This window comes from Aquarana catesbeiana, linkage group LG06 (assembly GCF_042186555.1).
Source record: "Aquarana catesbeiana isolate 2022-GZ linkage group LG06, ASM4218655v1, whole genome shotgun sequence".
Taxonomy (NCBI): domain Eukaryota; kingdom Metazoa; phylum Chordata; class Amphibia; order Anura; family Ranidae; genus Aquarana; species Aquarana catesbeiana.
In genome coordinates this window covers 117,612,262-117,756,440 of record NC_133329.1, presented here as the reverse complement: position 1 = coordinate 117,756,440, position 144,179 = coordinate 117,612,262, and the positions used below count along the sequence as shown (strand labels likewise).

Here is a 144,179-nt window from a genome sequence, read left to right as displayed (position 1 = left end):
CTAACTTTTGTCCGAAGGCGTGTGCCTGGGTTTTGTAGTGCATACAAACGTCAAGGAATTGTCAGCCAACAAACACGAACATAGTGACGTACTACATGGTTTTTCAGCTCTTTATCGCCACCCTTTGGGCTCCTTCTGCTAACTTCGTGTTAGTAGAAGTTTGGTGAGTGTTGATTTGCGCTTTTCATTCGCGATTTTCATGTAGCGCTTTTGAGTTCCCGCTTTTCATTTTGTGCTTTTCAGTTTGTTTCTGAACGGTCATTCGTCAACCAGACATGTTGCGGAATCGGAGGAGATAATGTGTTATTTATTATTGGCCTTGGAGTTATTGCTTGACCCAAGTCCTGTCCAGGAACAGGAGGAAGAGGAGTTCTTGGACCAAAAATTGGTTGCTTTATTAATCGTGACCAATTATGTCATATGCCTTTGCTGCAGGAGCTCCAGGAGAATAATCCGGATGATTTTTGGAATTATCTCCGGATGACGGACCCCTGCTTTCACCAACTCTTGGCATTGTCGACCCCCTATATTAAGAAGCAGGGCACATGCATGAGGCTTTTATTTTATTTTTTTGTTGAATAATAATGATTTGATTTGTTATATTTTCTTTATTTTTGGATGCATAGAATGCACTTTTTGGTTAAGTTCTATTGGCAGATAGCATATCTAATTGTATTTGTTTTCTTTTTTTAATGCTCAATAAAAAATTGTGGAGAATAATACTTGGCTATGTGTTTTACTTCAAATGACAGTTTGGGAGTAGGCAGTTACATTTAAATAAATACAATGTAAAATTGACAAGGGACACCAACATTGTTGTATCTTTGATCTTAAAAACTACGGGATAATGGTGTTGTGATAACTTGCCCCCCCCCCCCCCCCCCCCAAAAAAAAGCATAATAATATTATTCTTGATATTCAGAGAAAAAAAAGCCTTTGAAAATTTGTTTGCAATAACTCCATCAGTATTACCAGCAAAGCAACTTCATTATTATCCCATTAAAGAAGAAGAGAATGTGCGCTGCATTTCGAGATTTCATAATTTGCCACGTCACGAATGTTAATTCTCCATTACGAACGCTAGTTTTACAAGACCGACCGCTTCTGGCTCGTCCTTGCTTCCGAGCATACGTGTTTGTACTTTGGACTTTTGTCCGACGGACTTGTGTATACACGCTCGGAAAATCTGACAATAGACATTTGTCCTGGGAAAATTTTAAAACCTGCCATCCAACATTTGTCCGCGGAAAATTCGTCAACAATTGTCCGATGGAGCGTACAAATGGTCGGATTTTCCGCCAACAGCCTGATTTCGAACATTTCCCGTCGGAAAATCCGATCGTGTGTACGAGGCTTAAGTTCACCTTTACAGAAAATGTGTAAGGTGAGCTTACACTGGACCCCCTCCCCCCCCTTTGGGACATTTGATGGATATGTTTCTCCAGCTTCTAGTGCTGAGATTACCTTCCTATGTAAGGGACACAAAGCATGTCATGCAAAAACAATAAAAGATAGACATGTGATGTTAACCTTAAATAGCTGACATGTGACATCTCAGTTTTATAATCATATATCCTGTGCAAACTAGATCTTAGAGCTTTAGAATATCATTTAGAGTATTATACTAAATATTTAACAAATTTGGAACATTTCTTCACGAATAGAGTGTATTTTTTGTCGACACAATTACTTTTTGTTTGATGAGGTTGGAATCTCCAGAGATCTGACACTCCAATGAGGGCCACGTTTTCCCCCACCTATGCTAACCTATATAGGTGTTGGTGGAAGAAGTGGCACATTTTTGGAGATGCCAAACCCTTTAGCTCTAGAAAAAATGTCCTTAGATACACAGATGATCTTATCTTCATTGTGACCCGAGATATATATACAGCCATTGTTCTTTCTTTCTTTACATTATTTGAAAACCAATTAAAGTTTGAGTTTTTACTTTTGAGGAACAGGACACACACATTAATTATTTGACGTTAGGTGGTTTCTGTAAAGGTCAAAGGAGCTTTGTACAAATTCCCTTCTCCATGCAAAGGTTTTTCATCCATCTCATATGATCAGAACCATTCAATGGGACAGTTTATTAGAGCTTGATGTAACTGGTCCACATTAGAGGGGTTTGAAAAAGAAATAATGGAAATAAAAGACAGGTTTTATAATAGAGGTTATAAGAGGTCCACAGTGGAAAAGGCGTATCATTTTGAGAAGAATAAATGTAGCGAGGATTTATTGAAGGATAAATCTAAAGATAATGATAGGCACAGCTCCACAGAGTTGCAGCAAGAAAGAGGACATACTGTACTTACAAATTACGGATTTATTTAATTGTGGAACAACAAAGTGTTCTATTTGCTTGGTTTTCAGGGATACTCAAACCATTAGTTCATACAGTACCGTTGTTCATATGCCATTAAAGAACTTGTGAATTGTCATGAGGCATTGTCATGAGGCATTTAAAGTGGTTGTAAAGCACACATTTTTTTACCGTCATGCATTCTATGCATTAAGGTGAAAAACCTTCTGTGTTCAGAAGCCCCCCTAATACTTTCTTGAGCCCCCTCTTGATCCAGCAATGTCCAAGAGAGCCTTGCCTCTCCAGGGACTTGCACTCCTGATTGGCTTTTGGCAGCAGCGGTAGCCATTGGCTCCCACTGCTGTCAATCACAGCCAGTAAACCAATCAGGAGACAGAGGGAGCGGGGCCACACCGAATGGACACACAGAGCACCCCCTCTGGGAGCATCCAGCAGGAGGGAGGAGTCAGGAGTGCCAGCAAGGGACTGGAGAATAGAAGGATCCGGGCTGCTCTGTGCAAAACCACTGCACAGAGCAGGTAAGTATAACATGTTTGTTATTTAAAAAAACAAACAAAAAACAAGGCTTTAATATCACTTTAATGTGATCTCAACATGAGAACAAATAAAATACTAATGTGGCAAGATATTTTATTGATAAATATGATTGAACTACAGACTTTATGAAATTACGGATTATAGAAGGAATTGATAATCCAGTTAGAGGAGGAGATAATTTCTCTCTGATCAGTAGACAAGAGGCATATTGGATCTTTATGCTTCGAACTAGAATTCCTCAGGGCATGACTCATGAGTGGAATGCCACTCATTATTATCAATAGCTTTCTTGTCATCCCAGTCATGAGGCATTTTTTCATGTTCACTTTTATTCCTTTATCAGCCCTTCCTCCTCCCTCTTTCTATTTTCTAGACTTTAATAAGAATGTTTACTTATTCATGGCAGGTATTTAAATAGTGCCAACAATTTTTTCAGAAAGTTACATGCTAAACATTCACATCATTTCCTGTCCTCATGGAACTTACAATCTAAATCCCCCATCTCACATGCATACTTACACAAATTAGGCCAAAGTAAACAGGAGCCAATTAACCTCGTTAACCAGCTCTGCTTTGGAGTTGGGAAGAAAGCAGAGTACCTGGAGGAGACCCACGCAAGCATAAGGGGAACATGCAAATTCCAATGTCCTTGTTGACATTGGAACCAGGGGCCCTAGTGCTGCAAGGCAGGAGTGCTAACTGCTAAGTCATTTTCTTTGATATATTGGCATTGCATATTATTTATATAGATTTTGGGTCTTTATTCATATTTTTATTATGGCTAACTAAGAACAGATGTGACCAGCCACGCCTAGCACTTACACGCCTCCATCCCTGTTATATAGATATGTGGAAAAGAAAGGAGATGGTGGGACTTTACATGATGCGTGTCTGTGCGTTTGGTAATAGAGAATAAATGATATATATATAATATTATGGAAATTGATATGGACATGATGTAATGCATTGATTTCACAGAACACTACAAAGCCACCGCATGCATCAAGTAAATGTCATTTGATTGTGATCCAATCAAAAGGTACTAGCAGTAATGATAACAATAATACACCCCTCGCCCCTCAATCTTGGAGTTGGGCATAGTCCACGAGCAGAACTGTAAGTTTTTGATTAAATGTGTGGTTCCTATTACATAGTTGTGTCCCTTTGAGGACATCATATGTTAATAGACCTCTCTTTTTATTCATTTAATTTTAGTTTTACCATTGCATCCCACTCCTGATGAGTAGCTACAGGCTACGAAACGCATAGAGTCTACAACTAGGGTGCTAAGACAAGCTCGTTACAATCATGGATTTTAATATAATATTTTATTCTTATACTATATATTGAAGTGTATTTTGGATGTATGATGCTATTTTGGATCTGCTATGTTGATCATGTCTATGTGATTGTATATGCTTTTCCTTGATTACCAATTTTTCATTTCTGTACCAATAATGCTTTTCATTATTTGACTGTAAATTGATGTGTTTTTAATTAAAGCATATCAATACTAGAGTTAATGTTATTACTATCATTATTACTATTATTATTATTACTACGAGTATTAATATTAGTAGTAACATATTATTGTTATCATTACTGCTAGTACCCTTTGATTGTATCACAATCAAATGACATATGGGCATGATGTAATGCATTGATTTAGCAGAACACTACAAAGCCACCGCATGCATCAAGTAAATGTCATTTGATTGTGATACAATCAAAAGGTACTAGCAGTAATGATAGCAATAATATGTTACTACTAATAATGTTAATACTCCTAGTAATAATAATAATAATGATAGTAATAACATTAACTCTAGTATTGATATGCTTTAATTAAAAAAAAAAACAATTTACAGTCAGATAATAGCCTGTAGCTACTCATCAGGAGTGGGATGCAGTGGTAAAACTAAAATTAAATGAATAAAAAGAGAGGTCTATTAACATATGATGTCCTCAAAGGGACACAACTATGTAATAGGTACCACACATTTGATCAAAAACTTACAGTTCCGCTCGTGGACTATGCCCAACTCCATGATGGAGGGGCGAGGGGCGTATTATTGTTATAATTACTGCTAGTACCTTTTGATTGTATCACAATCAAATGATATTTACTTGATGCATGCGGTGGCTTTGTAGTGTTCTGCAAAATCAATGCATTACATCATGTCCATATCAATTTCCATCATATTATATATATCATTTATTCTCTATTACCAAACGCACAGACACGCCTCATGTAAAGTCCCATCATCTCCTTTCTTTTCTATTTTTATTGGTTGTTGGTTTTGTAATAAATTTTTTTAGCAGTTTGTCTATTCCACCTCGCTTTGGTATGAATTAGATTTTTTTCCATTGAGAGGTGGTAATAGGAATTGTAAAGGGAATTGTCTTTGTGGTGCTATTTTGCTAATGATATTATGTGAGATGCGTTACTGTTGTATACATGTATTCCTTTACGTATTTTAATATGTTTCTCATAAAAACCGTAGAGCGCACTGGCATAGTGTAACATGCTCAAAAAATCTTTAATTGGTTAAAATAAATATATTGTACCCACAAAAGTGGTATAAAGACCCACTTATCACATAATTTTCATTAGGAACATCTCACCCGTCCATTAGTGCTTCATTTCAAGGCTGACCTTTAATATCCTGGCTAACGCATTTCAAGTAAGCACCTATTCATCAGAATTAACTTTGATGTAGAGGTGCTGCCTTGAAATGCGTAACCCAGAATATTAGAGGTCAGTCTTTGAATAAAGCACTAATGGACAAATGAGATGGACCTTATGGAAATTATGGGGGAAGCATGTCTTTATACCACTTTTGTGAGGACAAAATATTTATTTTAACCAATCAAAGATTTTTTTGAGGATCTTACACTATGCCAAAGCGCTTTCTGTTTCACATACAGCTTTTCTGAGAATTCTCTGGTCTGAAGAGAGCAACAAGGAAGTGGATGTTTTGAGACCCTGTGTCAATAATTAGAACCTTGCAGACATAGGAGTTGATGCAAAATCTGCTGCAGCTGTGCATGGTCTATTAAGCTTTGACAAAAAACCTAGAAGCTGGTTTCTATGCAGATCTGCACCAGATTTTGCACTCTCCAGTTTTAGTAAATCAACCCGTAGACTTGTAGATTCCATAGCTGTAGAGAGCTGAAATTAGTTTATTATTTTTTGGTTATTTCCATGAATATAGAAATGCCTCTCCCCTTCTTCCCCTTCTTGTTTCTAGGATCAAGCCTAGATGTGGTTGAAACACGTCAGTAGAGGTCTTGTGCAAGGCTTCCTGTTGCCTGTCTGAAATAATAAAGCTTCAGTTGTAATGTTTTTATGGTGTGCTGCTGGCTTCCTTCTTTTGTATTCACACATGTTTTTATGTAGTTAAAATTACCAATCTGAAGAGGCAATACCCTTTCCATTATAAAGCAGCATCCAGAACTGAGTTCACCAGTGCAGGAGTTAGTGAAGGTCAATTAAATTAATTCATATTCTGCAACATCAGCTTTAGGCAGGTGTAGGTGTGCATCTAAAAAGTGAATTTTACATATTTACTGTATATTTTACATTGTTATATCCATGGAGAATGGAAGAAGTAAAAGCTGTCAGGCCAGACCTTGCAGCACCTGATCTAACAGGTAAAAGGACAGGTAAGTAAAAGACTTGGGAGTATATGCCAGGCTCAGGGGAAGCATTAGTTTAAGGATAACTGTACAAGAAGTCCACCTGTCTTTTAACCACTTGCCTACTGGGCACTTTCATCCCCTTCCTGCCCAGGCCAATATTCAGCTTTCAGCACTGTCGCACTTTGAATGACAATTGCGCGGTCATGCAACGCTGTGCCCAAATTACATTTTTTTATCATTTTTTTCACACACATAGGGCTTTCTTTTGGTGGTACAATGGGGACAGAAAGTATTAAAACCCCCTTAATTTTTTCACTCTTTGTTATATTGCAGCTATTTGCTAAAATCATTTAAGTTCATTTTTTTTCCTCATTAATGTACACACAGCACCCCATATTGACAGGCAAACACAGAATTGTTGACATTTTTGCAGATTTATTAAAAAAGAAAAACTGAAATATCACATGGTCCTAAGTATTCAGACCCTTTGCTGTGACACTCATATATTTTCACGGTTAAAATCTCAGTTTATTGATAAAAAGAACAAGCATGGTATAAGACAGAAAAACACAGTACATAAAATATTAGAAATATTATATTGCAGTTGGATTTCAGACCTTAAGTAACAATCGTCAGTTTCATTGAATCAGAATGGTATTTCAGCAAAGCAGTCCATACACAATACGGGGGATAAACAGGAGGGGGGGGGCACTGGTGGGCACTGTTGGGACTGGACAGATAATCAGGACGCTGATAATCAGTGCCCTGATTATCAGTGTCGATGTCCCTTTAATACAAGCCGTTTATCGGTCAGCATGAGGAAAGAAAAGCCGTGATCAGCTGTCATTCGACACAGCTGATCACGTGGTAAAGGGTCGCTGTGATTGGCCCTTTACCCTGTTCTGTGATCAGCTGAGTCCGAAGGACTCGGCGATCACAGAGCTTGCCGCCCGCATGCTGCAGGGGGCACGCGGGAAGCGCGATCATGGGAGGACGTCAATAGATGCCCTCCCGGCAAAGTAAGCCTAAGCTGTAGCTGTCATTTTGCTATAGCGCGGGCGGGAAGGGGTTAAAGGAATATAAAACCTTCCAACTATTTTTAAGAGATCAGTTGGAAAATAATAATAATATTAATAATGTATGTTAATATTTTAAAAACCTTGTTTCTGCGTACAGTTAGAAATGATATGTACACAGGGAAGCCATATTTACTTATATTAACAAGTTTTGCTTTTTGCATTGTATCACTACACAATGGCTATGCTTTTCTGCTCTTTCTCACAATGTAAAGCCCCGTACACACGGACTCGGGAAACATTTGCCTGTTCAAAAAAAAAAAAACAGCCGACATTCTGACCGTGTATGCCGGTCTGTCCGACAGAAGTGGGCCATTCGGCCGGCTTCTGTCGGATGTGCATGCTGGAAAACCAGCAGCTGACCGACTCCCAATCAGCGCTTTCAGCCAATGGCAGAGAGCACCAACCAGAGGTTCCTGTACAAAAGAAAAGAACTGACTTGAGTTTTTCTAGCTTTAATTCTCTAAACCCCCATACACACTATACAACTTTGTTGTCAGATTTCCTTCAGATTTACCAAAACCATGTAGTGCAAGGGCCTGCCTGATTGCATACAAATTGAAACTCCCAAGGTTTGACCTCATATTATATGGTTTTCGTAAATCTGAAGCCAAAAGTCTACAGAAAATTGGATAGTGTGTATCCAGCTTAAGCCACAACTAGCTGAAGACACCACAGGAAAAGAACATCACACTCCTTAAGAAAATCCCAAGTTATTTTAATAAAGGACAATATTCATCCTAGCAAGGGAATTATTACCCACAATCATCCAGTAATTCATACATCCCCCAGTGTTCTTCAGAGCATGCTGAGAAAGACTCAACCCTGCAAAAGGAACTTAACCAAAATATTTTGGATACATTGAAAATAACACAAATGAAACCCAGATGGGTTTTAGGAGAAAATGCAAATACAATCTAAACAGTTATTTATCCAGTTTATTTTTTTATTTTTGCTGATTTATTGTTTAACATGCTGACGTCACGCCGCCACTTCCGGTCCCGGAGTCGGCGGCCATTCACACTGTGATTTGTTTTTACTTCTTTGGCAACTGGATGCATGTTTTTATGTCTAAGTCTTGTCCATGTAATTTTAAAATACTTCACTACACATGGCCCCTTTGATGTCTGGCTACTTGCAGTGAGTGCTCTTTCCTACTTAGTGGCGGTGCATGTGGTTCAGTATTCTTAAGGGACGTGTGTTGTTACCATCAAGATACCCTATGAATGTGGATGGAGCTGGAGGACCATACAGGAGAGGTCTCGTTGGATAAAAATGTGCTGTAAACTGCATTAGCAGCTGGGAATCTGGTGAGTGCAGTATTGTCCTCATTCACAAGTGGTGGTAGGGACATTTAAGAAGGAGACACTACTCGCGGATTGGTTCGTTGGAATTTCTGCATGGAGTGTTTTTACTTATATGTTATATAATGTATTGCTCACTGTCTTTTTTCCACTATTGCAATTACTAGTAATTTATTTATGTTACATCACTTTGGGATCCTATTTATTTTTAGACGCTGCATTTTATGTTGTTATTTATTGCTTAATGCCTGACTCCAGGAGAAAATGTAACAGTTACCGCCTTCACACCTGGCTAATCCTAGCTAAACACTTAAAAACCCAGCCAAACTCTTCAAAATCCATAAAAACGTGAACAAATTCACATGATCGCCATGACACCTCTTCCAGTAGCAGTGACCAGTGCTCTAAAGCTGACATCTATTGTCTTCACTGGTCCAGCTAACTGTGGTCTTCTGTCAACCTCTTGCCCAAAGTCATTACCAAAGGCTTCAGGACCCTGCGATGACAGCTTATTGAAGCTAAACACTTAAAAACCCATAAAAACGTACCCAAATCAACATCTCTGTGGCATCTCTTCTAGCAGTAGTGTTCTGAAGCTGCCTTCCATTGCCTTCACTGGTCCAGCAACGTATTCTTTTCACCTCTTGCCTGAGGTCAGAACTGAAGTCTTCAGGACCCTATGATGACAGCCTATATAGAAAAGTGACATGGGCAATAGGCTTGGCCATCTCACACTACAGAGCAGAAGAAAGAAAATTTGGACCAGGCTTGCTATGTGATTGTAGAGTTAGGTAAATAATTGGAGCTTTTAGATATTGTACTGTATATTTTTCCAAAATAAAAAAAAATTAGTCAAAGGGAATTAGAGCAGAAAGGTTTCTTTTCTCTAAGATGAATGTTAAACTTTGCTCAATAATGGAATTACACTTTAGGCATATGCTTCAAAAGAAAGAAAAATACCATTAAGACATTTAAATATAAAAAAGATACACAATATTACAAATCATTGCACATTAGATCAAAAACTCTAGTTTTTTGTTCTCAGTAGGCAGTGATAACTCAGGGGTTTATAGTTAATGCAGTAATTTCTATAACCAGTAACTCAATCCACAAACCCCGCTGCCAAACCATAATCGAATGCATGCTGGGAATAGAGACAATATAATTACCCACTTGAGTCGTTTCTGAGGCCCATTTCTTTATAATTATTGTTTGTTGAAATTCTTGGAAACACGACACTTTCATGTTTCCTTATCATTTCAAATCTAGAACAGTGATATGGTAACATAGCATTACAGATAAGTAAATGTATTCTGCTCCGTGACAATTCACCCAATGCATTCTGCATTCTAGTTTGCAGTATCAATATCCATAGCAATTGATAGTTTTTTTTTTCTGCTATAGGCCTTTATATAGTTAAATGCCTTTTTTCCTTGGAAAAATTGAGAAAATGTATCTCTATTGATTTCTTACACAGTATACACTTTTTGACCAGAATATCCCAATTTAAATATTGCAAGGGTATGGTTTTGGGGACGTTGGACATGATGTTGGAAAGAATGTTTCTATTTTTTTTATGTTGGAGCAGCATTGGGGTAGTGATATCAGGAAAGCTGATGATGAAGAAGAAAATGTAATTTTTTGAGACTTTGCAGGATAGAGTACCATAAACAACAAGTGAAAAGCTTGCAGAAGGTCATGTTTGCCAAATTGTCTAAGTCTGGAGCAAGAGTGAATCACTCTGCTTGGCTGCTGGAACTTTCTGTGGTTGTAAACCTATAAAATGAAAAATGAACAAAGCATTTTCTTTTATAGTGTGCTTGCCTCAATCAAAAGCACTTAGTGTGATTTCTGTCTGCTGCCTATTCCCTCTGCTATCTGCATGAGTCACTTCTGACAGGTAGTGTCGACACCAGAGAATCCCAATGGACGGAGGACACCAAGCCTGTGATTGACAGCATCAGCTGTGCATGTTTCCCTATATGTTACCCTGTTTCCCCGAAAATAAGACCTAGCGTGATTGTCAGTGATGGCTGCAATATAAGCCCTACCCCCCAAATAAGCCCTACCCTGTTTCCCTAAAAATAAGCCCTACCCCTTTAACTAGGGCTTATTTGGGGGGGTAGGGCTTATATTGCAGCCATCACCGACAATCACGCTAGGTCTTATTTTCAGGGAAACAGGGTATGTAGATGTTTCCACTCAGATTACATTCAGCTCTCCTCTCAGTGCTTTGTAGTGTGTGACATCAGATCCCTGTCCCCTGCCTTCTCACCATCAAAAATTCTGTGTAAACTGTACACTTTGAATGGGTGTAAATGAGAGATGGCTGCAGATAAACAGGTACAACGTATATAGGGCAATTTGTTTAATTTCTGTGTATCACCTTAGGCTACTTCACTAGGTATATGTAAGGTAAAGTAAACTCAAGGCTAAGCTAAATTTTGTCTAAATACAAGGGCTATGTGTATTCTTAGGAGGAAACACATACGCAATATTGGTATAATGTTCAGCGCTAAATCATCTGATGAAAAAGATTAAAGTTTAAAATTTAAATGAGAAGCCATGCATCTGCATGCTGATACATAAAGGTGCAACCATGTGAATGGTGAGTGGATTGAAAGTTCTGGGGATGAACCCCTAAAAACGAGTCTCTAAAAAAGTCTCTAAATGGAGGCTGTAAAGGGAGCGAGGCTGCTTCAGGCGCGGCCTGGGGAACCTGATCACTGTGAACAAAAGGAAAGCAAAAGGAGGAGAGAGAAGTGCCAAGCCAATCCTTTAAACAGCTTAGGAATTTATTCAGTATATAAGTATAAAACAACACTAAAAACTTGGGTGAAAAATGTTGGAGCACTTGTAGAGTGCTAGAGCGGATGGGAGCTTCCATGCTGCTGAAGAAGGCGAGGCCACGTTCTGATTGGCCAGACTGCGTGTGGGCGGCTCCCTAGTTTGACAGCCCTGGACCACTCCCACTCAGGGACACACAGCCGACGTCTCCACGAGGCTTACCGAGGCTCCAGCTGCGGTTAACACATGGCGCTTGTGGATTCCTCAATAAAGACTTCCCGGCGTTCCTCCTGTGTTCCTGTGACACTGCATATGGAAGCTCCCACCCGTTCTAGCACTCTGCAAGTGCTCCAACATTTTTGAAGCAAATTTTTAGTGTTGTTTTATACTTATATACTGAATACATTCCTAAGCTATTTAAAGGATTGGCTTGGCGCTTCTATCTCCTCCTTTTGCTTTCCTATGTGTATTCTTACTTGAATCTTGTAGTCCTTTGAGCATTTATCCCAGATCTGTGTGGTAATCCAGGATGAATCAACCCATATACTTTGCCTTTGTGCAGGAGCTTCCTGTAGTAAAGACCAGTCACTTCTGATCTCTCCTTTTGCAAGATGATGGGTCTTGTACCCCTCTCTGTAGTTTTCTGCAGACAGGTTGTAGTGGGTGTACCCGCTGGGCCCCTTCCACAGCTCTGCTTCCTGCACTGGTTAATAATGTCACCACTACTTGTAAATGTAAAATCTGGGTTTGCTAAGGCAGTAGGTGTGCACAAATCAGATTTATGTCTTTTGTGTCTAATACATTTATATAAAATGTTTTGTCCTTGGAGTAAAGCGTTAACATTTTTCCCATTATATTGGTCACAGCTGGCATGTCTGATAGACACCATTAGTGACATTATCACCTCTTGCTCTTCAACATCAATAAAATGACTTTCATACTGTGCAGTGTTTGCTCACCAATACAATAAAATAGAATATATTCTTGCCTGCCCACTCATTTTGTATAGAAAATAGTTAAAACGCCTGTCTATTTTTTTACTTTTTATTACCTTATGTGGTCCCTTTGTATGCCATATTTTTCATATATGTGTCTTTATTGGTAAGTGATAGAAGAGCTCATAAAGTGAGGAAATCCATTCCCTTATATTATCTGACTTTTCTGTGCCAAAGTTAACGAAAAACTATCATCACAATTTTTTTACATTGTTCTCCCCCCATGAGACAAAGTACACGTTTGTCCCCTGTTGCTAAGTGCTTTCTAAAGCTGGATACTCACCGGAAGGAACCGGCCCACATTCGGCCACGGTGTACAGCTCCTCATCCAACAGAAGCAGGTCTCATGACAGACTTCTGTCGAATGAGCATGATACAAAACCAGCATCCGATCAGCACTCAAAGCCAATGGCGGGGGTGGGGGGCAGTTTATTGGGGGAGATCGCCGCACTAACATTGGATGTGTTAGTATGGTGATCTGTAAGTTTTTTTTGTTTCGCCTTGGGTTAAATGGAAAAAAAAAAATTACCTTGTGAGCCCAGCATAAATCTATTTAAAGTGGTTGTAAAGTCAAAGAAAGATCACTGCCAGACCCTTTGTTTTACCAAGCCATATTACAGTATACAGTGTAAATGTTTGTATAAAATTATGTCTCTAAATACCTTATTTCAGATCGTTTCTGTTCAGTCATGTGACCTCCGGCCGCTCTCCTCCCTCGATTTATTGGCTACAGTGGGAGGGGCTGAGATCAGCCCCCCTGACATTAGCCGGAGCTGCCTATTGAGCCCCTCCTGCTGTTGTCCTTAGATCAGGGGAGGAGAGTGGCCGGAGGGTGAGAGAGTGACCAAACAGAAACAATCTGAAATTAAAGGGGTTGTAAAAGTAAGTGTTTTTTCACCTTAATGCATCCTAAGGTGAAAAAACACCTTTCAGTGGCCGGCCCCCAACCCCCCCCCCCCGTTTTACTTACCTGAACCCTCAAACTTGTCCCACGGTGACGAGCCTTCTCTCTGCTAGGGGGTTCTCGGCTGCTGATTGGATAGATTGATAGCGTCGCAGCCATTGGCTCCCGCTGCTGTCAATCAAATTCAATGACGCGGCCGCCGGGGGACGGGGCCGGGCCCTGCATTCGCCGAATGCTGGACATGGGAGCACTCCAGCAGGGTAATCCCCCGGGAGAGCGATTCTCCCAGAGTGTTATCTGATGCAGGAGCCGAGACAGCCGCCGAGGGACCCCAGAAGACCAGGATCAAGGCCACTGTGTGAAAAACGAGCTGCACAGTGGAGGTAAGTATGACATGTTTGTTATTTTAAAAAAATACCTATTGGCCCCTTTCACACTTGTGTGACTTCAAAGTCGCGCGTTTTTACAGCGATTTTGCTGCGATTTGGGAGCAGTAGTACTTTGTACGACTTTGCCACAACTTTTGCATTAACCATTCTCAGCTTGTGCTTACAAAGTCGTACTGAAATTGTGTCTATATTATTCAGGTACAATTTGCATGCTACTTGAGGGTTTAACATTGAGGTCCATGGACATCAACTCGCATGGAAGTTGGACCAAAATAGTGCAGGGACTACTTTGAAGTCAGCACGACTTAAAGTCGTGCCAATATGAATGGTAGTCATTGAAAATCATGGAGAATGACTTGTCATACGATTTTGCAGTACAAAATCGTGGGACAAGTCGTATAAGAGTGAAAGGGGCCTTAGTGTCACTTTAAGTATTTAGAGGCATAATTTTATACAAACATTTACACTATGTAGTATAAAGTATAACGTGGTAGAACAGAGGGGCTGGCAGTAATATTTCTTTGACTTTACTGCCAGCTACTAATAGTGGCAGGAGGGGAAGGGCGGGGAAGAGATTGCTCACACACAGGAGCTGACAGGCAGGGAGAGAGGGGCAAGAGAAGGAGAGAGGAGAGGCTGTTTAGCCTGCTATAAGGGAACGGGATCTCTCTTTTTTTTTCTAGGGCTACAAACTCTTTAAGAAGTCTGAACTGCCTCCACTCCCCATGCTGTAAATCTGACTACAGCTTGGAAGGAGACGGATCCATCAAAACTGCAACTTGTCTTGGATCACAGCACTTAGGCTATAGGAATGCAGAGAGACTGGAGGCTTAACACCCCCGCCCCTCGCAGTTCTCTTGTCTCAGGAAAGTGTTCTGAGCCAGGACACCCTGCGGTTATGATGCATGCATCCATCTCCTTCCAAGTTGTTGTAGGATTTGCCAATTGCCATGCGGGGAAGGGGGTAGGTCAAACTTCAGACCAATATTTATTGTTATTGTACTTTGTCCCATGGGTGCAGAACAATGTATTAAAATTGTAATGATAGGTGCTCTTTATTTAATACAGCTTGGTCTCATCTTAGCCCCCAACTTGTGACTGGACATGGAAGAAGCATCAATGAAATCGAATCCCTCTACTCTCTACTCCTGTTCTATTCCTTGTCAGCATATGTGTACTATGACACTCCCAACTGGCTTCAGCCTGAGCTCTACTGTATAAAGGATTACATGTGCCTGATACTAAGAGAAATTTAGGAACTTACACTAGTTGCATTTAAAACAATTGTATTATTTTTAAATTAATTAAAATGTTATCTTTTAGATAAGGTTCACACATATGTGGTGTAGGAATTGCAGTGATCCATGTGTGTTTCCTACACCGCATTGCCATCGCCCTGTGTTTGCGATCCGATGAGGGTGTCAATACAAAGTTAATGACACCCCAAACACATTGCAAATGCAGTGCGGTCTGCCTGCACTGAATAACATGGTACAAAGCGACCATGCGATCGGGTTATGGTTGGGGCTCCGAAAAAGGTGCCTACTTCTTTGGTGCGATAGAGTGCAATTTTAACCTATTCAAAATGAATAGGCTGAAATCTTGCCGTACTGAGTTCCATGTGAATTGCACAGGAATGCGCTGCGGTTCCTGTGTGATTCACATGCGGGTTATAGTGTTCACTGAGGCTATGTGTTTTTTCCTATACCCCTGAAATTCAGCATTTAGGCTGGCTTCATATATGCAAATTGAATGCAGGTTTTTGTGCATTCAATTCGTATGACAGGCGAGTATGACCAGCCAGACGGTAATATCCACAGAAAAGGTACATTCTTTTTTTTTTTTAAATATTCAAAAGCTCAGAGATAATAACACTGCTGAATTTGCATAAACCAAGTCAAAATCTGGTTTGGAAATAAAGCTTGGCTCATCTCTACATTTCATATAGAATTTATAAAGTCAAGGATGTTGTACAACACGGAGATTAATTCATGTCATTGATCTTACTTCAACAGGCTTTTTCCATGGAAGCTTTTATATCACAGTTGCTCCCAGGTGTAAATCAATAATTTTCCTAATGAATACCAGGCCATTGTAGAATTGCTGAGACAGTGAATAGTGCCAGGGGAGCTCTCTCCAATTCTAGATACAAAGCTAGCTCAGCCTTGTTTTCCCACTTAATTAGTAAGGTCAGCTAATATATGTTAATTGTACAAAACAATTGGTGGCAGTCTTCTTGGAACCAGGTTAAATAGCTTTCATATTTGTTTTCATTGTAATTAATTGTTTATTAATTGCATGCATTCTGTAAGTTAAGCCTCATGCACATGGGCTCCTGGGGTTATACAATGTAAACTTCTGATGTATTTATGCACCAAAAGCCACAGGTTTTGCATACAGCTGCTCATACAAATCAATGGCTGTTTGTATGTATTCAACGGAACTTGCATAAACATACCGACATACAGTGGGGATGGAAAGTATTCAGACCCCCTTAAATTTTTCACTCTTTGCTATATTGCAGCCATTTGCTAAAATCATTTAAGTTCATTTTTTTCCTCATTAATGTACACACAGCACCCCATATTGACAGAAAAACACAGAATTGTTGACATTTTTGCATATTTATTAAAAAAGAAAAACTGAAATATCACATGGTCCTAAATATTCAGACCCTTTGCTCAGTATTTAGTAGAAGCACCCTTTTGATCTAATACAGCCATGAGTCTTTTTTGGAATGATGCAACAAGTTTTTCACACCTGGATTTGGGGATCCTCTGCCATTCCTCCTCGCAGATCCTCTCCAGTTCTGTCAGGTTGGATGGTAAACGTTGGTGGACAGCCATTTTTAGGTCTCTCCAAAGAGGCTCAATTGGGTTTAAGTCAGGGCTCTGGCTGGGCCATTCAAGAACAGCCACAGAGTTGTTGTGAAGCCACTCTTTAATTTTTTTTAGCTGTGTGCTTAGGGTCATTGTCTTGTTGAAAGGTAAACCTTCAGCCCAGTCTTAGGTCCTGAGCACTCTGGAGAAGGTTTTCGTCCAGGATATCCTTGCACTTGGCTGCATTCATCTTTCCCTCGATTGCAACCAGTCGTCCTGTCCCTGCAGCTGAAAAACACCCCCACAGCATGATGCTGCCACCACCATGCTTCACTGTTGGGACTGTATTGGACAGGTGATGAGCAGTGCCTGGTTTTCTCCACGCTTAGAATTAAGGCCAAAAAGTTCTATCTTGGTCTCATCAGACCAGAGAATCTTATTTCTCACAATCTTGGAGTCCTTCAGGTGTTTTTTAGCAAACACCATGCGGACTTTCATGTGTCTTGCACTGAGGAGAGGCTTCCGTCGGACCACTCTGCCATAAAGCCCCGACTGGTGGAGGGCTGCAGTGATGGTTGGCTTTCTACAACTTTCTCCCATCTCCCAACTGCATCTCTGGAGCTCAGCCACAGTGATCTTTGGGTTCTTCTTTACCTCTCTCACCAAGGCTCTTCTCCCACGATAGCTCAGTTTGGCCAGACGGCCAGCTCTTGGAAGGGTTCTGGTCATCCCAAATGTCTTCCATTTAAGGATTATGGGGGCCACTGTGCTCTTAGGAACCTTAAGTGCAGCAGAAATTTTTTTGTAACCTTGGCCAGATCTGTGCCTTGCCATAATTCTGTCTCTGAGCTCATCAGGCAGTTCCTTTGACCTCATGATTCTCATTTGCTCTGACATGCACTGTGAGCTGTAAGGTCTTATATAGACAGGTGTGTGGCTTTCCTAATCGAGTCCAATCAGTATAATCAAACACAGCTGGACTCAAATGAAGGTGTAGGACCATCTCAAGGATGATCAGAAGAAATGGACAGCAAAGGGTCTGAATACTTAGGACCATGTGATATTTCAGTTTTTCTTTTTTAATAAATCTGCAAAAATGTCAAGAATTCTGTGTTTTTCTGTCAATATGGGATGCTGTGTGTACATTAATGAGGAAAAAAATGAACTTAAATGATTTTACCAAAGGCCTGCAATATAACAAAGAGTGAAAAATTTAAGGGGGTCTGAATAGTTTTCGTCCCCACTGTACGACTGACAGTCCAAGCAGACTGAGAACTGAGAAATATATGGTCATGTGATCGCTCAATTTTGGGCTTACAGCCAACGTGGGGCAGCTGCAGCAAGACATCAATGTTGCAACATAGAGGTGAGTATAGCTTTAGTTCTTTTACAAACCCATACTTCTACTTTAACTTCCTTGACTGCCTCACCTGTGTAAGAGTCCTATATTCTGTGAAAGTTCCTGTCAAGCTGAATCCGGAGCCACCCCACTGCTTCTTGGATGGGATAGTCACCTACCTGTTCTTTTGGAGTAACTCTGCCATCTTGTGTCACTTACTTCCTGGCCTCAGGCCCATCTTGTCCGAAATCCCCAGCCTGAGGCCTGTTACCTGGAATAAAGAATGTTCAGTCCAAAAGTATTTTTAATGCTTTGCTGCAACAGTTGAGTCACATACAGCAATCCTTCTCTTCCAATTATAGAATCACCGTATAGAACACTGGTTTACAATGCAGTTCTCTCTTCAACAGCCATCTTCCCAGTTGTGACCAGTTTGTAGACGGGGTAGGGCTGAAGTTGAACCTTTCCTCAATGTTTTCTGATTAACTCATTGGGCACCAAGTCTGGGTCACATGAGAGGACTGGGTTGGGTTCTTCTGGGCTACGCTAGGCACTTGGGATGGGATCACTCTATTACACATGAGGTACCTTTGTTCTGTGCCATTTTCATCAACGCTCCTGGAACAAGCTAAAGCAGCCATGGGGGAATTTAACAACCTTAAGGCGGCCCTCTACTTTTAGAGATGGACGTACACTTTGTACAATTGCATCATAACTTTTCTCCAGTTAACTCTTGAGTCCCCATGACAATGTACACCTTCTCTGTAACTTGCATTATGGAGGGACATGCTAAGCCTTGTCCACATTCACCCGCCCAGCATATCACTGCTACCTTACTACCAATAACGGTATTGGGTACCGCAGCGTGGACTCCATGTGTGCACTAAACTTCACTTGACTCTTCTGTACCTGTGTACAGGCTGGGGACTTCTGCTGCATGAGTCTGCTCCCGTTGCTATGGGAGTCAGACCACTCACGAAGAGAGTGCCGACAACAACTCCTTCCTGAAAAAGGCAATCCCACCAGCGCCAGGCACACGCTTAACGACAGGCTCATGGTAGACATCAGTTACCATGGGTAACCACTTGTAACTGCACACTGCACTAATTTTGGTACTATCATCTTAATATCCCAATGTGTCTAGTGACCCGAACTACAGACCATGTGTGTTAGTTACTTGCATTACACTCTTTGATTAACTTCAGACTAGGCGGGAAAAAAGTTTCAAAGTTTCAAAAAGTTTCAAAGCTTTTCTTAGAAAAGTGAAAAATGAACATCTCAAAGTCCAACATGCAAGAACAAGATTTTTCCTATATCCCTACTCCTAAGAGTCAATTCATGAAGAATAGGATCCATTAGTGGCATTTCCCAGTGCTGGAATCTTCGATGACGCACCCCAGGTCTTGATGACCTTCTACATCACGCCAGTAGCAAGCAACGTTCCTTAGCTCTTACTGGGTGCAGATCGACAATCTTCTCCCTAACAGGGTTCTCTTATGGGCACTGGGCCTCTCTACTAGGTGGCTCTCCTTCCCCACCCGCCACCCCTGGCTCCGGACCACTGTCCCTCTTTTATGTCACAGGATCGATGGGTTGGACCCACAGGTAACCTACCAAAACCAAAGAACCAGGAAAGGCACTAACTCTTACCCTCTATCACGTACCTGGTAGGTTTGAGCCTGAAGTGCAGAGAAAGACCTCCCTTACAGCTCCCACTCCCGTTCCCCTGGAATGGAGACAGAGGGCCCGGGAGTGAGGAGTGGTATGGGTGCCTGGCAGGATCAACAGTCACCAGAAGTTCAGGAGTGGTGGCACCCTCTGGAACCTGAAGCTGAAGGGGAGACTGGAGACTGGAATGCAGAGAGGACCAGGAACCACAGCAGGTAAGTAAGCAGGACTGAAGAGCTGGACTGGAACCAGGAATAAGCAGCAGGTAGTAGACTGGAATGCTGGACTGGAACCAGGGACAAGCAGCAGGTAGTAGACTGGAACGCTGGACTGGAACCAGGAACAAGGAGCAGGTAGTAGACTGGAACGCTGGACTGGAACCAGGAACAAGCAGCAGGTAGCAGCCTGGAACGCTGAACTGGAACCAGGAACAAGCAGCAGGTAGTAGACTGGAACGCTGGACTGGAACCAGGAACAAGCAGCAGGTAGTAGCCTGGAACGCTGGACTGGAACCAGGAACAAAGCAGCAGGTAGTAGCGTGGAATGCTGAACTGGAACCAGGAACAAGCAGCAGATAGTAGTCTGGAACGCTGGGCTGGAGCCAGGAACAAGGCAGCAGGTAAACAGACTGGATACTGGTATCAGACAGAGGGATGGTCAAACAAGCCGGAGGTTGGTATCGGTCGATCAGCAGAGGTACCAGGGATTACACAGAGGGATGGTCAGGCAAGCCAAGAGGGTCTGGTGCAGGCGGATAGCAGGATGATCTAACAGGAAGCCGGGTCAGATAGCAGAGTACACAGGGCAGATCAGGTTAAGGCACACGGAACGCTGTAGAGCAGACAGCGGGGATTGAGTGTGACAGGCCGGTTTAAATAGCCCGCCTGGCACTAGCGGGAGTGTGCGCGCGTGCCCGTGCGTGAGAGCACCCATGAACGCGCGCGCGTGTGCAGTGAAACCTGTGGCCGTGTTCCCGTGCGTCTGAATCTCCGATTACTGGCAGGATCTTCATGACACCCTCCCATCCAGGGCAGCGTCTAACTAGGGTAACTTCAACCTGCTTACAAGTTACTTGTCTTGGTGGCTCCACTTATTCCTCAACTTAGGCCCTGAAGCTGTCCTGAACCAAGCCCCAGGACCTGCTAGCAAAAGGTCAGTGGTGGCATGTTTCCTCCATCTTCATCCTAAAGTGTCCATAGCTATCCCTCCTGGTAGTTCAGCCCAGCCTGGGTAAAGACTTACATATTGTTATTTCTTTAATTTGCATAGTTCTATTTTAACAATGGAAATATCAGATTCTTAAGGCTTGTTCTAATGCCGGCATAGTCTTCATAAAAAAAAAAGTGGAGCCTCAGGTAAAATTGCCACTGCTATTATTTATTCCTGTATGTGGCCGCCTATATTGATATTCCTAAATCATGATTTCTAACATGAAAATGATGTCCAGTTTATACAAAGCATTACCACTTATGCCCCGTACACACGGTCGGACATTGATCGGACATTCTGACAACAAAATCCATGGATTTTTTCGGATGGATGTTGGCTCAAACTTGTCTTGCATACACACGGTCACACAAAGTTGTTGGAAAATCCGATCATTCTGAACACGGTGACGTAAAACGCGTACGTTGGGACTATATACGGGGCAATAGCCAATAGCTTTAGTCTCTTAATTTATTCTGAGCATGCGTGGCACTTTGTCCGTCGGATTTGTCTACACACGATCGGAATTTAAAGGATCAAATTTTGTTGTCGGAAAATGCTATAGCATGCTCTCAAACTTTGTGTGTCAGAAATTCCGATGGAAAAAGTCCGATGGAGCCCACACACAGTCGGAATTTCCGTCAACAAGCTCCGATCGCACATATTCCGTTGGAATGTCCGACCGTGTGTACAGGGCATAAGAATGTATTGATTGAGGTTTACAATACATTGTCACTAAAAGCAGTGTTGGAAGAAATAATTTAAAAGTGCATGGCTTGTAGCTGTGTATTGTGTCGGTAAATTGCTCCCCGCTCCCAATCCACATTCCTCCTGGTTTACTGCTTCATTCACCACGAAAATGTGGCACGTTTCATTCATATATGAGATTTTCTACAGCCTGGCATCAGTACAAATATAATATAACTCCTATCAACAAAAGAGAAAGAATTGCCCTCTAGGATCAGATGTACAGATTGATTCCAGGCTACACACTTGTTTATTTCCATTATTTTCACTGCTGTGAAATGTGACACAGTGCTTTACAAAGGGCACAGGATTCATTCATACTTGTGCCAGTTCTCTAAAAGAGCTCACAATCTAATGTGCATATCACACTCTTATAGTGGCCATACATGCTTTGATAAATTATCAATTTATTTTCCAATCGATCTCTTTTTGATATGCCACAAACAGGGAAGTGGATTTTGATCTGTTTCCACCAAGAAATCTCATAATTTGATTGTTTTGGCATACAATTGTATTCATGAACAAAATATCTCAGTGCTTCCGATCGACAATATTCCACCGTAGCTGATTGACTCCGTTTGATTGAATCTAATCAAAATTGATTTTAAATCGATTGGAAGGGAAGTTATGGCTATTTAATTGGTTTGATTGAATCGCACATCCATCAGAAAAAAAAAATCAAAGCATGTGAGGCCACCGTTAGACTAGGGCTACACGAGTGATTAAATATCATTGGTGCTGAGAGATTTAACTGCTTGTTGGCAGTAACAAGCCTTTAAAGTGTTGCTAAACCCACAACAGTAAAAGTCTCTATATATAGTAAAGTATGCTTGTTTGTGGAACCTAAGGGGTTAATTCTCTGCATTGTGTAAAAAGGCTGTTTGATCCTGTCTTCTCTGATCCTCTCCTCCTTCCACTAATCAACTCCTTACAGAACAGAGCCTTGGAACAAGCTGCACATGCTCAGTTTGGTGCGTATGGCTAATGAGTTTTTTTTTTCTTGGGAGAGTGCATGTGATCAGCACAGGGCCAATCAGCACTGTCCAGACAGAGGGTCAGGGGTCCTGCATCCTCATAGGACAATCAGGGGAGAATGAAAACTCCTCCTAGAAACTTTAAGCAGACACTGATAGAAGTCACAAGACTGCTATATACTGCTGTTGAAAAAAGGTATTTAGCAGTTTATATTCACAAAAATAATTGCATTTCCATGTTCTGTGTACCGTGGGAGACCAGATATAATGAATGCAGGGTCCTGGGTATAGTAACACTCTAACACCTCCTGGATCTCGCACCCGTTCAAAAATCAGAGATAGATCTGTAAATCCTATTTCTATACTACCAAATTATACTTTGCTATAAATGGAATGTAACCCTTGCTGCTATCTTAAAGTGGTTCTAAAGCCAGGACATGTTTTACTTTAATGGATTCCATGCATTAAGCTAGAAAAAATGTCCCATTATTTGTAAAGCCCCCTAACCTGCCTAAATACTTACCTTAGTCCTCTCTTGATCCAACACTGTTCTGGTCTGCAGCAGCTCTGGTCACTGTTCCTCTCCTTGCAGGACACAGAGGCAGCAGCGTGAGCCATTGCCTCCTGCTGCTGTCAATCAAATCGTGTAAGGAGGGAGCGTGGCCCAACCATACTGTGTTTGTCTATGGACGCACACAGCCCAGTTTGGGAATGTGTGTGCATGTGTGCCCCCATAGCATATGGCTTGCTATGGGAATACACACAGATAAGGAGGAACAGAGAACATCGGCAGGAGATCCCAGAAGAGAAGGTAAGTGGCCGCTCTGTCCAATACCATTGCACAGGGCAGGTAACATTTTTGTTACTTTTAAAAAGATGACTTTACAATCTCTTTAAATCGCATTCCTTTGTGCTGTATATGTGATAATCTTGTGAATGAAGTTTAGCCATCCTTTTGCTGGATTTACACTACATAGTTGCATTTAGACATGTGCGGTTCGTTTTGTTCCAAATTTAAATTCGGACAAAGTTTTCATTATTCCGATGTATCCGAATTTCTGACTTACAATAGTAGCAAATTCAAACAAATCTGAAATAACGAATCAAAATTTCAGGCGAAACTCAAATGCGAATAGTTTTCGAATCGAATTTGAATATTTTTCTAAACTGTGGGAGCGATGTGCGTCGGGGAGCAGAGAGATGATATCATCTCTCACTGCCCGCCCCGCATCTCCACTCTCCTGCCCTCACTAAATGGGCCAGTGCTGCCAGCCTGCCACCAATGCAGCGACAATGCACATTTGGTGGCACTGGCTGGCGTGGCAAGTGACAATCTGCAAATGGTGGCAAGTGACAATCTGCTAATGGTGGCAAGTGACAATCTGCTAATGGTGGCAAGTGACGTGGCAAGTGACAATCTGCAAATGGTGGCAAGTGATGTGGCAAGTGACATGGTAAGTGACAATCTGCAAGTGGTGGCAAGTGATGTGGCAAGTGACAATCTGCAAATGGTGGCAGGTGACGTGGCAAGTGACGTGGCAAGTGACGATCTGCAAATGGTGGCAAGTGATGTGGCAAGTGACAATCTGCAAATATGGCAGGTGACGTGGCAAGTGACATGGCAAGTGACGATCTGCAAATGGTGGCAAGTGATGTGGCAACTGACAATCTGCAAATGGTGGCAGGTGACGTGGCAAGTGACAATCTGCAAATGGTGGCAGGTGACGTGGCAAGTGACAATCTGAAAATGGTGGCAAGTGATGTGGCCAGTGACAATCTGCAAATGGTGGCAAGTGACAATCTGCAAATGGTGGCAGGTGACGTGGCAAGTGACAATCTGCAAATGGTGGCAAGTGATGTTGCAAGTGACAATCTGCAAATGTGGCAAGTGACAATCTGCAAATGGTGGCAAGTGATGTGGCAAGTGACAATCTGCAAATGGTGGCAGGTGACGTGGCAAGTGACACGCCCAGGGCTTCCACTGATTCTGCATTATGGTGAGTTGAACCACTTCATTATATATTACAATGTAACAATAGAAACAATGCGCTTCAGTCACCCTGACACCATATCAACCATGGTGCCATGAAGATTGAAACGCCAACACCAGCCTTCCTTTGCCCGCAAAAATTGCTTACCCCCGGCGTGCCCCCCCCCAGGTTGGTGACCGCTGCTATGGGCTCTAGCACCAGATCTTTTGCAGACCTAGCAACACCCCTGCTTTATGCGTCGCCCACCAGACAGCACAGCAGCTGAGCAGCCCACCAGGCAGATTCTGACGGAGTGACATGCGCTGTGATGTGATGTCACTCCTCTTCTTTAGCATTAAAAACACCCAGTCAGAATATCTGCTTTTGTCCTCCTGCCTTCTTATTGAGGTTTTAAAATTTGAAGTAGCCTGGGTTTAAAAAAAAACTCATCAGTGAGGATCTGCACAGGGCACTCTGAAATCCCCATTTAAAGTCTAATCCCAGACAAAATTTTTTTCTTATTGTATCATCGTTGTATCCCCTGTGTCCCCTTTTGGTGAAATTACGTCTCACTTCCTGTCAGGACAGGAAACAATGGGCAATCTCTCAACAGCGAGACAAACAAGGACAAAAAGACATTTATTGTAGATTGGGGAAGGGCTAGAACTTCTGACTAATGTTTTTATTGTAGTCTGTGACATCCTGTCCTAGTCACAAACACACTTCTTACAGTGTTACAGTGAAGGAAGTAAAGAAAAATCCTCTTAGCGGGGGTACATACAAAAAAAAAAACACATTTTGTAAAACTTTCCCTGTTCTATCCAGTTTCACTTTTAAACAGGCCATATATGAATCAAACTTTGGCTGGTTCAGCATGGTTTGAATACATTTTGACCCATGTATGGGCAGGCTGGGTGTACAGAAGTTGATCTACCGATTGACTTTTGTACAGCCAGCCTGTCTGATTTTTTTCATGTGATCACTGTTGGCGGATATACCCGCAAGCAGTGATCATTGTATTCCAACAGTGGGGAAACCTCCCATTGTCACAATAGCTCAGCTGGAGGAATTCCCCCACCAACACTGAATGTGTTGATGGGAAAATTAAGTGATTTTCTTTCCTTCAGCCTGTGGCTTGTTGGGAAATTTCTGCACAGTCAACGTCACCAGCTTTATCCAGCAGTGCTGATCAGTGTATTCCGATGGTGGGGGAAGCCTCCCTGCCATCAGAACACAGTAGCTCAGCGGGAGTGATTCCCCCATCCACCTCAAATGTGTGAATGGAGGGATCGGCTCATTTTTTTTTTTTTTCCCACAGGGGAAATTCACACTTTCTATTTGTCTTGATGACTATTGTGACCAAAAATTTGAACTGTCCCTAGAACAACAGAGGGGAAATCTTGCAATGAGTATACTTGTTCCTATGATAACTGTCTCAGAGAGGATTTCACTTACTTGTGAGAAATCTTCCTGATGTGCTTTAAAACAAATTATTGTATAAATACCTATAATAAATAAATGAATAAAGAAAATCTCCCCACTTGGACACGTACAGCAAAAATGAAAAAAAAAAAATGTAAGGCCACTTGCACATGGAAGCGTCTAGCTCCTCTGTGTTCCTCCCCAAGTTTTAGTGCACACAGGAGGCATAGGTGCAGCACCCAGCCCCACTGCCTGCATCCTGTCAAAGTCTATGGCAGGCTGTGGCTGGACAGAGCTGAATGTTGCACTGAGTGGCACTCATATTTAGGGCCCTATGCATTCAGGGATGAATGCCTGGAATGCAGGTCTTCTGTGATCCAGTCATTCATCCCTGAATTGTGCAGGCAGTGGGACTGGACGCTGCACCTTTCCCTCCCTGATACACTAAAACCCCAAGAGTAACACATAGCATGATAGCTATATGCCCCCATGTACAAAGGGGTCTAAGGGGTTTTACCTATTTTCTGCTCAATCCAAAGCTGAAAAAAAGTTTGGGCTTAGCAAGAGTATTACCTGTAGTAACTTGGAGTACTGGGAGTATTACCTGTAGTAACTTGGAGTATTGGGATTAATACCTGTAGTGACTTGGGAGTACCTATAGTAGTGTTACTTTAACTTGGAGTACAGGGAGTAACCAGGAGTACTGAAGGTGGCCTAAAATACTGAGAGAATTTAGGGGCACTGGAGTAACTAAAGGTAACTTTAGTATTGGGAGCAACTGGGAGTAATTTGAAATAACTTGCAGTACGGGATAGCAACTCATACTGGGAGCAACTGTAAGGTACTTGGAATAACATTGCAGTACTTTTAACAGAATGCTGTGAGAGGCATTGGGGTAACCTGAGTATTGACTTGGAGTACTGGGTACTGACTTGAGTGCTAAGTACTGACTTGGAGTACAGACTGATAAGTTGGGGTAGTGACTTGGAATTATGGGATTGTTTTTAAGGTAACTGTCAGTAATTTTAAACAACGTGGAGTACTGGAATTGACCTTGAGTAATTTAGAATAGCAGTTACACAAGGAGAAATTTGAAGTAGTGTAGCGTACCGAATGTAGTGTAGAGTACTGAGAGTAGCCGTTTAATATCCCCATTACAGTAGCGGGTAAAATGTCCAATAGGATCAGTGATGCAACCCAGTGCACATCTTGCTCCATGTATGCTTTCCTTGAAAAACCATTTGAGGGCGAATAATGCTGTGTGAGATGTAAGCAAGTTGTTTCAAAAAACAAGGTGGCAACACTGCGCAGAATCAACAACCTGGAAAGGAGCTTGGACATTACCCAACAGGTGCTGGCGGGTGCCAGTGTAGAGGAGGGTGGAGATATGGAGGTACAGGAGCCAGAGGTAGGTAGCTGGGTGAGGACTCAATTATTCGAAGGACAGAGAGAGCAATCTGTCACAAAGACTGTGATCGCCGAACAGTATGTTTTTTACCGAGCTCTTGGGTTCAGCACATTGCGGATCGGGTGGACATATTATTGGGTGGGGCTGGGGAGGACCCAGCTGTCATGGTACACATTGGTACCAATGACAAAGTGAGAGGAAGGTGGAGAGTCCTAAAAAATGATTTCAGGCACTTAGGGAATAGATTGAAGAGAAGGACCTCAAGGGTGGTTTTCTCAGAAATACTGCCTGTACCTCGAGCCACACCAGAGAGGCAGAAGGAGCTTAGAGGACTGAACAAGTGGCTGAGGAGCTGGTGTAGGAAGGAGGGATTTGGGTTCCTGGAGAACTGGGCTGACTTTTTAGCCGGTTACCGTCTCTTTAGCAGGGACGAGCTGCACCTAAATCGGGGGGGGGGGGGGGGTGCAGCGCTGTTGGCAAAAAAGGTGGCAGAGAAGTAGGAGGGGCTTATAAAACTAGGTGTTAGGGGGAGGGTTTAGAAGAACAGAGAGCCAGAATTGAGCATAGGACAGAGGGTAATAGTGGAGGCACTAGTGATATTATACCCATAACATCTATTCCCATGGTGAATGAGTGGGCAGATCAAAATTGCAGCCTCAGAAAACCTAAGGAGAAAATAATATGCACCCGTACAAAACTGAGGGGCATATTCACAAATGCCAGGCGCCACACAATGGAGGAACTAGAGCTGCTGTTACATGAGGAGGATGTGGATTTTGTGGGAATAACAGAAACTTGGTTTGACATTTAGCATGACTGGCTGGCAAATATCCAGGGGTATTCTTTGTATCGAAGGAACAGGAAAGGTATAATAGGGGTGTACCTATATATCAAGAACATTATACGGGTGGAGGAGAGGAATGATGTCAGAGATGGGGCAAGAGGGGAGGTGAAATCCGTGTGGGTGGAACTTCAAAGGCAAGAAGTAAGTGGGAAATGAATAGTGGGGGTATGTAACAGGCCCCCCAGCCTGAAGGAAGAGGTGGAGTTGGATCTCCTTTCACAGTTAGAAATGGCGTTGAGGCAATGAAATGTCATTGTAATGGGGGACTTCAACTCTCCTGATATTGACTGGGCGGAAGGGACAGCTCACTCAATAAAGGCCCATAATTTCTTAAATGTCCTACAGGACAACTTCATTTCCCAATTGGTGGATTCCCCTACTAGAAATTAAGCATTACTAGATCTATTAATTACAAATGACTCAGATCTGATCACAGATATGAAAATATGGGACAACTTGGGGTCTATCGATCACAGGATGATCACTTTCAGAATAAATCATAGGAAAATGAGGCACGAGGGTAGTACATGAACACTAAATTTCAGGGGAGCCAATTTTTCAAGACTGCGCTCAATAATGCAAGACATTAAATGGGCCCAAATCTTAGATACATTAAACACAGAAGAAAAATGGGAGTGCTTTAGGAACATATTAATTAAAGGTATCACTGAGTGAAATCCAATGGGCAATAAATAAAAACAAAGGTCAAACCTGGGTGGCTAAACCGCAACATAAAAAGTCATATTAAGGACAAAAAAATGGCCTTTAAAAAATATAAAGCTGGATGGGTCATTGCCTGTATTCCAACACTAAAAGGAATGCAACAAGAAATGTAATGCCACGTACACATGACTGGACTTTCCGGCAGAAAAGATCCGATGGAACGAATCCGTCGGACATTCTGACAATCTGACGGACCTTAGAAATAGAACATGTTTCAAATCTTTCCAACGGACTTGATTCCTATCGAAAAAAACATTTGTCTGTATGCTAGTCCGATGGACCGAAAACAATGCAAGGGCAGCTATTGGCTACTGGCTATTGAACTTCTTTTAACTAGTCCAGTTGTACGTCATCACGTTCAAAACGATCGGACTTTGGTGGGATCATGTGTAGGCAAGTCCGTTTCGTCGGAACTCCGTCGAAAAGTCCTTCGGAGTTCAGTCCGACGAGAACTCCGCTCGTGTGTACGCGGCATAAGAACGCAATCAGAGTGGCTAAGATAGATAAAAAAGTGAGGTCAGAGCACATTGGCCCCATAAATGGGAATGAGGGGAACTTGGTTACAGATGACAAAGAGAATGCAACTGTTCTAAATGCTCTCTTCTCCTCACTCAGGAAAAGGAAGGGTATAACAACCACGACTGTATTGTTAGTAACACATCACAGGATGTAACCTTGTGGCTTACAGAAGTCAGTGTCCAGAAAAGACTAGAAAAACTTAACCCAAACAAATTACCAGGACCTGACGGCTTGCACCCGAGAGTCCTCAAGGAACTCAATCAGGTTAGAGCCAGGCTGCTATTCCTAATCTTAATGGACAGCATACTGACAGTAATGGTACCAGCTGATTGGCAAAAAGCCCATGTGGTACCAGGATTCAAAAAAGGGCAGGGGTATATTCCTTGTAACTACATGCCTGTCACCCTAACATCAATAGTATATAAACTATTTGAGGGTATGATAAGGGACTATATCCAAGAATTTGCTGATGAAAACAGTATCATTAGGAGTAATCAGCATGGGTTTATGAAAGGGCGTTCTTGCCAAACCAAACTTTTAACATTCTGTGAGGAAGTGAGCTGCCACCTGGACAAAGGTAGACCTGTGGATGTGGTGTATCTGGATTTTGCAAAAGCATTCGATACAGTGCTCTACAAATGCTTAATCTAGAAACTGAGGTCTGTAGGCATAGACCATAAGGTTTGCTCTTGAATAGAAAAATGGCTACAGGGGCGCATCCAAAGGATGGTGTTAAATAATGTGTGCTCAGAATAGTCTAGAGTGGTAAGTAGGGTACCAATTCTGTTTAATTTATTTATAAATTATATAGAAGATGGGATAAATAGCTGAATCTCAGTGTTTGTCGACAACACAAAATTAGTAGGGCAATAACATCACAGCAGGATGTAGAAACCTTACAAGAAGACCTCAATAAATGAATGGAGTGGGTAACTAGGTGGCAAATGAGGTTTAACATTGAAAAATGTAAAGTAATGCAATTGGGGGTTAAAAATATAAATGCAGGTTACTTACTAGGGGGAGAAGCTCTGGGGGATTCCAGGATGGAGAAGGATCTGGGGGTCCTAGTAGATGACAGACTTAGTAATAGCATGCATTGTCAAGCTGCTGCAAACAAAGCCAGTAGAATATTAGCATGCATTACAGTAAAAGGAATTTACTCCAGTGATAAAACGATAATTATTCCTCTTTAAAAAACTCTGGTTCGAGCACATCTGGAGTATCCTGACCAGTTCTGGTCACCAATCCTGAGAAAGGATGTGCTGGAGCTGGAGAGATTTCAGAGAAGGGCAACAAAATGAATAAGGGGGCTGGAGGACTTCTAATACAAGGAACGACTACAAGTGCTAAAATTATTCTCCCTGGAGAAGAGATGCTTGAGAGGCGATATGATAGTGATATACAAATATCTCAATGGTAATCCCTGTGTAGGTAGGAAACTATTCAGTCTTAGGGGGTGTAATGCCCTGTACACATGGTCGGACATTGATCGGACATTCCGACAACAAAATCCATGGATTTTTTCCGACGGATGTTGGCTCAGACTTCGCCTTGGTCACATCTCTAGAGACACTCACCTGTGTTCCTGTTAAAGACTTGCTTGGCTGACATTTCTTCTGTCTCCAGAACCTGTTTGCTGTTCTACTACGCTAATCTCTGGCTCCCTGATGTTTTGGCTTGTCTGGCTATCCGTTCCGATTCCTGAACGCTGGCTATGTTTTGACTAAGTTTACTCTGTTTCATGGTTTCTGACAGTAGGCAAAGTCCTTGAATTCAGAAGATGCAGTCAATCCACTTGTTGGTAATATTTTTTCCAGATTGGATGAGTAGGATCACCGCATGGATCAGTTTGTCATGGTGTTACAAACACTCCTAAGTTGCGCGGCACACCTGGATACTCCCACTGTGGCTGCTCCAGTACAACCTGTGTTGCAGGCCATCCCTGCTGCTGCTCCAGTCTCTGTCCAGGCACCTGCCTCAAGTATTACCTCTATAAGAGGTATGTCTGGTTCTGATCCACTTCCCCAGCAATTTGGGGGTGATCCAGTCCAATGCAGAGGGTTTCTCAACCAGGTTGAGATATACTTTGAGATGCAGCCCCAGGCGTTTCCCAAGGAGAGAAGCAAAGTAGGTTTTGTGATAGCTTTGCTTTCTAATAGAGCCTTGGCCTGGGCAAATCCTGTATAGGAGATGCAAAAACCTGTTGTCTTGAGTGACCCTGAGTTTGTGGCTTCTTTTAAATGGTATTTGACGTCCCCGCACACTGCGCTTCTGCTGCCAAATGCCTCATGTCCATCAAATAGATTATGAGAACTGTACGCCATTGAATTTCGTACTCTGGCAGCAGAGGTTGCTTGGAACAATGAGGCCCTCATGGCTGTTTTTTCTCATTGTCTCTCGGATACCATCAAGGATGAGATAGCAGCCCGAGATATACCCACTGGAGAAGTTTGCCATCCTCATTGACTCCAGACTCAGAGAAAGACTCTCTTTTAAGGAGCGCTTGCGGAAGCCTCCTGTATATTTGTCTCCGATCTTTGCAGTCCCACCCTTGCCTCCCTTACCTCCCATGCCTTGTGGAACCAAGTTGGTCAGTGAAGATGAACCCATGCACTTGGGATTCACACGTATCTCTGTGGATGAGAGAACCCTTAGGAGGAGGGAGAGATTGTGCCTTTATTGTGGCCAGGTAGGTCACTTTTTGAAGTCTTGTCCTACCCGTCCAGGGAACGCCTGAACCTTGAGGTCCTGTCACGGACAGACCTTAGGTGGCGTTGTTTCGCCCCCAGTTATCCAGAAGGATAAGCCCCTGGTTTCGGTTACCCTTTCTTGGGCTGAGTCGTCCATCGAGATACAGGCTCTAATCAACTCTGCGGCTGCATGCCTGTTCATTGATGCTGCCTTTGTATCTAAGCACTCGATTCTGCTGCAGCTGCGTAACACTCCACTTGCCATTGAGGCTCCTGACGGGAGACCTCTACAGCCTGCCCATGTGACTCACGAGACTGTTCCATGTCCATGGCCGTAGGGGCTTTTCACCATGAGATAATCCAATTCCAAGTTATTTCCTCACCTAAAGCCCCATACACACTATCAGATTTTCTGCTGAGTTTTTCCTTCAGATTTATCAAAACCATATAATATGAGGTCAAACTTTAGGAGTTTCAAATTGTATGCAATCAGGCAGGCCCTTGCACTACATGGTTTCGCCAAATCTGAAGGAAAAACTCAGCAGAAAATTTGATAGTGTGTATGGGGCTTAAGTTTTTACTGGTTATTGGTTATCCTCGGTTACAGAGGCACAACCCTTCTTTTGATTGGCTCCGTTCTGAGGTTCCTGGTTGCCACAATGCAGTAAGACATGATTCCAGAAGGTAGCCAGGGTCCTGTGCGCTTCTTTGACAAAGGTCAAGCCGGTAGTTTGCCTCCACACCGGTCGTATGATTGCGCAATTGACCTTCAACCTGGTGCCACACCCCCTCATGGCCGGGTTTACCCTTTGTCGGCCTTGGAGGATAAGGCCATGGAGGAGTATGTTGCAGATGCACTTTCTCGAGGTTTCATCCGCAAATCCTTGTATCCTGCTAGTGCTGGTTTCTTCTTTGTGAAGAAGAAGAGTGGTGAACTAAGACCTTGTATTGATTATAGGGGTCTCAATCGTTTCACGATTAAGAATGCCTATCCGATTCCGTTGATTACGGAGTTATTTGACCACCTCAAGGGAGCAATGGTTTTCACAAAGCTTGATTTGAGATAGGCATACAATCTTGTGAGGATTAAGGAGGGCGACGAGTGGAAAACTGTGTTTAATACCAGAACAGGCCATTATGAGTACTTCAAAATGCCTTTTGGCCTTTGTAACGCCCCGGCAGTTTTCCAGGAATTTATTAATGATGTCCTCTGAAATTTGTTGCAGTTATGTGTGGTGGTTTATCTCGACAATATCCTCATATTTTGCAAGTCCCTGGAGAGCCACCACACAGATGTCTGTTGTGTGCTTCAGAAACTAAGAGAGAACAATCTCTATTGTAAATTGGAGAAGTGCGAATTCCATCGTGAACAGGTTAAATTCCTGTGTTATGTCATTTCCACTGCTGGTTTTTCGATAGACCCAGAGAAACTTTCAGCAGTCCTACAGTGTCCCCGACCCGTGGGTTTACATCCTCTGCAGCGTTTTCTTGGCTTTGCCAACTATTCTCAAGGCTGCCTTTGTTTCTGCTCCTGTGTTGGCACATCCTGATCCTATGTTTCTTTTTATCCTTGAGGTTGATGCTTCTGAGACTGGAGTTGGTGCCCTTCTGTCTCAACGTCCTACCTCTGAGAGCACTATGCATCCTTGTGGCTACTTTTCCAAGAAATTGTCACCTGCGGAGTGCAATTACGAGATTGGTGACAGAGAGCTGTTAGCGATCATTTTAGCCCTGAAATAATGGAGACATCTCCTCGAAGGTACCACTGTATCGGTTCTCATTCTTACTGACCATAAGAATCTCACATTCTTGTCTGAGGCTAAACGCCTCTCTCCCAGAAGGGAGCGATGGGCTCTTTTTTTGTCTAGTTTCAATTACATTGTCTCATTCTTACCCGGTACTAAGAATGTAAGGGCTGACGCTTTGTCACGACAATTATCCTCCACTTGCAAGATGGAGTCGATTCCAGTTCCTGTGATTCCTCCTGATCGTATTCTGGCTACAGGTTCGTACCAGTCTCACTTCTCCTTCGGGTGACAAAATTCTTGCTGCTCAGTTTCATGCTCCTCCTGAGAAACCTTGTGACTGCTGCTTTGTCCCAGAGAGTCTCCGTACTGCCATGCTCTAGACTTACCATTTTCCCAAGGCTGCTGGCTACCCTGGGAAAAATCAACTCTTTTGTGCCATTTCCCAACAATTCTGGTGGTCTGGTCTACGTGCTGATATAACTGCCTTCGTAGCTGCCTGTTCCATGTGTGCTCAGAGTAAGACTCCATGACACCTTCCAGTGGGCCTCTTACAACCCATACCCAATGGAGAGAGGCCCTGGACCCACCTGTCTATGCATTTCATTGTGGAGTTACCCCACTCCCAGGGCAACACAGTTATCCTTATAGTGGTTGATCGGTTCTCGAAAATGTCTCATTGTATTCCCCAGTTGCCCACTTCTAAGGAACTGGCTTCTACTTTTGTTTGGGAGATCTTTCGCTTACATGGGCTACCCAAGGTGATTTTCTCAGACAGGGGTAGTCAGTCTGTGTCCCGGTTCTGGTGAGCCTTTTGTGCACAGTTGGGAATTCAGCTTGCTTTCTCCTCTGCGTATCACCCACAGTCTAATGGGGCCGCAGAATGAGCCAATCAGTCCTTGAAGCAATTCCTACGTTGCTATTTTTCTGACCATCATAAAAGCTGGTCAGACCTCTTACTGTGGGCAGAGTTTGCTCACAATAGTGCCTTGAATTCTGCTTCCCAATTGTCCCTGTTTATGACGAACTATGGTTTCCAACCCTTCATGTTGCCTGACTCATTTGTTCTGAAGAGTATTCCTGCATTAAAGGAACATCTCCATGGTCTTCGTTCCACTTGGGCACAAGTCCAGGAGGCTTTGTGACATGCTAATGATAGGTACAGACTCCATTCTGACCGCAGACACCTGCCTGCGCCTTCCTACAAGGTTGGGGACAGGGTCTGACTGTCATCTCGCAACCTCTGACTTTGTGTTCCCTCTCTGAAGTTCGCACCTTGGTTTTTTTGGGCCTTTCCATATTCTTCGCAGGATTAACCCAATGGCTTACGCACTAGACCTTCCTTCTAATATGTGTATCTTAAATGTATTTCATGTCTGCTTTGGTCTGCAACCGCTTTACCGCCTTGGTGCCTCGTCCTCACCCTGTACAGATTGAGAACCATGAGGAGTATGAAGTACAGTCCATTGTTGACTCCCATAGGTTTCGCGGGTGCATACAGTACCTGGTGCATTGGAAAGGGTACGGTCCGGAGGAACGTTCTTGGGTCCATCTTCAGAAGTACATGCCCCTGTCCTCCTCTGTAATTTCCATAAACGTTTTCCCCTTAAGCCTGGTGGTCCTCCGAGGGGGAGGGGTCATTGAGGAGGGGGTACTGTCAGGGCTGGGCTCAGCTCTTCCTTCTCTGAGCTTGCTGCTCAGCTGTCGGCTAATTGCCAGCTCCTATCTCTCCACAGTGACTCACCTGTTGATTATATCCTGCTCATCAGTCCTGCCTACTTAAGCCGTCCAGCCCAGATGATCTCTGCCTTCGCCTTGGTCACATCTCTAGAAACGCTCTCCTGTGTTCCTGTTAAAAACTTGTTTGGCTGACATTCCTTCTGGCTCCAGATCCTGCTTGCTGTTCTACTACGCTCATCTCTGGCTCCCAGATGTTTTGGCTTATCTGACTATCCATTCCGGTTCCTGAACTCTGGCTATGTTTTGACTATGTTTACTATGTTTACCTTTTTTATTATTATTAAACAAGTGAGATGTAACTGTACTTCTGTCTGATTCATCGTTTCTGACGGTATCATAGACAGTGTAAAGATGAAAAATCTTCAGATCAAAAGTTGAAATCTGAATGACATGAAATTCTCATGGAAGTGCATGTGAAGGAGGTCAATGCTTACTTCTTAAAGTGATACTAAAGTCTTTTTCTTTTTTTTTCTAGTTAAAAATAACAAATATGTTATACTTACCTGCCCTGTGACAGTGGATTTGCACAGAGCAGCCTGGACCCTCCTCTTCTTGGTTCCCTCCTCGGTGTTCCCAGCCCCTCCCTCCCACCCCTTTCTCTCCTCATTGGCTGACTGACTTTGATTGACAGCAGTGGGAGCCAATGGTGCCATGCTGCTGTCTCAGCCAATGAGGAGGGGAGTCCGGGGCAGCCAAGACATTCCTACAACATCGTTAGATCTAGATGGGGCTCAGGTAAGTATTAGGGGGACTGCTGCACACAGAAGGCTTTTTATCTTAATGCATAGGATGCATTAAGATAAAAAAACCTTCTGCCTTTACAATTACTTTAAGCCTCTTTTTCACATTCATAAAGTTGAGTGGACGGGCATATAATTTAGAATACATCTGTTGCTGTGGCATCCAGGAGCCACCGCTGCAGCATATTTTACTTCATAAGACTGCATTACAGAAAATGCTGTTTGCATGTAACTGTCGGCACTGGAGCATAGCTGCGTATGCATATGGATACATTTTTAAAAATGTTCGTTACGAAAAATACACTGATATGCGTGTGTGAACGCATGCTGCTCCAGACAGTTATGCAAGCACAGTGCTTTCCCAGGTGCCACAATAACACATAGATTTTGCTCTGTATGCCCATATGCTCAACGTTACAGCTGTCTACAAGAGGCCTTAAAGTGTTACTAAACCCACAACAGTAAAATTAGTTTGCATATGCAATAAAGCATGCTTGTTATTCTCACTGTGGAGCCTAAGTGGTTAGTCCTCTGCATTATGTAAAAAGGCTGTTTGATCCTGTCTTCTCTGATCCTCCCCTTCTTCCACTGTCCCTTTTCCAACTCCTGACAGAACAGAGCCTTGGGGGCACTCTCCCCATGCTCAATTTGGTGTGTATTGCTAGAGAGTTTTTTTTTTCTTGGGAGGGTGCATGTGATCCACAGAGGGCCAATCAGCACTCTCCAGACAGAGGGTCAGGGGTCATGCAGCCCCATAGGACAGTCAGAGGAAAAAGAAAATTCATCCTACAAGCTCTAATCATACACTAACAGAAGTCACAAGACTGCTATATACTGCTGATGGGAAAAAAGATATTTAGCAGTTTATATTTACTAAAATAATTGCATTTCTATGTTTTGTGTACTATAGAAGACCAGATATAGTGAATGCAGGGTCCTGGGTTTAGTAACACTTTAAAGTGTAAAAATGTTTATGCAAAGCAAACCACAAGTAACACCATGCTTATGTTTTATGTATAAAATTGTTTATTTAATGCTTATGAAAAATACAGACAAATCCAAGTATTTAGTATGAATAGACATATCAGATCATTCAGAACTATTGTGCTAGTGCCCTTCAAATACTTTTTTTTAACTGTTCTCACTTTTGGTACACCAAGACATTATGAAACATATTTACAAAGCAGTGAATGTCACAGTCACCAAAAATTCACTGCAGGTGAATCAATGACTGTAAAAACATGCAGCAGGAAGATTCATCTGCAGTGAATGTTACAAACACTGCTTAATGTTTAATTGTAATACAGTACAAAATAGTTTTCTACATTTAAGACAAGGTCATTGTTTTCTCGGTCTCTCCTTGCAAAACACGAATTCAGGATCATTACATGCGTTGCTTAGTAACATCTATCTTGGTAAAGCTGTAAAAATGCATCATTTAAAAAATATTAAGATCCAGTTTACACTAGAATGCACATTCCTGTGCTGTCTGTCATTTATCTGAATGGGTTGCAAAATGCACTGGAAAGCTGAAAAAGTAGTGTAAGCATTACGTTTTCTGAATGCACTGCACCAAACCGCATAGTACTGTGGTACCGAGTGATGTAGTGCCTGCAAACGTGCTGCATTTGCAAGATGCGTCTGAGAAGCCATTAAAAATCAATTGTCACCCTTGACAATTGAACAGGCCTTTAAAGTTTTTTTTTTATACCTTATAAGTTTAACTAATAATTAGGGACCAGGTTCATGCATTATGTATCATAATGCAAACTCCATACTCGCCCCAGAATCACCAACTCGGGTTGTATAATTTGTTTGCAATTTACCTGCTTGCCGACTAGCCGCCATCATTATACTGCGGCAGGTTGGCACGGCTGCACGAATCGCCGTAGGAATATGTTGGCTCCTTTATAGAGCTCCAGGGGGCGACAACGGGGCGATGTCCACCAGCGACCCGCGATCACTTCTCAGAGAGCCAGAATGGGGATCTGTCAATGTAAACAGACAGATCCCCGTTCTGTCGGGGAAGTAGAGAGAGATCTACTGTTCCTAGTGATCAGGAACAGCGATCTCTCTCTACTCCCAGTCAGTCCCATCCCCCCACAGTTAGAAACACCTCCCTAGGGAACACTTAACCCCTTGATCGCCCCCTAGTGTTAACCAGTTTTAACATTTATACAGTAATCAGTGGCTATTTTTAGCTCTGATCACTGTATAAATGTCAATGGTCCCAAAAAAGTGTCAAAGGTGTCCGATCTGTCCGCCGCAATATCGCTGTCACGATAAAAAATCGCAGATCACCGCCATTACTAGTAAAAAAAAAAAAAAATTTATAAAAATGCCATAATTCATAATTCGAAATGTCGCAGTCCTGCTAAAAATTGCTGATCACCGCCATTGCGCATTTTGCGCAAACCAATCAATATACGCTTATTGTGATTTTTTTTTACCAAAAATGTGTAGAGGAATATATATTGGCCTAAACTGATAAAGGAATTTTTTTTTTTTTTTTTGGATATTTATTATAGCAAAAAGTAAAAAATATTGTGTTTTTTCAAAATTGTCACTCTTTTTTTGTTTATAGTGCAAAAAATAAAATCCGCAGAGGTGATCAAATACCACCAAAAGAAAGCTCTATTTGTGGGAAAAAAAGCACATCAATTTCGTTTGGGTACAGCATCACACGACCGCGTAATTGTCAATTAAAGCAACGCATTGCCGTATTGCAAAAAATGGCCTGGTCAGGAAGTGGGTAAATCCTTCCAGGGCTGAAGTGGTTAATGACAATTTAAAGCATAACTCCACTTTTGTTGAGAATAAAATATTCCCCTCTGGGTAATCTATGTACATTGAAGGATTTTAACAAAATTTTTTGCAGATTCCTACATTTTGTTACTCTGAAGAACTGTTTGTTCCTCTGTGTCCCTGTGCTAAGTGAGTCTAATGGCAATGGTTTCATAATTATCAACCAGCTGCTGCAGAATCAGGACTCTAATGAGGAAAGTGACAGGGTCTTCATCCCTTTAGATGTGATTTCCTATTGGGAGTATCTTACCAAAAGTGACATTTTTGTTGCAGGGGATGCCAAAAATCTGACTTGTATCTTAATGTAGACTTCTGGGAAAATCAGTGGGCCAATCACACAAGCAGGAAATTATGTTTCTGGGGGATGTTCTGTACACATTCTGTGTACAGAACACCTCCAGGTAGCCATATTGCATTGCACATTACAGAAAATTACAGCGTTGCAGAGTGAAAAGGAAAGGTAGTTTTTAATAACATTCAATTACAATATGACTTGTGTTGCAATTGTATATGCTATATTATTTTTGCTTTATTTGCTATTTTTTTCCCCCATGAAAGTGGAGTTACCCTTTGAAGCTGAACAGCAGAGATAGAAGACACATTAATTTGGCTATCAAGACACGTGTATACACCTACCCATGTACAGGATATAGATCTTTCAGTATATAATCATTTCATCCACAAATGCTAGAGACCAGTGCCTCTTTAAATACTGTTTGTAGGAAAACAATTAAAAATTTGTTTAGCTTTGTATTTAATATTATACACTTTAATGTATGTTGTTTTAAATTCACACAGCATAAGTACCTGAATTTTCCCTGGTATCAGCTGTTTGCGATCCCCTGTACAGCAGAGCTCGGACTAGGAGAAGCAAGGCAAGGAGCTTTTCAATTATGCTGCAGTGCTTATGTATGTGCTAATGAGTGAAATGCTGATAGGAGCAGAGAGCAAAGTGATAGAGGGATCAGCTGATTAGTCTGTTAATTATCTGCTTACTGTCAAATAACAGATTGGAGGAGGAACAAGTCCCTTCCAGGCAGGATTGTGCTGGGTGGATGTTTGTAAAACGGTTCCTGTATAGATACATTTCATCTGTGTATTTATCTGCTTTCAGTTCAGCTTTTGCAGTTTTTACTTATTTTAGTGTTGCAATAAAATTGCAGCTCTGCAGTTAGGGCTTTCCTTATGCAAGTAGCGAACAAGACATTTTGAATAAGAACAGCATTTAAGTTAAAAGAAAAAAGATCACATACAGAAGAGTTCATAAAATAAAAAAGAAATATGTTACTAAATGTATAATTGCTATGAGATTGCTAAATATCACCGTTCATGAAATCAGATTTTAAATATTAGATTTATTGCTAAATTTGCCATTGCCTTAGATAAAGAGGACAAACCCAAGACAGTAACCAAAAAATTAAATACAAAAATAATATCTGTTTAACAGTAGTTTTATCTTTCTTTTTATAATGAAGTCTCTGACAAAATTTGAGTGGAGCAATAGCACTCACACTAAGTGAAATAAAATATTTAAAGCAGTCAAAATCTACTGACAATCACTTCTGTCTGGTTGGGTCATAGATCTATAATGCAAATGAAAGTCATTAGTGGAATCTTTTGTACAATCTATCTTTACAAAGTGAATGATTAGTGTGGTGTTCCATTATATTAGCTTCTAGGACAATGGGTGGTTAGTCAGAGCAGGTGTTTCACACACACTGATCACCGGGTAGCAACTTTCACAGTTCTCCCCCATTGACAAGGGGCAGTTCAGTTTGGACCTTTTGGTGGAATGTAAGGAGTTTTTGTAAGACAGAAGCTTAGGTATTGATGTTGGAGAGTTATCAGAAAAGGAGAAACTAAACAGTGAAACCATCCTGTTGTGGTATATGCTTTTCATCTGTTTGGCTGACCGATAAAGGTCTCCCACAAAACAATAACAAATTGGATTGAGGCTGGAGTTGGTGAGTCCAAGCCACTGAGCAAATGGTCTCAGCTGAAGGATCCATGGTGATGGAGTATCATCTTGAGTTGGTTTTGGGATGCTAAAATCAATCCATATGTCCATCATATAGACAGGAAGCCATGAAATGGCAAAAAGTGACACCAAAGAAACCACCATTTTGGCAATCTTCTTTCTGATCTTAAGTCGGGAAACTGGCAAAGATTGGTTCTTGGAGTCACAGTCCTTAAAATTGCCAGAAGAGCTCCACAGTTTACGAATTGTGAAGAAACAAATAAACAAGTTGAAAAGGACAGGTAAGCAGTACAAGCAGCAGAACAAAAGGAAGTTGTAGGCCTGTTTGAACATAACATGTGGCCAGATCTCTCTACAGATTGGGAACACTAAAGAAGGCAAAGCTGGATCTATCTCAATATCTTCCTTTTTATTCATGAATATGAGAGGCAAGCAAATACTGGAGGATAGTACCCACACCACACCAATGGTGCCATATATTTTCCTTTGGGTAAAAAATGATCTGGCATTCAGTGGATTGTGTACATTATAATACCTGTTTACGCTTATAACTGTGAGACTAAGCACACTGGCTGAAACAGATACTGCCTGAATGAAGGGTACTGCTCTACAGAGGAAGTCACCATATACCCAGGCTTTGTAGATCAAGTTCCCAACTGTAATCGGCATGCAGATGCAAACCACCATGAGGTCACAAATCGCCAGATTAATCAGAAGGCTTCTGGTGGCACTCAGACTGGATGTCCTACCAGTTCTTTTCCTAGTCAGCACTTTAATAGACATAATATTTCCGATAATGCCCACCACAAAGGATAGGACATACATGGCAGTAAGGCTGATGGTTACAGGTTCTTTAACAAAGAGGAACAGCATTTTCTCCAACTCATCCATATCAAGCTCTTTGCTGTCATTTCCAAACATTGGCATGGACAGATTAGCCTTTATAAAGAAGTCTAGTGTGGAATAGTTATACATTGGAGAGCCAGTAGAGGAATTCATCGTTTCCTCTAGGCGGAAAAACAGCACGCTGATAATTTTAGCTGTAGGTTTAATTGGGACAGTTTGGCATCCCCTCTTGCAATTCTGGTCTCTTTTGCTGGTATATATTGGCTTTGCATGATGCGAGTGAAAATTTCCAACACTGAAAAAGAAAATGCAATAAATATAGATTAGAAGAGATTTCTTCCCTAAATAAATGAGCAAGAAAATATGTATAAGATACATCAAAATAAACAAATTAAGTTACTTGATCAGGGTGTGCTGTTGTTCAATTACAATGAGTTTAGGCAAGTCACATAATGGTCTCTTGTTGGCAAGGGCAACAAAATACTATGCTGGGAACTACAGCTTTTAAAAAAACTGTTTACTTAGCCCAAATCTGGCTAAACCAGCAACCATGATAGTTTTATTTTGTTGGCATCCTATTTCAAGATTCTTGAAATCAGGACTATATGTTTCCCATAAGAGCTAGGATATAGGGAAGAAAAAGATATGTAAATCAGAGCACCTACTATTTTTTAACCCTTCCTATGTGCCTGTTGGCTGCATGAAAACACCAGTAACAGTGTTTTATCACACACATAGTTGTCAACCTGAAACTCCATTGGGGTAAAGTTATGTGGACACCGTACTGTAGATCCAAAATGTGTTCAGTTCCTTATTTAATAAGGTCAAGGTCAGTACAATACACTTTAGTAACCCACAGTAACCAATCAGTAAGTCCGGCCATACATAGGTTGAATTCCAAAAGAATTTTCTTATAAAAATCTTATCTAAGAATGTTCGTTTGAATTTCTCACCATTAGTGGGGCCCAGCAATGGCTGATTTGTGTGCGGCCATCGAATTTAAGTGATCAGGCATGTTGGAAATTTTTTGAAGAACAAACGATTTTCTAATCAATGATGGGAGAATCGTGTGAGAAATATAATTCAAAAAGAAATGCACATGACCGCAAGAAAAGAAAATTCCCAGAAAGAAAAGAAGATTCCCAGCCACAAAAAATATTTTCTGTAGCAACATGAGGTGAAATTGAAGACTTGGTTGGTCAAATTTGAAATCAATAGTGGCACCATCGGATCATAAAACTCACACAATTTCTGATTTTTGAAAGAAAATTAGTTCCTAATTCGACCCATGTATGGCCTGCATAACTATTTTTCTTTCTCTGTATGCTCAAATGATCACAGGTGAAATGTGATGAGTTTGTTCAGAGCTGGTTAACTTTGTACATTATCATTACTCCCTACCTTATCAAAGCCCAACTGAAGCCATTTTTAACATTTGTATTATGCAGTTAGGCTGCAGAACAAGTAAAGAATAAGTGTTTCTTTGTACGTGCTAAAAGTGATTTCAAGGTTTATTAAACTGCCCTGACCTGGCAGCATGCTGGAGGTTCTCTGGCACAGTTCTCCAATCTCCAAACAACAACAATCTTGTTCCCTGAAATGTGTGGTTGATTGGAGCACCCTGCAGGGGGCATGTTAAACTGCTGGAGGCCTAAACTGTTATGCATTGTGTAAGAGTAGCAGTCTGGAAATTCAATGTGCTGTTACCGAAGGGCAGTGTAATATAACTTGAAAGCACTTTGAACACAAAAAAACACATATTCTTTACTTGTTAAGCAGCCTGACTGAATAACAAAAAAAAATAGCTTTAATTGGGCGTTATGTTCACTCAAGTGCATCTGAAGCCATCACTGTAAGCAACTTTTGTACAATTATCATTGGGCTTGAAGGATATGAAGGCGCTTGTACATGGATATGTGAATAGGATATTTGAATAGAATATGAGAATAGGATATGAGAATAGGATATGAGAATAGGATATGAGAATAGGATATGTACTAAACGCTGTTTGCAGTGTTGATTATTCTCTGTTCCCACCACACAATATAAAATTTGTCATAAAGATGACTAAAGGTGAATTGAAAAACAAAATATTGAAACTCACCAGCATTCTCCTAGATACACAGAATAATTATTATTGCGGTATGATCCTCATGGATACAACACCCTTCATTACCAACAGCAAACTATACCTCCCTGTAGGTGGCGCACCTTGGAGGGGCACATGTAAATAGGCCCTTGTGTCCTTGCCCCCTTTTCCTATGCCCCCAAGCTCCCTGTCTTTTGTCTCCCAATCTTCCCACTTATCTCCTCTCCCTACCCCCTTTGGTAACCCTTCTACTGCATTCTCCTCTTTATTTTCTTGTTGATGGGGGATTTTTTCATATTCTCCTCTTTCTGAAATGGAACTCACTCATTTGCCCTTAACTCACATCGCCACTGGCATTTTGCCAGAAGCCAAACACCCCCTCAAGACACAAAATGTGTGATCTTTTCTTACTAATGCGAAATTACATTTCACCTTTAACTTAGATGTGACATACTTTGTTAACACTTTTCAACCCAGACCCAAATGCTGTATCCAGGGTATATTACTTACTTTATGTAACCTTATTTTTTTTTACTTTTTAAGCATTTGAATGTGGTCCTGTATTGTTCACTATCTGCGTTGTGTTAATGGACCATTACTTGTATAACCACCCATTCTATTACAAAGTTGATGTTCTTAAAACCCTTTAAAAACCTATTGGAAGTGAAAAACAAAACCTTGTGTATATTCTGTTAGCCATCTGTGGCCTACAAATGTATCATTAATAGTTCGATTAATTCACTGTGTAGCTCTTGTTATTAAGGCCAAAATGCACCAAGATGACATCCTGAAGCGATGGAACCCTTTTAGTATGCATACAGTAGCAGTAATGGACCTCCTTGACTGGCTGTGGCAGCTTATGGGTGTCTGTTAAATGCTACCCAGGACTTTGCAGGATTCAGAACCCCATATGGTACTCTGATACCTGTAACTCTGTAAGTCCCCATTGGTAAAAAATAAATGCTAATACATTTTTAAATGTGAAATAAAATATTTAATGAATATAAATACATAATCAGTGATTTGGAACATTGTAATTACTTTTGCAATTAACCACAATACACATTCATACAGAACTCTATTTACTAATATGTGACTGGAATATGTTCCACATGAATGAAGGAAAAACTGAAAAAAGAAATAATGAAAACTTTCTGAATTTTCATTGAAAAAAAACTACATTGAAAAGAGGCATAAGGAACCTCAGCCATGAGGAAAGATTAGCCGGACTCAATTTATTCTCCCCTGAAAAGAGGTGATTAAGGGTGGATATGATCTCTATAAATAAATACATAAATGGTCCATGTAGTGAACTTGGTGCTATGTTATTTACTTTAAAGTCAAGGAGCACTCTTTGAGACTAGAGGAAAAGAGGTTTAACCACATATGGAAAGGTTTCCTTCAGGAACTAGTTCTTGCTTATTTGGTGGAATAGAAGTGTTCTTTTATACACATGCTTATGTAGGTATCACATTAATATTACAATTGTACTTTTACAATAAGAGGCATTAGAAGGCAGGCTAATTTCTTACTAGGACTCAAAAGAATGCAAATATGTAATCAAAACATGGTTAGTGCCATGTGCACAATGAGTGCAGTGTCCAGTGTGCAGTACATAAGCAAAGCATAACAGAATACAGTTATATGCAAAATTTACAATTTCTTTCATATGTTTATATCAGTTTTTTTATTTTATTATTATTAAAGCGGTAGTAAATCTAAGCCTTTAAAAAAAAAAAGAAAGAAAGAAATCCACTGCAAGGCAATGCATAATGTGCTGGTATGCATCGCATACTAGCACATTGTGAAATGCTTACCTTAGAACAAAGCCCTCCAGCGGCATGCTGTCACCACTGACAGGGCTTCCATCTTCACAGAGTCTTTCTTCCAGGTTCGCATGCTCCCATTGTCTGATTGGCTGAGTCGCGATGACATTACTCCTGCGCCAACGACGTCACCTGCTGCATGCAGTGCGAATATCTCCTAAACAGTACAAGTTTAGAAGATATTCACTGTACTTGCAGGTAAGCCTTATTATTGGGTTATGACTAAGGCCTTATAGGCTGAAACGCATCAGCTGACTTAATCTGCATTTGTTCACTGTGGCTAGTCAATAAAATGAAGAAATTTTAAGAGCAACAACTGGAGTGCGGATCATTTTTTCTACATTACTCTACTCAGCGAGCGGCTGTGGATCGAGCACCTGGGAGCTCTGCTATCTATGTGGTATATGGGTAGTAGCACCAGGGCTCTTTTTTTAGCCGGAACTCACTGGAACTGAGTTCCGGAACCTCTGGCAGCCCTCTCCTGTCCTCTCCTGGGAGTGACGTGTCTGCTGTCTGCAAGATCATCAGATGCATGTCTCCCGTCTCTCTGCAGCAGCCTGTCTCACTCACACACAGCAGAACAAAGCTGTCTCCTCCCCATTCTCCTTCTCATTCAGCTCTGTATACACAAGAGGAGGGGGAGCAGGAACACGCGCTGACTTCAGGTCTGTACAAACTTTTCTATGCTTTGCAGATAGACAGGGAGGAGGGGGAGAGAGTTGCTGGGATTGGAAAGGAGGAAACGAAAACGATGTACACTTGGTGGAGTGATTGGGGGGTTAGGAGGATATGTGCTTTGGTATGAGAAAGGACGTATGCCAGAAATCAGTGTGGGATTAATTTGAAGCCTGACAGCCCCTTCCAGCACTAGCTACCCTCTCCCCCCCAGCACATTTACAACCCCTCCCTTCCAGCACTAGCCCCCCTCTCCCCCCAGCACATTTCCACCCCCCCCTTCCAGCACTAGCTCCCCTCTCCCCCCAGCACATTTCCACACCCCCTTCCAGCACTAGCTCCCCTCTCCCCCCAGCACATTTCCAACTCCTCCTTCCAGCACTAGCCCCCCTCTCCCCCCAGCACATTTCCAACCCCCCCTTCCAGCACTAGCCCCCCTCTCCCTCAACACATTTCCAACCCCCCCTCCCTCCAGCACTAGCCCCCCTCTCCCCCCAGCACATTTCCAACCCCCCCTTCCAGCAGTAGCCCCCTCTCTTCCAAGCACATTTGAGCGTGCTGTGATATGGATTTGTGGGGTGGAAGGAGATTTGTGCTGGGAAGGGGGGATTTTTTTTAGGGAGAGCTTTGCAGAGACTGAGTTGAGGGGGAATATGTGCAGAGAGGTAAAGTTTGTGTGCGTTTAGCAGAGGGGAGAGCATTGTACACAGAGGAGAGTTTGGGGGAACTTGTGATCAAAGGGGAGCTGAGAAGGTATGTGTGTGGAGGTGGAGGGAGAGGTCAGCAGAGAGGAGAGCTGAGGGGCTTTGTGATGAGAGGAAAGCTAGGAGGGGATTTGTGATGAGAGGAGAGCTGGGGGCGATTTGTGATGAGAGGAGAGCTGGGAGGGGATTTGTGATGAGAGGAGAACTAGGAGGGGATTTGTGATGAGAGGAGAGCTTGGAGGGGATTTGTGATGAGAGGAGAGCTGAGAGGGGATTTGTGATGACAGGAGAGCTGGGGGCGATTTGTGATGAGAGGAGAGCTGGGAGGGGATTTGTGATGAGAGGAGAGCTGAGAGGGGATTTGTGATGAGAGGAGAGCTAGGAGGGGATTTGTGATGAGAGGAGAACTAGAAGGGGATTTGTGATAATAGGAGAGCTGGGAGGGGATTTGTGATGAGAGGAGAGCTGGGAGGGGATTTGTGATGAGAGGAGAGCTGGGGGGCTTTGTGATGAGAGGAAAGCTAGGAGGGGATTTGTGATGAGGAGAACTGGGGGGGGGATTTTGGGGAATTGCCTTATGTGATACATTTGGGAACGCTGTAAATCTCTCCTATAAGAAAGGTGTGGCTGGGGGCAGGGTTTGGGCGTGGTTGGGGCGGACAGTTGGACAGAGAGGGTGAGTTCCTGCACCTTTTCTCTGAGAAAAAAAGCCCTGAGTAGCACTGACTTTTCTGTTTATGCTTAAGCCTTATTATTGGTTTATCTGTAGGTACAAGTTTAAAAAAAGACTTTACTACCACTTTAATATAAAATATTTATTTAACAAATAAACATTTATTACTCATTTCCCTTTCCTCTAATTGAAAATTGTGAAGTGCTGAGAGTCACTGTTCTGGCTCCTTCACTTCTGTTTGTAAATGCCAGCATTAGCTACTGAGCTCTGTGAATAGCAGGCTTCTCTTAGCAGATGAGCTAATGCTGGACAGGTAAATTTAAAAAGTAGACTATTTTTGTTGGTTGGATATAAACATAGGCAACATTCATATGTAATATTTAGGATTTACCTGGCAGAAATATAAAAAAAGATAAAAAGTAAAAACAGAAATAATTGTTACTAAATACAGCATATATTTATATTTAAATATTAATATAAATATTTTTACCACTGAGAATCATACAAAAGCATGAGCATATATGCAAAACCACTATGCCAAAAACTCTTTGTTGTATTAGCCAGTTATTGTAGCTTTATTGTATTAAACTAAACAAATAAACACACACAAACATTAAAAATAAACCAGACAACTAATAGCATCATATAATACAAAAGCAACACACTTTAAGTTCTAAGAGGCAAAGTACACTGTTTCTGAACCCCCTGCTCTGAGCGTTTGAAAGCTACTAAACCCCAGGCAAAGGCTGACAAACTGGAAACATTTTGATGATATTTACTTTGGGACCAAACAATGCAAAGGCACAGTCTGTGAAGTGTACAAATCATTCATAAAGTGTCTACATCTGGGGTATCTCTGACATTACACAAAGCTGCTGTACCGACACTGAAGTATTATACCTGATACGGAGCAACAAGTGCTATTCAAATGCTATTCAATTACGGTAGTTCAAGCACAACTAGGAAAATAAATAAATTAACCAAGCAAAGTATAAAAAATAATAAGATTTGTAAATCACCATCTGGTTCTTGATAGAAAAATAAGAGATATGAGAATAAAGAGAATGTAAAAGGGTGGCACAATTATTTTGGGCACACTTTCATGGGGTTGCCTCTGCCTTTCCCCGGGTGTTTAAACTGGTTAGAATGGATTCTAATATGCAATGTAATTTAAGGGACGATGGCCCTTTAAATATTCCTGCTCACCTGAGGGCAGGTAGGAATGGGCCAATGAGATTTGGTGGAATTCTCTTGAAGCAGTGGGGCTCATTATATAAAGGGCCCATTGTCCCAGAATTCTTGCTGCCAGTCAAAGGTTCGGATTAAGAAGAGATATAATACCGCATACCTCGGCACATGGAAATGCTCGTCAGGCAACTTTTGGAGAGGGCAGCAGCCAGCGACGGAGAGGAATGGCTGAGGCATTGTTTAAGCAACGGAAGCCTCCCAGCAGGTTGTTGTGGCAGAAGAGGTCAGCGTATCTGTGACTGCCCCCCAGCCAGCCAGGCAACAGCGGTGGAGAGCGGTGGCAGCAACAAGGGGACAACGCCAGTCTCATAGGTTGCAGCGCAGCCGGCCCATATTCATTTAAGCCAGGTGGGAAAGACTAAAAAAATCTATTTCTGTTCGAGTTGTAATAACGTTTTTTTCCAGTCACCTCCCCGAATGAGTATGTGTAACTGATCAGGGGCCGTGACTTTAACTTTGGGAACTCTGTATTTGTGTTCATCCACTACATGTCTCCCTACAGGAAGATAAAAGTTGCCGATTTGCATGCTGTACATGTGTTTTTGAATTCTTTGCCATAGTTCCTGTTTAGTTTTGCCCACATAAAATGAACCGCATTTGCACAATAGCAAATAAACGATCCTTGTTGTTTGGCAATTAGCAAAATAATTTGTCCCCATTTGGTAAAATAAATCTTTTATCTTTGTTGATCAAGGGGCAACAGGAACAATGGCCACATGTAAATGTGCTCTTAATTGAGCAGTGCGTGCGTTTAGAGGTGTCCGCATACTCACTCTGGACAACTTTATCCTTAAGAGAGCTAGCTCTCTTAAAGGTGATTGAAGGAGTAGGGCTGACAAACTGTGTAATGGTAGGGTCATCTGTGAGTATCGACCAGTGCTTACATAAAAAAAAAATAATAATTTGGGTGTGTTGATTAGAGTATCTTAAAAAAATTCTAGAGGGTTCATGGTTCTCTTTTTGAGTCATAGCACCTGATTCATGTTTAAATAAGAGGTCAGGGCGTGATTTTTGTTGTGCTTTAATAAATGCTTTATGTAGGCATGTTTTACTGTATCCTCTATTTAGTAGTCGCAACTGTAATTTTCTAGCTTCTTCTTGAAATAAGATATCATTAGAACAATTACATCTCAGCCTGAGATACTGACTGTAGGGTATAGAATTTTTCAAAGATGCAGGGTGGAAGCTGGAGGCAGGCAATAGTGTGTTGCCTGCCTCCTTGTCTCCTTGTGGTAGAGGGTACTTTACAATTTGCTCTGTGGGTTTTTCTCAATCATAACATCCAAAAACACGATCCGTTTAGGATCGCACATCATTGTAAATTTGAGATTAAAGATATTATCATTGATCCTATCCATGAAATCCAGAAGGCTTTATTTAGGCCCCTCCCAGTTCAGAAACGCGTCATCAATGTATCTATGCCATGTAAGAACATGACCAGAACATTGTGCGAACCCCTCATCTGAGAGGAGAGCCTGCTCCCACTCCCCCAGGTACCGATTGGCATAGGATGGGACACGACAAGTCTCCATCGCTACGCCCTGCACCTGGAGGTAGTGGGAGCAGTTGAATTGAAAAAAAATTTGTTGTAAGATAAACTCCAGTCCGTATAGAATAAACTCATTAAGAGGCCTATCATCTAAGTGTCTTTGAGAGAGTATTCGCTGCATGGCCGCCAATCCTTGTAAGTGGGGGTGGAGCTGTATAGAGCTTCTACATCCTTTGTAACCAATAGACAGTCATCTGAAATTGTGAGTTCATTAATTATCTGTAAAAAATGGATTGTGTCCTTTATGTACGACGAAAGAGATGTAACATGGGGTTGTAAATAGGTGTCAATGACCCTACTAAGATTCCCCGTCAGTCCTCCTCTTCCCGAAACTTTGGGTCGGCCTGTGGGACAGGTGGGATTTTTGTGTATATTGGGAAGGCTATAAATTGTAGGTATCTTGGGATGTTTAGTGCGTATATAGCCATGTAGATCTTTGGAGATTATCCCCTTTATGTGAAAACTGTCCACAAAGTCATAGCATACTTTGTTGAAATGTTCAATTACATTACCTGAAATGGGTTTATACCAATCCCTATTGTTTAGAATTTTTTCACACATTTTAATGTAGTTTAAGTTGTCCATCAGGACAACATTGCCCCCCTTGTCTGATGGTTTGATCGTGATTGTTGCATTATTTTGCAAGGATTGTATAGCATGTTTTTCTTCACGTGATAGATTGCCGTTGTCTATCTTGTCAAATGACAATTTTTTGATGTCTCTAAGTGTCTTTTGTAAAAATATGGCGACACAAGGGGGGAAATTTGGCAGATGGAGGTTTGAAAGAAGATAACGGATTTTTGGAGGGGGTCTCTATTGATGAGAGGATACCCTCTAGATCGATTTGATCTATCAAATCAATTGTGTTGTTCTCTTTCCAGAGAGCTGTAAGGTCCCTCAGGGCTTTAAATTTTCTCATAGAGTACCTTGGCCATTCATTTGTATCCTGATCCTTATTAGATTTTGCATATGAACATTTAAGTAACAAATTGCGTGCAAATAATTGCAAGTCTTTGGTAACTGCAAAAATATCTGTGTCCTGTTGTGGACAAAGACTGAGACCTCTAGCTAGGACATCTTTTTCCGAGTTCATTAAATTATGTAAAGAAAGGTTGATAACGTTTAAGTGCTCAGTGACTTCAGAATTACGTGATTCTGTGCTCAATTGTGTTATCAATATGGCCTTATTCCCCTGCCTCCTTGGCCTTTTGGGGGGGAGGGTAACCTCCTCGGGTTGGGGCTGCCCAGTTGTTGCGTGATTGTGCTTTTAAACTGCCAAAAATTGTGAAGTGTGACTATTGTTGCTAGATGTGTCAGATAGTGAAGATTCTTGGTCGCCAATAGAGGCACCTTGTGTATGTGCACTTGTATTGGGTAGCATTCGATCTTGTGCATTTTCTACTTCTGTGTCCACAGTGCGCTTTTTCTGACCTGTTCTAGGGAGCTTCTGTGTTTTCTACTGCTTTTAGATCTACCATGGCCTCGGTGGCAGCGTGTATTGTCCCACACCGAAGATGCAGAGGAATCAGAAGGATAGTAGGGTACTTGCGGTTCAGCTTGTAGTTGGTAATTCCTTTGAGGATATGGGTTTCTTTTTGTTCCACTGTTTTTCCATTTGTAGGCCTTGCCCTCATGGAATGCATTTTTATCTCGCCAATATGTTTTTCTCATTTGTAAGGAGGGTACTCTTATTGAAATTTGCTAAATCTTCCTTTAGTTTTTTTCTCAAGGTCCTGATATAGGGCATGCTCCTTAAGGGGGACTATAGCTTGATCTATTTTGTCTATTTCATTGTCTAACTGAGAAATCTGTTTGTCATACTTTTTAGTTAGAGTGATCATCATAGCTTGTGAACAAAGCTGCAAGTTGTCCTCCCACTCTTTTTTAAATTCTGCAGAAATGTGTTCCAAATTTGGAAAAAATTGGATTCTCAACCCATGGGGATTGATTTTCTCTTTTATGTATGTATCAAATGTTTTATTATGCCAAAACAAAGCAGATTTTTTCTCAAGGGTTTTGTATAACTTGTAAATAAGGGAGATCTCGGTTTCAGTTTGTTCATTTTGTTCAAAGTCTGTTTCATACATTGACATGAGATAAGTCCACTGTTGGCCCTGAAAATTACTCATGGTGTCTGTTTCACTGCTATATCCAAACAAATTTCAATATAAACATTAATACAATGCCAATAATTTTTAGTGCTAATCAAAAAAAAAACATAACATGCATCTATACCAGTGCTCATGTTGTCAACCACAGGATTGGAGGAGGGATTTGATATGGGAGATACGGGTGTTTGGCCACCCAATTATGTCAAACAAAAAATGGGACCCACCTCCCCTGGTTGTTGGACAAAGTGCTGCTAGCCCAGTAGTATATGAAAAGAAACAAAAATACTCCCAGGGGTCTATGCGCCGCTTACAATTAATAAATGTACTTTTTTTTCTTAAAATAGTTTAATTTTAAATTGATCTAAAAAATCATCATCAAAATAAAACAGCAATATCAAACAAAGGGAAAAGGGGGAAAGGGAATACATGAAAAAAGAGGGACAACAACAAAAGTTCTGGTTTACACAAAATTTTGCATGATAGATGTCCAATATGACTTTGAACAATACACAAACAATATATCTGTGAATGCTGCTGTTAAGGATTATCCCAATGCGTTTCAATCTTAATATTGTATTTGATCTTCTTCAGGGGGATATAGACATCTATAACATATCAATACATACAATAAAAGAAGTGTTTAAACGGCCAGAGCGGAAATACAAAACATCACACCAGGATATTCTCACGATGGTCAGCCATCCAGGGAGTGAACAGGGAATCCGGTTCTATCTACAAGAGGTCACACATCATTAAGCATGTGGGGGTGGTGGAGGGAGGCACAGGTGCACATATAATGTATATTATATCTAAAAATGAACAAATTGACCTACAGCTATTTGACTGTTTTTTAAACCTGTCCATTATATTAGTATTCAATACATCACCTGGAGGGTATAAATTCCCAACAAGTGTGTACATGTGTCTATATTCCTACTCATAGGGGTTAATAGCATATATGTATATAGAGAAAGCTGTATTCCATAAATGTGGTTACCTTGTTTGACCATATGTAGGTCTCAGATAAGATGTATTGGTCTATCCTGTATATCAAAACAAATGTCAGGCACAAGATTGGTGGTATCCACAGTGCCTCACTATTGTAATACCCACATGCTGCATTGGAGAAAACATATGTGTATTTATGTAAATAAATGATTTGATCAAGAGGGCTGGGACATCTGTCACAGGCCCAAGGATCAACAAACCATATTGCAATATGTGTAAAAACGGGATATTTAAAAAATATATATATCTACTTACTGGAGGCTATCTTTTACCACATGATCCTGTCCTGCAACTGTCCAATGTGTTGTCCGCATGGCAATGAAGTGTGCACTGAATGTGTCGTTTAAATAGGAATCTACTGATTATCCTGACCTGTCTCACCTGTGTGTATAATCTGAGTATAGACAGTGTACCAGTGTTTCTCCTCCCCATCCTCCAAACCACGCCTCCCCAGCCATGACATCATCAAAGGCCGGCTGTGTGGCCTTCTGGACGCTCCAGGAGGGTCCCAGCAATAGCTGCAGATTCCACGGAAGCCCGTCCAACGCCGTGACGTTGCCCGCACATGCACCATCACCTTGCAGTGGCCACGTGTATGCGCAGGACAGACAACGGCGTCTGGAGTCAGCCACGGAATGCTGCTGACACGGAAGGGAATCCCCAGCAAATGCCAGAGATGGGATGGGAGGGACAGACCCTAGAGTCCTCCCTCCCCCTTCCGCACCAGGAGACGGAAAGAGAAAACCCCACCTACATCACCAAAACAGGAAACCACCCGAGCAGCCTGTGTGAGGACAAAAAAGTGAAAAGAGAATTATTGCATGCCCGAAGCGTTTCCGGTATGAAGTATTCAGATACCTTCGTCAGGGGCTGAGGGTTCGACAAGGTTTTTTACATGTATATTGGTTCCAGTTTGGTGGTTCCATCTAATAAGTAGGCACTGAGGATCAAAAATCCGTAATAATGTTGCGTGGCTGTCAGACTGTAAAAAAGTGGGCAAATTCTTAGATGCGTAATGTCTGCAATATCAACCCTATGGGATATGCCCATGTAGTATCCACAGAAATGTGAGGGACAGCTAGTCACTGGAGCCTAGAATGTTAGCTGAGTGACCAAGGGATAAATATCCAGATGTCCCTGGAGCGGTATATCATATGTCACTATCTGCCGTGTAGCGTGCTGCAGCCCAGTCCGTGCTCCATTGACTAGCTGTCCCTCACATTTCTGTGGATAATACATGGGCATATCCCATAGGGTTGCTTCGGGCATCAGGGCATTTACATTGTATGACGTTCATGTACACAGTTGTTAGTTTTTGTTTTTGTTTGTTTTTCATGCGATACTTGTTATGCACCCTTGTTATGTGTAGATTTCATATGTATTTTATTCTATACTATTAAAGACATTTTTTACATAATATTGAGTGGATGGTCCGTCAAAGTCCCACTTGAGGGGGTGTTTTTCCTTTGTTCCTACACAAAAGAATAGGTATATATTCATCAAAATGCAGCGCTTATTCAATGAGAAAGAGTTCATTCATTGAAGACATGGAAAAAATTGAGAACCCTTCACCGCTTCCAGTGTGTAGGAAAAAGAGCAGTAAACACCCAGGTGTGTCAAATCTGCTTACCAGATGATGATTTAGAATAGGCATCAAATCCCTAAACTCAGGCGATATGGGTGTCACTTTCCAACAAGTGAAACAAAGCCACTAAAGGATCAGTCATCAAACGGGAAATGGTCACCATTCATATAATTTCCCCAATATGGGCAGGGATCATAAGATGTCAAGACCTCCTCTGCTGCCACTTCCAGCAATGTCTCCTCTCTACTTCCTCCTGACTCCAGAGACACATGTACATGTACAGCATGCAAATCGGCAACTTTTATCTTCCTGTAGGGAGACATGTAGTGGATGAACATGAACACAGAGTTCCAAAAGTTAAAGTCACTGCCACTGATCAGGTACACATACCCAATCGGGGAGGTGACTGGAATAAAACGTTATTACAACTGGAACAGAAATGGATTTTTTGCCTGCAGGTGACTTTCCCACCTGGCTTAAATGAATCTATCTCCTATTGTCCTTTCCTGAAAGGTTTTTCCTCAGGGAAAACAAATTAAAGTGGAGGTCCACCCACCGCTGCAAAAATTAAAAGCCAGCAGCTGCACATATTGCAGCTGCTAACTTTTAATAATCGGACACTTACCTGTCCTGGAGTCCAACGATGTCGGCACCGCAGCTGATGTTTCCATCAGCTGTCGGGTGCATGCCGCCTCCATTGTGAGTAAGGGAACCCGGCAGTGAAGCCTTGCGGCTTCACGACGGGAACCCTACTGCGCATGCTCAATGCTCCGCTCCTCCCTCCTACTGGCCGGGTGGCTGGGGAAGGAGGAGGAGGAGGAAGTAGGAGGGAGCCCGGGCAGTGATGTCAAAACCCGCGGCTGAGGCTCCTGGAAGTGGGAACAGGATACCTGCATTAGACAGGTATCCTGTCCCCCCTCCCCCCCCTGAAAGGTGCAAAATGTGGCACCGGAGAGGGGGAGGAGTACAACGAGCGGAAGTTCCACTTTTGGGTGGAACTCCGCTTTAGAACTCTAAATTCGATATAACAATTACCAATAGAACATTGATGGCTATATACCTATTCTTTTGTGTAAAACACACACACAGTTACTTGTATAGAAATAATTTATTTGGAAACAGTAAATCAGAGCCAACTAGGAAACTAGATATGCATCTATTGGAAGCCATATTCGATATGTATACTTTTTCAAAACTGAATGCTAAACATAATATATTTAATAAAACATACTGATAAGTTATATGTCTTTGCTGTTATAGTTTTATTTTATTCAGGCATGCAATAATTACGCTTTCTCTTTTCACATTTTTGTCCTCACACAGGTTTCTTTCCTGTTTTGGTGATGTCGGTGGGGTTTTCTCTTTCTGTCTCCTGGCACGGAAGGGGGAGGGAGGACTCTAGGGTCTGTCCCTCCCATCTCATCTCTGGCATTTGCTGGGGATTCCTTTCCACGTCAGTGGCATTCCGTGGCTGACTCCAGATGTGGATGTCTGTCATGCGCATGCGTGGCCACCGCAAGGTGGCGGTGCACGTGAGCGCAACGTCACGGCATCGGAAGGGTTTCTATGGAGTTGGCAGCTATTGCTGGGACCCTCCTGGAGAGCAGAGGAGGGCACACAGCCGGCCTTTGATTATGTCATGGCTGGGGAGGCGTGTTATGGAGGATGGGGAGGAGAGACACTGGCGCACTAGTCTATAATCAGATTATACACAGGTGAAATAGGTCAGGATAATCGGTAGATTCCTATTCCTATTCCTTTTTACACATTTTGCAATATGGTTTGTTGATCCTTGGGCCTGGAACAGATGTCCCAGCCCTCTTGATCAAATCATTTATTTACATAAATACACCTATGTTTTCTCCAATGCAGCATGTGGGTATTATAACGATGAGGCACTGTGAATACCACCAATCTTGTGATGAACACACAACCTGATAATTTGTCTTGATATACTGGATAGACAGATACACCTTATCTGAGACTACATATGGTCAAACAAGGCAACTACATTTATGGAATACAGATTTCTCTATATAGATATATGCTATTAACCCCTATGAGTAGGAATATAGACAGAAATGTACATACTTGTTGGAAATTTATACCCTTCAGGTGATGTATTAAATACTAATATAATGGACAGGTTTAAAAACCAGTCATAGCTGTAGGTCAATTTGTTCATTTTTTGATATAATAAACACTATATACGCACCTGTGCCTCCCTCCACCACCCCCACATGCTTAATGATGTGTAACCTCTTGTAGATAGAACCGGATTCCCTACCCACTCCCTCGATGGCTGACCATCATGAGAATATCCTGGTGTGATGTTTTGTATTTCCGCTCTGGCCTTTTAAACACTTATTTTATTAAAGGTAGGACCTTGTGATCTTCCGGATTCCTGTATATACAGGCTTGTCTTTTCGAAACGATTATGATGATGATATTATTAATATTATGTATTGATATGTTATAGATGTCTATATCTCCCTGAAGAAGATTGAATACAATATTAAGATTGAAACACGTTGGGGTTATCCTTAACAGCAGCATTCACAGATATATTGTTTGTGAATTGTTCAAAGTCATATTGGACATCTATCATGCAAAATTTTGTGTACACCAGAGCTCTTGTTGTTGTCCCTCTTTTTTGCATGTATTCCCTTTCCACTTTTTTGATATTGATGTTTTTTTATAATGATTTTTTTATATCAATTTAAAATAAAAATATTTTAATACAAAACAAGTACATTTATTACTTGTAAGCTGTGCATAGGCCCCTGGGGGTATTTTTGTTTCTTTTCATATATACTATTAGGCTAGCAGCACTTTGTCCACAACCAGGGGAGGTGGGTCCCATTTTTTGATCAATAAATAAACAATTTTCCTTTTAAAATATAGATAAGGATGGGCATTGGATTGATCACAAGTTTAAAAAAGCGAGTGGAACTCCGCTTTAACCAATTTTCTTTCCTTCAACAAAAGCAGGGAGAGAGAACAATGAGATTTTTTAGTAGAAAGCAGCACATAATACACACATCACACTTGTTAGGCACACACTTAAAGCGGAGTTCCGCTTAAAAAAAAAAATTAAAGGTCAGCAGCTACAAATACTGCAGCTGCTGACTTTTAATAATCAGACACTTACCTGTCCCAGGGTCCAGCGATGCGGGGGATCGAAGCCCCGCTAGTCTCTCCCTCCGCTCGGTGGCGCTGGCATTGTAACTGTGGGTGCCCGGCTGTGGCTTCACAGCCGGGCACCCACTGTGCATGCGCGAGCCGCGCGCCGCGACTGGCCGCACAATCATCTGGAACCTGTGACATGTCCCAGATGATTGCCTAGAGGGAGGGAGCAGAGCTGATCTCCCTTCCGGCACCAAGGGAGGTGATGCAAGGAGCCGAGGTGAGTAAGGAGGCAGATTATGAGGGACCCCCTAGCAATAGGCATTAAGAGGTGAGTAAATAAAAAAAAATTCTACAAATGTATTTTTTTTTATTTATTTCATGCACATTAATGATTTTTTTTTTTTTTTTTTTGGGTGCAACTCCACTTTAACCCCTTGATTACTCCAAGATGGTAATCCCTTCCCAGTCATTAGTATGATGACAGTGTATAGTATTTTCACCGATTTTTTTGCGACACTGTTGATGTTAGTGTCAGTTAGTCAATTCCTACCCAGTGTCAGATTGTCCGCCGCACTAAAAGTCACTAATCACCTCCATCACTAGTATAAAAAAAAAAATCCAGTTTATATACCATAGTTTGTAGACGCTATAACTTTCACGCAAACAAATCAATATACACTTATTGGGATTCTTTTTTTACCAAAGGCAGCAGCAGAATACATTTTGGCCTAAATTTATGAAGACTTTTTTTGTGTTTGATACTTTTTTGTGTTTTACAGCAGAAAGTAAAAAAATATTGTTTTTTTTTCCCAAAATTTCAGTCTTTTTATAATAAAAAATAAACAACTCAGTGGTGATCAAATACCACCAAAAGAAAACTCTATTTGTGAAAATTCTTTTGCAGCGCTAAATAGCAAAAAACGGTCTGGTCACGAAGGGGGTAAAACCTTCCAGAGCTGACGTGGTTAAAGAATTTCCATAAACATAGTAAGATGATGTCCCTGGGTCCTTTTTATCTTCTTACCGTAACAGTGGTGGTTAGTTCTAAATGCTGCACAGAACAGCTGTGCTTAGGGAAGGAAGGGAAATTAGTAATAAATGTTTATTTGGTAAAGAAATATTTGATATAAAAGTGGTAGTAAAGTATTTTTTTAACCACTTCCCTACCCCTGTATAGTCATATGACGTCCGCAGGAACCCTCCGGGCAGGTGTCATATGATGTCCTGGGATTCCCTGCATTGTGGAAAGCACGAGCGCTCGCCGCTTCACTTGGGGCCCGATGTGCATGCCCGGAAGCCGCGATGTCCGCCGGCCACCCACGATTGCTCGTCACAGAGCAGGGACGTGGGTCTGTGTGTGTAAACACACAGATCCACGTCCTGTCAGGTGAGAGGAGACCGATCCGTGTGTTCCCATTACAGAGGAACACCGATCGGTCTCCTCCCCTTGTGAGTCCCCTCCCCCTACAGTTAGAATCACTACCTAGGACACACAGTTAACCCCTCGATCACCCCCTGGTGTTAACCCCTTCCCTGCCAGTCACATTTATACAGTAATCAATGCATTTTATAGCACTGATCGCTGTATAAATGTCACTGGTCCCAAAATAGTGTCAAAAGTGTCCGATATGTCTGCTGCAATATCGCAGTCACGATAAAAAATCGCAGATCACCGCCATTACTGGTAAAAAAAAAAAAAAATGTATAAAAATGCCATAATTCTATCCCCTATTTTGTAGACGCTATAACTTTTGTGCAATCCAATCAATATACGCTTATTGCGATTTTTTTTAATCAAAAATATGTAGAAGAATACATATCGGCCTAAACTGCGGAAAAAAATTGTTTTTTTTTTTTAAATTGGGATATTTATTATAGCAAAAAGTAATAAATATTGTGTTTATTTTCAAAATTGTCGCTCTTTTTTTGTTTATAGCGCAAAAAATAAAAACCGCAGAGATGATCAAATACCACCAAAAGAAAGTTCTATTTGTGGGGAAAAAAATTATCAAAATTAGTTTGGGTACAACGTCGCATGACCGCGCAATTCTCATTCAAAGTGTGACAGCGCTGAAAAATGAAAATTGGCCTGGGCAGGAAGGGGGTGAAAATGCCCGGTATGGAAGTGGTTAAAGTGTACCTACATATAAGCCTATAATAAGGCTTACCTATAGGTACAGTGAATATTTCCCAAACGTGCACCGTTTAGGAGATATTCACTGCATGTAGCAAATATAAATATATGCTGTAATTATTAACAAATATTCGTCTTTTTAACCAAGGAAATGGTAAATATTACATATGAATGTTGCCTATGTTTATATCCAACCAACAAAAATAGTCTGCTTCCCAATTTTTAATTAGAGGAAAGGGAAATCAGTTATAAATGTTTATTTGTTCAAGCGTAACTCCACTTTTTTTTAGGAAAAAACATTCCCCTCTGGGCAGGGCCGATCCTAGGGTCACAGATGCCTGGGTGCAGAAATATCTCTGGCGCCCCCACATGGTCATCTTACTAACCCCTCCCCTTTGGCGGGGGGGTCAAAGTGGCACTATTTGATGGGCACAGTGACAGCATTTGATGTGGCACTATTTGATGGGCACAGTGACAGCATTTGATGTGGCATTATTTGATGGGCACATTGGCAACATTTGATGGGGTATATTAGCAGCGTTTGATGGGCACAGTGGCAGCATTTGATGGGGCACAGTGGCAGCATTTGATGGGGCACAGTGGTTGCATTTGATGGCACAGTGGCTGCGTTTGATGGGCACAGTGGCTGCGTTTAATGGCGCAGTGGCTGCGTTTGATGGGCACAGTAGCTGCGTTTGATGGCACAGTGGCTGCGTTTGATGGGCACAGTGGCTGCGTTTGATGGCACAGTGGTTGTGTTTGATGGGCACAGTGGCTGCGTTTGATGGCACAGTGGCTGCGTTTGATGGGCACAGTGGCTGCGTTTGATGGGCACAGTGGCTGCGTTTGATGGTTGGGCACAGTGGCTGCGTTTGATGGCACAACTTACTTACTGCTGGGATGACCATGGCCCACTCTCAATGCTGGGACAGCCACGGCGCACTCTCAATGCTGGGACAGCCACGGCGCACTCTCAATGCTGGGACAGCCACGGCGCACTCTCAATGCCGGGGCGGCCGTGGCCTCTGAAGTCATTGGTTGCTAGACGCTGGGTGGCAGGCGATTCTAGCAACCAGTGCAGCGCACAGCAGAGGCGGCCGGCAAGTCAAGTGAGTTCCACAGCTTTGGCACCCCTCCTCTGCAGCATCCTGCAGCGCCGGGGCACGATGCACCCCGTGCACCCGCCCAGGATTGGCCCTGCCTATGGGTGATCTATGTACATTGCAAAGATTATATTTATTTATATTTATATTTGTTAGAGCCCTTTCACACTGCCAGTGCTCGAGCATCGGCAGTAAAGTTTTAGCGGCGCTTTACTGTAGTTTTTGCGGCACTTTTCGGGCGCTAGCAGGGTGCTTTTAACCCCGCTAGCGACCAAATAAAGGGTTGAAAGTGCCTGCAAAGTGCTGCTGCCGTGGCGCTTTGCAGGCGCTTCGGGGCCACTGCCCATTAATTTCAATGGGCAGGGGCGCTTGAGGAGCGGTGTATACACCACTCCTAAGACCCCTTTTACACTGAGGCACTTTACAGGCACTGTAGCGCTAAAAATAGCGCCTGCAAAGCGCCTCTCCTCTCACTCCAATGTGAAAGCCTAAGGGCTTTCACACTGGAGAGGTGCACTGGCAGGACGTCAAAAAAAGTCCTGCAAGCAGCATCTTTAAGGTGCTTTAGGAGCGGTGTGTATTTATTTGCTATTTTTTTCCCCCACGAAAGTGAAGTTACCCTTTCAAGAAATATTTTATATTAAAATGGTAGTAAAGTCTTTTTTTAAACTTATACCTACAGATAATCCTATAATAAGGCTTACCTGTAGGTAGAGTGAATATCTCCTAAACTTGCACTGTTTAGGAGATATTCACACTGCATATAGCCGGTGATGTCACCAGCGCATGCGCTCTGAAGGGACGACATGTCCGTGTCATCCCCTCCGAACTCTGTGCAGCGGTCGCGACTTCCGCATGCACGGAGTGATGTCATCGCAGCTTGGCCAATCAGACGGCCGGAGCATGCGAACCCGGAAGGAAGACCAGGTGAAGATGGAAGCCCTGTCAGTGGTGACAGCGCGCCACTGGAGGGCTTTGTTCTAAGGTAAGCATTTTATAATGTGCTAGTATGCAATGCATACTAGCACATTGTGCACTTGCCTTGCAGGGGATTTTTTTTTTTTTTGGCGGAGGTTTACTACCGCTTTAGTAATAAAAAATACTGATATAAACATTGGTTTTATGAAGGAAATTGTAAATTTTGTACATAACTGTATTCTTTTATGCTTCGCATATGTATTTCACAAAGTGAACTGCAGAATTCTTTTTATAGCCCATGGTGGCGCTGACATCCCGGGATCACATAAAGTGGGCATCATTCAGACCATAACAGAACTGCCACTGGACCATGGAGGAGAACATGTGGAGCAGCAATGTAGGGTACTGCTTACCAAATGTTTTTATACAGGAGGAAAGAATAAAAAAATTGTACATGGGCTTTAGGGATTTAAGGGTTTAACCCTCTGCCCCTTATTTTTTATTTCAGCACCTACTTCCAATGTCAGACTTCAGATTTAATTTATAATGCAATGATGATGAAAGATTTAAATACAAATCCCTAATACAAAGTGTGGTTTATAAACGTAGTGGTTAAATGAATACACAGTACATCTGGAATAAATAGGAATTGTTTCTTAATTTTTCATTTGTCTTGATGTCTTTAAATATTAAAGAGCTTCTGTCACCTCTACATGCCAAGGTCATACATTATTGTTAGTTGAATCAACATCCCAACTATCAGTTCATTAGCTGTCCTAAACAACATGAGATACTTTTGCCACAAGTGCCGTCACAAGCAATTTAATTGCATTTTCTAAACTTCTGGTTTGGCCTACTGATTGCTGAGTCTGTTGCATTTGGGTAGAAGGATGACAGTTTTGGATTTCTGAAATAAATATGAAATAACAGTTTTAATTTGGATAAATATGAACTACTTTACTAGTCTATTTTCTAGAACATAGACTTAATTTTGTGCACTCTATGTAATAGTTTATAGATGTTATATTCAAATTGAATAAAAACAGAATTAACGAAAAATAATATAGCGCCATATTCACTTTTTTGATCCTCTCATCCCCTCTACAAAGAGTTCTATATTTCTGCGTCTGCTACGTCTCATTATTTTGCATGCTTATTAATTCTATCTCTATCCTTCCTAATAAATCTGAGATAAGAAATCTTGTTTAAACACATGTCATGGTGGAGGTAATGAGATTACTTTTCAGTGGAACGGAATTTTTCCTATGTTCTTCAAAAACGAAAAAAAAAAAAAAAAAACATGGCTAAATTACTGTTTGCTTGTAAAGCAGAAAATATTCTAAAAACAAAAAAAAAACCATACTGTACATACATACATACTTTTATTGCACAAAGGGTTAGAAAGGAGACTCTTGGTCAACTAGTTCCACTAGAAACTAAAGCCAGCAATACATGGATTGAAATTTGGCTGGTTCACTAGGGACCATCCGAATTTTCAATACATGTCTGGGGACAGTGGTTGTACAACCAGTCAGATAAGTGACACTGAATCAGTGCCGCAGGCTATAGTTGGCAGCACTCATGAGTGTATTCTGAGAGCAGGAAGTCTCCCTGACGTCAGAACACAATGGCTCAGTGGCAGTAATCCCCCATTTACCTTGAATGTATGGATGGGGGAATCGTGCCCTTTTTATTTAGTTTGACCTGCTGGTTGAATGAAAAAAAAATGACTAATGTATGGCTGCTTCAATGCAAAAATAATCCTATAGGTGGCCAGTGGGTACTGAACCTATACATACAATACAGACAACATTGCTAATGTGTTCATTGGATAGACAACATGCGGTAAACGCATTGGGGTTGATTTAATAAAACTGGAGAGTGCAAAATCTGGTGCAGCTCTGCATAGAAACCAATCAACTTTCAGTTTTGTTTTTTTGTCAAAGCTTAATTGAACAAGCTGAAGTTAGAAGCTGATTGGCTACCATGCACAGCTGCACCAAATTTTGCACTCTCCAGTTTCAGTAAATCAACCCCTTTGTTTGCTAAAGCATTGTGTATTATAAACACTTACCAAGGCTTTTTTTCATAAAATAGCATTTTTACCTTTTTTTATGCATCTTTGTATCGTTGTGATGCAGATCTTCTCTTAGGGCCAGTTCACACCACATGCAGTCCAGTGCGTTTTTTTTCTGCATAACAAAATGCATGGACAGTAGGTTATATGGTTTTCAATGGAATAGGTCACACCAGTGCTTGCAGTTCCAGGGCATTCCAGTTCCAGAAAAAAAGTAGAACATGCTGCATTTCTCCTGCACTGGACTGTACTGGACTGCTGTAAAACGCATAAAAAACGCACTGGAACGCATCAAAAACGCGCACGCAGAAAAGCATCTGGAACGCATCTGGACTTCGTTTCTATGGTGTGAACTGGCCCTGAGTCACTTTCTGTCTACATGTGTGATGTTTGGAGTCAGCCGTGGCCACATTGATGTATATATACCATCCTGTTGAGGGCAACACACCCTCCATTGGTTTCTCTTTCTCCCCTCCCTATGCTGGGCTACTCTGCATTTTGGACAATGGCCATACTATGTAATATGAGGTAATTCACTTGGTTAATTTTACTTATTGCTTTTTTCCTGTTATCCATTATAGAAGTGACAAATATTATTCTCTTGAGGACTTACTTTACTATGGTTCTACATCCTTTATATTGTCATATTCCCTCTCTCAGCTCTAGGAACACGATCACTCATACACTCCACATCCCACTTTTGGTTTCCAAGGTCTATCCATTCTATTTTGCAATATTTTTTCTTTTCATTTCTTTACATTTGCATTGTGACCCATTAACTTCTGCTCCTGAGGAAGTGGAGCGAAGTCCAGGAAACGCGTCGAGCCTGTTGATGCAAATTTACCATACAACTATGCATTTATATAATTTATTGTATATATATATATATTTTTGTCTATCATATATTCTTGTTTGTTGACATCTATAACACATATAAATTCAATATGTTATGATCCAGTCATAGCCTAGGGAAACAATTTATCTGGGATAAACTTTTCAACTATGTAATTATTTTATTTGTTTATGAGTTTTTTAATAAATTTGCTCTCAACGTTACCATCTCTAAATATGTCCACTTGTATATATATATATATATATATATATATATATATATATATATATATATATATATATATGAATTATTTTAGGTAACCAGATGTACTTATCCAATACCCACTGAAAGTCACGCATCTCATTTAAAGTCCCAATTCCCCTTCTTTTCTGTCTACATGCAGTCACTACTGCACATTATTGCTCGGGACCTGCTTTTCAACAATGGTGGACCATGTCTTCACAATGTGTGTCAGTGACACCACCTGTAGTCCCCGATAGGGTGACATCCATTACAGGAAGGAGCAGAACAACCACTGTCATGGCAGGATCACCAGGTTTTTTTAAAGAAAAGCTGTAGATTTAAAGTAGAATTCCAGGCACCACCTGCCTGAAATAAATTAAAAATGCTACCTCCCCATCCTAACACCTATTCTGACTAACCTGTAACAAAGATCTGTATACTTACCTATGTCCAGGCCACTCTGGTCCAGTCATGTGTTCTGGCTCTCCTGTGTCAGCCAGCGCAGCTGCAGGGAAGAGGAGGGAGTGCCAGCAACAGATGGGCCATTGAGGGCTAGGGAAGACATCACCACTGCAGGCCTTACTACCTTTTGTTGGAATGCTCTCTCCCTTCCCCTGAGAGCTGGAGCTGGCTGGCTCTCAGGGCTGGGCTCAGCCCTTCCTTCTCAAAGCTGGCTGCTCAGCTGTCGGTTAATTGCCAGCTCCTACCTCTCCACAGTGACTCACCTGTTGATGATATCCTGCTCGTCAGTCCTGCCTACTTCAGTCGTCCAGTCCAGATGATCTCTGCCTTCGCCTTGGTCACATCTCTAGAGATGCTCTCCTGTGTTCCTGTTAAAGACTTGCTTGGCTGACATTTCTTCTGGCTCCAGATCCTGCTTGCTGTTCTACTACGCTCATCTCTGGCTCCCTGACATTTTGGCTTGTCTGACTATCCGTTCTGGTTCCTGAACTCTGGCTATGTTTTGACTACATTTACTCTGTTTACTTTTTTATTATTAATAAACAAGTGTGATTTAACTGTACTTCTGTCTCAGTCTGATTCATGGTTTCTGACACTGGCACAGGGGAGATCATATGACTGTACCAGAGTGGCTTGAAAACAAGTATACAGATCTTTCTTACACCGGTTAGTCAAAATCTGTGATAGTAGGGGGGGAGGTAACATTTTTAGGATTAGTTAGGTGATGCCTGGAATTCCACTTTAAAATGACTGAAATCTATTGGAATAACGTTAATATGTTAAAGCTTATATAAGATTTTGGGGATTGGACATACATCTACTTTAAGCCTGAACTTCACCCAAAAGGCTTTTTAAAAAAAGGTTTTGGAAATAATGTCCATATACCACCCTGTCTATATACCACCCTGGCCTGTCCATACACCACCCTGTCTATATACCACCCTGTCCATAGACCACCCTGTCTATATACCACCATGGCTATATACCACCCTATCTATCTACCAGCCTGTCCATATCCCATCCTGTCTATATACCACCCTGTCTATATACCACCCTGGCTATATAGCACCCTGGCTATATACCACCCTGGCCTGTCCATATGCCCCCCTGTCCATATACCAACCTGGTTATATACCACCATGTCTATATACCATTCTGTCTATATACCACCCTGTCCATATACCACACTGGTTATATACCACCCTGTCCATATACCACCCTGGTTATATACCACCCTGTCTATATACCATCCTGTCTATATACCATCCTGTCTATATACCACCCTGTCTATATACCACCATGTCTATATACCATTCTGTCTATATACCACCCTGTCCATATACCACACTGGTTATATACCACCCTGTCCATATACCACCCTGTCCATATACCACCCTGGTTATATACCACCCTGTCTATATACCATCCTGTCTATATACCATCCTAGCTATATACCACCCTGTACATATACCACCCTGTCTAAATACTAGTGTATAGCCTGTACCCATGTACCCATGTAACCAATAAAGGACTTTTATTCAAGAACATCCGAGTTGCCAGCCCTTTTTGATTAAAAACATGGCTATATACCACCCTGTCTATATACCACCCTGGCTATATACCACCCTGGCCTTTCCATATACCACCCTGGCCTGTCCATATACCACCCTGGCTATATACCACCCTGGCCTGTCTATATACCACCCTGTCTATATACCACCCTGGCCTGTCCATATAACACCCTGGCTATATACCACCATGGCCTGTTTATATACCACCCTGGCTAAATACCACCCTGGCCTGTCCATATACCACCCTGGCTATATACCACCCTGGCTATATATCACCCTGACCTGTTTATATACCACCCTGGCCTGTCCATATACCACCCTGACTATATACCACCCTGGCCTGTCCATATACCACCCTGGCTATATACCACCCTGGCTATATACCACCCTTGCCTGTCCATATACCACCCTGTCCATATACTACCCAAGCCTGTCCATATACTATCCTAGCCTATCTCTATACTACCCTAGCCTGTCTATACATGTGTGGACCAAGGCTGGTGTGAGGAAGCGAGCTGGTGTCACCACTATTTGTCTTCAGGCCGGGTCCAGAGGTGCAGGTGCGGGCCTGCGGACCACGGCTGAAGAAATAGTGGCGAGGCACCATAAAAATCTCCACCCGCTACCTCCACCGTATACATGGGCAGGAAAAAGTGGGTGAAGTCAGGGGCGCAGCCAAGGGGAGGGGTGGCAAAAATTAGGTTTCGCCTAGGGTGTCAAAAATCCTTGCACCAGCCCTGGACAGGTAAGCTTTAACCTTCCTTCTGCTGACTTTAACAGCCACATTTAGCAAGGAAGTTAAAAAATCATTAAATACTGTATATACAAATTGCAGGAACACACTTGAGTCAATCAGGTTTAATTTTGCTGTATTCAGTTTAGGAGAATACAAGACCTAATTTTGTGCCTCCTGCACTTTGCATGTAGTTCCTCTTTGCATTGCTTTACAAAGCCAGTGAAAAAGATCAAAGGAGCGTGATTAGATGATTTAAAATCAGTTTTCTGCTGGTAGGGCAGCAATGCCCCCCAAAAAGGCTGACTGTCATAAAATGATTTGTAATGAAGGATCACTATCTCTGCTTCTGAATCCTAAAAAAATATGGATCAGGATCCATCGGCATTTTGAACAGAGGCCATGGCATCTTTATAGTTATTCATCTCATGCAATGAAATACATTTATACTAAAATTTAAATCTTTTAATATTATAGTTATTGAAACCAACCCATCACGATTGATAAAAAACAAAAACAAAACAAAAAACAAACGGCTGTCACGTATCAAAAAAAACAAAACAAAAAACAAACGGCTGTCACATATAAAATGCAACTATCAGAGTTCAAGCCCCTCCATTACAAACAAATATGTGGCCTTTCTGATTTGCCAAGCTCAGGCACATAAAGTGATTGTAAACGATCACCTTCTAAAAAAACAACCCATTCTGTTTAAAATTGAAATGAGAGGCAAACATTTATGTATAGATATAAAAAAAACATTATAAATACCTGTTTTCCCTTTTTTATAAGTGATCACATTCCCTCTGTTCTTATCTGCATAACAACTGGGGGGAGGAGAAGCAACAGCACACTGAGCTTCCCAGTGAATGGCTGTGCAGGGGGGGCATGTCAGGACAAGTCTGATCATTGGAGGAGAGCAGCCTGAGTTCCCAGCATAGCTAGAGAACTGACCACGGTGAACCCTCCTGCCTACCCTAGTGTTGTAATTTTTTAACAGGAAAGCAGAGGGATGGCAGGAACACCAGGGATTTCACACAAAGGAAGCAAAAAAAAAAAGAACAGGAGACTTTCTCATACAATTACATGGCACAGCAGGCACATTATCAGGAATTTGAAATTCTGAGGTAACACACACTTTGATGGTAGTGTGAAAGCTTAACTATCGCTTTCTAACTCATCTACAAGGGTTCTTCAAAAAGTTTACTCACTTTTTTAAACTCTACTAAATATAAAAAAGTGCAGAAACTTTTTGAAGACCCCTCATACAATCTAATTGGCCAGTGAGGCAACCCAACAAAGTGGAAATGTATGCCCATTCAGACAAAAAAGCATTTCTGGGGTCAGGCACCGACATTGCATGGGAAGACCTGGCTTGCTATTGATGTTTCAAGTCAACCCAAAAGATGTTCTATATGGATGAGTTCAGGCCACTAGTTCCTCCTCACCATACTCATCAAACCATGTCTTTACAATCCCTCTCCGGGTCTACATGATAATGGGGCAATCGCAGACCCATATCTGATTGAAATGGGCTCCTGTGTCCCAAAAGTCCAGGATGAAAAAATGGTTTGTCCATCCCTGACTCTCAACCAGAGGCCTCTGGCACAGAATGAAGTGCGTATGCAGCAGATTGGGGGTTAAGAGCTGGAGGGGTATTAAGGACTTAATTTAAGTTTAGGAAGCTGAACTTCAGGCACAAAACTTGTATTTAAATATATTTCTTAGTAGCCACAATGGATATATTATGCTCTAGCAATCTAAATTTCAGCAGCCTAGTAGTAAACCCCTAGCATTGGTGTCAGCAGAAGTAGTAAACATCTTCTAGCATTGGTGTCAGTGGGAATATTTAAACCACCCAGCATTGGTTTCATTTAGAGTAATCAAAGATCCAATGGGAGGAGGTTTATAGCAATCAGCAGCATGTCAGTGACCCTCTAAGGTACGTCATCATGAGTTAACACGGGTCAACAGGCCATCAGGTTATGAATCATCATCTTGTCCCAGACAAGCAAACTCACAATGATATATATAATAGTACAGTACTTATGCCAGCATCTCTCTAAACATTATTTGATAGTTGCTTACTTAAGCCACCTTGTATACTGAAATGGCCGAGCATGTTTTGGGCATATTACTACAGATTAGAGAATACCTTTTCCTTTTTTCTCTTTGGAGGGATGGAAAATGTGTACTTTGTTCTCAGTACTAGGAGCCCCGCGCTGAATACTAGGAGCCCTGCACTGAATACTAGGAGCCCCGCACTGAATACTAGGAGCCCCACACTGAATACTAGGAACCCTGCACTGAATACTAGGAACCCCGCACTGAATACTAGGAGCCCCGCACTGAATACTAGGAGCCCCACACTGAATACTAGGAACCCCACACTGAATACTAGGAACCCCGCACTGAATACTAGGAGCCCCGCACTGAATACTAGGAGCCCCACACTGAATACTAGGAGCCCTGCACTGAATACTAGGAACCCCGCACTGAATACTAGGAACCCCGCACTGAATACTAGGAGCCCCGCACTGAATACTGGGAGCCCTGCACTGAATACTAGGAACCCCATACTGAATACTAGGAGCCCCGCACTGAATACTAGGAGCCCCGCACTGAATACTAGGAACCCCATACTGAATACTAGGAGCCCCGCACTGAATACTGGAAGCCCTGCACTGAATACTAGGAGCCCTGCACTGAATACTAGGAACCCCATACTGAATACTAGGAGCCCTGCACTGAATACTAGGAGCCCCGCACTGAATACTAGGAGCCCTGCACTGAATACTAGGAGCCCTGCACTGAATACTAGGAGCCCCGCACTGAATACTAGGAGCCCTGCACTGAATACTAGGAGCCCCGCACTGAATACTAGGAGCCCTGCACTGAATACTAGGAGCCCTGCACTGAATACTAGGAGCCCCGCACTGAATACTAGGAGCCCTGCACTGAATACTAGGAGCCCCGCACTGAATACTAGGAGCCCTGCACTGAATACTAGGAACCCCATACTGAATACTAGGAGCCCCGCACTGAATACTAGGAGCCCCGCACTGAATACTAGGAACCCCATACTGAATACTAGGAGCCCTGCACTGAATACTGGGAGCCCTGCACTGAATACTAGGAGCCCTGCACTGAATACTAGGAACCCCATACTGAATACTAGGAGCCCTGCACTGAATACTAGGAGCCCCGCACTGAATACTAGGAACCCCATACCGAATACTAGGAGCCCTGCACTGAATACTAGGAGCCCTGCACTGAATACTAGGAACCCCATACTGAATACTAGAAACCCCGTACTGAATACTAGGAGCCCTGCACTGAATACTAGGAGCCCTGCACTGAATACTAGGAACCCCATACTGAATACTAGGAGCCCCGCACTGAATACTAGGAGCCCTGCACTGAATACTAGGAACCCCGCACTAAATACTAGGAGCCCCGCACTGAATACTAGGAGCCCTGCACTGAATACTAGGAACCTCGCACTGAATACTAGGAGCCCCGCACTGAATACTAGGAGCCCCGCACTGAATACTAGGAGCCCTGCACTGAATACTAGGAACCCTGCACTGAATACTAGGAACCCCGCACTGAATACTAGGAGCCCTGCACTGAATACTAGGAGCCCTGCACTGAATACTAGGAGCCCTGCACTGAATACTAGGAACCCCGCACTGAATACTAGGAGCCACGCACAGAATACTAGGAGCCCCGCACTGAATACTAGGAGCCCTGCACTGAATACTAGGAGCCCCGCACTGAATACTAGGAGCCCCGCACTGAATACTAGGAGCCCTGCACTGAATACTAGGAACCCCCTACTGAATACTAGGAGCCCCGCACTGAATACTAGGAGCCCTGCACTGAATACTAGGAGCCCTGCACTGAATACTAGGAACCCCATACTGAATACTAGGAGCCCCGCACTGAATACTAGGAGCCCTGCACTGAATACTAGGAGCCCCGCACTGAATACTAGGAGCCCTGCACTGAATACTAGGAACCCCGCACTGAATACTAGGAGCCCCGCACTGAATACTAGGAGCCCCGCACTGAATACTAGGAGCCCTGCACTGAATACTAGGAACCCCATACTGAATACTAGGAGCCCCGCACTGAATACTAGGAGCCCCGCACTGAATACTAGGAACCCCATACTGAATACTAGGAGCCCCGCACTGAATACTAGGAGCCCCGCACTGAATACTAGGAGCCCCGCACTGAATACTAGGAGCCCCGCACTGAATACTAGGAACCCCATACTGAATACTAGGAGCCCCGCACTGAATACTAGGAGCCCTGCACTGAATACTAGGAACCCCACACTAATACTAACAGTGCCAACACCCAGCACTGAAACAAGTGTATCAAATATGAATTCCTTGTCTAATTTCACTATGCGTTTAAAGGCGGTAAAAGTAACTGAAAGAGAGAGAGAAATGTTCAGTATTTGTTTTTTTCTTGTAGCCGTGTTGTCTACAGCAGTTTATCGTAGTCTACAGCTAATAATGAAACACAGTGTAGAAAAGCAATGTTGCCTCTTCATTTCTCATCTACGGCAATATGCAAATTGTGATTGTAAACTTCTAGACTCCTTATGTACTTGTTGCTCTTTCTCCTCTGCTATGTGCATCTCTAATTTCCACATGCTGACGTGTGTGCTTAATCTGGACTGACACAGAGTATGGTCCTGCTTTTCTGCTATTATTTATTTCATGCTCAGTGTACCAAATTTAGTCTGCTGAGTAGCAGCATGTATCAGCCAAAGCTTTGCATATGCAATAAGGTATTTTTTGACACAAAGAAGACAGCACATTACTCAAGAATACAACAGCAGTGAAGGTCATTATACTTCTAATGCCCCGATCGGACTTTCCGACAACAAAACCATGGAATTTTGTTTGAAGGTTGTTGGCTCCTACTTGTCTTGCATACACACGGTCACACAAATGTTGGCCAACAATTACAAACGTAGTGACGTACAAGACATACGGCGAACCGATAAAAAGAAAGGTCAATAGTCATGTGATATCTCCATTACGAACACTAGTTTTACAAGACCGGGCGCTTCAGGCTCATCCTTGATTTCGAGCATGCGTGTTTATACTTTGGAGCTGGCAATTAGCCGACAGCTGAGTGGCCAGCTCAGAGAAGGAAGGGCTGAGCCCAGCCCTGACAAGTGGAAGGAAAGTGATAAATGGTTTTCCAAATTTTCTTTACAAATAAATATCTAAAACATGTGGTGTGCATTTGTATTCAGCCCCCTTTACTCTGATACCCCTAATTAAAATCTAGTGGAACCAATTTTTTTCAGAAGTCATCTATTTAGTGAATTGAGTCCACCTGTGTGTAATTTAATCTCAGTATAAATACAGCTGTTCTGTGAAGCCCTCAGAGGTTTGTTAGAGAACCTTAGTGAACAAACAGTATCACGAAGGCCAAGGAACACACCAGACAGGTTAGGGATAAAGTTGTGGAGAAGTTTAAAGCAGGGTTAGGTTATCAAAAAAACCTCAAGCTTTGAACATCTCACGGAGCACTGTTCAATCCATCATCCGAAAATGGAAAGAGTTTGGCACAACTGCAAACCTATGTAAATAAGTTTGAAAAACCTGCGCTATGGCGACAATTGTAACTAAAAATAAATAACAATGTGGATATGTGGTTTGGGCTCCTGCAGTAGTGCAAGGTAAAAGACGCAAAGTTATGAAAAATATGAATGTTATACTTAGCGCTGCTCCAGTGAACAATAAACACTAATACAATATATAATAAGGTGCCTACATCAGTATAATCAATAACATGATATTACTTAACAATATAAAGTGCTCAGTGCAATTATAGTGCAAAACAAATAAAGGACAATCATATAAAGTCCATCGATATAGTCATATGGTATGTTGAACTTGCACAAAATACGCAGTTGGTATAGATCTTGGTGACATTCCGTGCTTCCTGTGCATTATGGAGGAGTGGCAAGAAGAAACCATTGTTGAAAGAGAGCCATAAGAAGTCCCGTTTGCAAGAAGCCATGTGGGGGACACAGCAAACATGTGGTCAAGAAAGTGCTCTAGTCAGATGAGACCAAAATTGAACTTTTGGGCCTAAAAGCAAAGCGCTATGTTTGTGGTGGAAAACTAACACTGCACGTCACCCTGAACACACCATCCCCACCGTGAAACATGGTGGTGGCAGCATCATGTTGTGGGGATGCTTTTCTTCAGCAGAGCCAGGGAAGCTGGTCAGAGTTGATGGGAAGATGATTGGAGCCAAATACAGGGTAATCTTAGAAGAAAACCTGTTAGTGTCTGCAAAAGACTTGAGACTGGGGCAGAGGTTCACTTTCCAGCAGGACAAGGACCCTAAACATACAGCTACAATGGAATGGTTTAGATCAAAGCATATTCATGTGTTAGAATCACCCAGTCAAAGTTCAGATCTAAATCCAATTGAGAATCTGTGGCAAAACTTGAATATTGCTGTTCACAGACGCTCTCCATCCAATCTGACAGAGCTTGAGCTATTTTGCAAAGAAGAATGGGCAAAAACACTCTCTAGATGTGCAAAGCTGGTAGAGACACCCAAAAAGACTTGCAGCTGTAATTGCAGCAAAACTTGAAAAAACTTGAAAAAATGAAGGTGTAGAACCATCTCAAGGATGATCAGAAGAAATGGACAGCACCTTAGTTAAATATATGAGTGTCACAGCAAAGGGTCTGAATACTTAGGACCATGTGATATTTCAGTTTTTCTTTTTTAATAAATCTGCAAAAATGTCAACAATTCTGTGTTTTTCTGTCAATATGGGGTGCTGTGTGTACATTAATGAGGAAAAAAATGAACTTAAATGATTTTAGCAAATGGCTGCAATATAACAAAGAGTCAAAAATTTAAGGGGGTCTGAATACTTTCCGCCCCCACTATAATTCATTACTAGGTTATATCCAGCTTGACCATATTTTACCAAACCTTTGGGGTGTATCTCTATGCTTATATGTTACTTTTTCTCTTTTAATTATATAGTTAAGTTTCTAAACCAATTGTTTATGGGTTGGAAGATCAGCAGATGACCACTTTTGTAAAATAACTTTACATGCTAAGTATAGGGATCTTATCCACATAGTATGCATCTCTACTGGTATTGCTCCATCAGGTATTATTCCCAATAGTACAAGTTTGGGCATCCCTGTTATCTCAGTGGAGCATAGTAAATTTAAGGTTATAAATATTTTTTCCCAGTAACGATGAAGCTTTGGACATCTCCAGAGCATGTGGAGGAGAGAGCCATTAAATAGAGAACATCGCGGGCATAACGGTGTTGTATATTTTCCCCAAGCATAGAGTTTTTGTGGGGTATAATGAGCCCTATGTATGATAAAAAGCTGAGATAGCCTTTGAGAGGGCGAGAGAGATGTCCTGGGATGTGTTTCCAGGGCTCGTGTTCAGTCCACCTCATCTAGATCTTCTATGTCTTCTTGCCACCGGGCAAAAATATTTTTATGTATTTCAGTGTTCTCTATTATTTGTAAGTTGAAATAAAGATCTCCTATTAATCCTCGTTTCATACAGGCAACCGAAGTTGCCTTTGTTAGAATTTTAGAGTGTTCATACTGTAATTGGATTTTTGAGCTTTGAATTTGTAATGCATGACGTATTTGAAGATATTGGTAGAAGTTATTGTTCATTAACTGATAGCAGTCTTTTAATATATTAAAAGAAAGTAGAACATCCCCTTCATATAACTGGTACAAAAATATTACGCCCGCCTTTTTCCAATCTGAAAATTCCGATAGTCTATTCAATTCATCAAGGTAAAAGTTATCCCATATGGGCATATGTTTCGTATACCCCTTATGCTGAGTAATATTTCACACTGCTTCCCATACCCAATGAATCAAGTAGAAAGTAGGGAACCTTTTTTATTATAAAAATGGTGAGCTACTATTAGTTGAACTAAAGGGTATTTTTTAAATTGAGATGTTATTATCTTCTGTGTAGGGTCCTCCATGTCCACTACCTCCCAACCGTGCCAATGTTGTAATTGTGATGTGATAAAGTATAATCTTGCATTTGGTATCACAATCCCCCCCTTATCTATGGGCTGTTGTAATATTTCTAATCTAATTCTAGGTTTTGCACCCTTCCACACAAAACTCCTAAAAACCGAATCAATAGTCCTAAATAATCATAACGTCAACCATATAGGGGAATTATACAATACATATAACATCTGGGGCATCCACACCATCTTCACAAAATTCGCCCTCCCTATCATAGACAATGGAAATTTACTCCATGTTTTACTCAATTGTCTGAATTTGGCAATAAGAGGAAGTATATACCTATCTGTATATTCTGTAACATTCAGTGTAATTACCACACCCAAATATTAAAATATTTATTAAAATTATATTTACATTTAATATATAATTACATTTACATATAATATATTAAATGTAAATATCTAAACTAATGATAACTAAAAAAAGAAAATTTACTATAAAATAGCACATACAGTATGTTAACTGGGTATATAATACACTCATAGTGGGTTGTAGCTAAATAAAGAGCCGACTTTATAAATGCAGCAGATTAATGCCCAGGAAAAAATGAGAAAGGGTCAAACAGAGTAGACCCTTACTAGAGTAGAGACCTCTTATATGGTAGATGCTAGCTTTACCAGTAACACATACACAAGTGGTCTCCAAGCTGCGGCCTGGGGGCCAGATGCAGCCCTTTGCTTGCCTTTATTCCGGCCCTTGGGGCACTTTTCCTCACACTGACACCAACAATGGAGGGAAATTCCTGTTACTGACATCAACAACAAGACACTGTTCCTTCCACTGACACCAACAATAGGGTACTATTCCTCCAACTGATACCAATTATGTGGCACTAATCTTCCACTGACACCAATGATGGTGCACTATTCCTCCCACTGACACCAACAATGGGGCACTATTCCTCTCACTGGCAACAATGATGGGGCACTATTCCTCCCACTGACACAACAATATCCTGTCCCTAATGCCAAAGATGCACTGTTTACTCTGCACTGTTGCCAAGACAATTTTTACTCCCAATGGCCACAGTCCAGCCCCACTCAGGTCTGAAGAACAGTAAACTGGCTCTTTTTTTAGAAAGTTTGGAGACCCCTGACATACACTATCCAGTGGTGAAAATAATTATTTGATCCCCTGCAGATTTTGTACATTTGCCCACTTACAAAGAAATAAAGGGTCTATAATTATTATCATAGGTGTATTTTAAATGGAGATAGAATATCAACCAAAAATTCAGAAAAAACACATGATACAAATGTTATAAATTGAGTTGCAGTTCGGTGAGTAAAATAAGTATTTGATCCCCTACAAACCAACAATACTTCTGGCTCCCACAGACTGGCTACAGTAGGTGCTCGTAGAGTTACCACCTCATCCCTTTAAAACCGAACACTTATTAATTACACAGGTTCTGTGGCTGATTAAGGTGGTAATTAACCTCACTTGGTGTCTTATCTGCATTAAATTAGCCTCAGAACCTGTGTAATTCAAAGGTGTTCGGGTTTAAAGGGATGAGGTGGCAACTCTATGCTCATGTGGTACACAGATTAGTCCTGCCAATTTAAGAAGGTGCTCCTAATGACAACTCATTATGTGTTTTAACCGCTTGCTGACTGTCTCACGCCGATATAAGTTGGTAGAAGGGCACGTACAGGCATACTACCGTACCTGTACTTTGCCCTTTAAGACAGGGCCTTTGATACGCGCGCATGCGCCGCGAGCTCCGTGAGTGTGATCATGGGTCCAGCGGACTCGATGTCCGAGGGGATACCCGCGATCGTCTCACGGAGAGGTAGAACGGGGAAATGCTGATGTAAACAAGCATTTCCCCATTCTGCCTAATGACACTGACGTTGATCACAGCTCCCTGTAATCAGGAGCGGTGATCAGTGTCCTGTCACACATAGCCCATCCCCCCCACAGTTAGAATCACTCCCTAGGACACACTTAACCCCTACAGCGCCCCATCCTGGTTAACCCCTTCACTGCTAGTCACATTTACACAATAATCAATGCATTTTTAATCGTACTGATCGCTGTACAAATGTGAATGGTCCCAAAATAGCGCCAAAAGTGTCCGATCTGTCTGCCATAATGTCGCAGTCATGATAAAAATCGCTGATCGCCGCCATTACTAGTAAAAAAAAATTATTAATAAAAATGCCATAAAACTATCCCCTATTTTGTAGACGCTATAACTTTTGCACAAGCCAATCAATAAACGCTTATTGTGATTTTTTTTTAACAAAAATATGTAGAAGGATATGTATCGGCCTAAACTGAGGAAAAAAAAAAAATTCTCTATTTTTTGGGGATATTTATTATAGCAAAAAGTAAAAAATAATGCGTTTTTTTCAAAATTGTGGCTCTTTTTTTTGTTTATAGCGCAAAAAATAAAAACCGCAGAGGTGATCAAATACCACCAAAAGAAAGCTCTATTTGTCGGAAAAAAAGGAAGTCAATTTTGTTTGGGAGCCACGTTGCACGACCACGCAATTGTCAGTTAAAGCGACGCAGTGCCGAATCGCAAAAAGTGCTCTGGTCTTTTGCCAGGCAAATGGTTCGGGGCTGAAGTGGTTAAAGACACCTGTCCACAGAATTCCTTTCTTCCATTCAAACCTCACCATCATGGGCAAGACCAACAAGCTGTCAAAGGACATCAGGGACAAGATTGTAGACCTGCACAAGATGGAATGGGCTACCAAACCATCAGCAAGAAGCTTGGTGAGAAGAAGACAACTGTTGGATCAATTATTCGCAAATGGAAGAAATACAAAATAACCATCAATTGCTCTTGGTCTGGAGCTCCATGCATGATTTTGGCTCATGGGGTAAGGATGATCATTAGAAAAGTGAGGGATCTGCCCAGAACTACATGGAAGGAGCTTGTGAATGATCTCAAGGTAGTTGGGTCCACAGTCACCAAACAAACCACTGGTAACACAATACTCCGCCATGGATTGAAATCCTGCAGTGCTTGCAAGGCCCCCCTCCTCATGAAGGCACATGTACAGGTTCATCTGAAGTTTGCCAATGAACATTCAAATGATCCAGAGAAGGATTGGGAGAAAGTGCTGCAGTCAGATGAGACCAAAATTGAGCTCTTTGGCATTAACTCGACTCCCTGTGTTTGTAGGAAGAAAAATGCTGACTATGACCCTAAGAACAGAGGTGGGAACATTATGCTTTTGGGCTGTTTCTCTGCTAAAGGTACAGGTTGTCTTTGCCACATTAAGGAGCCAATGGACGGGGCCATGTATTGTAAAATCTTGGATGAGAGCTTTCTTCCCTCAGCCAGAACACTGAAGATGGGTCGTGGATGGGTCTTCCATCATGACAATGGCCCTAAACACACTGCCAAGGCAACAAAGGAGTGGCTCAAGAAGAAGCATATTAAGGTCATGGAGTGGCCTACTCATTCTCCAGACCTTAATCCTATAGAAAATTTATGGCGGGAGCTGAAACTTCGGGTTGCCACACAACAGCCGAAAAACCTTAAGGATTTAGAGTAGATCTGTAAAGAAGAGTGGACCAAAATCCCTCCTGAGATGTGTGCAAACCTGGTAACCAACTACAAGAAACATCTTACCTCCGTGTTTGCTAACAAGGGTTTCTGCACCAAGTACTAAGTCATGTTTTGCTTGGGGATGAAATACTTATTTTATTCACTGAACTGCAAGTCAGTTTATAACATTTGTATCATGTGTTTTTTTTCTGGCTTTTTGGTTGATATTCTGTCTCTATCATTTAAAATGCACCTATGATAAAAAATTATAGACCCTTCATTTCTTTGTAAGTTGGCAACAGTGCAAAATCCGCAGGGGATCAAATAATTATTTTCATCACTGTATATGCTGAGGAAGTCATGGAGGTGAACCATCTCAACAGTGCTCACAGTCCCTAAACTGCTGCATTGTGTGTGACAGCAGTCATCCAACTCTGCAGTGCTTTCTCTGCACTGGGTACTGGGTGCTGCAGCAAGTAAAAAAAAAAGCATAAAATATTTGAATAATTACCACTGTATATGAGCTCTGCTAGTTGCCGCAGATATTTTCCTAACATTCCATGTATAAAAAATATATTTAAAAAAAATCATATGAAGAATTTAAATAATGGCTATACACATGGTGATTGTCATGCAAGTTCAACTACTGTACTTTCTATTCTTGAAAGATTATGTTTAATAACATTTTTTGCAAAGTTACTATATAGAATAATAGGAATACAGATAACAGAACAGGCGTCACCGTCACCCAAAATTCAGGGCCATGGGATATATGACATGACATATAGATTAAGCAATCATGGACCCTAACGGAAAGGACAATTGTGTCAGCAAAGTACAAGTGTTAAATCGCATACAATAGTTATGTTGTAACAGTGGCCCAGTTCTGAAGGTGACAGCTACTGTCCTGTGGGATGGGGAGAAACAAAGAAATTGAGACAGGTGGAAAGCAGAGAGTAAGAAAAATGAAGGGAAGAGGAATGCAGAATGGATAGGAAAGGGAAGAGGCGACACTAGGCCAGACAAGGTACACACGACTATAATGAGGAAAGTATCATAGATTAAATTACACCACTAGCATCTCTCAGAATGGGTCTGTGGTACAGTAATAAATCCAGGGACTCCAGATGTCATAGATTTGATTATGTTGGTCATATACAGTAGGTTCACTGTATATTTCTTCATGTACTTCAGGTATTGCATCTCATTCACCCATTCCAGGGAAGGCATGGTAGCAGACTTCCAAATAACTGCCATCAACCGGCTTTCGACTGCAAAAATAAGAAATGGGTCAATGCAAATTATTTTCAAACAGCTTCAACTTGTGGCCATGGGCTGCTTCAACGTTGGTCATTTTTTTACAGCTAGTTGAAAGTGTCTGAAATCGCTTGAAAGTAGCTGTGTACATCTAGCATTAGAAAGGGTTCAATCAATATGACTCTGAGTCTAGAAGCTACTCTTCTTCAATGAGTCAGCCTTGGATACTTGGATATGGTTGTATATTTTGCATTAGACAGAGTTTAATCAACATGACTCCAAATCTAGGAGCTATTTTTCTTCAGTGATTCAGCATTGAATAGGGTTGTATTTCCAGTGTTAAATGGGGTTCAATCGACATGACTCAGGGTCTAGGAACTACATATTATCAACGAGTCAACAAATTACCAAGTACATGTACTATGCTAATAGGAAAAGCAAGGATGTATTGCTGTAGTAAACTTAATGGGGTTTATTTACGAAAGGCAAATCCGCTTTGCGCTTGAAAGTGCACTGAAATTGCACTTTCAAGTGCAGTCGCTGTAGATCTGATAGGGACATGCAAGGAAAATAAAAAAACAGCATTTTAGCTTGCACATGATAGGATGACAAAATCAACAGAGATTCCCCTTATTCCAGATCTTCCCCTCAGATCTACAGCGACTGCACTTCCGAGTGCACTTGCAGTGCACTTGTAGTGCAAAGTGGATTTCCCTTTCGTAAATAACCCCCAATATCCCATCCTGGACAGATGGATAATAAAATAACCCAGGGAAGAGATATTTGACAAAATATTAGAGTTTCTGAGCTGAAACAGCAACAATTCCATCCAATCAAATTAAGGTGTTCCCAGCTAAACTTACATAGGATCTGGGCATAAGATGGTATAAATAAACATGGTTTGCAACACATAGTTGCCTTTAATTCAATGGAAAGTACTGCATCACACCTGAATTGTGCAGGAAAAGTATTTTTTACATCGAGAAGGAGAATATTTTGCCGCTACATCTTTTTGATCAGATTCATCGTGAGAAAATCCAGCTTTAACATTCAGTAATATTTCTGCATGACAGCATTTTACAGAAACAGGTTTGTAATATGCTCTGTGAGGGATGAGATCAGAACTAAAAGCAATGAATTTAAAAAAAGTAAGTATGAAAAAAATCATGTGCTCCTGTTGTGGGTGGTGGAAACCCCACATTTGTAAATCTAGGTTCAATGAACACTGGTAAACACACAGCTGAAATATGCATGTGAGCTTTCTTACTTGCCTATATATTTGTAATTCTGTTCAGCCAAATCTATTTCACTTTATGTTTGGCATCATGGTTTATGTTATATAATTTTCACAAGCACATCATTTTTTTCACACGTTTTCAAACCCTAATCCAACTCCAATGGAACAGATGGGCACTCCACCAACAGTGTTAAGACACATGTTAAGTCACTTATATTACTGTAAGACACTTGTTTCTCCATTGGCCCTGTGGCAGTCAACGTCTGGTTCTCCTACAGAGCTCAACTCTGTTAGATCTCCCCTGGTATCATCATCATCACCTTCTGCTTTACCAGGTCTGGAGACTCCTGGTGGCATTCCATTGGCTGATGAAGGGGATCACTAGGACTTGCCTTGTCCACCCTTGCTGCGTGATCAATGCCATGCTTCTATTATTCCCATAGTGCTACCCTCCCAGGGAGTACCTTGTAGAGGAAGGCCAGGCAAGCCCTGCACTGAGCTTAAGGTGACATCTTATGGATGAGTTCCCCACAGTCGCCACACACCACCAGAATTTATGCTACTCCTATCTTGCAGACTGCAAAGCCTCTCCTGGTGGTTACCTATATCTCCATATTAAGAAGAACCTCATTGTAGTGGGAAGCTGTATAGCAGGGTCTCGCTACCCTTGCTGCAGAATAATGTTCAGAGTACACGTTTACACAGAAACAGCACATTATGACTAAAGAATGCACCCAGCACAGTCCAGAGGCACGCCCTGCTTTCACACCAACTCTTGCTTCTCGTCCACTCAGAGAGGGTGACACAACTTTGCAGGGGGAGGGGCTATATCCTGTCACATATGCCAAAAATGTAGGGGAGTCATGATTGGGCAGATATTGGTGCCAAGTTATAGCAGCCCACCATGTTTCTTCTTGGATAGAGTACTGATGCCCCTGCCCTTGTACCAACCATAATGTAAACATGTCTCCTGGTCCCCACACACATTCCTGGCCTGAGGTCTAACTCTTCAAACAAAGGTATGAACACACAGACACATTTTCAGCACTTTACTGCAACTTCACATGTTCACATTTGACATACTGACAGAGGTTTCAGCGCAGAGTGCCACTAGTATGAATATGCATCCTGCAGCAGTCATTTCAGTGTCGTGCCTTACTCTCCTCTTTGGGAGCACCATAAGTTTGGGACCATTTAGCAATCTATACTAAGTTAACTGCCTTAGGCTATCCATCTCAGAGTGACAGGACCCAATGCTGAAGGTCAGGGGGGTAAAATGCCTCCATTAGTATACCAGTCTCTTTCAAAAGTCCTCACATGATCTGTACCACCTCGCCTGGTAATGCAGCCCTGCACAGGGCCCTTTGGATGAGTTCAATACAGGATTACATTATTGCAGCTCTGGGATATCCTGTTCCTATACCCGAAAACTCACTGGGCCTCAGCCACAGCTAGAATCTATATGGGCGTTATCTCCTTCCCTACATTACTACAGGAGGGGTTTCTCTAAATGGTGAACTAACACCTGCTTACAACCTTCCCCTTACAATGTCATAATGGCAACAGAGCCATCTAGTAGCAGGTAAGCTAGCTGCACCTGCTAGCAGGCTGACCTTATGCTATGCAATCTGATTCTACAATCTCCTTTAGGCATCATGCACACTGGGCATTTAGGTGCAGGTGGAAGGCACAGGCGCATCATCCAGCCCTACTTCCAGCAGCCTGTAATACTGTATGAGAAGCTGAAAGCTGCTATGGTCGGACGGGTCTAGATGGTGCACTGAGTTTTACTAATATTTAAGCCAGAATGCACCCAGAGACAAATGCTCAGAAAGCCAGCAGTCTGTGTTCTGAGCATTCATCCTTGGGTACATACTGCCCTTAAATGTTAGTAGCACTTGGTACACCATCCTGCCCCATCCAACCACAGCAGCTCATGGAGTCACCAGGACTCAACGCTTAGTGTGCATGAGGCTTAGATCTACCATTAACTATATAGTGTACCTAAGAATATGGGTTGGATAGGAACCACATCCTTATTTGCATAATGATAGTTCAAAACAGAGGTTGGACTTTGCAGGAATCACACAAAACAATCTATTTCAATTAAAGCAATTCTTTTTATGATAATACAACATAAAAATGGTTCAAATCCACAGTTACATTGATTTTCGATTTTTCAATTTAGATCACCGTTCCTAATATTATGCCTTGTACCATTATACCGTCACCTTATAAGTTTTCAGATTGACCCGTGTATATCAACTTGATTCCAGATCATAACAACTTATATAACAGAATATACATTAATGCAAAACGTGCTCCTGGTTAATGGTAAACCAGCACCCATTTTCTGAGTAGATGCTGGTTTACTATTAACCAGGAGCATGTTTGGCATTAATATACACTCTGTAATATGAGTCGTAATGGCTAGGAATCAAGTCAATATACACAGATCAATCTGTATCTATAAGGGCAAGGGTACCTGCCAAGTCTGACCTCTCTTTTGAACTGTTATCACTATCATATTGTATAGTGGCCTGCCTTATTTGATATTAATAGAATTTTTAGGTTTGTCCTCATATTACAAAGTTACAAAGCTAAAGGAGATTGTAAAGATTTTGAATGAGCAGCCTGAGGCATGATGCCCAAAATACTGAAAATAGATTTTGTTTTTACATACACTTAAATTGTTTTTTAATGAAATATACCTGTAGCTTGCTTAAATTATATGTTTTCTATCTACCCAGAGTTCAGCTATAAAGGATCTTGTGAATTCATCATGTGGTGTCTTAGCGATTAAGTCTTCTGCTTCCCCATACAGTCAGTAGTGCAAGAGATAGGGGGGCAGGATGTGTGTCATGCTGGCTATTAGTTAATAATAACCAGCCTATTACAAATTTGTAAATGCATGTAATCTGCAACGTTTTTTTTACTGTTCACCTAAGGAGTTCTCACCAGGTAATAAGAGATCTTCTCCGCAAGTGACGTAGAGAAAGATCTCAGATCCTATTGATATAAGAAAGTATTCCCTTAATTGTAATGGTTTCACAGTGACAAAGTAAGCACAACATTGCTTTAGGGTAGTGGTCCCCAGCCCTTGGGGCACTATTCCTTACACTGATAGGAAGTACTTTTTCTCCGACTGATATGTGGCAGTATTCTTCCTACTGACACCAATTATGAGGCACCATTCCACTGACAGCAAAGATGGGGAATTCCTCCCATTGACCACCCAGGCTGAGACATTGTTAACTCGCTGTTAAGGCATTTTCTACTCTCAATGGCCACATTTGCTTAGAAAGTTTGGAGATCCTTGCTCCAGCCCCGGTTCACACAGGGGCGGCACGACTTGCAGGTCGCCTCACCGAGGCGACCTGCACACGACTGCCACGGCGACTTGCAAAACGACTTCTGTATAGAAGTCTATGCAAGTCGCCCCAAGTTGCCCCCAAAGTAGTACAGGAACCTTTTTCTAAGTCGGAGCGACTTGCGTCGCTCCTATTAGAACGGTTCCATTGTACAGAACGGGAGGCGACTTGTCAGGCGGCTAGGTCGCCTGACAAGTCGCCCCTGTGTGAACCGGCACGGTAATTCTGTTTATACTTTGTGCTTTAAACTCTTTTGCTACATGTCTCCGTACTGTACAGGGTTTGGTTGCTTTCATTAAATGTATTTATTAATACAACATGATACCATGTAACAACAGCCTACGTTTACCATTGCCACTTTTTCCTAGCAGAACTGTAGGCAAACTTGCATAAAAACGAATACCCCAAAATAACCATAAAATAACCATTCCAGTTTATAGCAGCCACCTTCCAGTGCCCTAAAGTGTAGCTTCTGGCAATCTTCTAAGCACAAATAAATAAAAAAAAAAAATACAATTTTATATATATATATATATATATATATATATATATATATATATATATATTGGGGACGGAAAGTATTCAGACCCCCTTAAATATTTCACTCTTTGTTATATTGCAGCCATTTGCTAAAATCATTTATGTTCATTTTTTTTCCTCATTAATGTACACACAGCACCTCATATTGACAGAAAAACACAGAATTGTTGACATTTTTGCAGATTTATTAAAAAAAAATTGAAATATCACATGGTCCTAAGTATTCAGACCCTTTGCTGTGAAACTCATATATTTAACTCAGGTGCTGTCCATTTCTTCTGATTATCCTTGAGATGGTTCTACACCTTCATTTGAGTCCAGCTGTGTTTGATTATACTGATTGGACTTGATTAGGAAAGCCACACCTCTGTCTATATAAGACCTTACAGCTGACAGTGCATGTCAGAGCAAATGAGAATCATGAGGTCAAAGGAACTGCCTGAAGAGCTCAGAGACAGAATTGTGGCAAGGCACAGATCTGGCCAAGGTTCCAAAAAAATTTCTGCTGCACTTAAGGTTCCTAAGACACTGTGGCCTTCATAATCCTAAATGGAAGACGTTTGGGATGACCAGAACCCTTCCTAGAGCTGGCCGTCCGGCCAAACTGAGCTATTGGGGGAGAAGAGCCTCTAAATGCCTGTTGCTAGGTGGTCCCTTGTAGTCTGCCTCTTCCAGTGCCTGGGCTGGTGACATCACTTCCCCCTCACCACAGGAAGGGCTCAGCTCTGCTCCCTCCCTCCTGTCAATCATCTGGGACCCATTACAGGTCCTAGGTGACTGAGCGGCCAATCACGGCGCCGCTCGCGCATGCGCAGTGGGTGCCAGGCTATGAAGCCACAGCCCGGCGCCCACAGTCGCAATGCCGGCGCCGCTGAATGGAGGGGGAGACGAGCGGGGCTTCGATCCCCCGCATCGCTGGACCCTGGGACAGGTAAGTGTCCAATTAAAAGTCAGCAGCTGCAGTATTTGTAGCTGCTGACTTTTATTTATTTATTTTTTTTTTTTACTGGACCTCGGGTGGAACTCCTCTTTAAATGATTTTAGTAAATGGCTGCAATATAACAAAGAGTGAAAAATTTAAGGGGGTCTGAATACTTTCCCCACTGTATATATATATATTGTACAGGATGCCAAGGGTGGGTCCTGGATGGATGCTACGTGTCACCAATATTTGGGTTGTGGTCCCTTTAAGGGTGCTAGGTTTGTGTACTCAGGGGTCTCACCCATACAGGGTGAGGAATTCCGGGATAGCAGTACAGAAAAGAGGACTGACTCACAGTTCTCTCTGCATTAGCAGTGGCGTAGTTGGGACACAGAATTTCAGAAGCCCTGGAGTGACAGCCCTGGGTGGGAAAAGGGCCTCCACTCCTGACCACAGGGACTCCACTCCTCAAAGGGTTAAGTGTCTCCGGAAAGCAGCTCTTAAAAACAGGTAGTATTAGGTGTGGTGGGAGTAGGAGTTGTGGTGGGACACCTGTTAGGAGAGCTGCGAGTTTGCTAGAAGCTGTCAAATAGCCTAACAGGCACTGTGCTACACCCTGGGGTAAAGTCCATGAACTGTATGTGCCTTTGTATTTTTGCTTTGTGCTGAAGATAAGTGGAATTTCTTTTGTGTTTCTTGTGTTGCTGCTGGAAGCATTTCTTTGAGTTTCTTTGAAAATAAACACTTCTTTATTTAAATTTATCGGCTTTTGCTTTTGGTCCTGTCGAGCTACTACCTCCCTCCCACAAACTTTATGTAGCAAGGTCACAGGCCTCCTTCGGTCTAATGAGAACCTCTAGGGCCAGAGATAGCTGACATTCTTCTGTATATGGTGGGTTGTGAGGCATAGTGGGTGTAATGCAAGGTAGATTCATTGGGCGCCAGACACTTCTTGAATGCAAAGAGATTTGTATTTCTCCTAACAGAACTATGGGAGAGAGGGTTAGGGCCAGGACACCCTTAGGTAGTTACAATGTTAATTGACAGACTCCAAGACTTCAACAGGAGGACAGACATGCAGGGAAAGCACAGAACAGCGATCACCTGACTCCACCAAAATATATAGGTTCTCCCAGCAGGCCAAGGGATTTAAGATAACCCCTGCCCATTGGCTGGGATACCCCATATACCCATAATCTGACCTTGCTTTGCCCTTCTCGTATCTAATGCCACCAGGTACCCGGCCACCTAGCGACAAGAGAAAAGTGCAGCAATTACAGAATTAAAGTGAAATAAATTGATCCCTAACAATGGGCCAAGGTAGCTATACATGGCAGGTAAATTTAGGTGCAACCCTGCCTAAACACCAGGGTGCTACATTTACAATATATATAATTACCACTTTACTTGCAAAAGTTGCAGCTTTTTAGATCAACACCCTGTAAAGTAGACAAAAGCGATGATCTTTATTCATTGTCCAACGAGAAGGCTGAAGCCTCTGCAAATACTCTATGCAAGTACTGACCATGCTCTGACGATCAGTACCTGCACACTGCTAGGCAAGCACCTCTCTTCCTATATGACACACATAGGTGTGCGCAGCCTATTATATTAGGGTGTGCACCCCAAAGCCCAAACACACATGCCTTTCTCTGCAGTCTCAGCTGCACTGGACAGTGAATGAATGGGAAGTGCTCTGTGCTGACCGGCTTCCTGTTCATTCACAAGCTGAAGCATAGTAAAGGCACACCCTCTGCACATGCCTATGATGGCATACATGAACCAGGCAACTGGCAATGTGCAAGGACAGTAGGAGTGTTATGTGCTGCCCCCTTCTTAGAATTACCAAAGTGACTGAAGCACGGAAGTGAAAAAGAATGGTAAAGGTTAAGTTAAGGAGGGTACTGTCTATACATTGGGGGTATTTTGGGGGCAGGGGTTGTTTTAAATAAAGGTTTGTTTTAAAGCTCAAAGTAGATATAAACCCAGTGTCTAGCAATGCTGGTCACCCAAAACTCTGCCTATGATATGTCTCGGCTGTACTATACTTCCAGGAGAGCAGACAAAATAATGGGCTTGTTTTACAATACAAATTACAATAACTGCAATGGTTTTTATTATAGTTTAAATTTAAACTGTGATTTGGGAGTCACTACTTTTACTATATTTTACCTTTATAGAAGGTGTTGAAGTTTCTAAATAGTTTTTTTTTTTGTCATCTAGTATTTGATTTTAAGCAACAAAAAACTCTATGACTTCTAAAAAAGAATCATGAATTTATAAGATTAAAACACTTACAGCAAATGTACATCCCAATACTTTTAGTATGTAAAAAGGTTTGCCACAGTAGTTTTGCACTTGAAATGTGCATTAATAGGATTTTCTATTCAGTAGCATTGCCTGACCTTCCAGCCACTGATGTATCATGACTGAGTACCTCTCATAAACAGCAAATTACCACAGCAACCAGCCAAGTCAGTACAACAGCTTAGATTTCTTATTTGTTTAAAAAAAGTGATACAGAGGAATGCATAGTGTCAGTGCCATATTTTTCATTAGGAGATTTTGCTTGGGGGGAAGAGGGTAATTTTGACTTTGGGGGGATTTTTTTTGAGGGGGGGGGGGGGGTCAGGTTCTTTTTAACCATGTTCCTTTAAGTCCCTCCTACTTTTATTCCAATGTGGCCACAGCAATACAGTCTGCATAACTCCTTTTCCAAGAATGACCCATATCTTTACAATCCTAGAAATGCCCCTGCATAGCTATCAATTTGAGGTTAATTTTTAAGAAACCCTGTCAATAAAGGATTATGGAAGATGCCATTGCAGCCCTCTTTTTAAAAATGCCAGTTGCCCAACTGTGTTCAGCTTCAATAACTGAGTCACAGACCAGGAACAAACATGCAGTCAATTCTATACTAGTTCAAGGTCAATAACTCAACAAAGTTATTGATATCAGTCTTCCCAGACCATCAGTTCAACAGTATTGCATAAAATGTAACTGTGCTAATCCTAAAGTGCTTATACAATTTTTACCACTAAAATGGTGTCTACAACATGTGCACAAATAAACACAATCATCAAAGTTATATAACTGTATAGTGCAAAGTATCAATATGTAAATATATAGTGCAAATTATCAAGTGCCAAATATCAAACACCAGTACATAGGTTTTTAACAATAGTCCCCAAAGTCCTCTTCACAATTTTATCATTTAAATCCCATGTGCATAATGTGTGCAAGTTCACATCCACGCTTTAAAGACCTTTTCACCACTTCGTGAATTACCACCACCTTCTGAAATGGACATTCACCAGAACCTAGAAAAAACTTTGCCTTTGGTTTATATTGGGATAACCACTCCGCTCTCATGGGCCTATCTGGCGTCTTTCCAACTAGGTTGCCACTAGTCATGGGCGTCCGCAGGTAGGGGCAAGGGGGGGGCGAGTGACCCCCCCTGGAATCGGCAAGGGTCTGCAATGGCCGCATCTGTAGCTGTGCTGGCTCTCTGGGTTTGCGCGAGTCGGCTCCACAGCTGCTGCAGATCAGTGTCATTGAACTTACAGAGCTCTTTACTGCCACCTCTGGCTGCTTCCTGTATGTGCGCGCCTCGTGTTTGCTTTGCTGCTTGTTGTATTTTCACAGGGACATGTGGAAACAGGACTTGGGAGAAGGAAGACCATCTTACAAGTGGGGGCTGTGAGTACATATATATATAGTGGGGTGACGGAAAGTATTCAGACCCCCTTAAATTTTTCACTCTTTGCTATATTGCAGCCATTTGCTAAAATCATTTAAGTTCATTTTTGTACTCATTAATGTACACACAGCACCCCATATTGACAGAAAAACACAGAATTGTTGATATTTTTGCAGATTTATTAAAAAAGAAAAACTGAAATATCACATGGTCCTAAGTATTCAGACCCTTTGCTGTGACACTCCCATATTTAACTCAGGTGCTGTCCATTTCTTCTGATCATCCTTGAGATGGTTCTACACCTTCATTTGAGTCCAGCTGTGTTTGATTATACTGATTGGACTTGATATGGAAAGCCACACACCTGTCTATATAAGACCTTACAGCTCACAGTGCATCTAAGGGCAAATGAGAATCATGAGGTCAAAGGAACTGCCTGAAGAGCTCAGAGACAGAATTGTGGCAAGGCACAGATCTAGCCAAGGTTACAAAAAAATTTCTATTGCACTTAAGGTTCCTAAGAGCACAATGGCCTCCATAATTCTTAAATGGAAGACATTTGGGATGACCAGAACCCTTCCTAGAGCTGGCTGTCTGGCCAAACTGAGTTATCGGGGGAGAAGAGCCTTGGTGAGAGAGGTAAAGAAGAACCCAAAGATCACTGTGGCTGAGCTCCAGAGATGCATTTGGGAGATGGGAGAAAGTTGTAGAAAGTCAACCATCACTGCAGCCCTCCACCAGTCGGGGTTTTATGGCAGAGTGGCCCGATGGAAGCCTCTCCTCAGTGCAAGACACATGAAAGCCTGCATGGAGTTTGCTACAAAAACACCCGAAGGACTCCAAGATGGTGAGAAATAAGATTCTCTGGTCTGATGAGACCAAGATAGAACTTTTTGGCCTTAATTCTAAGCGGTATGTGTGGGGAAAACCAGGCACTGCTCATCACCCGTCTAATACAGTCCCAATAGTGAAGCATTGTAGTGGCAGCATCATGCTGTGGGGGTGTTTTTCAGCTACAGGGACAGGACGACTGGTTGCAATCGAGGGAAAGATGAATGCGGCCAAGTACAGGGATATCCTGGTCAAAAACCTTCTCCAGAGTGCTCAGGACCTCAGACTGGGCCAAAGGTTTACCTTCCAACAAGACAATGACCCTAAGCACACAGCTAAAATAACGAAGGAGTGGCTTCACAACAACTCTGTGACTGTTCTTAAATGGCCCAGCCAGAGCCCTGACTTAAACCCAATTGAGCATCTCTGGAGAGACCTAAAAATGGCTGTCCACCAACGTTTACCATCCAACCTGTCAGAACTGGAGAGGATCTGCAAGGAGGAATGGCAGAGGATCCCCAAATCCAGGTGTGAAAAACTTGTTGCATCTTTCCCAAAAAGACTCATGGCTGTATTAGAGCAAAAGGGTGCTTCTACTAAATACTGAGCAAAGGGTCTGAATACTTAATACCATGTGATATTCCAGTTTTTCTTTTTTAATAAATCTGCAAAAATCTCAACAATTCTGTGTTTTTCTGTCAATATGGGGTGCTGTGTGTACATTAATGAGGAAAAAAATGAACTTAAATGATTTTAGCAAATGGCTGTAATATAACAAAGAGTGAAAAATTTAAGGGGGTCTGAATACTTTCCCTCCCCACTGTACACCTCCCATACTGTACAGGCCAAATTTGATGGGCACAATGAGGCTGCAATTGATGGGCACATGCCTGCGCTTTATGTGATGACTAAGCCCCTCCCTTTCATGACATTGTGAAAAAGGGGCAGAGCATGGGTGACCTAAAATTATGCCCCACCCTGAAAAAAGTTCTGCGGACGCCCATGCCACTAGTTACTCTTTGTGTCTCCATATTAGTCTTGATATCTCATAAGAAGTAAAAATCCATCATTGTGCAACATGCTTTTATAAATTTATTTTAAATCAATAAGGTAAACTTATAAAACGTGCACTCACAATTCAGTTGCCTTTAGACCGGCACTGAGTCTTTCCAGCAGTGTATTTTTTGGGTTAAATGATAAAATTGTGAAGAGGACTTTGGGGACTATTGTTAAAAACCTATGTACTGGTGTTTGATATTTGACACTTGATAATTTGCACTATATATTTACATATTGATACTTTGCACTATACAGTTATATAGCTTTGATGACTGTATTTATTTGTGCACATTTTGTAGACACCGTTTTAGTGGTAAAAATTGTATAAGCACTTTAGGATTAGCGTAGTTACATTTTATGCAATACTATTTTCTTCCCTAAACAGTTATAGGGGACTCTTAACTGCAGCAAATCTAATTTTAATTTTAAATATTATTGCAATTAATTAAGCACTACTTTTTTGCGCTGGTGACACACTTTTTTACCTTAATTCATCAGTGCAACAGCCAAGCATTTAGCATTCTCCTTAGAAGAGTTTAAAGATGGAAGCCTACATATTTCTCTCAAGGCAGGTTCTCTATAGATTTTAATATTAAACACATAATAAGGGCCGGTTCACACCTGATTCACACAGAAATGTGGTCCGCATTCCTGTGTGACTCAGTGGTTGCGATTTTCAGTCCATTCATTTGAATGGGCTGAAATTGCTCTGGATCACACAAAAAGTATCGCATGTATTTACTTTTCAAAAATGCACTGCACCAATCTGGTGCAGGCAAATGTACTGTGTTTGTAATATGAATTTAGGGTGTCATTAAGACTATGTTGGCTCCCACAGCAGATCACACACTCAGTATACTCAGTACTCAGAGACCAATAAAATCAAGAAATTAAACACACTCAAGGATTATTTATGACATTTGCAAAATGTTAAGCTTTATAATGGAAATCTGAATTTATGAACACCGAATTCATCAAATCAGAGAGATTATCTCATATACACTATATGGCAAAATTATGTGGGCACCAATTTTTGATTGTCCACATAGCTTATCTGGACACCAATTTTCAGTTCAGATGTTAACACTAAACGTTAATGTTAATGATACAGCATACAAAGACATTTTATACAACTGTGCTCTTCCAACCTTGTGGCAATAGTTCCAGCATGACATACCCCTGTGCATAAAGACATAGTTTGTTGAGTTGGGTGTGGAGGAACTTGAGTGGCCTGGACAGAGCTCTAAACTTACTATAACCCCACTAAACAATTTTTGGATGCAAGAAAATGCTGATTCTTAGCCAGGTTTTCTCGTCCAACTTCAGTACCTGACCTCAAAAATGCAAAACGGGGGGAAATTCCAAGGTGATGCTCATGTGTTTGGAATTGGGCATCCAACAAGCTAATATAGGTGTTCACAAAGGTTTGTCCATATAGTGTATTTGAAAATCTATTTGGGATTATTCACTGATCAATCCTACATTCCCTGGAGAAAAAAAAGCAGACATTTTACTACATGTGCACCATGTACATTTATCAGCAGATAGAATATTTAGGCAGATAATGATGGCACGTCAAACAAGATTTAACATACCTGTAACTGAGAACAACTTTGGCCAGTTCAGCAGACTATTGTCACATTCAAAGCCAACAGCAGTTGGCAGCAAATACTGCCAGTCAAACCTTTGGGAAAAGTAGCTGCTAGTCAAGATGTACATTTAAATATAACCTATAATATTTTCTCAATATTGGTGAGTGGTAAGGGTGTCTACTCCAGTAGACATAAACATTGATTCTAAGGTTTTTTACGCATGCATGCACACATAATGTAGGTTTTAACTGTCCAACTGCTGCCTAATTCATTTGGCAAGATTTGCTATTTATTTTTTTTATTTTATGCTCTGCTATATGGCTTTATGGAGTACTCATGAATATACAATGTGCTAATTTCTGCATTAGCATGACACAAAGAAGACAGCACAATCCACAAGAAAACGTAAAAATACACTACAATACAATACAAGATGCAGAACATGCCTCTTTTGAGATGCATAACATATACATAGCGACACTGAATGGACTACATACAATACCTATTATCAGGGAACTAAGTATTGCAATCCATCTTCTATATAGAAGAAAGCTACATTGCAACAATGCTACAAAACCTTATACGGAGTAATTTGTGGCCATTTTGCCAGTTTTGCTTTAGAAAACATGCTTTCCGACTACCACACTTTGCCCCCTAATTATTCCACCAGTGATGTTTTCCACCCATCATCTTTTCAAAGCTTCCTGTTTGGATAATAAGAGGAAAAAATATTGCACTTTGATTCATGTGTGTCAACATCAAGGGAAATAACTGTATAAACCTGTATGTGTTTAAGTCTGGCCTGTGAAAAACTGAAGACTTGTTGTAGACTAGGATAGCCTGTAGGTGGTTTAACACTGCTTGTCTGCAGTGCCATCCAGTGTACAAATATTTAGGGGTTAGTTGTAATTGAGATAATACCACTTGCTTTCAGGTGCATTTGGTTTATTTAGGAGACACAATTTAAATAAATCAGACTTAATTAACAGGTGAATTTGAGCTGCAGTTGATCTCCATTTGACTTGCATTTGGCCTCTTCCTAAGCTGCATCAACCCGTTTCAAGCTGCTTTTGTGTTTCCATTGATTTATATGAGGAGAGCAACAGTTCTGACATGATCAAAAGTCCATGTACCTAGGCCCTCATACATTGCACCCATCAAATTGGTGTCACAGATTATCATGAGTTTCTTAACAACAGAGCCCAACATTAGTTGACTGTCCCTTCTAATGGGAAGCACAAAGACGTGCAGATAGGGAAGGGTAGGATAACTTAGTTTTTATATTGGGATTTAAAGTTTATGTACAGTAATGCACTTTAGCTAGTTAGGGAAGGGATAAAATGCATAATGTAATGCGTTTAGTTAGTTGAGGAGGAGATAAAATCCAATCAAGTTATTTTTTGCTGCTTGTATTCCAGTGGGAAATATCTTCCCACTTCCTGTCCTAAGATGCAACAGAAAATGAGAAGAAATCTGTCAAAGGTGAATGGAAATCCGATCTTAAAAAGTGATCACGGGAACAGGTAGATATTACCACACCCATTGCTCTAGTGGTACCTCTAATAATACCCTTTCATACGCTATCCTAAACTAAAAAACACTACACATATACTTTTAGGAAGCCTTTCTCATTTTTTATTAATAGGTCTTTATTGAGTTTTTAGTACAAACGATATTAAAACAGTCCAGGAGCAACAAAAACAGAGGTTCCGCCTAGCAACATATATGATTATGTTAGTTAATGTATGTAAAGATACATGTGCTTAAATTTTCTACATTTAGCATACAAATGCAGGCGGAGGGGGGATCGGAGGTAGGAAGGTAATAGGAGGAGGGATAGGATAGAGGGTTGGGAGAGGGAAGGGAAAGGAAAGAGATTTTTAGGAGGGGAAGGGGAAATAGGGAATGAGGGAGGTAAGGGAATGGGTCACCAGCATATCAAGTGTGGAAGTTTCAAAACAGTATAGAACAATATGGTTCAAAACAGTCTAGAACAGAATAATTTACATGTGAACTGTACATTGGGACCATTGTACAGAAAATGTGTTTAGTTGCACATTTTTCCTAGCTATTATCTTTTCCAAATGACATTGTTGATAGGGATCCGCAATTGTGCTAGATATGGAGGGGGTTTCTGAGTTTTCCATAACCTAGCAATATTTAGCTAGGCTGCTAGCAAAAGATGTATTATGACAGTTCTGGTGTTTGAAGGGTATTTTTCTAACCCTATATGGAGCAGTGCTAGTGAAGGGGTAGAAGGCAAGTCAGAGATAGTGGTGATCAATGTATATATTTGTCTCCAATAAGAGGTGAGGGATTTACAATACCATAGTATGTGGCCTATGGAACCCATGCTACCACAGTTCCTCCAACAGCATGGTGGGCTTTCTGGGTATATCTTTGATAGTTGGTAGTGCATTAGATACCATCTATGTAGGGTTTTTAGGTATGTTCCCCAGTGGTTGGAGCAGTGAGATGCAGTGAAGGTGGACCTAAAGGCTCGTTGCCCCATATCGGGGGTAATGTGGACCCTCAGCTCATCAGCCCATTTGGCTAAAGTAGCAACTTGCGAGTAAGGACATCATAAATTCAGTAAGGTGTAGAATAATGATATTGCTTTTTTGGGGTATGGGAATCGTGTGTAATAATTGAACAGTGGTTCCGGCAGCCTGACTGTAGAGGGCAGTTTTGACGATTTAAGTAAGTGGGAGATTCTCATAGAGTTCTGAATGTGGGAGGTCAAATTCATGTTGAAGGTTCTCAAATGGTTTTAACGTCTTGTGATTGGTAAGATCAAGGATATTTGTGATACCTTGGTTGCTCCATGCGGAGAGTTTGAAGTCTGAAAGGTGTCTCAATTTTTTTTAACATGAATAAACTCTTGAATTAACTTTCAGGTCTCAGAGTACCCCTACTGATAATTATATCTAAAGTTCAAGGGACATCAGTGTGAACAGTAAGTGGATATAGGAATATGCTTAGCATATTTGACACCTTGGGCTGCTCTATTTAACAACATTTTTTCAGTAATAGTAATGAATTTAAACAAAAAATAATAAGAAAAGAAACTCGGACCATGAGAATTGTAAGAATGCCCCTGCACATTTATAAGCAATAATTTCTAAAAACAATCCCATTCAGTCATGTGTGTCATTCAATCTTGAGCTAGTGCACACTGTAAAGTGTAGGGTTTTTTCAGCAAACCAGTCAAAGAGAAACTTCACTCATTTCTTAACAATACAACAAACCAAGCCTTAGAAACACTTAGTAATGGCAGTCTTCAAACAGATATTTTAGATAATTGCGATCTTTTTATTCTTTGCATACCTTATTTTTCTTTTCTTCCAATTCTTTTCACAGTGGTCATATTTACTAAGGGTTGATTAATGCATTTCCCTTTACTTTATTGAATGCTGGGTCTGCCTCCTGGAACATGTGACAGTGCACATGGGGGTGATGTATGCTGGTGATGTGGACTTTCCAGGATGCATCTGTGAGGTCCTGGTTAAATCACCATTGCCTCACTCAACCAGGAAGTGGAAAAACAGTAATTGTAAGTAACTAATGAGTGCATTTGGTGCATTGGTCAGTGTGTTTGTTTTTGGAGGGGGGGGATCCATGTTAAGATTAGCATGGTGAAATATGTAAAGGAGCCTAGAGCTCCACCCACTGGCTGCAAATTGCATGCAATATTTTATATTTACCTGACAAAATGTAAGGCCTCGTTCACACAGGCAGAGGGTCACAGAACAAAACAGCAATTTATGATGTGGTAGCAACACCCACGTCTAATATTTTTCTTTACTGCTGAATTAGGCAGTTCAGTCTAACACACGTTTGTGTCATTTTGTGGTAGCTCTAGTAGCTAAGCATGCCGTGTTCTGTTACACCTGTCAAATGCATTAATTAAAGTCAATGAGACCGTGTCACAACCAAATACCAAATGCAGCTGTGGCAGATGTGTCATGGTATTTAAATGTAAAATCCCTATTGGGATAAAAAAAAACTGATGTTTAGAAGGTAGAAGTATCGTCTTTTGTCCACCAGTAAACTGACTCAGAACCGCGATCTGGCTAACAAAATATAGACCTAAACTTCGTAAAGAAAGAAATGATATATAAATACACTACAGAAACTTTTCATTTTTAATTTATGTTTTTATTTTTTCATGAGATTGGGGTTCTTCTTTAATGGGAACCAAAGCTAAGAGAAATGCCATAGATAACAGGGTATGTCTGGCTTTAAAGTCAAATCCTGTATTTGTCCCTTACCTCCCAATTACCTTTATTTTCGACATGTCTCCAGGCTAGTCACGCAATGCGGTAGGTCCTTTTCACATCTTCTATGTCAATGGGTGGCCCTGATGATGCAAAAAACAGCACTGAGATGGTGTCAGGGCCATTCGCTGCATCAGTATATTGTGAAGAAAAAGGTATCATGTTGACTTCCCGCAGGCAGCAGGATCTTCTCAGCCTGGCAGTCAATCAGTCCAGAATACTGAGGACATCTTGTAGTAAAAAGACACAACTGCAGGCTGAAGGTTAGTATTGCATCCAGCTGACATTTTTAGATGGAGTGGTCTAGAAATGTAGCCTCTGCATAACACACGACATGGGTTTTCTTTAAGATATTTGATGCTAATTCTAATGCTCCAGGCATGATTACTCTGTGGCAATACTGTCAGAAATATTCAGAAAGAGCAGTTGCACAATGGTTATCAGTTAGTGTGGGAATTTACATTGTCTGCTCTTGTATCAGCTGGCACAAAAATGACCAAAGGGGACCTTCATTCCTAGACTACAGTTAGGATTTTCATGTCCAGAGGCACGGATCCCACAGGGACCCAGACAGCATGTTCATAAGCAATATTGTTCTAATGGGATGACATGAAATAATAATAAAAAATATTAGACTTAATGCGTAAATAATACAAATAGCATGATAACTAAAAATGTCTGCTAAGATCTCAGCTCCCTTCTTCTCTGGGAATATAATTTCACCATATAGCTGATATAAACAGTGCTGGATTAAATCCTGCGGAAGCCCCTAGGCAGTTGAAAACCTTGGTGCCCCTCTTGCAAGTTTGTGGAGATTTCTAGTGCGCGTGCTTCAGTGGGAAAACACTGAACCAAGTAGTATGCACATCGGCTGTTAGATAGAGATGACCATGTACGTAGATTGCACCAATATTTTTACAAACTGACAGCTGTAAGAGGATGCAGAAGACACAAACTGTAATGTGAGCTTGATGTCTATGGTTTAAGTACTTTAACCACCTCAATACAGTGCACTTACACCCCCTTCCTGCCCAGACCAATTTTGAGCTTTCAGCGTTCTCACACTTTGAATGACAATTACTCAGTCATGCAACACTGTACCCATATGAAATTTGCGTCCTTTTTTTCACACAAATAGAGCTTTCTTTTGGTGGTATTTAGTCACAAGTGAGTTTTATATTTTTTATGCTATAGATAAAAAAAGACAGTAAATTTTGAGAAAAAAAAAAACGCCTTTTTCTTTGTTTCTGTCGTAAAATGAGTGATTTTCTTCATAAATTTTGGACAAAATTTATACTGCTACATATCTTTGGTAAAAATAACCCAAATTAGTGTATATTATTTGGTCTTTGTGAAAGTTATAGAGTCTACAAACTGGTGCCAATCACTGAAAATTGATCACATCTGATCAGGCCTTCAGTACATCAGGTGTATCTCATTTCTTGAGACACTAACAAGTCATGAAAGTACAAATACCCCCCAAATGACTCCTTTTTAGAAAGTAGACATTCCAAGGTATTAAGTAAGTAGCATGGTGAGTTTTTTTAAGCTGTAATTTTTTCCCACAATTCTTTGCAAAATGAAGATTATTTTTTTATTTTTATTTTTTTACAAAATTGTCATATTATCAGGTTATTTCTCACACACAGCATATGCATACAACAAATTACTCCCCAAAATACATTCTGCTACTCTTCCTGAGTATGGCGATACCACATGTGTGAGACTTTTACACAGCCTGGCCACATACAGAGGATCAACATTGAAGCAGCACCTTCAGGCGTTCTACGAACATAAATGACACATCTCATTTCTCAACCACCTCTTACATTTTTGAAGGCCCTGGAGCACCAGGACAATAGAATTGCCCACAAAATGACCCCATTTTGGAAAGCAAACACCCCAACATATAATCTATGAGGCCTAATGAGTCTTTTGAATGGTTCTTTTTTTTCCAGAGGTTTTGGGAAAATGTGGAGAAAAAATGAAAACGCATTTTTTTTTACACAAAGCTGTGAATTTATAAGATATTTCTAACACATAGCATGTATATAGCAAAAATTACACCCCAAAATACATTCTGCTACTCTTCACGAGTATGGCGATACCACATGTGTGAGACTTTTACATAGCCTGGCCACATACAGAAGCCCAACACTAAAGTAGTACCTTCAGGTGTTCTAGCAGCATAAATTACACGTCATTTAATTCCTACCTATCACACTTTTGAAGGTCCTTGAGCTACAGGACAATGGAATTATCCACAAAACAACCCCATTTTGGAAAGAAATCACCCCAATGTATACTCTATGAGGCATGGGCTGCAAAAAGGTACTCGGGTACTCTGATGGGCTGCAGATAGGTACTCATGTAGTCTGATGGGCTGGAGACAGGTACTCGGGTAACTTGATGATCTGCAGACAGGTACTCAGGTACTCTGATGGGCTGGTGACAGGTACTCGGTTACTCTGATGGGCTGGTGACAGGTATTCGGGTACTATGATGGGCTGGTGACAGGTACTCGGGTACTCTGATGGCCTGGTGACAGGTACTTGGATACTCTGATGGCATGGTGATAGGTACTCGGGTATGCTGATGGCCTGGTGACAGGTACTTGGGTACTCTGATGGCCTAGTGACAGGTACTCGGGTACTCTGATGGACTACAGATAGGTACTCAGGTACTCTGATGGGCTGGTGACTGGTATTCAGGTACTCTGAAGGGCGGTGACAGGTACTCAGGTACTCAGTACTCATACGAACTGTGACAGGTACTCATATGGACTGTGAAAGATACTCAGGTACTCGGGTACTCATATGGACTGTAACAGGTACTCAGGTACTTGAGGACTCATATGGACTGTGACAGGTACTCAGGTACTCTGGTACTCATATGGACTGTGACAGGTACTCAGGTACTCATATGGACTGTGACAGGTACTCAGATACTCGGGTACTCAAATGGACTGTGACAGGTACTCAGGTACTCAGTACTCAGATGAACTGTGACAGGTACTCAGTTACTCAGATGGACTGTGACAGGTACTTGGGTACTCTGATGGACTGTGACAGGTACTCGGGTATTCAGATGGACTGTGACAGGTACTTGGGTACTCAGATGAACTGTGACAGGTACTCATATGGACTGTGACAGGTACTCAAATGAACTGTGACAGGTACTTTGATGAGTGCTGACAGGTCCTCTTTATTGGGGGGGGATCAGTGTGATTGGTGTACACTGTAAGCGGTAACAAGATGTTACCGCAAACTCCTTCTCACACACGATCGGTGTGTGAGGAGGTGAACCCGGTAACATCTCGTTACCGCTCTGTATTTACATTTAGTGATCGGCTGTGAAAGGATCACAGCTGATCACGTGGTAAACAGCCGCCAGCCAATAGCTGTTTACCAGCGTCGTGACGAGCAGTGCTCCCTGGAACACGCTGCCACCGGCGTGCATGCACAGCTCACTCACGATCACGCGCATGCGCCGTTCAAAGTGGGGTGGTACCATCTGTGATCGGCCGTGACTTCATCATGGCCGATCACATGGTAAACAGCCATGCCCAATGTCTGTTCACCCCCCTCATGGCGAGCGGTATCTGTGACACGTCGCCACCAAAGGAACAGGGATGCGCGCACATGATTGTGCGCATTCCCTGTTTAAATGGACAGAAGTCATTTGACGCCCACTCAGAACGAGAGCCGCGCCACCTGGCATTCATATGACGGCCGGCGGGCGGCAATCGGTTAAAGTGGATGTAAACTCCATTCATGAAATCTGACCTGGGCCATATATCTATAGTGTTTACTTATCTCTCTCCAAAGCCCTAAGTCCCATGTCTTTCTGCTGCTCCATTCCTCTGTTATCAGCATGATAACTTCTGACAGGCTCTCCGACACAGGAGATAAAAGCTGCTGAAAATTTGTGCCGGGGAGGGAACTTAGAGATAGATAAGAGGAGAGCTTGTCTATTCACAGCACAGCTCTGTAAGTGGAGGGGGGAGTGCCTTTTCTCCAATCAGCTCTCACACAGTGTATGCCCAGACTCCACACCCACTGCTGAAACAGGAATAAACATTTCTAACTCGATGTGCACTTTCTAAAGAATGTAGAAAGCTGAAGACAGCAGATATACATGTAAAACATATGTAGGGAGATTTGTTTCATCTCTGTGTATTATGGGGGTTTACATCCACTTTAATTTGTTTTTGGGTACATTATTTTCTATACAGTATTTTATCTATAGAGTCTTTAATGTAAAGTCTTTATTTCTTTGAGTTGATTAATTTTTTTCTATATTCTGTAAACAATTCATAACCAGGCTACAGTCAAAAGACGGCTACAGTGGCTCTGTTGTTCCAGGAGGGTGTCTATGGACATCCTCCCAGAATTACGCCCCTCTGTGCACACCTGGGGCATGCATCTGATGTGCTCTGTGATCAGCTGTGTCCAATCCATCAGCTGACCACAGATCACAGTAAAGGACAAATCACGGTGGCCCTTTACCATGTGATCAGCTGTGTCCAATCACAGCTGATCACAATGTAAACAGATTTGCCGGTCACCGGCAGTGCTTTCCTCATGCGCTCTCACAGCGCGAGGAGAGCAGAGCCGGTTACTGGCAAGTGTGACAGAGGAAATGTACACAGATAATCAGGGCCCTGATTATCATTGCCGCCCGATCGGTGCCTATCAGTGCCTATCAGTGCCGCCTCATCAGTATCCATCAAAGCTGCCCCATCAGTGCCTGTCAGTGCAGCCTCATCAGCGCACATCAGTGAAGGAGAAAAACGACTTATTTGCAATATTTTATAACAGAAACTAAAAAAAAAGTTGTTTTTTTTCAAGAATTTTTGGTCTTTATGTTGTTTGTTTAGCAAAAAATAAAAAACCCAGTGGTGAATAAATACCACCAAAAGAAAGCTCTATTTGTGTGAAAAAAATGATAAATGAAATTTTTAGGTAGAGCGTTGCATGACTGCACAATTGCCATTCAAAGTGCGACAGCACTGAAAGCTGAAAATTGGCCTGGGCAGGAAGGGAGTGAAAGTACCCAGTAGGTAAGTTGTTCAGAAAGCTTAATTGTAATTTTCTCTCAAGATCAAATCAATATAATTTTGATCCATTGTCACAACTTGCTCTCATTTTGGACTGGATTAGATCTCTCACTAAGGTGCATATACAGATTGCATATAAGCCTGCATTTATAAAGGGGTTTACTGGAATTGTCTGACTATTTTCTCTTCTACCTAGATAGCTCAAATAGCCAAAGTGGTTAAAAGGTAATTTCACCTCTTCATGAAAAATAAAAAGGTGAACTATCTCCAACCATCCTGGCTTCTGCTGCAGACCCTGTTGCACATAGCAGCCTGATGCCATCAAAATGCTTGCAATGGCACAGCCATGTGACCATGCTGACCAATGAGAAGCACATCAGAGGCATTTTCTTCCAGTAAGGTGTCCCAGAAGAAAGAAGAGATTCTTATTGTGTAGGGCGGTCAAGAGATTGCGCTGACCAATGAGCCTTTGCCATTGAGGCTATTATGGTAGATACTTGCTCTGGGGCTAGGTATTGTGGTATATTGTTCACTACAATAGCAGCACGAGGCATCATGGCCGCTTGGTGCAGTGGAGTCCAGAGGGGTGCCTAGTACATTTGGATTTAGTTGACCTTTTCATTTTTTCGTGAAAGGGTATACTTACCCTTTAAGATTTAATGCAGGAAGCTGTAATAGCATGTCCCTTATTTTTCCAAATGGAACTAAAATGAATGTCTTCATTTCCCCCAAAATAAGACCTAGCGTGATTGTCAGTGATGGCTGCAATATAAGCCCTACCCCCCAAATAAGCCCTACCCTGTTTCCCCGAAAATAAGTCCTACAAGTACTTTAACTAGGGCTTATTTGGGGGGTAGGGCTTATATTGCAGCCATCATCGACAATCACGCTAGGTCTTATTTTTGGGGAAACAGGGTATACACTAATTTCAATATAGGACATCTATTTTTTTTAGTAAAAAATAAAAAAAAATTAAAGTTGAAAGAAAGAAATGGCAGTATCCCTTTAAATCCACTTTTACTCTTAAGAATCAAGAAAACAGTAGTACAGTTATGAGTCCCTATATCCTCACAGCACACTACACTGTACCAAAAAGTCAGTAATTAAAGCTTTCACCAATTCCTGGACGTAGACAGCATCTCATTCTAACAATTAATCAAAGCAAATAATTATAAGGCTTTAATGACACTGACAAATGAAGCAAACATAAGTTCCTCGAGAATCCCAAGTCAAAAAGATGCCTTTGGGCACCACTGCTTGCTGTGATTCATGCATAATTTAATATGTATGTGTGATGTATCTAAAACGCGTTCGCAGTTGCATGGTTGGATTGATGCAAATTACTTTAAACAAACCACCATACATCAAGATATAAAATCGTTCCTTTATGTTGTGAAGCTGCACTGATAGATAAGAGTAATATATTCTTTTTTTTAAGATGAATGAACAGATCACACATTTCAACAGTTGTAGTTCTTTCCAAACAGCTAAGCGTGAACAAATCATAGGCAGGCATTCTTTGCATTAGTAATGCAATTAAAGAGAAGCTAATGGGATTTGTTTTTTTAAAGCATATACCAAGGTTTGGTCCTAATACAGTCCCTTCAATATTGCTTCTTTGTGATTCACCCCAATAGTATCTATCCACAACCGGACTTGCTTCTCATATGCTATGGCAACTCCAGCAATAGTTTCTCTCTACCTGGCCCTGGCTCTCTAGGCAAGATGCAGCAATCCTTTGGCTGCAATTTCAAAGTAGGATAAATTAAACAGCCAAAAGGCAGAGGCAAACTCCCTTGGCTATAGCATATCGGTGGAGCTGGGAACTCAGGTAACAATTTCATTTCCCAAGTTCAGAAGGGATATAAGAAGTTGGTAGGTGAATCAATCTGCCAGCATCTATTCAAAAGTAATATTATTTTTGGGTTGGCTGACCCTTTAAATAGAAGCAATGCTTACGGCTGTTAAATACAAAAATCATTTGAGAAAGCAAGAGATAAAAGTTCTTAAACAAGCAATTTACATTAAGATTATCTGTTACAGTGGCTCGCAAATCTGGTCCTTAGGGCACCAATGATGGGGAGAGAGACCAATCTATCAAACAGAATAAGAATTGCAGATGCTTAACACAGCAATCAAATGATATCTAGCTATCATTTTGAATAGTACATTTGAAAATTCAAAGAAGAATTTGATCGGTTGCTAGGGACAACAACTTCACATGCACAAAATTTAGAATTGATTGCAGAATACTGTATAATTGTATGTTTTCCAGCTTTCCACAAGTGTATTCAGATTACTTTATTAATCCTAAGGGAAATAATTATTAATCACTATTAAAGAAAATACATAAATTCTGTTATCTGTGACTGCTGATAAACAACAAAGCACCCTTATGACATACTGTATATCCATAACTAAAGATATATGTGCACTAACACTTTAATTTGTTTTTCGCTTTTATATATAAACTCATTTGCATTTAGGATAACTGATCCAATATTTTTCACACTGCATATTTTAAGCCATGCATTTACATCTGGAAACATGCACTCTTTCAGGATATAAAGCAGTTGATCATATTGTTACCATATCACCATGGTAATGGTTAGTATGATGGATTCTATAATAGACCCTAAATGTTGGACCTTTCACCCCATAAGCTCATCCGGATCTTCTATACAAGCCCCCCTTTTAATGAGAATAAGCTCTGCCTATAAGTGATAAAGAAAGCAGAGAATGTATGCGAATATAAGCTTTGTTATCATACAAGGTTGCTGTCTTCACTAATATTCTATCTAGACATATGCCTGGTTGTCTTTAAATACAGAGTCTCTATTGTGTTCTCTCTTGTCCTTCAGGTGTTAGTGTCATCATGGCATGCCGTGTTAAGTGGAATGCCAATGCATGTCAATAGGATGCTGTCCATGGTGCTGAAGGGGCATCTGTGCACTTTCCTAAGGACAGAGCCAACTAAGATCACATTTCTCTCATTCACTAAACATAGCAAGTTTGTGCAGAAAAGAACTTACCTCTTGATGTGAAATAATGAGAAGTCCTGTTCTGTTTTCTAAACTGTGCCTTTTTCACATAGTTCACCGGTGAAGCAGAGATCAGTCCACGCTCTGTAAGGCAAATGCTGCTCTATACATCCTCTCTTGCTGTGCTGTACTCTACTTGCACTTTCAATAACACATGTCCATTCTGCTTGGATGCCTACAAAGTGATCCCTCCAACAACCAGCTTGTTACTTTGTGCTGCTGGTTGACTTGTGGTTAAATGAGGATCTGTGTCATTAATCCACCCTCTGTTCCTGATCTGTGAAAAGTCAAAGGCTGACTGTGCAGCTCCTAGTCCTGTCTGAGCCTCAGTCCAATGCCTGTCTGATCAGCAAAGTGCAGATTTCATGCTTAGAACATAAAATTGTCAGCGATGCTGAAGTCTAGAAGCAAGCTGCCTTGCTGCGATCATTGCTGTTACAGTTTTAAAGGTCCAGCTATGAATGGGGACTGTGCTCCTCCCAACAATAAAGGTAAGCTCTTGAGCACTAGGCTTAGCTTATGATGGTCTGCATATATGCTGGGGTTGATTTACCCATAACAAAAAAAAGAGCCATGCTGGAAGAACTAATCAGTGATAGATTTTATTTTTTGGAAAGAATAAAGAATATATCTTATATAGAAAAATACGCTGCTCATTTAAATGCATTCAATTTTATGTTGCACTCCTCTGGGGTACTGCTATGGACAATGGCTCTATTTTGCTTCAGTTTCTATTTTTTTTGGCCTGGTCAATGAAAAGCAATTTGGTTGCTACAGGTGACAGCTATATTGTTGCTTCATTTTCTTTTGCTTTATTTTTGAGCAATCACTCTAGATATGTCTCTGTGATGTGCTGTATTCTCTGCATTTTCATTTATTTCTGTTAAAGTAAAGCAAAAAAAAAAAAAAAAAAAGGGTTGGAAGCTGTGCTTTTTTCCATTTTTATAAAAAGCCATAGCACAACGATTGTGTTTCTACTGGAAATGATTCATTGTTCGGGATTCCTACTGGAAGATGTACCAGGAATGTGTCAAGCAAGTATAATACAGAAAAAATGAGCATTTGGGTCAAATTATTTTAGCAGGATAGTTACACAGTGATACCTTCTAGGGGCTGATTAAGGTGCCAGTAAATAATAAATGATCCATGCTCATTTTCTGCCCTCTCAACATGAACATGAGAGAGGTTGAATGGATTGTTCCGGTAGGCATACACGCTAATAATTTTTTAATTTTATTTAATAAGGTTTTAGTGCAATAGCAGAAAGTCTAAAATGTACAGTGTAAGTTGACAAGATTCCAAGGCACATCTCTTGACAACTAAACAAGAAGACATATTAAAGGGGTTGTAAACCTTCAAGGTTTTTCACCTTAATGCATTCTATGCATTAAGGTGAAAAACCTTCTGTAGTGCAGCAGCCCCCCAGAGCCCCCCTTTTACTTACCTGAACCTGATCGTTCCATCAACGGAGACGAGCACAGCAGCTCATCCACTCTCTCGGGTCCTCATTGGATAGATTGATAGCAGCAGGAGCCATTGGCTCCCACTGCTGTCAATCAAATCCAGTGACACGGGAGCAGGGGGGCGGGGCCGAGTCCAGCAGTCTGTGTCAATGGACGCAGCAGCAGGACTCAGGAGTGCTCCCATACAAGTGCCTCCATTGAAAGCGGCTCTCCGTGGGGGCACTCAAGAAGAGGAGGAGCCAGGAGCGCTGCTGGGGGACCACAGAAGAGGAGGATCGGGGCCACTCTGTGCAAAACCCTTGCACAGAGGAGGTAAGTATAACATATTTGTTATTTTTTTAAAAAAATTAACCTTTACAACCCCTTTAAGGCACAATATGGTGCAGGATGAATATCAAAGGGTGGAACTATCTCCTATAAAGCCTATGGAAGGTAATGGTAACAGAAAATGTTCATGCCAAGGTGGTGGGTTCTAGTCCATAGTGAATATGAATCACAACCACATGCTTGTGTCAAACATAGATCCATATGTATATAAATTTGGAAAAATAGGGGACAGACCAGGTGGACCACTTGTTTTTTTTTCTGCTATCACTTTTCTCTGTTTCTGTGTCTCTACATGCCTGTTGATTGGTACCAAGTTAGATGGTAATTCTATTCTAGGTGTCACGTAAGATGTCTGGAAAGGAGAAACAAGTGTAAGAAAGTCACCAGAGAGAAAAAGAAAGAGAGCAGAAAAAGAAGTACAGGCAGTCTCCAGGTTACAAGCAAGATAGCTTCTGTAGGTTTGTTCTTAAGTTGAATTTGTATGTAAGTTGGAACAGGTACATTTTTTAAGTCCAGCCGAAAAAAATATGTTTACGTTTTTTTTAGATAGCATAGGGAAAGGTTAACACCCCTGTAACATTTTTTTGATGTCTGAGTCCCTGTTCAGAAGATTTCATTTCACTTTCTGTCCCTGTGAAATGTGGATTTTGAATATTTTGGGTTGTTGTAGAAACAAGAATTGGTGATAAAGCTTCGGTGGAGACACCTTGTTCCTATGAGAACCCCTATGCCCTGCACACACGATAGGATTTTCCGACAACAAAATCCAGGGTTTTTTTCCGGCAAGTGTTGGCTCAGACTTGTCTTGCATACACACAGTCACACAAAGTTGGTTGGAAATTCCGAACGTCAAGAACACGGTGACATACAAAGCGCTGCGTAAACTGTCGGCGCTATATAAATCCTGTATAATAATAATATAATAATACAACATGTACAACGAGCCGAGAAAAATGAAGTTCAATAGCTAGTGCGGCTCTTCTGCTTGATTCCGAGCATGCGTGGAACTTTGTGCATCGGAATTGTGTACACACGATTAGAATTTCTGACAACGGATTTTGTTGTCGGAAAATTTGAGATACAGCTCTCAAATTTTGTGTGACGGAAATTCCTATGGAAAACGTGTGATGGAGCCTACACACGGTCTGAATTTCTGACAACAAGGTCCCATCAAACATTTTCCGTAGGAAAATCCAACCGTGTGTATGGGGTATTACAGGAGTGCAAATCCCTTCTTAGAGGTATATTTCCTCTCGCTTCCTGTTTTCTCCCTCCGTTTGTAAGTGTGAGCCCTATGTAAGTTGGATGTTTGTAACTCGGGCTCTGCCTCTATAAGGAAAAAGGGCTTGGCGTGCATCCAGGTAAAGGAGAAAGTATAAGTTGAAGATTACACCTAGGGAGCAGGTGTCTTGAGTCAAGACTTGGAGTGACTAGGATTGGTAAGAATGGTTTTAACCTATTCTAAATCCACATACTTTTTTTTTTTTTTTTCTCAGCCACTTCAGTTAACTTAATATGGAGACAGCTTTCAGTTTGGTACTCATGTGTGTCTCTTACCTAGTCACATCATTGTGGCCTTGCAAACTTTCCTTCTTTTGCATTGTGCATTCCATATTTAAATAATTACAGTAATACAAATGTGTAACTTATAAGACACCCAGTTTGTGCATCGAGGCCAACCGGCCGCATAATCTCTTATTATTATCATACGTGCTTGTATATTATTACTGTTCTGTCTAATACACCATTCCCCCCCCCCCCAATCCCCCCCCCCCTATCGGGCCCACATAATACCGAGGTACGCCCTATATTTAACTACTGTTCTTTTTCGTTGTTCTTTCTTGGTTTCGGAACCCCAAGCCACGCCCAGCACGACACCTCTATCCGGGTGGAGAGAGGGTTGCTCTCGGCACTAAGATAGCACTGGTAAAGAGCACGGCATTGCTTGGGCCCACAAGTTCCATAATTTCACAAATGTGTTATAGTTGCCTGATCTAGTATAGAATGTCCTTTCGCTCCATACTGTAGCGTTAATGGTTTCAATCCAGGCTTCAGGGGTTGGGGGTGTCCTCGATTGCCAGGATTGTGCTATTAGCTTTCTAGCTTGGAACAAACATCTTGCTATCGCTAAATCTGTATTCCTACCCCTCGGCCCGTTGTTCACATAGCCCAACACACAGGTCTTGGGATCAGGTTCTAGGTTAACTCTGAAGGTGGTGTTGATTTTCTTTAGAATCTCGGACCAGTATCTAACTAATTTTGGGCACCTCCAGACCATGTGAATTAGATCACCTGTTCCTCTGCATCTAGGGCACTCATCGTTGGCTCTGTGACCAAACATGAATAACTTTTTTGGTGTATGATACGACCTATGTAGCAACATCAGGTGGGAGGCTTTTTGTGAGGGAGAGACCGACACCTCCGATCCAAATTCAAGAATCCTTCTCCACTGTTCGTCCGTTATCTCCCCCACATCGGCCTCCCACTTGTCCCTTCCCCCTGTTGGACCTGCCTGCGTATTTATTCTCTTTGTAAGCTGGGTATATATCATTGAAATCAAGCCCTTAGTGGTCTCTGACTTAACTATTGTTTGCAATAACGGGATCCCACACCATACTAGGGGTTGTCTATTAAACTGTTTGCTCAATGCATGTCTAATCTGTAGATAGCTATAGAATACTTGGCTTGGTAATCCATACTCGTGTCTCAATTCCTCGAAAGATTTCAGAGTGTCCCCTTCGTATAGTTGAATCAGTCGATTTATCCCACACCTTTCCCACATCTTATTCTTGTCGACGGTTAGTAATTCATGCAGTCGCTTATTGTTCCACATTGGCGAGAGTTCTGAAATCCCTTTGTACCCCATTATTCTCTTGGTTGCCTGCCAGACCCTAGTGATCATTTTAAATGTGGGAATCTCCCCTTGTAGTGAATCTGCCTCCAGTGCTCCCACTAGTGAGCTGTGTGGGTTCCCCTGCAGAGTAATTTTGACATTGTTGCTTCCACCTCCCTCGGAGTCGCATCCCCCTAGTTGTTGTAGCTGGGCTGCCAAGAAATAGATAAACGGTTGGGGAACCCCCAGACCCCCCTCTGTGGCAGGGCGCTGCAGTTTTTGTAGGCCAATCCTGGCCTGACCTTTCTTCCATATTAACTCCCTGAAGAGGGATTGAATTTTTTGGAACCACTTCACCCCGATCCAAACCGGGGAGTTGTGGAGTAGGTATAACAACTGCGGCATCCATACCATTTTTATCAAGTTGACTCTACCCGCCACAGACAGAGGGAGTCTACTCCAGGTGTCACATTTTCTCTTAAATTTTGATAAGAGGGGGACCAGGTTGTCTTTAATAAACGCACTGGGGTCCTTAGACAGGACAACACCAAGGTACTTCATCTTCCCCGTAACCTTCAGTTGGGGCAAACACGTCGAAATAGGATTGGCCGATGAGTCAACCGGCAGGAGCGATGATTTCTCCCAATTAATGGCTAGTCCGGAGAACTTTCCGAAGTCCTCCACTAGATACATCGCTTTCTCCAATGAGGTAGTCGTGTCCCCCAAGAAAAATAGGACATCGTCCGCGAAAAGCGCTATTTTCTCTTCCCCCCCTTTTCGCTGAAATCCCTGTATTTCGGGCGATGATCTCACTGCTCCCGCCAATGGCTCCATGGCCAGGACGAACAGTAAAGGAGATAGGGGGCACCCCTGCCTTGTCCCTCTTTCAAGGGGAAAATTTTCCGAATATTCGCCGTTTATCTTGAGCCTTGCCCTTGGGTGGTTATATAGGATTTTTAACCAGCTGATGAATACGGGGCCAAATCCAAACCTCTCTAGCACCCTCCATAGATATTCCCACTCCAGGCTGTCAAAAGCCTTGGCAGTGTCCAAAGACAGTATAGCTCTGGATCCTTCATTTTCTGTTGGTACCTGGAGGTTCAAATAGGCCCTTCTGATATTTGTGCTAGTGGACCGGCCGGGGATAAATCCCGATTGGTCCAGGTGCACAAGTTTTGTAATACACTTATTTAATCTGGATGCCAGCACCCTTGCAATGATCTTAACATCTGTGCATAACAATGATATCGGTCTGTACGAGGAGACTTCCAGTTGGTCTTTGCCCTCCTTTGGTATAACTACTATGTCAGCCTCCAACATTGATGGGGGCAACTTTCCGTCCTTGACCGTTTGCTCCAGCACTTTTAGAAGCTCCGGAAGCAGGACCTCCCCATATCGCCTATAGATCTCCAATGGCAGCCCGTCCGGGCCCGGAGATTTCTGGCCTGACAACTCCGATACTGCCTTTTGCAGCTCCTCCAGGGTCAGAGGGGACTCCATCTCGTCCCTATCCCTCTCCGAGAGTACGGGCAGGTTCACCCTTTCCAAGAACCCATCCATCTCGCTCTGATTCCAACCCCGACGTGACCTATACAGGTCTCTGTAGAATGTAGAGAAGGCCTCTAGGACCTCGGCGGGATCGGATGTAATCTTTCCAGCCGATGTCTTAATTGAGGAGATGGCCGGTGAGGATAGGTTGGACTTAATTAAGAGGGCAAGCGTCCGACCTACTTTCTCCCCTTCGCCGAAGTAATTTTGTTTCTGAAAAAGTCTCTTGTTCTCTACTCTTCTATTAATTACTTCTTTATATTCTTGTTGTTTATTAAGCCAAATCTCCTGTTTTTCCGGGGTTGGGTCTAGTACATATTGTGCTTCTGATTCCATGGCTTCCCTCCTAGCCTAAATCCACATACTTGATCAAAGGTATGTCTTTAAATAAAGTTCAAGTCTACTGTGTAATTGTGAAGTCTCTCCATCCTCATGATATGACACATCTCTCACTATATAGATATTTTGCTGATTTAACTTGTAGCACCCTCCTAGGTAGGTGCTAAGATTAGATAAGTTAGTATTAGTTGTGTTTTGACTGTAGTTAGTGTGGCTGCATTTGGTTTTGACAGGCAAAAGCGTATTCTGTTCACTGTAATCAGTGAAGCTGTAATCTGCTAGGCAGGTCTGTTCAGTGTATTCAGCTGCTGTCAGTCTGGTCTTTAGTTTCCTCTGTATCCAGGAGACTTGAGAAGTTTCTGGATAGTAGGTGTGAAACTACAAATATGGATACAACCCCAGTCTATCCCAGAGAGGCAGGTTCTGATGGCATGCCGGGAGACTGTATTTATTCCGTGAACACACTGAGCTCTGAGTCTTGTTCCAGAGTAAAGGAGTCCAGCCTGAGATGGGCACGCTACCCTCTCATGCACAGGCTGCCATATGGAGGCCTCAGGTGGGGGACCTGAGGGAGGAAAGCAGAGACCTGGGTACTTAGAAGAAGCTGACTGAGGGGAGCTGTCTGCCACAGATCTGTCTGGTATCACTGGAGAGCATCACTTGGAAGATTGGAAAGAGGCATCTATCTGTCCTTGGGCCTTGTGAGTACAGAGATTGCTGGATCTTGGGAATCTTGGGGTCAATTCACTAAACTTTAACGCATGCGATAGGGGTGTCATATTACTCATTTGCATAAATCATCGCATGTGGTAAATTAAGTCCAGTTAATAAAAAAAAAAAAAAAAGAACAATTATGTGGTATTAACTGAAAAAATGTGCCTGTAAATATTGCTTTAATCCAATGCATATCAGGCCCTTCAGGCCTGATGTAGATTTTCAGGCGAACCCCACATCAAATTTTTGTTTAAAAAATTACATTGGACCCCCTCAAAATCCATACATAAGGAAAGGGGGGGACGAGCAAGTGCCCTCCCACTCCAAACCACCATGTCCCCATATTGATGGGGACAAAGGGCCTCATCCCCACAACCGTGGCCGGTGGTTGTGGGGGTCTGTGGGCAGGGGGCTTATAGGAATCTGGAAGCCCCCTTTAAGAAGGGAACCCTCATATGTGAATGAGTATGAGGTGAATGAGTAGTATGGGTACCCCCTACCCATTCACCAAAAAAGTGTAAAAAAGTAATAAAATCACAGACAGTTTTTTCCAATTCCTTTATTAAAAATTTTTTAAAACTTTGCCTGGATGTAACTCCATCATTAATCACACCACCTGTCGCCCCCGGAAATAAACAAAAAAACGCTCCCATTGCCGATGAAGGCTGGCCACCTACTGCAGGCTCTGTTGTTTGACATTTCTTATGTAGATAAGGGATGGGGCCACCTAGCTACATCACCTAGTGATCCAGTCCCCTTGTGACATCACCGGCCCAACATGCACTGGTCCATGATGTCACAAGGGGGTGGGACATCTGCAGACAGCTGATTAGTCATCTGTCGTTAAGAAGGCGGCGGCCGGCTTTCCAGCCTGCTCCTTAGCAACCAGCTCAGTGTGGTAAATTACCGCATTAAATAATGTGGCACTTGTATCATCTTAGAAACAGTTGTCCTCCTGGAATCTTCGGGAACCTCAGTCGAAAGAGTTTACATAAAATCATGCAAAAAAAAAGCAACAGACGAAAAAGTAAGCAGTTGTTCTATGAGCAAATAATTGAATTCATGTCAGAGAAGACTAGCTAGGCTTGTTGAAACTGACAGATAGTCACTTTTGTCAGCTAAGAAAAACTGTACTGGACAGGACTGTACAGGCCAGTCAAGTTTCTCTACTCCAAACTCGTTCATCCATGTCTTTATGGACCTTGCTTTGTGCACTGGTGCGCAGTCATGTTGGAACAGGAAGGGGCCATCCCCAAACTGTTCCCACAAAGTTGAGCATAAAATTGTCCAAAATGTCTTGGTATGCTGAGGCCTTAAGAGTTCCCTTCACTGGAACTAACGGGCCAAGCCCAACCCCTGAAAAACAACCCCACACCATAATCCCCCCTCCAACAAATGATTTGGACCAGTGTGCTAAGCAAGGTCCATAAAGACATAGATGAGTGAGCTCGGGGTGAAGGAACTTGACTGGCCTGCACAGAGTCCTGACCTCAATTGATAGAACACCTTTGGGATGATTTAGAGTGGAGACTGTGATCCAGACCTTCTCGTCCACATCAGTGCCTGACCTCACAAATGCGCTTCTGGAAGAATGGTCAAACATTCCCATAGACACACTCCTAAACCTTGTGGACAGCCTTCCCAAAAGAGTTGCAGTTGGTAAAGCTGCAAAGGGTGGGCCAACTCAATATTGAACCCTACGGACTAAGACTGGGTTGCCATTAAAGTTCATGTGCGTACAAAGGCAGGCGTCCCAATATGTTTGACAATATAGTGTATCTTGATTTCTGCTGTGACATGTATCCACTGTCCAGTAGGGTCAGCATTTGGCTTACACAGTATGGACTATTAGGAGGTGGGACAGGAGGTTTACAGCATTAGTATGTGACCAACAAGTCTGTAGTAACTGTAATGCTGTTAAGACAGCACATATCAAATTCCCTAAGAAACAGGAGTGTGAAAAGTAAAGCAGAGCATGCAACTGCTATGGGGCCCAGAAACACAGGTTACCCAGCAGTGCCTGGCTACACAAAGATTTATACAGCAATAGAATTTGGGAATACATTTAAATGAACTTTACCTCTTCACGCTCATGCTATAGCCAAAAGACAGCTACAGCACGGGCCTAAATTGCCAGGAGGGCGTCCATGTGCTGCCTGCACACCCCCAGCTAATCAGGCCCCTTACAACGTGATCAGCTGTCAGCCAATGACAGCTGATCACATGATGTAAACAGAAGCCGGTAATTAGCTTTTTTTTCCTAATGTTGACAGTGTGATAAGGAAAAAAAAGGAAATTACCGGCTTGTGTAAATGGGACATCGGTCCCGAACACGGAGAGCCACTGCCGCCTCATCAGTGCCCATCAGTGCCACCTACCAGTGCCCACCAGTGCCACCTGCCAGTGTCCTAAGTACTGCTAAGCAGTGCCCATCAGTGCCACCTACCAGTGACCACCAGTGTCACCTATCTCTGCCCACCAGTGCTGCCAATCAGTGCCTCATCAGTATCACCTATCAGCGCTGTCCATAAGTGTCACCTACCAGTGCCCATCAGTGCCACCCATCAGTGCCAACTATCAGTGCAGCCTCATCAGTGCCTCCTAATCAGTGCCCACCAGTGCTGCCTCATCAGTGCCTATCAGTACTGCCTTATCAGTGCCTATCAGTGCCCATCAGTGCAGCCTCATCAGCCCATATCAATGAAGGTGAAAAATTACCTGTTATCTAAATGTTATAACAAACTATGAAACTATGACTGTTTTGTTTTTTTTTCGGTCTTTTTTTGTTTGTTTAGCAAAAAATAAAAACCCTAGTAGTGATTAAATACCACCAAAAAAAGCTCTATTTGTGTGAAAGAAATGATAAAAATATAATACGGGTACAGTGTAGCATGACTGCGCAATTGTCAATCAAAGAGTGACAGCGCTGAAAGCTGAAAATTGGCCTGGGTAGGAAGGGGGTTTAAGTGCCCAGTAAGCAAGTGGTTAATATCTATATAGTTTGGGATCCTCTATATGACTGCTTTGAAAACAAACATAACTCTATATCACTAGAGGAATTGTCTTTAACATTGCAATGGAAGAGGCAGGGGACCCCCTAAATTCTTTGCTATGGGGCCCTATTACACACAGTTACAGCAATTCTAAGGATTATTTCCAGAACCTTGTTGAAATAATGCAATATTGATACATGCCATTCTGAATCAAAGGTAGTCACATCAAGGTCACTGTACCAATTAAAGTGGCCCCTCAGTAAACATAAGCCATATGCCATGTATGTAATTTATTACAAAATTATTCAATGGACAATGCTAAATGGATAGTGCACTATGTGTATGATTATTGCAATTGTATTTTTGTTATAACATGTTGGCACCATTATCAGGACATTTAGGCTTCCAGCAGTCATTAATATAGAGTATATGGTGTTGAATATATTAATCACTGTTCATTGCATTCTGAAGTGATTTTATTGGACTCGGAAAGGTTGATTTACTAAAAGCAAATAGACTGTGCACTCTGCAAGAGCAGTTGCTCCAGAGCTTACTAAATAAGCAAAAGCTCTGCTGACTTCCATCATCCAATCATGTGCAAGTAATATATGTCATTTTTTTAAAATTTCCCTTGTTTGTGATTGGCTATTTTTTGCAAAATGAAGCTTCACCTCATTTAGTAAGCTCTGGAGCAACTGCACTTGCAGAGTACACAGTCTATTTGCCTTTAGTAAATCAACCCCGGAGTGTCTGCCTTTATGATAAGTTTGTTGGCTTATACTTTGGGGACCATTCCTTAAATTGGTTATAAAGTGGTAACATTTTTTACCTTTAAGTATTTCCCCTCACCCCTTTTTTACATTCCTAAGCCCTCATTGGACCCAGTGCTGTGCCCGTCAGCAGCTCTTCTCTCCCCTCACTTACTGGTCTGACAGGCTTTGCTGAAGCAGCTGGAGCCATTGATGAGGCAGTGGGGGGTCAAATCTCGCTGTCTGTGTCAATAGAGCAAGTGCAGATGAGTGCCCCCATAGGAAGCGGCTTTCTATGGGGGCACTCGTCATAGAGGAAGAGCCAGGAACGCCATCAGATGACTCGAGCAGAGGAGGTTTGCGGCCGCTCTGTGCAATTCAATTGCACAAAGCAGGTAGGTATAAACCTGTTTGTCATTTTAAAAAAAGAGCATTTACAATCACTAAATAGAACTAGTCAACAATGGGCATCTATAATAATCCGAATCCTCACTCTTTAGCTACCACATGTGGAGGGATCATTGGTGTTTACATTTATTTGGAAGGATATACACAAGCTTTACACTAACAGAGCTTGTCTAGGGCTGCCCAACTAACGCATTTCACCCATAGGGCTTAGCCAAATGTTCACTAAACCCCATGGGTGAAACATATTAGAGGGGAGTTCCTGAATGAGGGGTGTCAATGTCAAGCTTGTGGTTATCCTTTCTAATAATTGTCAACACCAGTAATCCCTCCGGTGTGCAGTGGCTTTCTCTTTAACACTTGGTCTGTGAGCGGCGGAGACAGCTCATACATCCTCCGACTCCTGGGTTTAAAGTGGCAGTGAGGAGAAGCAGAGCAGAGAATTTTATGTTCAAGCACCAACTCTTCAACTGTTAAGAAGACAGGTTAGCTTCCAAGGGGTTTTTTAGCTTAATGCTGGGCTGACATTTCTGCTCTGACAGGGAAAAAATACAACTGAAACTAGTTCTAATAAGTAAGGCTGCAGCAGTAACAACTTAATGGGGTTTATTTCCTAAAGGCAAATCCACTTTGCACTACAAGTGCACTGCAAGTGCACTTGGTAGTGCACTTGGACGTGCAGTCGCTGTAGATCCGAGGGGGACATGCAAGGAAAATAAAAAACTGCATTTTAGCTTGTACATGATTGGATGATAAAATCAGCAGAGCTTCCCCTGATTTCAGATCTTCCCCTCAGATTCACAGTGACTACACTTCCAAGTGCACTTTCAAGTGCACTTGCGGTGCAGAGTGGATTTGCCTTTAGTAAATAAACCCCAATGCATATGTAAACCTTCACCATGTAAAACAACCCATGCTATCCTTGATTTCCTGAGTGGTCTCCCCCACATAATACAATCCGCCTGGACATATAAAAATATTAATTAAATACAGTGCCTTGAAAAATTATTCATACCCCTTGAAATTTTCCACATTTTGTCATGTTGCAATCAAAAAAGTAAATGTATTTTATTGGGATTTTATGTGATAGACCAACACAAAGTGGCACATAATTGTGAAGTGGAAGTAAAATGATAAATGGTTTTCAAAATTTTTTACAAATAAAAGTGTGGCGTACATTTGTATTCACCCCCCCTGAGTCAATACTTTGTAGAACCACCTTTCGCTGCAATTACAGCTGCAAGTCTTTTTGGGGATGTCTCTACCAGATTTGCACATCTAGAGAGTGACATTTTTGCCCACTCTTCTTTGCAAAATAGCTCAAGCTCTGTCAGATTGGATGGAGAGCATCTGTAAACAGCAATTTTCAAGTCATGCCACAGATTGTCAATTGGATTTAGGTCTGGACTTTAACTGGGCCATGCTAACACATGAATATGCTTTGATCTAAACCATTCCATTGTAGCTCTGGCTGTATGTTTAGGGTCATTGTCCTGTTGGAAGGTGAACCTCCGCACCAGTCTCAAGTCGTTTGCAGACTCTAACAGGCTTTCTTATAAGATTGCTCTGTGTTTGGCTTCATCCATCTTCCCATCAACTCTGACCAGCTTCCCTGTCCCTGCTGAAGAAAAGCATTATCACAACATGATGCTGTCACCACCATGTTTCATGGTGGGGATAGTGTGTTCAGGATGATGTGCAGTGTTCGTTTCTGCCACACATAGCATTTTGCTTTTAAGCTAAAAAGTTAAATTTTGGTCTCATCTGACCAGAGCATCTTCTTCCACGTGTTTGCTGTGTCCCCCACATGGCTTCTAGCAAACTGCAAACGAGACTTCTTATGGCTTTCTTTCAACAATGGCTTTCTTCTTGCCACTCTTCCATAAAGGCCGCATTTGTGGAGTGCACGACTAATAGTTGTCCTGTGGACAGATTCTTCCACCTGAGCTGTGGATCTCTGCAGCTCCTCCAGAGTTACCATGGGCCTCTTGGCTGCTTCTCTGGTTAATGCTCTCTTTGCCCGGCCTGTTAGTTTAGGTGGATGGTCATGTCTTGGTAGGTTTGCAGTTGTGCCATACTCTTTCCATTTTCGGGTGATGGATTAAACAGTGCTCCATGAGATGGTCAAAGCTTGGGATATTTTTTTTATAACCTAAAGCTGCTTTAAACTTCTCCACAACTTTATCCCTGACCTGTCTGGTGTGTTTCTTGGCCTTCATGATGCTGTTTGTTCACTGAGGTTCTCTAACAAACCTCCGAGGGCTTCACAGAGCAGTTGTATTTATACTGAGATTAAATTACACACAGGTGGACTCTATTTACTAATTAGGTGACTTCTGAAGGCAAGAAGAGATTTTGAATTAAGTTGTATCCTCACAGGGTGACACTGTGGATGCACAGATAAATGTGTGCCAAAGTCCTGAAATAACACCTCCAAGATATATATTAATCGAGATTGGTGCTAAAAAGGAAGGATTAACCAGTAGCAGTATCCATTGGAAGTAAAGTGCGTAGAGTGCTTGAGTCACAATATGAGGTCACACAAAATATTCGCTCTACATGTTACGAGCATAGCTGCACTTCTTCAGGAGCTTGCAGATCTAATGAATATGTCAGAAAAACCATCAAATAAGTATATCATAATATCCAAAACAGATAAAACAGAAATAATTATAAAACAATGAAAAAGCTACTTTGATAGAGTCCAGTAAGGTAGAAGGCCAAATCCAGTGACCACTAGGGGGCAGGAGACAACCCCCACCCATGGGGACACATCTATATTGATAGGGGAGCCCCAGAAATTAACAAACCCATGGGCCTACGTGCGTAAAGTCTTTAAATATAATATGTTAATTATACTATGAAAAAAATGACACATACTTACATAGTAAAAACGGTTTCTAAAAAGCACAGCATAAGAGCTGTATGCAGCTCAACCGAGTTGTCCCAGATAGTCAGAAAAGTCTATAAATGATTAAGAGAGATGTAATAATAACGTATATATTAGAATATGTAAACATATCAAGCCCAAGATCAAAATAAAACTACATTAGTATAGATGCAGCATGGTCAGATATAACAAAGGGCACGCAAATATAGACTGAGTATGTAGTAGATAGTACAACAAAAGCTTAACAAGTAGTAAATGCAGGTGTATGTCTAGCACTCTAAACAGCTGGTAAGCAACGGATCCAGGGAGAGTGGTAGGGAGCACACACTTGGGTAGGAGGTAGACTACCACAATAATATAGGTTAATAGAGGTCACTGTATGTAAAGTCAGTGACCAGAGATGTCCAGTAGTAAAAGAGGGAGGTTTTTGGGGGCTCAAAGGGCCAATACCTAATGATAGAGAAAGACAGCAATGTAGTATTGCTAAAATAGTAAATTTAAATTGAATAGGTACCCCATAAAAGACCATAGCAAGGCCACCAAACATACCTCTTAAGGACACTTCAAAAAAAGAGAAGGTTAGGGAACAAAAACTGTGTGTGCTCTCCTGGACGAGGGAAGCCTGACTGGTAAGAACAGGAAACAGCCCCATATAAAATAGGTCCAGACCGGAAGTGCGTCACCTCGCCACCGGAAGTGACGCTGACCGGTCTAGCCACAGGCTGCCGCACATGCACCGGAACTGCCGCTTATACGGCGGCATCCGGCCAATGGAGCGCCAGCAAAGGCGGGACAGAGGGAGGCAAACAACCACCACACAACCACAGACCGGAAGTCCGTCACTCCAACCAAAAGTGACAACGACCAGTTCCTACTGCGGCGAGTGCGAGAGGGAATTCCCCTCTGGGGGAATACCAGGCCCTTCGGTCTAGTATGGATTTTTAGGGGAACCCCCTACGCCGAAAAAAACGGCATGGGGGTCCCCCCCAAATCCATACCAGACTCTTATCCGAGCACGCAGCCGGCCGGTCAGGAAAGGGGGTGGGAACAAGCGAGCGCCCCCCCCTCCTGAGCCGTACCAGACCGCATGCCCTCAACATGGGGGGTGGGTGCTTTGGGGGAGGGGGAGCGCCCTGCGGCGTAGGGGGTTCCCCTTAATATCCATACCAGACCTAAGGGCCTGGTATGCCCCTGGAGGGGAACCCATGCCGATTTTTTATTTAAAATTTGGCGGGCGCGGCGTTCCCCCTCAGGATTCATACCAAACACAGTGCCTGGCATTGGCGGGGATCCAACTAGGATCCCCGCACCAGTGTGAACCCGGCTCGCAAGGTGTCAATCTCGCCAATAAAAGTGGCGAGATTCACACAATATCAGACAACAATACAGAAGTTGACCAAAGGGTGGTGGTAAAGAGCTGAAAAACCACGTGATATGGCGAAAGTTGGCTGGAAAAGTCCTGTCGTCTGTATGCAAGACAAACTTTTGGGTAACACCCTTTGTACAAAAATCCAAGGGAAAGTTTGTACAAAGTCCTATTGTGTGTATGGGGCTTTAGTCTCACTCTCATCTCCTCCAGTCCATTAAGCCGCTCAACTGTCCTTTAATCCTGCCTGGCTCATCCATAGCCCTCCATATTGGCTATACATCCTCTCAGTCAATTCCCATGCACCATAACTCTCAGTGCATAATTGACTACTTCTACCACTACCTTGTGGGCAGGGTGATTGACACTTGTCAAGTGTGCCAATGGTCTCAAAAGAAGCCAGTAAGCAACTAACAACATTAATGTTTAGTAATCGAGTACTGTTTCCACTTGTACAGTGCCTTGCAAAAGTATTCACCCCCCTTGGCATTTTTCGTGTTTTGTTGCCTCACAACCTGGAATTAACATGGATTGTTTGAGGATTTGCATAATTTAATTTACAGAACATGCCCACAACTTTGAAGATTTTTTTTTTTTTTATTGTGAAGCAAATAAATAGGACAAAATAACAGAAAAAGTCAATGTGCATAACTATTCATCCCCTTAAAGTCAAAACTTTATAGAACCACCTTTTGCGGCTATCACAGCTCCAAGTCGCTTTGGATAAGTCTCTATGAGCTTGCCACATCTTACCACTGGGTTTTTTGCCCATTCCTTCTTGCAAAACTGCTCCAGCTCCTTCAAGTTGGATGGTTTGCTCTTGTGAACAGCAATCTTTAAGTCTGACCACAGATTTTCTATTGGATTGAGGTCTGGGCTTTGCCAAAGCCATTCCAAAACATTTACATGTTTCCCTTTAAACCACTCAAGTGTTGCTTTAGCAGTGTGTTTGGGGGCATTGTCCTGCTGGAAGGTGAACCTCCGTCCTAGCCTCAAATCACACACAGATTGGTACAGGTTTTGCTCAAGAATATCCCTGTATTTAGCACCATCCATCTTTCCCTTAACTCTGACCAGTTTCTCAGTCCCGACTGCTGAAAAACATCCCCACAGCATAATGTTGCCACGACCATGTTTCACTGTGGTGATGATGTTCTTTGGGTGATGTGATGTGTTGGGTTTGTGCCAGACATAGCGTTTTCTTTGATGGCCAAAAAGTTCAATTTCAGTCTCATCAGACCAGAGCACCTTCCTCCATACATTTTGGGAGTCTCTCAAATGCCTTTTCGCAAACTTAAAACGTGCCATTTTGTTTTTTGCTGAAAGTAATGGCTTTCTTCTGGCCACTCTGCCATAAAGCCCAACTCTATGGAGCGTACTGCTTTTTGTCTGTCAGAGGAATAGCAGAGTCAGAGCCGGTCAGTATCGGCACATCCCTGTGCGGTAGAGTTGCACATCAGCACGTACAGGTACACGATCGGCGGGTATGAGCACGTGACCCGAACGGATTAGCACACGTGGGTGTACGAACACATGCGCGCACAAAAGAACTTCCCCTTGGCAGGCCTATATAAAGGTAGCTATGCCTTGTGCTCGTTGCTGGTTTGTCTTCTCAGCTCCCAGTGTTCCTGTTTACTCTCTGCATACCTGTACCTGCCTATAGTGACCCGGATCGTTTTGACTACTCTTGAATTCTCTCCAGTGTTTGACCCTCGGCTTGATTAAGGACCCCTCCACTTATCTCCTCTCCAGTGTTTGACCCTCTGCTTCTCTTATTTGGACTTGCTCCTGCCTGACCACCGTGCTTGACCCCCTGGCTTACCTTAAGGACTTGCTATAATGATTACCTGGTGTTTGACCCTCAGCCTGTTTAAAGGACTTGTTCTTGCTTAATCCTGTGTTTAACCCTCAGCTGCCTCAGTGGATCGTTCTCCAGTTCCTGTTTCCAGGTCAAGGTTTTTGAGCCCCTGCCAGGCTTCTCATCGGTCCAGCAACCAGTCCATTCTACACGGGTTCTACGCACCTGAGAATACCTTCATGGCCTGCATACCTGCTGGCAACCCGTGCCTCTCCGTGCCTGATACCCTCTGTGCAACCTTCAGAGGTATCGTGCACCTAGTTGCTAGGGAAGCCGCTCTCAGCATTCCGGCCTTGGTGAGTACCTGACATTGTCGTCCTATGTACAGATACTCCAGTCTCTGCTGTGGAACTCTGCAGCTCCTCCAGGGTTACCTTAGGTCTCTGTGCTGCCTCTCTGATTAATGCCCTCCTTGCCTGGTCCATGAGTTTTGGTGTGCGGCCGTCTCTCGCAGGTTTGCTGTTGTGCCATGTTCTTTCCATTTGGTTATGATAGATTTGATGGTGCTCCTAGGGATCATCAAAGATTTGGATATTTTTTTATAACCTAACCCTGACTTGTACTTCTCAGCAACATTGTCCCTTACTTGTTTGGAGAGTTCCTTGGTCTTCATGGCAGTGTTTGGTTAGTGATGCCTCTTTGCTTAGGTGTTGAAGCTTCTGGGGCCTTTCAAAAAGATGTGTATATGTAATGACAGATCATGTGACACTTATCTTGCACACAGGTGGACATCATTTCACTAATTATGTGACTTCTGAAGGTAATTGGTTGCAACAGAGCTTTTTATTGGCTTCATAACAAAGGGGGTAAATACATATGCACATGCCAATTATCATTTTTTTTATTTCTGAAAAATAGATTTATGTATATATTTTTCTAATTTTACTTCACCAACTTAGACTATTGTGTTCTGATCCATTACATTTAATTCAGATTTTAAAAAAACATTGAACTAAAGGCTGTAATGTAACAAAATAGGTAAAAAGCCAAGGGGAGTGTGTTGCACGGGTTATCATATATTGTACTGCTATATTCTGTGCATATGCTTCTCAAGAAATAATATACACTGTTATCCACTATATGGTCTTGAATTTAATTTCAGGGCGATCTTCAGGTCCTTCAAAATTGCAAGACCTGTGTTGGCTAAAGGAATACAACCTGAGGCGTCGGAGGGGTTATAAGGCTTTTTGCAAAGTCAGGGTATGAACAGATGATCTAATACTATTAGCAGCTCCTACGGGGGTAGCGCTATAAGAGGAAGTAGGAAAAAAGCTGGATAGTTAAAGAATAGAGGGAAGGGGAATGACTGTTTTACCAGTTACACTGAAATAAGATGTACACATAAATGTCACCAGATGAAGATAAAAATAATAGATGGGAGAATACAAAATGTTGTCTTTGTGACCATGGAAGGTATAGCTGATGATCATGATAAAAAAAAGCTGTAAAGCGATTGTCAAGCAAATAAAATGAATGTTAGTCAGTAAAGGAACATACTCTATGTTGGAAGAGACAATGTGTTGGAGAATCTCTAACCATTATTTTCTAAATGATGACACTGATATTACTTACTGTTTATCCAGCGACATCAGCCAGAGGGAAATTAAGTGCTTGAAGATTAAAGTAGTAGCCTGATTATTACACAGAGGTCATAACGCTCTAAAGCATTGTTGTGGGTTGTATGATTTATATAGCAGAAAGTCCTTGTGCGATACTCTGTGGAATGTGTGACATGGCAGTGCCTACCCGCAGGACATAGTGAATATGTGTCACAGAAGTAACTGTGTGGAGATCTTCACAGAGTCGTACATTTACAAACTTCAAGGATTAGGCTAGAAATAAAAAAAAAAAATACAATGTGCAAATTAATATATGATTTTAAAAGCCACAGATACATTTTAAACCATATAACTAATGAAAATCCTAAAGGATAAGTTTCTTCTCCCAAGCAATCACTGTCACATTTATAATAAGCGTGGCTACGCAGGGCTTCATCCCTACAGCTGCATCATTATTCACTTTTTATTCTCTTAATGAATTAATAACAAGTCCCACCTGCCACCAACCACAGCGGACGGACTTATAGATCTCAATGGACTACAAGCACGCTGATCAGCACACTCTTAAGCCTCGTACACACGGTACGATTGTTGGCCAACCAATCGTCTGATTTTTGTCAAAAGGGCGTGTGCCAGGATCTCGTCTTGCATACTAACGTTACACAGTTGTTGTGCCACAAACATGAACATAGTGATGTACTACGAGGGATTACAGCTCTTGAGCGCCACCCCTTGGGCCCCTTCTGTTAATTTCCTGTTCGGTGAGCATTGATTCCGAGCATACGTGTTTGTACTTTTGACTTTTGTGTGAAGGATTTGTGTACTGACCATACGAAAATCTGACATCAAACTGTTGTCCACCGAAAATTTACTAGCCTGTCATCCAACATTTGTTGGCGGAAAATTGGACAACAATGGGGTCTGGTGAACATATGAACAGAAAAGGCAAAATCTAGTGCTCTCTGTATATCAAAACGGTTTATTTCCTCATTAAAGCATTAAAACGTTACTCACAAATGTAGCACTTGAGAAGTGCGGGCTCAGGATGCATAGAAACGACAAGATGCTCGCAGGGTGACGTTGCCACTGCAACTTCTTCCCCCTATACGTGTTACATCACATGGGCTACTACACCACCGTGACTTCTTCAGTAAGGGTTCAGCTTTTATAAGGAAATAAACCGTTTTGATATAAAGAGAGCACTAGATTTTGCCTTTTTTGTTCCTATGTGCATCGGACCCCATTGAGGGAATCTGTACTGGCTGGTATCCATCTAATCAGTCGGAGGCAGCACGGATGGAATAGGAGCTCCATGACCAGCTGATTCGTTTATACCACTGAGAGGGAACCTGCTTTTTCTGACCTTCTGGTGAAACAGGGGTCAGAAAGTGAGGTGAGCGGCTAGGATATTGAGGTGGAGGAGAGCACTTGCATTTTCAACGTTTATGCACTAGTGGTGTGTTGTGCATTTTTGTGCAGAAGACTCTGAGGATTATTTTTGTGCATTTGGACTCTTATTTTTATTCAATCCTTTTTTTTTTTATTTTATTTTATTTTTTTGAGTTTGTGGACTTTATCTTTATTGTCTATTGCTCATTATTCCCATATAGAGAACACGTATAGTTCATTATTGTGTATTGTTCACTATTTCCAGTCACTTCTACTGTAAAGTTAACCATTAGGCAGCCGGACTGCTTAAATCTCTTTCACTCTTCTATGGTTGTGTATGCCTACCTTTAGAGATGTATTGAATAACAGAAAAAGATACAAAAATGTGCAGTTACCCATAAAAAACACAAACTGACTTTTAGGCCTCATACATATGGACGTTTTAAAAAACGAGCTGGAGCGCTAGTACCGGTGCCAGCAAAAAAAACGGCGTTAAAAACGCGATTTGTATTGGCGTCAATGCGCGTTTACCCGCGCTAGCTTTCAGATGCGTTTCTCTGCCTCTATTCAAAATCAATGGTTCCCTATGGGAGCCCATTGATTTGAAAAGAAGTCACACCAGAAGTCGGATCAAGAGGATCTGACTTGCGGTGAGACTTGTATGCTGAGAATCTTGAAGGGGAAACCCGCCAAAATGAAAAAAAAAATTTTGCATGAGGTTCCCCCCCAGACGATACCAGACCCTTGTAAGGGCTTACCTAGGTTGGAGTCCATGATGCAGAGATGTATGCTTACCCTTGCAAATACACACAGCCCACGGTAACAGGGTAATAAGCTACCTGGGCTGTGAGTCTGTGCACGGGAGCTTGACAGGAATTTGCCAAAGGATAGTTGAGGTAAAGCCGTAGTCAGGGATTCCAGAAGACAGAATAAATGATAAGAGAACCAGGGTCAGAAGCCGGAGTCAGTCTTGGAACTCTGTAACTGGAACACAGGCATACTAGAACACAGGCATACTGGCACCTTTGGCAAAACAGGAAACAATGAACTGACAAAACCCTCAGAGTGAGGCAGTGTTTTATACCCAGCTGATTGGATAAACTGCCTCAGCTGAACCAGGAGTGACAGGTACTAATTGCAACAAGATCCAGAGTATGGTCCTAGTATTTCATGCAGAACTAGGCAAGACTGGAAAGCAGGCTGAAAAGAGCTGAGGTGTGGCTCAGAGGCAAAGTAACAGCAGCACTAAACGGGCAGTCATAGGTTCAATACCTCTTTGAGCCACTTGGGGCGTGAAAAATGCCTGGCTGCCTGCATTGCACAGTAGGGACTGTGACAACTATTTTGTCTGATATGGATCTTAAGGGGAACCCCCAAGCCCAAAAAAATGGCGTGGGGGTCCCCCCAAGATCCATATCAGACCCTTATCCAAGCACGCAGGTCAGGAAAGGGGGGATGAGTGAGCACTCCCCTCTCCCTGGCTGGAACAAACAAGGCCACATTCCCTCAACATGGGGGATTGGGTGTTCTGTAAGTTTGATTGGGTGTTCATTTTTCCATCCCTTTTCCTTCCTCCTCTTATAGACAGACCCACTACAATATACTATGCAGATTGTATGTTCTGGATTGCGGTGTGCTGGGTTGTTTGGTCTGGCTGGTTGAGCCCAGTCCCAGGAGCTGCGATGCACTCTGGGGGTCCTCCCCTTCTATCTCTCCTTCTTGTGACGCAGGGGTTTGGGGAGACATCCCGCTACACATCGACATCACACCTCTGCATCATCAGTGGTGGCGTGAGTTCGCCGGCACTGTGATTTGATCTTGGCGTCCTACACGAAGATGTTTGATGCCAACTGCTAAGCGGTGACATCCAATTGGCCGCCAGCGTATCGTTGGTGGTTACCCACAGTCACCTTGGAATATATATACTCTTCCCAGCCAAACCAGACACTTCCTATGGATCCTTGCTCCTGCGGACATTGTGCACCATTTGGACCTTAACTGTTCACATAGGAATCCTAGGCACATTTGTGGCAGTTCTCTTTTTCTTACTCTTTTTCACTCATGTTCCTTCTTTTATACTTGTGCTTTTGGCATTTGGCTCGATTCTATCCACTATTTATCCCCCTTGTTGGGGCATACTTTACTACCTTCCACCATTTCAAACACTGCCCTATATTTTGGCACAGTTCTACTAATTTTTCACCTCTTTTGGTCAGAGCACTACTATACTTTCCCTTAATAATTAGTCACCTCATCTTATACCCCTATGCAACATTTTACATAAAATTCACACTCTTTTTATAGATGGGTATGTTGATACAGTTCACATATGAGGGTTTTTTCCTGGGGACTGCTGTTTCCTGTTGCTTATTTCCATCGTTGTGCCATAGGGTTTACTACCTCAGCTCCTGGGGCTGATGACCTTTCTGGCTAGGCTCCAGCTCTCCACGTTTGCCCCCAGATTCATAGTTGGTCTGTAAGTATGATTGGGTGTTCATTTTTCCATCCCTTTTTCCCTCCTCCTCTTATAGACAGACCGGCGATAATATACTCCAACTTATAGTACTCTTTTATATTTTATAGACTCCTATCTTACATCTGCTCCTGTAGAGTGGCGGTAGCCATGAAACGCGCCAAGCTATTAGATTCCCCCCTGGTTTATTTTTCAAGATTGTTACTTATATTAAACTGACTACACTTTACCGGAGTGTACAAACTCAATCAAGATTGATTTTTACTGTGGAGACACACATTAATGAGTTTGGTGTTTTTATCCAAAAATGTTTACAATATGAACTAATATGTTACTATGTTACTATATTATCATGTTACTATATATTTTGTATGAAATAAATCCTATGTATTATATTTCTTTGTCATGCATAATGCTATTATGTAACATATGTAGTTCCATTATACCAATTACTCACCAGACATACTTTTGTCATGTCATCTCCCTGGCTGCATATAAAATCCTAAACTTTCCCCATATTTTTTTTTTTAATTTTGTACAGATATTTGTGCACTGAAGTTTATTCTATGCCAGTGGTGCAGATCAAGCTCTCTGCAGATCAAATGTATGAATGTAAAAAATACTGCAGTATGGCCACTAGATGGAACAAAGGAGCACACTTATTTCTGATGATACTCATCACCATCTAGTAGCCATAAAGTGGTATCTTCCCCATTCATGCATTTGATCTGCAGAGAACATGACATTTTGCCCCATTCGCACAGAAAGAATTTACATCTAATTTGGATGTATGAACAGCTTTGCAAGTCTTTTATAAAGACACCCCTTAGCATATTAAAAAGGTAGAGTTTCATTTACCAAAAACAGTGCTATAGAAACTGAAACCGTGACTCATACTAACCAATGAAATATCAGTTTAATAGTGCAAATTACAGGTATGTAATAAAATAAACATTTGATTGACTGGTCATCATTAACTTTTAAGAGTTCTGTATTAGTGGTGCCATACTGTACCCCATAGCAGCAATCATATTTAGCCAAGCTGGGTCAATGTAACAGAGTAAAAAATTGTTAAACCTGGAATTCAGCTTTAAGGTATCAAATCTGCCAAAAAAGCTTGAAATTAGCCTTTAAATCAGAAGAGGTGTGATTAAATCGGTATGTATAAATGGTCCTTCGTGTAATACTTTCAGAACAAACCATTAACTAAAATAGATGTGGGATGCTTTTAATATCATATGCCAGTTCTGCTGTCATAAAATTAGATTTATAGTATAAAACATTTCTGCAGAAAATAATTTTAATGATATATTTTGATAAAGATAATTTGCCCGTTTCTGTAAATCACATATTTTAACATTTCTTTTCATCGGATTGTAGCGATATTATAAAATGGTTTATTCATAAGGAACACTAGCTGGGGCTCTGATCGCTAAATATATCCTTGGCTTGCCATCATTACTGTAGCTGTGGGAGGAACATTTTCATCAACAATGATCAATTCCTGTTACTTTATAAAAACAAAAGAAAAATCAACAAACAATTATATACTGTGCTGCATAAAATTAGATATAGTTTAATGCTAAGAAGCAAATTATTATACAAAAGGAAACTGAATGCATATAATTATTCCTTTCTAGGTGTGTTCTGCTTAGTACAATGTGCACCACTGTGGTCAAGTTAGCGTTTTCTGAAGGTATTAAATAGGCTTATCCAACTGTAATGTGCAGCTGCTGGAGAATAAGCATAATGGAAGGGGTCTGTACAGTAAAATCTGATCAGTTGCTGTATTAAAAGGAAGGTTAAAGTGGAATGATAGACAGGATAAAAAATGACATACAGTGCATTATGCATTCTTCCGGGAGCATTACCGCAACACATTTTTTTCCCTTTAACGCAGTGTTATTACCTGTTGATCCTGCAAGTAAATCCATTCTTTTTCCTCTTTTTTTTTTTTTTTACCAGAGTGACAATGCTGTTTGTTCTACAGTGAAATTGCACACCAGCATTGCCACCCTGTGGACAGGGTAATGTTAGTTTCCGTATCATTTTAGCCTTTGTCCATATTACATCTAGTGTGTTATCACTCTTTGGCCAGTTATATTTGCATACTGCTCCCAGGGGGCCTTGCTGGGCTGAGCTGTTCCCCTTTCGCTGGTGGTCTTTTGTGGCAGTGGTTTTCATCCAGCTCGGGGGCTGCGATGTGCATAGGGGAGCTCTGTTCGTGATCTCTTGCTGTCCTCTCCTGTCTGTGATGGGGGTGGCCACCTGCACATCGGCGCCATGTTTTCCACGCCCATACACTGACGTCTCCCTGAGGTAACTCAGGTGTGGGCTGTGTGGGTCATCCCGGACGGTTGGGTGGTTGTTGCATCTGTGCACCCTCCTTTGATGGTGGATGTCTTTTGGACGCCCATGCGTCACCGCCCGTACATGACGCTGGGGGTGTAGCCTTCGGGGTCTTACGGGTATATCTGGACGTTCAGCACGGTTGGGATTCTGATTCATTACTTGGCGATTGGATAGAGCGGTCATATCTCTAAGAACAAACTGACAACCATTGGATGTTTTTCACTCCTATTGAGGTACAACTTTTTTACTTTCCTGACACCCATTGGGTTTGTTACATTGTTTTTATACACATGTAATACTATATCATTCTACATTACCCCGTAGTCTCTCTGCCCATACCAGTTTTATAACCATGCATTCATGCATTTACTATATTCCATATCTCAGTTAGCTTGTTCATACCAAGATACTCTTATAACCTTAATTCACTCACTTACATCTTTATGTATATATAAATTAAAGCTTAGAACCCTATACAATAAGTTCATTTTGCAGTTATGATGCCCTCTGATATATATGCATCCTTGCAGACATTTTCCAGACACAATGTTAAGGGGCTAAGTGGAGACCGCAGTGAGAAATACCCCTACCCAGTCCGTGCTGATCCTCCGGATGTTCCTCTATTGTGGCCTTGTTTTGTTCCGCCTCCTCAGCTCCCGAGCTGGATGTATTACACTGCTGCCATCTCGATATCCAGCGTTTGGCGATTCATCTCAGACTCCGGTAAGTATGAGGTCTCTGCATCAGGCCTCTCTTGCTAACCATTCCATCTGCCCCCATTTACCAACCACATACATTTATTGATCTTATTACTTACATTGCAGATACAACATTCATGCATCCGCCCCTGAAGAGCGAGCAGGGTCTCGCGAAATGCATAGGGCTTTATTGATGCTTATTTTATGCCGGTACATGCTGGGTATTATTGATGTCTGCATTATATTTACATACTTCACTGTCCACATGTATGTACATTTTATCATCTTATTTTGTATGTGTACTTACTGACCCAGCAATTTTCAAGTTTTATTGTTGCTCATTGATGTATAACATTTGTAATAAATCTTTGTATATTTACGTTCATCTGTGTTGTGTACATTGGCTATTATGCCTGGTAACTCACAATCATTGTTGTTACCGCTCAGTTACATAACATTTTGAAATGAATAAATTGATTTTGTCTCAGTGTTCACTGTGGACATTGGCTAAACCTCTCTCACCTCATCTAAAGTCCCAGGGCTATTTTTCTTGTTTTTTTGTGCACTATTAGGGATGGAGGTGTCAGAGGGGTCACACCAGACCTTAATCTTCCTTTTTTATCATTTTAAAATGGACTCTTATGCCTCGTACACACAATCGGACTTTCCGTGGAATTTTGTCCGAAGGGTGTTGGCTCAAACTTGTCTTGTATGCACACAGTCACACAAATGTTGGCCAACAATTGCGAACGTAGTGACGTACTACCTGGTTTTTCAGCTCTTTAGCGCCACCCTTTGGGCTCCTTCTGCTAATTTCGTGCTAGTAGAAATTTGGTGAGTGTTGATTCACGCTTTTCCTTTTGCATTTTTCATTTCGTGCTTTTCAGTTCATTTCTGAACGGCCGTTCATCAACCAGACATGTTGCGGAATCGGAGGAGATAACGTGTTATTTATTATTGGCCTTGGAGTTATTGCTTTAACATTATTTTTTTTGGTTGAATAATGATTTGATTTGGTATATTTTCTATATTTTTGGATGCATAGAATGCACTTTTTGGTTAAGTTCTATTGGCAGATAGCATGTCTAATTTTATTCAATTATTTATTTTTTAAATGCACAATAAAAAATAAAAAATTGTGTAGAATAATACTTGGCTATGTGTATGACAGTTTGGGAGTAGGCAGTTACATTTTAAAAAATACAATGTAAAATTAACAAGGGACACCAACATTGTTGTATCTTTGATCTTAAAAACTACGGGATAATGGTGTTGTGGTAACTTGCACAAATATAAAAAAAAAAAAACATAATAATATTATTCTTGATATCACTAGAAAAAAAAAGCCTTTGAAAATTCATTTGCAATAACTCCATCAGTATCACCAGCAAAGCAGCTTCATTATTATCCCATTAAAAAAAAAGAGAATTGTGCGCTGCATTTCGAGATTTCATAATTTGCCCCGTCACGAATGTTAATTCTCCATTATGAATGCTAGTTTACGAGACCGACCGCTTCTGCTTCCGAGCATGCCTGTTTGTACTTTGGACTTTTGTCCGACGGACTTGTGTACACACGATTGGAAAATCCGACAACAAACATTTGTTGGCGGAAAATTTGAAGACATGCTAGCCAATATTTGTTGGTGGGAAGTCCGATGGAGCATACACACGGTCGGTTTTTCCGCCAACAGCCTGGCATCCAACATTTCCCGTCAGAAAATCAGATCGTGTGTATGGGGCTTTAGAAAGAAAGAAACAAATTAAAACCGTTACAGCAACAATTATTTTCAGGTGTAAACCATATGAATAACACCATTGTAAGCATATGTTATGTAAGAATATGCCACCTCAGCATCTCCTATCCCTTATATGTGCCTGCTGTACTATGTACTTGTATGAGAAAGTCTCCTGTTTGTATTGCTTCCTTTATCTGAAATATCTGGTGGTCCTGTCAGTCTCTCTTCTTTCCTAATAAAAACTAGCCATACTAGACATGAGAGCACAGCATGATCAGTTTTCTGGCTGCGCTGGGAACTCAGCCTGTTCTCCTTTAATGATCAGACTTGTACTGACATGCCCTCCCCACCAAAGCCCAGCCATTCATTGGGAAGATCAGTGTTCAGCTGTTTCTCCTCCCCCAGCTTTCTGAGCTCCTTATGCAGCTGAGAACAAAGGTTATGTGGCCACTTATAAAAGGAAAAAACATGTATTTATAATGTGTTTTTATATGTATGCACAAAAGTTTTGTCTTTTATTTCTATTTTAAATTGGATGGGTTGTTTTACAAGGTGGGGGTTCACATAAACTTAAAAGCCTAACTCCAAGTTCCTTTTCACCTTAAAGTGGAAACTATACCAGTAACAACTAAAATAATGTTCTTTAGCAAGGATCATACATTCCATATTAATAATTATGCTACCAAAATGAGTGTGTGTTGTAAATTGGCTCCTGCATTTGTCCTGTTTTCTCCTGATTTACTCAGAGGAGGCCCAGAGCCTCTGAGTAAATCTTTAGGCTGTCAGCAGATCAGCCTCTACAAATTCAGCACAGAGCCTAAAAATAGGGAGTAATTGAGCATGTGCAGAGCAGGATAAGACAGTGGGGTTGATTTACTAAAGGTACATAGACTGTGCACTTTGCAAAGTTCCCAAGGAAATTTGGTATAGAGTGATCCCAGACAGTATGCTGTATCAAAAAAAAAAAAAAAAATTTTGACTGAACTCAGACAATATTAAATTTAGAACACATTTATGTATGACTCTGGCTCCTCCAGAGCAAGTACAACTAAATTTTTTTGGCTCCAGTGACCAACTACTATCTTATCAGATACACTGTCCCAACATTAATCCTCGTTGTGTCTGCTGCAAGCTTCAACTAATTGTTAAATAGACAATACTAAAGTCAGAACAAAGAAATGTTGCAACTCTCCACCTAACACCGTGGCCCATTACATAGTTGCAAACTATCCTGGTGTTCCCGGGACATTCCCGGGACTTGGACTCCATTCCCGAATTTGTGGTGTCCCGGGAAATGTCCCGAAAAATCCGGTTCCCGTTTTCGAAACTGCCGCCGCCGCCGCTAGAGGTCGGCGGCAGGCGGAGACATTGTCTCCGCCGGCCGCCATTTTATTGAAGTTCAGGAAGACGGCTGGGGGGGGGCTAGACGAAGCTTCTGCATCGCCGCCCACCTCCCGTCCCGCTCCGCCTCGGCCCGCCCCGCTCCGCCTCGCCCCGCTCCGCCTCAGCCCGCCTACCCCCCGCCCCGCTGCCAGTCTGATATGGAAAGGGGAAGGGGGTTCTAGCCATGCTGCGGACACACCTCTAGGACACCTCTGAGGTAGGGGGGGGCGCGCGCACCGCTGTGGGACACCTGATGTGAGTGGGGGGGGCACTGGGGACACCTGATGGGGGGGTCACTAGGGACACCTGATGAGGGGGGGGCACTGGGGACACCTGATGAGGGGGGGCACTGGGGACACCTGATGTGAGGGGGGGCACTGGGGACACCTGATGTGAGGGGGGGCACTGGGGACACCTGATGTGAGGGGGGGCACTGGGGACACCTGATGTGAGGGGGGGCTCCGCCGGGGACTCCTGATGTGAGGGGGGCTCCACCGGGGACTCCTGATGTGAGGGGGGGCTCCGCCGGGGACCCCTGATGTGAGGGGGGGCTCCGCCGGGGACCCCTGATGTGAGGGGGGCTCCGCCGGGGACCCCTGATGTGAGGGGGGCTCCGCCAGGGACTCCTGATTGTGAGGGGGGCTCCGCCGGGGACTCCTGGTGTGAGGGGGAGCTCCGCAGGGGACTCCTGGTGTGAGCGGGGCTCCGCCGGGGACTCCTGGTGTGAGGGGGGGCTCCGCCAGGGACTCCTGGTGTGAGGGGGGCTCCGCTGGGGACATCTGATGTAAGGGGGGGCTCCGCCGGGGACTCCGGGTGTGAGGGGGGGCTCCGCCGGGGACTCCTGGTGTGAGGGGGGGCTCCGCCGGGGACTCCTGGTGTGAGGGGGGGCTCCGCCGGGGACCCCTGATGTGAGGGGGGGCTCCGCCGGGGACCCCTGATGTGAGGGGGGGCTCCGCCGGGGACTCCTGATTGTGAGGGGGGGCTCCGACGGGGGACTCCTGATGTGAGGGGGGCTCCTCCGGGGACTCCTGGTGTGAGGGGGAGCTCCACCGGGGACTCCTGGTGTGAGGGGGGCTCCGCCCGGGACTCCTGGTGTGAGTGGGGGCTCCGCCGGGGACTCCTGGTGTGAGTGGGGGCTCCGCCGGGGACTCCTGGTGTGAGGGGGGGCTCCGCCGGGGACTCCTGGTGTGAGGGGGGGCTCCGCCGGGGACTCCTGGTGTGAGGGGGCTCCGCCGGGGACTCCTGGTGTGAGGGGGGCTCCGCCGGGGACTCCTGGTGTGAGGGGGGACTCCTGGTGTGAGGGGGGCTCTGCCGGGGACTCCTGGTGTGAGGGGGGCTCCGCTGGGGACTCCTGGTGTGAGGGGGGCTCCGCCGGGACTCCTGGTGTGAGGGGGGCTCCGCTGGGGACATCTGATATAAGGGGGGGCTCCGCTGGGGACATCTGATGCAAGGACGGACTCTGCTGGGACACCTGATGCAAGGACGGACTCTGCTCGGACATCTGAAGCAAGGACGGATGGCTGGTGGCAGGCGACGTGGCTAGTGACACGCTCAGGGATCCCACTGATTCTGCATTATGGTGAGTTGATTTCATTTTATATTACAATGTAATAATAGAAATAATGCACTTCAATCATCCTGACACCATAACAACCATGGTGCCGGGATGATTGAAGTGCTAACACCAGGTGTTTGGAGTATCTTTATCTGCTGATTGTTAAACTTTCTAGAATACACATATTTTTATTGTGTAGGATCTGGGGCTGCTGTCCCGTCATTTCCCTCTCCCCCTCTCTCCCCCTCTCTCCCCCCTCTCTCCCCCCTCTCCCCCTCTCTCCCCCTCTCCCCCTCTCCATCCCTCATTCATCTCAGACTCTAACCACACCCTCTAGAGCCACGCCCATTTAAGCCACGCCCACTATTTTACTTAAACCACGCCCATTTTTCGCAGCGCTTCGCACGCCGCCCTTGTCTATTTTGCTAGGCCACGCCTACTGATGAATGTCCCGCCCCCTAATTATTGGACAGCTCCGCCTACAGCCACAAAAGTGTCCCACATGTTGGCAGCTATGCCATTAGTTAAAATTATGCATACACTTGGCCCATGGACACAACACTAGTTGAGCGATCAACTTGATCCTCTGTTTAGGAAGGGATATTGGACAAGAGATTTACTTAACTGAGCAGTATCAATCCCGTTTGTATTCCTAGGGAGTAGTCAGTGTTCTATTTAGGTTTTGTGCTCCCCTAGGCCTCACTAAATTAATGCACCTAATTTAAATACAACACAACCCTTCCTGTCAAGGCAACATCTCTTCCTGTTTAAGACCCACCCTATCATATGTAAGTCACACCCCTTCCTCTTTAGGCTCCACCTTTTCTTCTTAGAGCTCCACCTCTTCCTCTATGTACATTAGCACACACAATAACACACCATTCACGCCATATTTACATCAATCACTATATCACGAAACTGACAGCCACCAGTGCGGCCTATCAATGGCCACCAGTGCCGCCTCATCAGGGGCCACCAGTGCAGCCTATCATTGGCCACCAGTGCAGCCCATTCGTGCCCATCAGTGCCCATAAGTGCCCATCAGTGCAGCCTATCAGTGCCGCCTCATCAGGGGCCATCAGTGCAGCCTAGCAGTCCCCATCAGTGCAGCCTCATCAGGAGCCACCAGTGCAGCCTAGCAGTGCCCATCAGTGCTGCCTCATCAGTGGCCACCAGTGCAGCCTATCAGTGCAGCCTCATCAGGGGCCACCAGTGCCGCCTATCAGTGCCCATATGTGCTGCCTCATCAGGGGCCACCAGTGCAGCCTATTAGTGCCGCCTCATGATGGGCCACTAGTAAAACCTATCAGTGGCCACCAGTGGAGCCTATCAGTGGCCACCAGTGCAGCCTATCAGTGCCACCTCATCAGGCGCCACCTGTGCAGCCTATCAGTGCCCATATGTGCCGCCTCATCAGGGGTCACCAGTGCAACCTATCAGTGGCCACCAGTGCAGCCTATCAGTGCCCATCAGTGCCGCCTCATCAGGGACCACCAGTGCAGCCTATCAGTGCCGCCTTATCAGGGGTCACCAGTGCAGCCTATCAGTGCCCATCAGTGCCGCCTCATCAGGGGCCACCAGTGCAGGCTATCAGTGGCCACCAGTGCAGCCTATCAGTGCCCATCAATGCCACCTCATCGGGGGCCACCAGTGCAGCCTATCAGTGCCCATCTGTGCCACCTCATTAGGGGCTACAATTGCAGCCTATCATTGCCCATCAGTGTAGCCTCATCAGGGGCCACCAGTGCAGCCTATCAGTGCTCATTGGTGTAGCCTCATCAGGCACCATCAGTGCAGCCAATCAGTGCCCATCATTGTAGCCTCATCAGGGGCCACCAGTGCAGCCTATCGGTGCCCATCAGTGTAGCCTCATCAGGGGCCACCAGTGCAGGATATCATTGCCCATCAGTGCTGCCTCACCAGGGGCAATCAGGACAGCCTATAAGTTTCATAATATACAGTAACAGCTTATTAGGGTATATAAGTTATGTTTTGATTTCAGCATGCATGGAGCACTTTGCAGTATATGAACTTTCACTGAATGTGCACTGTTTAATGAGTTTGTAGCACGCATGGAGCACTTTATTGCAATGTGATCTGTATATATTAATTGAATCCATGTTGAGCACTTTATATTCTGCTTGGCACACGCACATAAGCAATAGTAATTGTACCTGCTGTCCTGGCCGCTGCTGCCTGGGGGTTCCCAATTACCATCATCCTCTCTCTCTCCTCCTATCTTTACAGAGAGACCCTGCCCCTGGCTAGGGAGAAGATGCAATGGAAGGAAGCTGTACGGAGGAGGGTAAGCGGAGCTTTAGGTTCCGCCTCCATCATTTCACCCGTGCACCCGGTCTGGCCAGTCACTTACCGGCCGTTTTATGGGGGCGTCAGTCGCTCCCAACCCCTGGCCCCATACTGCCCATAATGTAAGTGCTGCACAGCAAGCCGGCCGCCGGGGCTGTATTTGTACGGGAGGCGGCCGCGGGAGCCGGGAATCAGGAGAACGGGTTGGGGGGAGCTTTTTTCCGTGCGGGGGGTAGCTTTTTGCCGCCCCCCCCCCCACAAAGTTCTACCCTAGGCCTAGGCTTTGTCAGCCTAGGCCAAAACACAGCACTGGGAGTGATGACAGACTTGTTCAATTCAAACTAATTGCTGCGGGGGTTATTTGTATGAGTATTACAATAACACTTTAGCTAAGTGTAAAAAAGTTCCATACAGTTACCCTTTTGGTGGTTTCACGTGAGGGCGCACTAGTCTAACTATAGCACCCTCTACCATTAGGTAGGGGCTAGAATAGGATTTTTCTGGGTCTAAGGGGTCAGTGTAGGCAAATTTATACAGGCCTGTGCTTTGGGTTTAGGCCTGTTTGTTTTGATTTGAGATTGGGAGTGTTTAGTGTAGTGGTGGGTGTGACCACCTGTGCTTTGACACAGAAGCGCCTCCCCTGCTTTCAGGAAGATTGTTCTGGAACAGAGGTTGGACCTGAGGTTTGAGTGGCAGGCAGTTCATGTGAGGAGCTCTGACCAATTACCGTGCAGTATTTACAGGGGGCAGGCCTCCCATATAAGCTGGGGTCACATGCTGCCCGGGAGGTTCTGACGGTGCAGGAGAAAAAGGAGAATGGAGTTTTAGGTAGCTCTCTGCAGGGCGTCCCCAAGTGGGGGGGCACGCTGAGTGCGGAGGAGCGATGGAGGAGCTGCTAGGATGTATTCTTGGATAAAGATCTTCATCATGGAGTTGGTGTCAAGCTGCTGTGACCGGGGAACACAGGACTTGTACACAGGAGCGGTGAAGGAGAAGCAACAGTAGGACGGAGGAGAATAGACCAAGGTTCTGTGACTGGGGAACACAGAACTTGTCCTTTGGAGAAGGTCAGTGTGAAAGAAGAAAAAGGAGAATTGTTGTGAATAGTGGCCGGGGAATGCAGCGTTTACAGTTATGGACTGGCTGGGAACAGTAGTCCACTTATTACCATGTGCTAGGCCATCGGGGAGAGGTACCGAGTATCTCTGACCTGGTAAGCACTCTGGTACTACCTTCCAAGAGACTGTGTAGCTACCAATTTACTGAGCTGCCGGGGAGAGGTATTGCTTGCCTCTGGCTTACTGATTTGCTGAAGCAATACCATTGAAGTACAGCCAGCAAACTGGGGTTATTCAGAGTGATCCCTTTTTGTATAACTGGAAGTGAAGCAACAGGAATCTAACAGTTTTGCAGTAGAGGATTTGTACAAGAAGAGAGGAATCTAGAGGAGTGATAATCTGCAGGGGTGAGTGCAGAGGAAGAGGAGCAATAGTCTGCAGTGGAGATATGCAGAAGAAATAGACTGTGAATGTTAGAAGTGCATCATTTTCAGGGCTAAAGCTGCTAATCATTGTTCCACAAAGGTGATGACAATTCAATAAGTGCTATGGGCATCTCATATCTCCCTTTACCTCAACCAAGTTGTATCCCGCAATAAACGCAACAAAACTATGCAAGTGACTGCTCATTGTCTCAGAGATGATAGATGGGGGTCTGGCAGCAGGGTGATCTGGTGGATGTTAGTAACTAGTGGTAACCAACGGCTACATAACAATTAGATGAAGCGTGCAGCAAACACATAGAGGATTAATGTTGGGATTATGCATCTGGTTGTAGTTGGTCACTGGAGACAAAAAATTTCAGTTTGCAGCTGCACTTGCTCTGGAGGAGACGAAGTCATACATGAATGTGTTCTAACTTTAATATTGTCCAATAAAATTAGAATTTTTTTTTTAATACTGTCTGGGGTCACTCTATACCAACTTTCCCTGGGAATTCTTTCCATTATTCAAATGTATGCAATTTCTCCGGAATGTAGACCCATCCCCATTGTTAAGGGAGTGATAGATGTTTAAAGAAGTCCCACATTGATTCTCCTGAACTGAGCGTGAGTCTTTTTCACTTCTTTGCTGATTTTATGCGCTTTGCAAAGTGCAGTTGCTCCGGAAATTAGTAAATGAGCAGAAGCTCTGCTGACTTCCATCATCCAATCGGGTGCAAGCAAATATGCTGTTTTTTATTTTCCTTGTGTGTGATTGGGTTTTCTTTGCAAAGTAAAGCTTTACCTCATTTACTAAGCTCTGGAGCAACTGCACAGTCTATTTATCTTTATTAAATCAACTCAAGTGTATGATTGGATTTTAAACAATATATGCACTTATTTTTTTTGTTTCAATGGTTTTTAGTTCAATTTTCAGATTTTTCATAGTAAAACAAAAGTACTATACATGTAAACCGTTTCATAGTGGTATTTACCTCATCATAATCTATAACAAATATAAACTTTCTATAATGTGGTACTGACATTTTGTCTCCTGAGATGTCATTTATGATATTATTGCTACATTCGTGTTTACTAGTGAGGTCTATGCCTAGGTTAAATTGACATTTTTAGATTTCAGCATTAGGACCCTCATTTTTTATTATTTTATTATTTTATTTTTTTATTGGTCAGACCATTTAAAGATGGCTGGGAGAGGTAATTGTACCTTAAAAGAGATAGGTTAGGAAAGAAAGGAAGGAAAGGAAGAAGGAAAGAGTTATGCCCGTACACATGACCAGTTTTGCCGTCGGAATAAACTCCGAAGGTTTCTCAGACGGAACTCAGATGGAATTCCATTCAAGTGGTCTTGCCTACAAACGGTCAACCCAAAGTCTGACCAAAGTCTGACCGTCAAGAACGCGGTGACTTACAACACTTACGACGGGACTAAAAAAAGGAAGTTCAATAGCCAGTAGCCAATAGCTTCCGTCTCGTACTTGCTTCAGAGCATGCGTCATTTTTGGTCCATCGGAACAGCATACAGACGATCGGTTTTCCCGATAGGAATTGGTTCCGTCAGAAATATTTAGAACATGTTCTATTTCTAGGTCCATCAGAATTTTCGAAAAAAAAAGTCTGATGAGGCATACACATGATCGGAATAGACGATGAAAAGCTTCCGTCTGACTTTTTCTGTCAGACATTCCGCTCGTGTGTACACGGCTTTTTTAGAAAGTGACCTCCACACTCCAATCCCCACCCCCCGCCAGCCCCTTTACATCAATATAGTTCTGGGATCTCCTGTTAAGTATCGGGTCCAGGGGCTCCATATTTTTTTAAACTGTTGCATTTTATCATGTAAGATTGCAGTCATTCGTTCATTAAGCATGATCCAGGAGAGTTTGTGTTTGAGCTGATCGAATGGCACCACTGCCGATTTCCATGATTTAGCTATTGTTATTTTCGCTGCTGTAAATATTAACGTTATAAGACGCCTTTGAGATTTTTAAGCTGAATCTATCTCGGCACCTAGCAATGCCTGTTTTGGGGATTTAATTAAGTTTACCTGGGTGAGGGTGTATATAAAATTATACACCCTGATCCAATAGCGTCTCACTTTGGGGCACGGCAACCATATGTGGTACATCGTCCCCGGTTGTCCGCAGCCCCGAAAGCATCTAGGGGATTCCCTTGGTAGTATATGCACTTATTTTATTTTTTTTTGTATAATCTGTATTTAACATTTTCAACAGTACAGATCATAAATAAAAAATAATTAAATAAATCAAACCAAACAAAGAACGGTAGTCATCTTCATGGTTCAAGAGGATAGTTACAAAAAACATTGAGCTATATCAGCAGCATTATAAAACCTATGAAGGTTCCCCTATGTCCTCGACAATCGCTCCCTGTGGACATGGCCCCTCCTCCTACAGGAAGAGGGTAGGGGGACTCTGCTACCTTTGAGCACTGTCT

General features: G+C 42.3%; 1 protein-coding gene across 1 annotated transcript; it reads right to left on the bottom strand.

Moving 5' to 3' along the window:
- Positions 1-39,055: 39,055 nt before the first annotated feature.
- On the bottom strand, positions 39,056-107,800 carry LOC141148886 (galanin receptor type 1-like). Its single transcript, XM_073636717.1, has 2 exons — positions 107,274-107,800; positions 39,056-42,435 (listed from the first exon to the last, which is right to left on the bottom strand). The coding sequence occupies exon 2, from the start codon at positions 42,291-42,293 to the stop codon at positions 40,992-40,994; it is 1,302 nt and encodes a 433-aa protein (XP_073492818.1). The 5' UTR covers positions 42,294-42,435; positions 107,274-107,800; the 3' UTR covers positions 39,056-40,991.
- Positions 107,801-144,179: the final 36,379 nt, after the last annotated feature.

Excerpts from the sequence above, each read along its gene's own strand:
- LOC141148886 (XM_073636717.1), bottom strand. The coding sequence starts at position 42,293 with ATGAATTCCTCTACTGGCTCTCCAATGTATAACTATTCCACACTAGAC.